Raw genomic sequence first — 144,179 nt, 5'->3', positions numbered from 1 at the left:
AGATTTACTCCCTCAACTTTGTTGTTTTCAAGCTTTGCAATTACAACTATATCTGCCATAAACATCTCTGTCTAGGCTTTTATGCGCACACACTTTTCTGACCTTGGGTAAACAGCAGTCATGTCATGGGACAGACATTTCCCCTTGTGATTCTGAAGTCTTCAGTCCAAGTACCCTTTCCCCTGAAAACATCCTAATGATGTCCATCCTGCCTGGACCAATCTATTTCTTTACCCCGTCTTTGCCATTCAGATGCCAGGGCTCTCCAACTATCCTTGACAGTCCAAGGTCTTACTAGTGGGTATAATTTCCCTAAGACTCTACACTGAGTACTTTTCATCCTTTATTATCCAGTCACTTTCTACCCTGGGTCCATCCTAATTTCTGTGGGTCCAGGCCATTGCTAGGAAACAGGAATAAATCCATCCTCCTGAGCCAATGGCTGGCATTGTTATTCCTCCAAGGTATGAGATTTACATTTTAATGGGAGCAGTGCTTCACACTAGGGTGGGCAGTTTGCAGTGGAGCTTTTAAGCCACCTGGCTGATTAGTTATTTGGGGTCTGGCGGCTTTATGAACTGCCGAAATCCTACTCTGTGATTGACTGTTTCCTCTCCCTTGAATAAGAGCCACACCTGTGAGTTTTCATTCACCTAGAAGGAGGAAACCTTGAGAAAGCCAAAGGAAAGCCATAAATTTACCTCAGTTACTCTTTGCTGCTTAAGGATCCAATGTAGATTGAAGCCTCTGTTTTCTGACTTGTTCAAGGCACCGACAAGACAGATCTGTGAACTGAAGTATGAGACTTAAAATATATACTATCACTGAATTAATAGGAAAATCAGATTTTAAAAGAAATCCCTTTGGGGAAGTTTAAACTTTCGTTTATACCATGTAAGCAATTTTTATTTTACTTCTTAACATTATTTCGTAACATGTACCTCAACACAAACAAAAAGCTTTCTTCTTTAAGAAGCACTTCTGCTCAGGAGTGAAATCATCTTGGTAACATTACGTTTTGTGTGGCATGTGAAAAGAAAATCCTGGAAACACATGTTTATTTTTTTCCAGTTCCTGACCACTGTGTTTGGAAAAACTGCCAAGTGTGACTTAAAACTTGCAAATGCAGTAACTTGCTTTGAAATTTGGGCCCATAACATCTTTGGCTGTTATTTGTAGAAAAGGAATTGTGTTAACTTTGACTTCTGACCACTCTGCTGTTCAGAAATCAGTTGCATGCAGATTAACAGTGAGTCCAATGAATGGGTACACTAAATGGAACTGACAGTCCTTAATACACAAATACTGAACAGGGGACATTATCAATTTTCCAAGAAGTACTCTTTATGCATTTTTACAGGCACACCAGAGCAGACTTAAAGGAAGGACATTGAAGCCTTGGCAGGCTTTCTCTGTATCTGCAAAGTTCACATCAAGGAGGGTGGTGAATGGGTTAGGGTATGGGAAAAAGGAAAGCGTCAGCAATGTTTTCTTTTAAAGATGAAAAGAGAGTTCTGAGGAAGAGCCCCATAATCTTTGAAATATGTGCATGCTGTTTAATCAGTTTAAACAACAGTTGCAGATTTATTATTCCATATAACTAGACAAAACAACTCGCTATCCCCTATCTCCAGTTTCTAAAAAAGGTAACTGCTTGTTCCATTAAAGGCAAATTTTCTTTCTCATTTAGCTAAGTTGCTAGTTATAGGTAGAGTGGGATAGATGTTAGTTTGGAATTTTCAAAGTTAGGAAAGGATGTATTGCTCGAAGGAACACACACACACACACACACACACACACACACACACACACACACACACACTTGACCCCCCCCACCTCCAGTCTAAAAACATCTGTGTTTATTTTTTCAAAATACAGTAGACATTAAATTTTTCCTTCTCAGCTCTTCACTTTCTCTCAAAGACACTGTCTGTTAAGTATTAACATATTAAAATACTTTTGTGTGTTTTGTGGACAGGCATCCTGCTGCACCTTTTTGACCAGCATGATAATATAGAGGTATTTGTAAAATTCTCTGTGATTAAGCAGTGGCAGGCTGGGCTTTGGTGGTGCATGCCATTAATCCTAGCACCCAGGAGGCAGAAACAGGCAGATCTCTCTGAGTTTGAGGATAGCCTGGTCTACAGAGCTAGTTCCAGGATAGCCAGAGCTGTTATATGGAGAAAAAAAAACAAGAAAAAAAAAGAATTGACTTTAAAAACAACAATAACACAATAATGTAGGAATTTAACAAAAGCCTGTATAACCGATGCTTTTACTTTCTTTCTACAGCAGGTGAAAGGACACAAATTTGGCGTGTAGGTAAATTTCCAAGCTCTTTCCAAGCTCTTGCTACTTTTAGCAATTAAAAAAATAAGCAAACAAACTTGTGTTTTTAAGTATTTACTTTCGTCCTCTTTTGGGAGCTAGGAATTGTTAGGCTGCACCATGTCTTCATTTTATTGGTACCTAGTGATGAAAAGAATGTAGAGGAATTTGACTGTTAATAGAGGAATTTGACTGTTAAGATGGCCCATTTGATACCCATTGGTGTACATACCATGGTAGTGTTGATGACAACATTTATTTTACATGTGTTCAAATAGCAACTTCTTCCTCTGTCTCCTTCTCTTCTCTTCGTCTTCCTTTTTTATTTTTCCTCCTCTACTTCTTCCTCTTCCTCTTCTTCCTTTTCCACTATGTAGAACTTATGTACACTCAAACTCACAGAAATCTGCTTACCTATAGTTTCCCACTTCTAGTTCTAGGATTAAAAGCTAGTGCCACTGTTCCTGGAAGCTTCTTCTTCTTCTTCTTCTTCTTCTTCTTCTTCTTCTTCTTCTTCTTCTTCTTCTTCTTCTTCCATTTTCCTTAGTGATTTATTTATTTTTATTTTATATGTGCTGGTGTTTTGCCTGTATATATGCCTGTATGAGAATGTTAGATTCCCTGGAATTGGAATTACAGACAGTTGTGAGTTGCCATGTGGGTGTTGGGATTTGAACCCAGGTCCCCTGGAAGAACAGCCAGTACTCTTAACTGATGAGACATCTCTCCAGCACGGCTTGTTTAAGGTGGAAACTTTAAAATATCCATGGGCCAATTAAGGACCTTATGAAAATGCTGATTCTGGGTCTGTAGTACAGCAAAAAATTCAGGTCTCTAAGAAGTTTCCAGGGGCTTTGCTTTTGGGACAGGAATGACACATTGCAGGTTGAGGCACTGGAGTGCCTTGCCTCCTTTTCCTAAGTTCTTCCTCTGGAAATGTGTTTTGTTGTGCATGTTTTCTTTTCTCTTGGTAAAGTCTATCCTTTTCTAGACTTTTCTGCCTGAGGTAAGGAGATGACCTGACTTAAGATACCAAGAATAGGAGAGAAGCCATGTTCTTTTGGTGTGAACAGAAGCCACAGTCTCCAAGCACCTTACCATGAAGAAAAGAACACCATCAGGTGGCTTTTTCTGGCCACACTTTCCCTTTCCCCATTGGCTCAGCTGGGAAGAGAAGGGAGTTTAACTGTCATATTCAGACTAGCAATTCCGTTTTCTTGCCTTTGAGCAGTTTGTGTTCTGGAGGAGGGAGACAAATGATGAACATATAAATAAAATGTATGGCATATCAGGTTGGTTGCTCAGTGTTTTGTTGAGGTCACTAAATGGAGCAGCCAAATATTATCTAAGATGTCACCAACTGACTTGATTAGCCTAGTAAAGGGTGGATGCTGAAAAGATGTTAATTCTTTTTTTTAAGATGGGCTTGCTCTGTGTAGTTTTGGAGCCTGTCCTAGAACTAGCTCTGTAGATCAGTCTGGTCTCAAACTCACAGAGATCCACCTGCCTCTGCTTCCTGTATGCTGGGATTAAAGATGTGTGTGTGTGCCACCACTACCTGGCAAGATGTTAATTCTTTAATTCTCTGTCTCATGCCTTCAAGGTGTGGCTTCTATTACTTATTCTTTCCCTCCTGCTCTGATGCCCATGACTTTTGTGTCTCCCTGGTTCTAGTTTATAAATACTCCACTGGCATCTTACCAGGTGTGCTCTTGACTTTGTTGTGACATAGGAACTTTCCATCATCAATGACAGATAACAGAACTCCATGAAGAAATTCTCTGGTTCTGGAAAATAATGTGACAGAAAATTAAATAGAAGTTATACTGATAAAGTCAAGGAAGACTTTTGGTTCCTTAACCACTCACTTGTGTTCTTCAAGGTGACAGAATGAGTTCTGGAAATTCTGGGGCAATTGGTTTGTTGGAGAGGATTGCACAGTACTTGGCAAGTACTCAAGAACTGCTATTTTATTTTTTAATGAAATAAGAAAGCCAATGAGTAAATGTTAATCTCACATTGTGTCCTGGACAAAAATCATTTAAGCATTCTTTCTCATTCTGGACCACTGTTCATGATGCTGCAGGGAAATAGGATTCTGGTTTATATGAGTGACATGCTGTTATGATCTTCACTATCAGTGCAGGTCTATTAGTATGTATACCTTGGTCTTAAGGGGAGACTCTTGCAGTGTTCTGTAATTGTGCAGTAAATTAGACTTGTCGCACTTAGATGGGGTTTTCACAGAGTCATCAGCGAGTCACCAAAGAACTTGTTCTGAAATCCACTGTAATAGCTATTTGTTTTAGGATTGACTCTTTGCTATTTGAATATGTCTTTCCTTTTGTTTTCATTATAAATGTATTGCACACATCTCTGGGTCAAGATTAAAATAATGTCCAACTAACTGAGCTAATTCGGAACTGTGACACACACTATTCTAAAGGGTTATACTCTGAGTCTCTTGCTCAGGGATCGAAAGTGGCCAGCTGAAATTTGTTTCACTATTTGATTTCTTCATCTGTAAACTGGGCAGACTGTTTCACTCCTACAGAGGAGGCTGTGACCATCAATTAGGTATTTGTTTAAATGGCTTTGATAGCTTGAAAGAATGACCTTTTATAAAAAACAGGATACATTGTATTTATCCTTGCAGTATTTTCTTGATTCTAATTATAACTTACTTTTTTCTAATTCACAGAAGAAGAACGGAAGAGGGAAAAATCCGAGTATAGAAATTTGAGTACAGAAAGTGGCCCTTATTTTCATCACAAAAAGACTTTACAAAGCTGTGGGAGAATGTCATACTACTGCCTAGACTGATCCTGGGTGGGTCTGGTATTAACTTACCATGTAAACACTAGATAGGGGGTTCCTTTGCAACCTCTTCAACACTAGGAGAAAACTAACAGTTGGTATATGAGTCTATCTATGTAAACTTAAAACTCACCAGCCGTCATGATGAGAGGGCCTTTTTGCAGACCTTTTATTTTGATTTCATCTTTTCCTAAGCAAGGAAATGGAGATTTTAAGTTATGTGACATTCCCTAAACTGCAGCTATTGTTCTAATCTCATTATATTGATTATTACTTTGCATATGGAATGGTTGTTGAATACTAAAATAATCATTTCCGAAACAGTTAATAAAATTAAAATGAATCTTAGTGAGCCATGCTGAGCTTTTGACATCCTTTTAGTAAAGCAAGGGGATATGATTTATTTGACATGTTTCCTCCCATCTGAGTTTTTGAGGTCCTTGTGCCTTTTAGTGTTCTGGGGTTTGGAAGTGGGCACTGGCTAACTTAAATATAAGTGAACAAAAACACATTCGTAAGCAAACATGCCATTGGAAAGATATAAGGTAGTCATAAGGAAGAAGATAAATAGCTAACATCCAGAAAGTTACAGAACAGCAGAACCACGGGGATCCATGTAACAGAGCTAAGGGAGAGTCTACCCATGGTCCCAAGGTAGACAGAGCACCCAGCTCCTGCATCTTCTCACAGCAAAGAAAGCTTCATATCATATTTCAGAGCTAGAGTAAACTGTCCAGGATGATAGTCCTAAACCTGAGTGAGGTAAAGATGGAGGTATAGGGAATGAATGGAGTATTTTGATAAACAGGGTTTCAAGATCATCCAAAATGCATATGGAAGAGAAACAATTGCTTGTCCAAAATTAAAACAAGCCAGCAAATAGCCTTCCTTTCCCACCCCCCCCCCAAAAAAAAACAAGAAGAAAGTAACACACAGGAAAGAGAGCCTAGTTACCAAAAGAGGGGCCAGGACAAATGCAAATGTATGTGTGTCCTGAGACAGCTTCATGTGGGAAGAGACTGAGAAACAGGTTGGCTTTAAGTCTTGTGCTTAGATACTTTTTGCTAGTTTATCTATCCAGTTATATTTAGACTTTCTTTTTTTAAAAAAAAATTTAAAACAATATTATTTTACATACCAATCCCAGTTCCCTCTCCCCTCCCCCCACTCTCTCTATTTCCCTATCCCACCCCCCATCCACTCCTCAGAGAGGGTGAGGCCTCCCATGGGAGATCATGAAGGTCTGTCACATCATTTGGGGCAGGACTGAGGCCCTCCCCGCTGTGTCCAGGGTGAGCAAGCTATCCGTCCATAGGGAATGGGCTCCCAGTTCATGCACTAGGGATAATACTGGTTTCACTGCCAGCAGCCCCATAAACTGCCCAAGAACCCCAACTGACATCCATGTTCAGGGGGCCTAGTTCAGTCTTAATGTCGGTTCCCCAGCTACCAGTCTGGAGTCAGTGAGCTCCTACTTGCTCAGGTCAGCTGTTTCTGTGGGTTTCCCCTGCTTGGTCTTCACCTCTTTGCTCATCACTTCTCCTTCTCTACAACTGGATTCCAGGAGTTCAGCCCAGTGCTTAGCTGTGAATCTTTGTTTCTGCTTCCATCAGTTACTGGATGGAGGTTCTAAGATGGCATTTAAGGTAGTCATCAATCTCATTATAGGGGAAGGGCTTTTAAGGTACATTTTCATATCTTATTCAAATCAGCAAGAAATACCACAACAACAATAATGGCTTTATTCAGTTGGGTTGCATATAGGTTCATTAACTCATCAATTCACTTTATCATATGTCCATGAGCTTTCTAAAGGAAAACCAGAAATTTATTTATATTAAATACATTACATGACTGTGGAATTGTGAATCCCTTGGCTGAAAATCAATTCCTCTCTATCTCAACCTTTTCTTACCAGCCTCTCACCTTACTATTTCCATCTGCATCATCTAGAAGGGTCCCAGCTTTAATGGTTTAACAAGAAAAACAGGGTGGTAAACAACTGGGCTGAAGAAAATGTGTTATCATATTAACAAGTAGCTTACTTGTTTGATTTACTGAAGCATCACCCTAGTCACAACTTCAAATAGTAGGGAGCATATCTATTTAGGCATTGCAATCTCCTCTTGATTTTAAAAACCAAATGTTCTGAACAAATTTGTACTAAACAAATAAGAACATTCATGTGGGAAATAATTAATATGGAAATGCATGTAGCTCGCTTCTTAGCTTATATTCATTGAAATATTTTTCTAAATGTATGACATAATAAAAATTGAAAAATTGATTTCAGTAGGCTATACCAAATAACTGTGTATTGCCATGTTGTCTTGGGCTAAGAGGTTTGGGGGAGAGTTCATTTATGATCAATAGAAGCCAAGTGGTCCTTCCAGGGATAGTGTATTCTGTCCGAGTTTAAACATGGGTGAGTGAGATCCGTAAGAATGATCCCAACTAAGAATCTAAGCAATAGTGGAGAGGCTACCTTAAATACTCTTCCCCTATAATAAGAATGATGACTACCTTAAATGCCACCATAGAGCATTCATCCAGTAGCTGATGGAAGCAGAAGCAGAGAACCACAGCTAAGCACTGAGCCGAACTCCTGGAATCCAGTTGTAGAGATGGAGGAAGGATGAGCAAAGGGGCAAGACCATGCTGTGGAAACACACAGAAACAGCTGACCTGAGCAAGTGGAAGCTCAGGGACTTCAGACTGACAACTAGGGAACCAGCCTAAGACCGAACCAGGCCCCAGCACGTGGGTGTCAGCCAGGAGGCCTGGTCACTCTATAGGGCCTCTGGCAGTGGATTTATCCCTAGTGCAGGAACGGACTTCCAGAGTCCATTCTGTATGGAGGGATACTCTCTCAGCCTAGATACCAGGGGAAGGTCTAGATCCTGTTCCAAATGACTTGACAGACTTTGATGATCCCTCATGGAAGGCTTCACCCTCCCTGGGAAGTGGATGGGGGATGGGAAGGGGGAGGTTGTTGGGAGGCATGAGAGGATGGGAGAGAGAGGGAACTGGGATTGATATGTAAAATAAGATTGTTTTAATTTACATTATATATATATATCTACATATATATATTCATGGGTGAGTATGAACTTAAGGGTGAAAAATCAGGAAGACCTTATGTTATCTAAACGCTTAACATTCTTTTGGGGCAACTTTTGGGAATTCAAAAAATATTTAAAATAATATTCACATAACATAGTTTTACTTTTCTTGAATTTGGAATTGCTGAGTCTGAAAGGAAAATAACATAATTCTATTCTTGTTAAACAGGTTCAATGTTCTTATCTGGACTGTTGAACTCACAATCAAAGTATGAAACTAAGGAGTATCAAAAATTGCACAGACTTTATACACTTGGCTGTAGATATATCGAGCATGGCATTGTCTGCTGATTTTGATCTTATGGTTTTCTATTACATTCATGTTCGAAAGGCTTACATGTGAAAGCCAGCTTCCAGGGCACTCCCACCCAGTGAACCAACTCAGTTCAGAAGAGTTCCAGAGGTTCTTTGTGTCACTGATGTGATCATGCTTTGAGCTACCTCAATAGTCACCTGGGTTTCAATGGCAAATGAAGTAATACCAGAAACCTGCTTGCCTTGGTAGCTGATACAAGGCAGAAGAAGGAACATGACTCTTAACTAAAGAATGTTATCCAAAATTGTAGATTGAAGAGCAGGGTGAGTGTGTGTGTGTGTGTGTGTGCGTGCCTGCGTGCGTGCGTGCGTGCGTGCGTGCGTGCGTGTGTGTGTGTGTGTGTGTGTGTGTATTAAAGAATGTTCAACACACAAATTATAAACAGACTGGTTACTTAAAACAGACTAATGAAATGCTTTGATGACTCCTATTCTGGTTCTTTTGTAACAGTTGGACTGGAGGTATTAGACTATTGACTATCTAAAAGTGATAACATTATTCTTGTGAGTAAGCCGATAATTCACCTTACATTTTTTATTTTTTAATTTTTTTTATTAGTTCAAATTAGGAACAAGCTTGCTTCACATGTCAATCCCTTCTCCCTCCCCTCCCCCAACCCTCCCCATAACCCCCTACCTGCCCCTCACCCCATCCAACCCCCACTCCCCAGGCAGGGTAGGGCCCTCAATGGGCCTCCACAAAGTTCACTGCCTCATCCTGGGCTGGGCCTAGGCCCCACGTGTCCAGGCCAAGAGTGCATCCCTTCACGTGGGATGGGTTCTCAAAGTCCCTTCTTACACCAGGGAAAAATACTAATCCACTACCAGGGGCCCCTAGAGTGAGGAGGCCTCCTCATTGACATCCATGTTCAGTGGTCTGATTCAGTCCTGTGGTGGCCTCCCAGACAGCAGTCTGGGGTCCATATGCTCCCTCTTGTTCAGGCCAGCTGATTCTGAATTCACCTTACTTTGATGTGAATTGGCTTTTCTAGAAATGATTCTGTTTTAGAAACTGAGCCAACATTGTATATTTTGTTTTACACTATGTCAAATACAGTTTTTGGAAGCTCTGTTTTTATTTGGCATAGTCTAGAGTTTTCCCAGGGAAATCCTTCAGAGCTAGAAGTTTCTTCCAGGTAATATGAAGGCCAGAATCTGAGCTGATATGCTCATGCATGTTCGGTTTAGCTTGCTTAGCTTCTTCGGCTTGGCAGTTCCACAGTCTTCACACTTGGCTGCAGCTGAGGTGAGTTTGTACAAAATCAGATTGTTCCAGTTAACCAGTGGACTCAGTGTTCTACCTGAACTCCAGGAAGAGCTGCCAAGCCTGTCCCCAAGTTTTCACTCAGAGGCAGGGTGGGCAGAGGTGCCATGTTTTCCTCAGAGGCCTATCTCCTGTAAAGCTATGTCTCTTTCTTCGTACTTTAGCAAGCCAATTCTATTTTTGTGGTTATATTTTCATTACATTTTGTTTAAAAAATCTTGTAAAGGATTTTTAAAAGATAGATTTTATGTTTTATACATATAACAGTGACTAAGCATATTGATTACGAAGGCAATTGCCCGCATTTTTGGTCAGTATTTACAACATAGAAATATAAATATTTTATCACCTATAAAAAACTGAAATACCTTGGAGAGAGGCAATGAAACCACCATTAATAATTAAAGGATAGTAGCCAGGGCTGGGAGGTAGCCTAGGATGTGCAAGACCCTGTATTTGATTCCTAGCTTCACATATGTACACAAAATACAGTAACCATCTGAACATAAATGACCATTAAAAGTGCTACCCACAGCTTCCTAAACTGAGGGTCACCACTCTGTATCAGGTCAGTAACTGAATGTGGGGTTTGTTGAAATTTTGGAAACAGTTAAGGAGTTCTGAATGTATCAACTTATTAATATTAATTCAAAATGGTGCATAATAAGCCCATGGTATTCCCAGAAGCATTGTCCCATTCTGTGCATTGTGTGACAGCATTTCAGGCCTGGTTCTTGGTTCTTGTGTATTCAGCATGGACACTTCCCACTGGGTGTACCATCACACGCCAGTTTGCCAAGGACTGAAGCACCTAGGTTCAATTCAAGGCCACTGTGTGTTGTCATTTGCAGTACCTTTGCTATATACACAAAGCTTTCTCCTTTCATAGAAGCATAATCATTTAATTATATTTAATATTTTCCTACCATCATTCCTTTGCATATAAGTTTCAAACTAGTGCAACTTCAGATTTTACTGTATTAGAATAGCTGATTTAAAAAATTACTGTTCGAATGGCTGACAAGTCAAAAAATTGCTAAAATGAATTTTAGTTTGGACTTAGGACAGAAATTCTACAGTTTCTGAAATGGCCCTAAAATGACCTCAGTCATTTTTATATATTTCTGAGAAGTGATATTCTCACCATTGTTGATTATGTAAAATCAAATTATCATTCTCTGAAAATATTGAAGATGCTGTATGTTCTGCATTATCAAATATTCAGCCAAGATTTAGCTCTTTATGTAAAAGGGAAATAAGCAATCTATCTCATTAATATACAAAATTTATTTCATATTTAATATTACATCACCTTTTAAAGTACATTTCCTTATTATTTATTGTGTGCAAATGTTTGGTTTGTATACCTATTATGTATACTAATATACTTCAGAATTTCTTGGGCAAAGGCTGTCACAGTGGACAAAATTTAAGAATCACTTGACTTTCCTACCTGAAACAGTCCTTTGACCAAAAGGAAATCATGGTTCTGATTTATTTATTTATTAAATCATTTATTCTGGATCCTGCTCAACTGTCTATTGTGTTTAAATAGAGAGAAACACTAACACAGAAATGCTGGGCTAAATCTTCCACTATTCCTTACTGCTCATATGATATTGACAGTTTACTTATCTGTAAAATATTACAGTGATGTCTACTTCATAGAAAGATTAAAGTGTTTAGTATATTGCCTGTCTAAAATGAGATTTCATTAAATGGTATTTTTCTTGTGAGTACATTGAATTTGTTATATTTGCTACTAAATGTATTTCCCTACTTAAAAATTACTTCCTACAAAAGTTCTTAGTCTGTATTTGGATATCAGTTAACAACATGGTGGACACTGGCAACTCTTTTAAAATATTAGGAGTCATTCATAAAAGAACATATAAATTCCAGTCATAAACAATTATCAGTAACACATTTGCAAATTTCATTTAGATTTTTTTACAAATATGCTTTGCATTTATTCTATGCTTATAATGTGTATCTAGCATTCTGTCTTCCAAACCACAAATTTTAGATGATTATCTAATTTTATTTTATTCAAATAAGAAGAATGTAACTGATTTACATACTCTCTGATTGTTGAATATTTAGCTTGTTTGTAATTTTTTTCATTACAAAAACATTGCCATAAACATCCTTCTACATGTGTACTTAAAAATATAATTAATATTGTATTAAATGTATGAATATTTTAAGAGTAATTTCATATAAGTGCTTTTCTGAAAACTTGTACCAATTTATCTGCACTTCAGTATTTCCTAATTACTACTTTTAGTAGTTTTGACCTATCTTATAGACTGTGACTCAGATTTAAAATGTGAGAGAAAGATGGAACTAAGGACATAGCTCAGTGGTAGAATATTTGCATAACTTGAGCAAGGCTGTGACTTCTGTTCCTAGAACAAACAAAATGGAATAACCTCACAAAGACGCTTGAGATGTGAGAGCACATAGCATGTCACATGAGTTCCTAAAGGAGCGGGAGTGAATACTGCATGGTGGCGTATATTTAAATCTGGTTCTTCAGAAGTCTAGAACATTTAATTAGAGTAAGGTGTGTCCACAGTGGCGAAGACTCACACTCTTCCCATAAAAACCAGGGCAAAAGTACAGTGCCACTTAGGGAAGAGAGAAAAGTCATATGTCTACTCAACCTCAATCCAGGAAGCTTGACTCGTAGCATTCTCTACTTGCTGCCAACTTCAGACTACTAAGCATGCCATCTGGGCTGGTGTCCTTTTTATTGCACTAGTGACCTGTGCTCACTCGTTTCCAGTGTTCTGTTTGCACTAGTGGCCTGTGCACACTTGCTTCCAGTGTTCTGAATCTATAATCATTGTAGCTGAATAGTTATAAAGAGTGTTTCCTCGTTTATTATTATTTTTCCCCCTCCACTCAGTCTCATGCTCTGCAAGAGTGAGGGCATTTTGGTCTTGGATGGGAAGTTCTTGCTTTCTGGGTAGCCAGTGTGCTGGGGGCAGAGTCTGATGGGTAGAAAGGATTTCTGGAAAAGTGGCTGGATACAATGGCCAAACAATGTGACTCCATTAAGTCCTGTTTTCATATTGGATAGACAATGAAACGGTATTAACTGTGTCTGCAAGGCAAAGAGAAACTAATATGTATTGTTTCTTTATTTTTATTTTTAAGACTTATTTGTTTTATGTATATGTGTGCTCTATCTGCATGTATGTCTGCACATAGAAGAGGACATCAGTCTAAGTCAGAGGTTCTCAAGATTATAGTGCATCAGAATTACCCATAGAGCCTTGAAGCCCAGCTTCCTTGGTTTTCTCCAGAGCTTCTGCTCAGGACTGGGCAGGCCCGAGAGTTTGCATTTGCAACAAATTATGTACTCTAGAGGATGCAGACTATAAACATTCATTAGGAGAACTATATTTTGTGACCATTTGGAAACAGCTTGTCTCCACACACCCATTTTTTTTAAATGGTCTAATCAAACTGCAAACTCCAATAATCATGACGAAACTGTCCCCTCTCCTTTTCTTCTCCATACCAACAATTCATGAATTTGTTGTATAGTAACAGCTTTGAGAGTTATCAATGAAGACTCATGTATAAAAGGTTCTAGCTATTGCTTTCAATAAGCACAGAGCCGGGTGAGAGATATACATAAATAATTATGATGATCTGATAACTCAAATTAGATCAGAGGGAATTAAGAATTGGGAAGAAAGTTAAGGTTGTTCTGACATTAGAGTAGGTTCATTTCATGCTTTTTAAATTAAACTCTACTCACTCCTATAAGACTGTATCAATTTATTTTTCTGATGGGAAATGGAAGAGGTTCAGGGCTTGTTTTAACATCAGAACTAGTCAAGCTAGAATCTGAATCAAGATTTGTCAATCACAATGCTATACTTACTGCAAAAAGATGTTTTTCATGGAGAAAGAAGGAGAAATAAAAATGACAGTCACAAAACTTGGAGTGACATTTTACCAGCTATAATACAAGGGTTTCTTCTATATTAATACAGTAGAGCTACTTCTTGTTCTGAGTTTAGTTTCTAACATCAGGGCTCCAGGGTGAAAATTATCTTAGACATTACTGGTGTGGCGATAGATATACTGTTTATGATCTAATAAAAGCCACTGAAGGTCAGAATGCAAAGATAGCCATAGCTGTAGAATCTGGGCAGTGGTGGCACACACCATTAATCCCAGGACTCAGGAGACAGAGTCAGAAGGATCTCTGTGAGTTTATGGCCACCCAGGGCTACATGAGAGTGAATCCGTCTAAAAGAGAAACAGAGCTCATGCCTTTAATCCCAGCTTTAGAGCATATATAACCAGCTCAGTGCAGTGTCAGAGAACAGTCTAGGATTCTGAGGCTTGGTAGAGAGCAGTGCAGTCTGGAGATGGAATCTGAGGTTTGGTGGATTGCCCCACCTCTTTGGTCTGAGCAATGGTAGAGGTGAGAACTCTCTAGTGGCTGCCTGCTTTGTTTCTCTAATCTTCAGCCTGAAACCCAATATCTGTCTCTGTTTTTTAAATTTTGTGCTACATGCTGTATCACTCGTATATGTCCCTAGGAAATTCTCATGCCAAGAGCCATTTAGGAACAAAGGCTTACTGAAGATTTGTATTTCCACTCTCATTCAGAGAAACACAATTGTTGAGGGGAACATCCATACACTGTTATTAGTTATTATTACTGTTTGCTGTATATAGATGGTTTAGTGTAAACAGTTAAATATCAGTTAAGTGTTACTCTGTATAGTTGTTATGATAGGGACATTGCATGTATGATCTTATTTAATTTTAGTCTTCAGACTAGCTCTCAGAGAGAGGTATTTCCTTTACCTCCCTTGTTGTTCTCAGAAAGACTTGTGTTGTGAAATGAGGATCATAGAACACCAAACTGGAAAGTTGCTTTCCTTGGTCCCTTTGGACATGCTTGTTGTGATGTAAGTGGCTTGCAATCTCTGCAGTGGCCAAATAGATCTTTCCTGTTGGTGTGCTCACCAGGTTCCTTAACCATGTGGCCTGTCTTTCCACCTCAGCCTCAATTCCTGTCTCTTGTCCATTTCACATTCCGCCTCTTTTCTTCAATGATCCCCAAGGGTCCACTTTTCCTTCTTAGTCTCTGCTGGAGCTCTTCAGCATCTAGGGATCATCTTGAGAATTTGCATAATTAAGTCGGTAAGTAAGAAACAAACTCCTACTTCAGAAAGCATTTAGGACCATGTGACTGTTTTAGTGTAAACACAATAAACACGTCTTTGTTAAAGTAAAAATTAGTTCTTTGCCTTTTAAAGTTGTCAGAGCAACTGTTAAAGTTTGAAGGCTTGCAGCTGAGAGTATGACTCAGGGCTTGATCCCAGCAATGGAAGGGGAAAAAGAAACAGTACTTGTAAATATCAATTTAAATAAAGGCTCAAAATGACTACTTCATTCACATCATCTATCATCGATATTTTTATGTGTATAATCCTCCTTGGAAATTTTTTTTTTTTAGTGAGTTTATGCTCACTAGTTCTTAGTGACTCTGGGTTGTGCTCATCCTTAACTGGGCAATGGCATCTGCTTGCTTGAATGATTCAAAACTAAATTTTGACTCTGGATTGGCTTTAAATGTAAATTCTTGTCTGGAAAGCATCCTGAGGTATGAGGAATACAATTACCTTCTAACTATTTCTGTAGAAAGGAGCAGCCCGTGATGTTACCCAGTTCACTCTCAGAGAATAATGGGAAGACTCAAGGGAGTTGGTGATGAGCAGTGACATCAGACTGCCATAACTTCATTTGCTCGCTCTCCTGTATTTGACGCTAAAAGAAGGCAGTGGTGACAATGGATGTATGAATGCCATCTAATGAATTTTGTTGCAAGTAAATTAAGACCTTGTATTAGACTATATAGTCAAAGGAATATTTTAGCAATAAATAACATCTCAAATCTCAATGACCAACCCACAGTTCGTTTTGAGTTACGCAAACTTGCTGGTCTGGGGCCCTCTGTGTGGGAACCCAACATTCTCTGTCTTTTTTCTCTTACCATACTTCCCTTCAGTATCAGGGATTTGGAGTTTGTCCACCAAGAGGAAGGGAGAGAAGATATGGATTGGCTTTTAAATACTTCTTTCTCAGAAGGACTGTTTGCCCCATTCCTTTGGACAGAAGTTCTCCGTCCCTCACAACTTCTGAGGGTTTTGCACATCTATGAAGGGCCAGAAAACTATAGTAGCATTAGGAATATTCATTACAGGCACCATAGAAAAATACCCCCTCCAAATGTTTACCTGGGACATGAGTGTGGCTAAAGATAGGTGCATGAGTGGGATAATATATTTTTCCCACCTTAAAGATGGTTACTATTATCTTTATCCACATACTTGCATGAAAAACTTCTAAAAATTTTCTCATGTACCATGTTGGCACAGAGACCATGCAGGGAAAACGGACTAATCCCTTATAATCCAGAATAAATAAATGCACTTTTATGAGATATTTTATAAGGCTGTCAAGAACTTTTCGTTAAGGGCTCAGATTTGGATCTTTAATGCAAGTATAAGTGTAAAATAGTCAAGAGCAAATTGATATATTTCTAATTTTGGTTTTGTTCAAGGCTTAGTGTAGGAATTAAAAATTAAAACAAGGTTCAAGCAACAATGATAAAATCAGAAAGGTTATGTGGGAAGCTGGCCATGTATGCAAAGGGTAAACTATAAATTGTCAAGGTACAGGAGCAGATCTTTTATTTAACACATTTGTGTGTGTATTATCTGGCAGCAACTTTGATATCACTTTCTCATTATGGGATGGTGATCAGTCTGCAGGCCTTAAAAACCTCACATATGTCTGTGTACAGTCTTGTCTCTAAGTTTTCAAGGTAACAGAAAGTGTAATTGTGTGGATAATTAAAAGCAACCAAAGCACAAGTCTACAACTTGTACTTTTATGACTGCAATGCAGGCTATCAAAGTGACAGGGTGTCTGGAGGGGACCCTTGCATGCACACAGATTAAATGAGTCCATTAGTTGATTGTTTCTGGTATGAAGATAAGTAGAGAAAAGTATAATAATGCTGGCGTTTAAGTGGACCTAATTAGGCTTCAAGTTTAACACTCCATTAAGATGAATGGGGAAGGGTCACCCCTGCTCAGGCTGTGGCATTGTCTTAGTGTGTCTGGATATTGCCTCTGAAGACAACAGTCTGTCAGCACACATTCTCACAGTCACCCCTGGAAAGCAGACTGGAAATTTAATTCTTTTAAAATGAAATCTCAGGTTCTGGAAGCCACAGTCAAATCCACAGGGAGACCTTAAGTCCTCAAGTTCTGCAGCTGTATTCGTCATAAACAACAACAATAGTAATGATAATTCTTTCCCACGTCTACAGAAACCTTCAGGCACATACTTCAGTGTTTCCTGAATATGATCTGGTGAAACTGACAACCTCCAGTTTACCCCGAAGGACCTTGGCTGTAGAGGGGGTGAGTGACTTGGCTGGAACTACCGTACGTGTCACAGCACAGCCAGAAATAACATTGAGGGACTTAGCAGTTTTGTTGTCTTAGTAGTTTGTCATCCTTCACAAAGGGCGGTAGGTAAGGCATAATGAATTCACACATACCTTTGAAAAGCATGAGAATCAAAGTGCAGCACAGCATGATGGACAGGTTTCGGGGAAATGATGATACGCATTAGGCTTCCAGCAATGTGGAAATTCGGCCCAGTAGCGTGTGAATAGAAGTGCTTTGATCATATGGCTAAGGTAAGACACATGGATACAGCCTTAAATGTGGAACTCCGGGACTGTATTTTCAATTGTCTCCAAAGAACACTGTTTGTCTTATGTCTTTCAGTGACTGGTTTCAGACGCTGTAATCTGGAGACTGCAAGAGTAAACCAAATGTGTCTTGAGAAGAATTTGATAGTATCACCACAGTGTTAATTGTGATACCATGTCATGACTGGCACTTGGCGGCTCTGGCTGTGTTGTAGACTTGGTACATACTTCTGAGTAAATACTTTCCTCTTGATGAGTCCTGCTGGCTCAATTTCAGAATCAATATGCCAAATACGCTCTGCTCATCAAAGTTCGGCGTTTTATGGCTTTGCAAATCTGTAAGATTGGAGAAGAGAGGTCTTGGAGTAGGATCGGTGCCACATAGATCCATCGGAAGTCAGAATCATCCCAGGTTGGAGCTATTGTGGAACTACACATTTCAGACTAGTTTATATTGATCCAGGTTTAATTTAAAAGGTGTCAGTATTTTTTAAAATTAAAACCGTGTGTGGGATCATTCATCTTAGGAATTTTAGTTGGATTTAAGAAAAAGCAGTTCTGGAGCCGAGCATTGGTGGCACACCCCTTTAAACCCAGCACTTCGGAGGCAGAGGCAGGCAGATCTCTGAGTTTGAGGCCAGCCTGGTCTACAGAGCGAGTTTCAGGACAGCCAGGGGTACACAGAGAAACCCTATCTCAACAAACAAACAAACAAACAAACAAACAAACAAACAGCAGTCTCAGGATTGCTTTCTGCCATGTGCTGGGACTCTTATTTCTGATCCCTCATTGGTGATGTGCTGTAGCTCTGATATTTCTGCTAAGAGGCAATTGAAAACTGGGCATCTGTCCCAGCAGCAGTTTTCCTGTGTCGTTGCTTCTTTTCTTCCTGTCTTGAAGTGTTCTATTCCAGTTGCTATTAAATCTGGACGTTGAACAAATAGCATCTATTTTACTTTGCTGTTTGACAGCATCCAGATACCTTGAACAAGTGTTCATGTTAATCCCTTGGTTTTCTCATTGTCATACACTTTAGGACATAAGGAAGTTTTCAGAAATGTCATAGCTTCAAAGCTTTCCCTTAAGCCTTAGAGTCACATGAATTTAATGTAACTTTATACACGTTCAATGTTACTACCTCATTATTCTATGATAATTTCTATTACTTGAAAATAAATAAGTTTGTATTATAAATGCATTCTTTCTCACAGCACAGTATATCTTTTAAATTATTTTTGTTTTATGGGAAAAATCAATTTAATTTGAGTTTATTCTAATTTTGGAATTCTTTTATAGTTTGCTTTGCTTTTGAATTGGTCTTTTAATGCTATTTTTAATAATACATTGACAAAATAATAATATGGGATTATCAAAGGGAAATAAAATGAAAAATAAGAATTATGCTGGGTAAAGTTCACTATCTAAAATACATTATAAATATATATATATATATATATATATATATATATATATATATATATATTTGTGATGAGCCTCGGATTTCATTTAAACTTGCAAGCAGCCAACTAAAAGAAGATCAGTTACCGATACTAGCATGGAAAGCATTTTTAGAATATCTTAAATTAACTGGGAGAAACTCAGTGATTCCTGGTCTGGGTTTGGAGAGCAATTTGTTCCATTAATTTACATAAGAAGGACTTTTCTTTATGATGTAGGAATTGCTATCTTCAGCAACAGGGTCCTGCCATGAAGTTCAGGCTGTCCTGGAACCCTCAATCTTCCTACCTCAGCTTCTCAAGAAGTAGGATTACAGGCATCTATCACTGTGTCCATCTTAAGCAACGTTCTTACTAGCGAATTCCTCAATGGTTTGCAAAGTTTTTGTTTCTTCTTTTTTCTTTCTTTATTATAAAATTATAAAGTGCCTAACTATAAATGTCTGGTACTGAGTTCCTAACTAAGTGCTTGTTGTAATTGTCGATCTGCACATCCTATCTCCACCCCCACTGCTCCCACCTTCCAAAGATAAAGTCCTGACCCATGCTACTATAGCCTTATCCAGAACTTGAGAGAATAAATGTCTGCATTTGCCACACCTCACCTTGTGGTGCTGAATTACAACAACCTATAAAATTAACACACTGCTCAACAATTTCTAAATGTATAGATGGATTTTATGTATGGATTAATTGGAGGAAAGGTCTCTTAAGAAATTTAGCAATGATCCTATGATCATCTATGAAAAAATGGTGAAGTCAGCAGTTCCAGGCTAACCTTAGCTAAATTGTGAGAGTCTTAGAAAGAAGAAGAAGAAGAAGAAGAAGAAGAAGAAGAAGAAGAAGAAGAAGATACAAGAAATTCCATCAAGCATATTTTTTTATCCATTTCTGTTTCTACTGACTCAGTATTTCCATATCAAAATTTATTTACTGTGTGGTTATATGATTAATAAGTTACAATCAAAAGGTCTGTTGTGTAATCCAGCACTACTATGTATTCATTTTATTTGCAATAATGTGTAACTTTCTATGTTATTTGTGTATCTGTCTGTAAACAAGTATTTAAAAACATTTATAAAAAGAATATGTATGGAAGAAACCACTATTACACCAAGTATTTACAACTTTATCTAGAATGTTTTTGTCCCATCCAGGTGTAGTGGTGTACACCCATAATCCCAGCCCTTTTGGAGGCAGATGTAGACAGATCTCTGTGGGTTCAAGGCCAGTCTGGTCAACATAGTCAGTCCCAGGATAGCCAGACCTGTAGAGTGAGACCCTGTATCAAAATAAAGGAAGGAAGAAAGTTTTTGTCCCTAAATGCCACCATTTTACACTTAATTATTTGTGTTATAGGACTCTTACCATATCTCCTTGAGAGTTCTACCATATGTGGGTGCTCTTGATTGCTTTTAATTAGTTTGTTTGAACTCATACCTATGATATCAAACCTTATCTTCTCAACCATCTTGAGGAAATCAAATAAACCAAGAGCTCCCTGAACCTGGAGAAGAGGAGAATGAAAAATGAGCCAAGAAGAAAAATTGTGTTCTGAATTCAGTAGAGGCACTGGCTACTAAAATGGCTGCGAAACCAGTTTCAGTATCCTGAATCCTTTCTAGCTTCCCTTCCTACTTCATCCTCAAGGCCACCTACTGCTATGATAAAGGAGGCACTAGTGGGTCTCACGCCCATCACAAATTGTGGAACTCAGGAAGGTTTCTAAACAGATGGGAATCATGTGCCAGGAGCTTCTTTGGGAAAACAAAAACACATTCTTTTCTATTATTCAATAATGCATTTGAAAAAAAATTACTTTATAAGAATGATAGCTTCCATTTAAAAAGCAGAGATAAAATCTCGCAGGTTTTCAAAGTAAGAGCCATCTTTCTGGACTAGAAATGAAGAACAAGAAGAAAACCCATTTGAAATTAAACAAAAGCAAAACCATGGTAAGTAGTCCACTGGGTCATGGAAATATGGAGCACTTCAATGCTTACATGTTTACACCGAGTGTTCACCAGTCAAGGCTCATCTCCACAGTAGGAAATGTAAGGGCTCACGTTCCTTCCTAAGACTGGTGCTTGTAACATTCGCAGGCTCTCCCCCCACCCCCAAATTTGAGCAGGAACACTCTTCCTTTCTAAAGAACAGCATCTGGCCTCTTCGGGTGCTCATTTGCATGCCAATACTGGGTTGCTCTCCCAGCGCACAGCTATTTAATAGTGGTGCTGGTGTCCGAGCTCTGGGAACAAACCAAATGGTTTGGGTGTGCTTTGTGTGCACTGCAGGTCGTTGCTACAGTGTGTTTATTAAGAATAGTACACATTCATTATAACAAGATTGCTCTTTTGCTCAGGGGCCATCATGGCACATTCTGTAAATGAATTAACAGTAGCATGCATTTGTGTATTATGGGCCCAGAAGATGCATTTGTTTATTAAATAAATCTGTAACACAGAAAGTATAGTTGAAAGAAATTGAAAAAATAATGAGAGTGCGAGAGTGTGCACGTTCAGTAGCTCTCTCTCTCTCTCTCTCTCTCTCTCTCTCTCTCTCTCTCTGTGTGTGTGTGTGTGTGTGTCTTTGAAAACCTTAACATCTTGGCGAGTTTTCCTCCTTTGTTTCTTTTAAAAATTACAAGAGATCAGGGGGCCAAACTGTGGACTCAGAGGCTGCAAAAGCTGGTGTAAAAAATAGAAAAGGAATTTAAATTACAGAAGTGTATAACATTTCCAGAAGTGGTATTGCAAATTATTACCTACCTCTAGAATAATTTAATATTAGATTCTTTTGTTATTCTTAAAAATCCCTTTTCTCTAAAATTATTATTTTTATTGTCTCTATTTTTAGTTTTGGCTAAAATTTAGCTTGTAATTTTTCCCATTGAACTTTATGTTCTTTTGATATACAAACTGTGCTTTTGAAATACAAATTCAGTAAATATGGATCCTCTTTTTTTTCCAACATTTTCCCAAGTGTAGCTAACATAAATATATTTACTAATAGGAGTCAGTCTGTTGGATTTTGTTGCAACTAAATAGTGATTTTGTGGCAGTATGATGGCAGTTCACAGTGGCACTTGAAACTTAGGGTATGCTTTAAGATGTGGCTACTCTTCACTTACACTTTGCATCTTGCTGTTTTTAATGTGGAATGTGATATGTTGAACACTTGAAGAGTAACAGAAAAAAGCAAAATATTTCAAAATATAAAATGCTGAAAGACTCCAAAGACTTAGGGAGTGCTACACGGAGGACCATTAAAAACGAGCCAAGGAAATCAGGAAAAAAAAAAGTCAGATTCCCCAAATTTGGAAATTCCTATTAAAAGACAACTACTACTACTGCTACTTCTACTAATAATAAAGACACATTGATTCAGTGCTTAACTTTTTAAAATCCTTCTAATAAATCCAGGGTACTGACTGGATCTTGCCAAAATGTGTTAAAAGGGAAAGTCTGGTTCAACGAGTAGATTAGGATTTCATAGATTTTTAGCTTAGCAAAAGATCTATAACACTATTTAAAGATACCCACCTAATTAGTACACATGCAACACAGCAAAGAGTGTTTTGTAGGAAACATGGCAGAATTTAAAGATATTCCCCACGCAGAGAACACACCGATCTGCTAGAAGAAGGACAGCTCTGCTCCCACATGGCCTCCTAGACACTCACTGTTTTGTCCTTAAAGAAGGTATATTCAGCTCGGCTGATTATTGAAAAGAAAAAAAAAAAAACTACTATTTTAACAATTGATTTAATAATTATGAAAGGGAGAAGAAATTGTTTGAAACCCAGTTTCTTTCCTTTCATCTTTTTTTTTTTTTTTTAAAAGCTCTATTTTTCCGGGGCATTTTATTTATTCTGCTGCTTGTAGAGAGGCCAGCCAATCAGAACGCCTGCGCAGGCCCAGGCCCAGGCTCAGTGCTGAGCTCCAAATGCGATTCGAGTCCTGACAGGGGGATTATAGGAAACAGATGACTTACGCTTCTAATTTGTGGCCTTAAATTGCAAACAGAATTTCAGGAGTCGAGCAGAGTAATAAATGGCAATAGAAAAAGCCACACACAGCCAAATCAGTATGTGGTGGTTGTAGGTTAAACTAAATGGGAAGAGACAGGTTATGATGGCTCAGTGTATTACAGAGAAGAAAGTCTTAAATTACTGGTGCTGAGAGGTATTGCTCCATGGCAGACAGTATTGCATTGTGTAGTCTACAGATATCACGAGCAGAACAATAAAAAAAGCAGCTTTCCCATAGAACCTGTTGCTGGAGGAATCCTGGCTTTTCCGCTTAGAAATGGAAGCCGTGTTTTATGCTTGTTTTGACCTCTGTTGTATACTTGGCCCCTTAACATCTGTTTTCTACCGTTGCTGTTTTTCACACCAAATTAAATGTCGAGGAGTCAGATAAAATAAGTTCAAAATATGTCCAAATTATTTTTTGTTGACTTCTAACAAATGTCTCAGTAACTCTTTCCACACGGAATGATACCATTTAAATGCCAGCATTGAAAATAATTTTCCTTTCAACATTTTACGAGGCAGAGAAAGGAATTCTGAGGTGTACTTAAACTCAGAAAATACTACATTGGCCTTTTTGGTAACTTGTACGCCTGTTTCAGACTTGCTTTAAGGCAATTTCTCATGTAAAATTATGTGCATTTGTTGGATTAAAAGTTCCAGGAAAATTGCTTAACAATAGCATATAAAGAGCCATTATTCAGAGCTGTTTCATGCTATAATACCAGGCTGTATAAGAAAAGTTCACTGTGGAACATGTACCAAATAATTGGTACTTGTTTATTTTAACAATCTGTGAACTTACATGTTTATGTAAACACAATAGGAGTTAAGATGATAAGAGGTACCAGAAGCCTGACCATCAAGAATCAATGGTATGAAAATACAAGAATGGCACTGTTTTCAATTTCTTATCATATATATGTGTGTATATATGCATGTACATATATATTTAAAATAAATCATCTTTCTTTAAGGATACTGCATACTTTTATGTTTAACACATTTATCAGGGATTGACAATTACTTCATGGGAAGCATTTGTAAAATAATTTCTCCACTCTCTATCATCTATTGTCATTATAGGAAGAGCATCCTTCAATGAATGTTCAGAACAGGGCTGACTGCAGACAACAATGAAGTGCTAGGTGTGGGGCTATGGAGAATCAACAGCTTTTCAAAAATATTTTCCTTATGAGTAAGACTTTCATTGCATTAAATTTCAACTGGAACAGTTTGCTTTGTGTGTTAAAGAAAGTGTATTAAGTGATGTATACTGGGGAAATGTAAGATTTTCATTGTGATACTAATCAAGTTTGTTGATAATCATTGAAGATGACTGGTAAGTAGATTTGATTAATCATCTGCAAAATTCATGATTATAAGGCCAGGTATAGTCTGTGCCATGGTGGTATGCTATGCTGTGCCATGGTATGGTATGGTATTCTGTGCCATGGTAGGCTATGGCTATTTCTTTGTATATGCTGTAAGTTTTGTTTTTAAATCACCTGGCAAAAAGAGAAAATGAAGCATAGCTGGAAGGTTTGATTCCAACACAGAAACCTCTTTTCATGCCTACCTTTTTTTTCTTTTTCTAGAAATGCCCAATTATTATTTGTGTCATAGTGAGAAGACTGAGCCTCTATGGGACCTGAACCTTTTCAAGGAGCAATGGCTTTTGTTTTTGTACCTCATCAACACTGATCACCTAATTAAATCTGATATCTCTGGCTGAAGCAAATGGTTTGTAATAGTTTTTTTGGAGTATACTTAATTAGTTTCGATGCCTTCTGCGAGGTAACTGTGGTGGTATTTTAAAAAATGGGGTGGAAACTAGAGGCGTTACATTTAGTGGTGGGAGAGGTGACTGGGAGGGTGACCTGGTGTGATCAAGCCATAAAGCAAGGTGTAGTTCCAAGGAAAGGGCTCACAGATGAGTCATTCATTAGCTGGTATCATCAAGCAGGCCTAAACTGGAGAAAGGCTTTGTGTCAAATATAGGTCTGAATGTCTGTCAGGCCCCAGATTCCACACCTTGATCAGCCCAAGACACGAACACCATTTTCATTAACAAACAGCAACAGTCTTTTGTCTTCTTCACTTTAACATTTCTCAAGGGTTGGATTCCCTCTCTTCTGCTGCTCTTCGGAGAGTAAAGGGAGCTTGTTAAGTCGCTTAGATATTTTGACTGCGGATGCTCTTTGGCCACTTGCCTGTGGCAACAGTGTCAAAGCATAACTTGGTATAATTGCTATATTGCAGGAAAAGAGTATCCTGTCTTTACATTCAAGCTGCTGAACAAAAAGGAAGTGTCACTCTGGAAAAATCCTGTGTATTATCCTCAAAGTTCAGGCAAAATTTAATGCATATCTTACCTGTTATGACTCTAATTCTTTGCTTACAAAACAAGGGAAATGTAGCTAAGTAAACTACATGATGTTCAATTGTGTGTATGTGCGTGTGTGTGTGTGTGTGTGTGTGTGTGTGTGTGTGTGTGTGTGTGTGGTGAGTTGAGTAACAATAAAACAAAATAAACTTAAAAGTGAAAGCAGCAGAACTAGGCTCCTAGTAATTTAAAAAGTAGCCAGAAAGCTTTAAAAATTTTAATTAACCACTGAGTCACGGTTTATATATAATATGGAGTACAAATGACAATTTTGATAGATGTCTGTGCAACAGAGACATACATAATTTACATGCATTAGCAATACCCATTCTGCATGTGGAAATTAAGATTATAATATCTTATAAAACTTTAAAAGTATACAACAATCCAAACCATGATTATTGTAAAATGCACTTTTGATACCATGATGCTGTGTATATTCTGTGTTTGGCATATATTCTGCAGGAAAGCCTGCCCCCTCTTTTTAAATAATATGAACTTTGGGGCACATGGTAATGAATGATAGAAAAACCACAGATTTACTTTTAGCCATATCCATGTAAGATGCATGTATGTAAATCTTCAATGACGTGTCTTAACACAGTGTGTGCCGGCTACACATTACATCATTCTGCTTTGCACAGGGCTGCCAAATGCTGGCATTCTTTAGTCTGAGAAAAATGATCTTTCCAGTTAAGTACACTCTCCCTATGATTCACAAACTGTACAAAACTGCATGCTGCTGGCAGGTAATGACTTGTAATTAGCATGGCAGGCAGGTAATGACTGGAAATCACCTGCCAATTGTTTCTGAGTGTTTGCTCTCTTTCAAAACTCAGGATGAGTGGAAAGTCATAGGGGACTATAAGGATGCAAATAGAGGACAGGGAGGGACACGACCCAGGGGTCTCTTTCTGCATAGACCATCTCCCTATTTGTTTCTTGTTTTACCCCTAGGCTCTCTTTGAGTGGCTCCAAAGAGGCACAGAGAATTGGCAGGTTCCTTTACCTGCCTGCTGCTCCGACTGGGAGAGATGGTGCCTGTTGAGAAATTTTAAGCTGTTTTGGAAGCAAACCAGCCTTCTCAGATTTAGCCTGTATGCTAGGAAATTGGGATCGAGAGAGTATGGCAGTTCAGCTTGTTTGAAAAGAACCACGAATTACTCAAAGCCAGATTTCACTTCCCTGTTACAACCTACTTTTTTTTTTTCATGAGTTTTTCCCAACTTCATGGAGAGCTGTTGATGTTGAAGCAAGAAAAATTGGGTAAGGATCTTGTACAAAATAGAGACTGGACCGGTTGTCTAAGAATCCTGAAACTATCTTAAGCCAGTATGAACACACCACACACACACACACACACACACACACACACACACACACACACACACACACACACACAAACAGGTATATAAGGCCAAGTTAGTAACATAGTTGAATACTTTAAGAGTAGGGCAGGGAGTAAAGGCAAGCTGGATGTATGTGACCTCTAAAACTGAGGGACATGTATTCTTCTCCAGCCAGTTGCCACGTATAGATACAGAGTGGCCAGATTGCCAGCACTTTTAATAGGAGTTTCAGAATCTGGAACTTTATATGAATACACTCATATCCTTAAAAAAGTTTGAAAAGTTAGCACTTTGTATGAGTGAAAGAAACCTGTGGCCTGATTGCAGTGTAAAAAGCTAATAGAATCATATTCTGTTTCCAACTAGATTTTTCCCTTTCTTCTGTTACCTTTCTTTTTTTCGAATACTAGCAGAATATGAAAGGGGAAAACAGAAGCTAACTTATACATAGAGCAAATGTTGCTTGTTTTTTAAAAAAAGTTTCTCAGGACTATTACATCCCAATGCTTAGAAATGTCTCTTTCAGGGAATTTCCCCCAATCAGGTCTGCTTGGTTAGGAGTTTTCTCTAAGCGCTGAGGATTTCTGTGGGGTGGGGCAGGACTGAAGGGTCCTTTCAAAGACCCTGCTCTACAGTCTCTGAGCCTGAGCTGTGAAAAAGACATTGTGAAACACACCTGCTAACTCAGGCTTCTTTCAGGCCAGCAAAGCACAGGCTCCCAGAAGGCCTGGCTACGAGCTGTCTAGGACTGCTGCAGCCTTGGTAGAGACATTCCATCCAAAGGCAGCTCCTTCTGCTAAGAGTAGGATCCTATGTTCCTTTGCCAAATCTTCAAACATTCATATGACACAAAAAAAGCACACTTGAGTCTCTGGAATCAACATTCAGACACATTTTCCATTTAATATTGACATTAGTTTAAACCCTTTAATGCCTTTCCTGAATATTTAAAGAGAAACTGGAAGTTGTCTTTTCATTTTCAATTTGAATGCCATCAAACACATTCATGTTTTGACATCTAGCATGCTAGCACAATTAAATGATGAGTTTTTGTTTTTTCTAAAGCAGGGTCAAAAGTCAATTGCAAAAATGTAAATCTAGCTTTTCCATGTGAAAACTGGAGGTAGAATTTGCTATCTTTTATGGCTTTAGCCTTGAAGAAAATCATGAAAGTTATTTCTCTTAAGGCATGGTATTTTTCTTCTATACACAAATAAGAAATTGTTCAGCAATGAAGATTAGTAGTGATTAGTCATATTTACATAGAGTGTGTTGGTTTGCAAGGGAGTGGCAGCAGCAAGAAGAGGTAGCTCTGAATGTGCCATGGACTGCAGAAAAGCATGCGCTGCGGAGAGAGGAACAGATTCCAGACAGGTCTTGGCAATCCTAAAATCACTGTGTTAACAATTTTGTGCTTTTTCTATGCACATACTCCAATCTTAGACAGCAGATTTCTAAGTATATTACACCAACCATATATGCTTATATATTAGTTTGATTTTTTTCCCCTTCAGGGCAAGCAAATAACTAGTTTTAGAACTTCGTTGTTAGCCCAAGAAAACTGGACCTATATAAAGGTAAAGTTGCAGCTAGGTTTAGTGTCTTTTAATCTCAGCACTCAGGAGGCAAAGATGGGTGGATCTGAGTTCTAGGCCAGCTTGGTCTATGGAGTAAATTACAGGGCTACAGAGAAACTGTCTCAAAAAGAAAGAAACAAAGTAAATAATAATAACAACAAAAAACAACCATCTAAGAGCTGCAGTCTTTACACAGTTCATCAGGCAGTGCCACAGGGCAGTGAATAGCAACCAGGTCTGTGTGATGATAAGATAAAGCCCTGGCGGGGTCAGATTGATCTGTTAAGTAACCAGAATGTTCTATTACATTTATAGGAAGTAACTGAAATTATGTCACGCTTTAAAAAAATACTTAAAACATCATTTAGACCCAGGTTTATGAGTCCTTGTAAGGGTTTGTGCATTTTCTCTAATTAAAATTATTATTTTTGTTGAAGGCTAGCTTAGTGGGGCTAGGGTGGAAGGAGAGCAGAGCTGGAGGGCATACATAAATTGTCTTAATTTCTGAGAAGTGTAGGCCTGGCAATCACTTAAGACAATATCGTTGATATAGCTGTCAGGGCGGACTCTTTCCAAGGAGGGTGTTTTTTGTAGAATATCATTGTGCCACTTTGTTCAGATGGATGTCTTTAGTAGTATTTGATTAATGTAATGCAATAAAAGAGATGTTCACCAAAGTGTCTGTACATGTCTTGCTAAGTACGTGTGATTCATTGTATGTGCTTCCCCATCTTTCCTCTTTCCTTAGTTCATTTTTTATCATTTCAATAATATATCTATAAATATGAAAAAGTTGGCACTTTCAAAGTATTTGACATATACAGCTATTAATTCATAACTCTAAAAAATTGTATCTTTCAACCTGTCATTTTAGAGCTTGCAGAGTTTATTACTGTAAGTAACCTGTGTTAGAAATTAGATTTTGAACTTTGCAGAGAAGATAAATAAGCTCACGAACTCACAAGTTATATAAAAATACCTAGACATAATTCTAAGATAGAATTGGATGAAAAGATCTCTCATTAAGGATTGCAACCTCTGTAAACATTACACTGTGGCTGATGCTGGTTATTAGTTTCTGACCTATTTTGTTTTCTCTCTAGATACCAAATATAGAGCAAGCCTAACATAAACTGAGCTACCCTAATCCAGTTCAGATACATTGTTACACTGAGTTGTGGAACAAACCTCACAGTTTGCACACCAATGATTCAGATAATTTTACCCAAAGTTATTCTGAAGGCAAAATAAAACTTGGGTTGACTTCTGTACACATTTTACTTACTGCTATTTTAGTTGCCGTAAGCAGTTTATGAAATAAACTGATTTATGATGAGGAAGCCAGGACAGGGGTAGCATGGGCCAGATCACCATTTGCTAAGGAACAGAACTGGCCTTCAGGCTCAGCATTCTGGCTCTGGAACCTTTGACCTCCTCTAGGGATGCCAACCTTGAAATGTTTCTTTTCTTTTCTTTTCTTTTCTTTTCTTTTCTTTTCTTTTCTTTTCTTCCTTTCTTTTTTTCTTTCTAAAGATTTGATTTATTTTTTAAAAGATTTATTTATTTATCTAGTGTACACTGTGGTTTTGCCTGTATGTATGTGTGAAGAAGGTGTCAGGTCTTCTGAAACTGGAGTTACAAGCTGGAGCCATGTGGGTACTGGGTATTGAACCCAGATCCTTTGGAAGAATAGCCAGTGGTCTTAACCACTAAGCCATCTTTTGAGCTCCTCTTTGGAGTGTTTTTGTCTTCCCTTTTTTTGTCTTACTTTATATCCTTTACTACATAGGTCTGACATGTGGCTTCTTCACTTCCATGCTCCTCTCTTTGGTTCAGTTAAGAAAATTAGGGCCTCTGGATTTCATGAGTTTCTATGAGCTTGGTTTAGCTGTCTCTGTAGATTTCTCCATCATCATCTTGACCTTGCTCACATGTTCTCTCCTCCCTCTCTTTGCCTGGATTCCTGGAGCTTATATGTGGGAGACAGTTGTGAAGCTTGGACTGTCTGAGGGGCCCCTGGCAGTAGGACCATGATACAGACCTGGTACATGAGCTAGCTTGTTGGAACCCATTCCTTAGGGTAAGATGCCATGCTCAGTGGCAGTAGGACCATGATACAGACTTGGTTCATGAGCTAGCTTGTTGGAGCCCATTCCCTATGGTGGGATGTCATGCTCAGTCTTAATGCATTGGAGAGGGGCCAGGCTCTACCTCAACCTATTATGCCAGACTATGTTGACTCCTCATGAGAGCCCTTACTGGTGAGGAGGAGTGGACTGGGGGTGTTTGGGGGAAAGTGAGGTGGGGTTGGAGGAGGTGTGGGAGGTGGGAGGGAGAACTGTGGTTGGAATGCAAAATGAAAATAAAATAATAAAAAGAAATGAAAAAAATAAAGGAAAGAAAATCAGGGCCAATCATGTGGGGAGCAAGTCTGAATGCTGATGGAAGGAACTCTGGCTCATGAATAATTTGGGAGATTCATCTGTCAAGCCAGAATCAAGTGTGAATAAACCTGTGGCAGAGGCTGAAGGTGAGGCCCGATGAGGACATGGTTTGGGCTGGAGCCTCACTGTGTTCTGCATGACTCATGCAGACTCAGCCACACAGCCATGAGCCATCTGCACACACCCAGGACCAGGCTCCTGCTGTGACTCTTCTTCCACAGGCCTCTCAAATGCACAGAAGTGATTTTGACCTTTTCACTGAGGGATCATGAAGGAATATTAAGGAACAGATGGCCCCGATACTCAGCATCTCTCTTCCTGGGAAGACTGCTGCAACTTCTGGGTTCTGATGGACACCCAATGTTCTTCCCTTTCTCCTGTCTTGCAGGGAAGGGGTGGGTTTTCGGGTTAGCTAGGCTCCTAGCTCTCAATAATGCATTTACTAACTCTAAGACTGTGGGCAACTCACTTGTTATTCTTGGACTCATTAATTCTTGGAAAGCTATAAAACTTATAGAATGAGATGGTAGCATTTTTTTGCATTTATGGGAAGTTAACACAGAAGTTTTAACACTGTCTTCAACGGTCACTTAGCCAATTGCTCCAGCTTAAGAATGGCTGATGCAAGAGGACTAATTACGAGTGATATTCTTATTACTTTTTCTGTCTATTTAGTGTCAAGTAGGAGGAAAAGAAGGCTTACAATGTTGACAAGTAACTTTTTTCAAACAAGACATTTAAAAATCATGCATAAAATCTAGAAAACTATGCAGGACTTGTAAAAGAGAGCAAAAAGAAGAAAAGTATCAGACACTGTAGGATGAAAGAGCACCCATCATTTTCTGGGGAGGAGAAATCATGCAAACATGGTCCTTCCTGCTTTGTACACAGAGCTGTCCACTCCTGTGTTTTCCAAGACCTTTCAAGCCCCTGAGTTCTGCTCGTTCCAAGACCAGCTGTTGATCATTGTAGATGCTGTCCTTCTAGCCAGGGCCAGAAGAGGTAGACTTCAGGACACACTATATTGCTTAGGAATGCATATGTTGAGGATACACTGAAGAGAATGAATGATAAAATCATAATTCTGAGGGTTCTTCTGTTCCTGGAGAGGGAAAGGAAAGTTAGGTTGTAATCTTAGAGGAACACGTCTATCATTTCCACTCAGTCTGCTGGCAAGCTCTCCTCACCTTTGGGATCCTAACCTACCTGAGAAATGAGGGGCCTGAACCCAATCAGCTCTACATTTCGGTTGGCATGCTGTGGGCTTGGCTTTTCTGAGTAAACAGTAAGTAAACCTAGGGTTGCGAAGCAGAACCAGGTCCTTGCTCATCATTGTAAATGTCCAAGATGTCAAAACTCAGGACGGTGAAAAGTGAAGTTGAAAAATGAGGAAGGGGTGTGACAGGGTGTAATCTAAACTGTTTTGAAGGGTGTGCACTTTTTAGGTTGCTGAAGTTCAGAGTTGGAAAATATGTCTTCTGCTAGCTTATTTTACAGTTAGCCCTGCTACATTTGGTTTGATACATAAAGCAAGCACAGCTTGCTAGGCTCAAGTTATCATGGTTTCCTAATAGAGAACAAACTTGGATGATTGTTTCCTGAAGGTTCAAGAGAGAATGTTTCACTTACCAGTTGGCCAAGTGTCAACCAAGGAGGGGCAAGAGAAGGACTAGTGACTTTAAAGGCGCCATTCCATTCATAATAGATCACATTAAGCTTATTATTGAAACATATATCTGCTTCTAAAATACACAAAACATAGTAAAAGAAATACATAATGAATCTCCAGGGTCTCATGATCAAAAGTTAGCTATGGGCAACTTCTGCCTCAACCTTACATTCAGTCAATCTGACAATAATTTCTGTGGGGGTAAGCAACCTCCCCCAAGTCTATCTGTGAATACTTCCAAGTGTGTCTCTGAAGGTAAGCACGATTTAAAGGACAAGGGAAATAATAACATGCCCAAACATTCACAAAAATCCCTTCATGCTGCATAACAGAAGGTCAAGGCACATGTGTCTTACTCGATTTGTTTTAATCTTGATCCTAATGAGGTCCACAGATAACTCGGTGACTCTGCCTCTTAAGTCTCTTTCAGTCTGTAAGTTTCCTTCTGTATTTCTTTCCTTAACAGCTATTTGGTGAAGAAAATGGTGAATGTTCTGATTTTAAGGATTAAATTTCTGCCTTGTCTTTCAACATGTTCCTTAGTTGCTCCCATCTCCTAAATTGATACCTAAAGGCATGGTTTGGTTCAGGTTAAAAGAGTTTTATGTGATATATAATAATGATTACATATAACAATAAATATTTTTATGATTTATGAATACAAAATGTATCTCTATCAGGAGGCAAACAATGCCCAGTTCTCTCTTTTTGTGATATTAGTAGCTGTTTTTAATCATTGTCCAGATCCCTTAATTCATTAGAGTTTGTAATATATTAATTCTATTAATATAATCCCTTTTTAACCTAGTAGCTGGAATATTTCTATTATGAGAAACTTCTACTGTTTGATTACCCTGAGGGAATTTATGTTCATTACTATTTATATAAGAAACTCCAGAGAAATACTGGGTTTAACCATTTGTTTACTAGCTTGCCACATATTTTCTAATATTTCTCAAAGGAAACTAATGAAAATTGTGTGTGCATTTTAAAATGATACCATTTTGAATACCTGGGCTTAGGAATAAGTAGAATGTCATATGAGACTTGTGGTAGCTTGCACAGGGCCTGCAATGGGTCTGTACCAGATGGAGTCCTTGAGCTGAAAGGAGAAGTGGAAACAAGTCCTCATTCCTAACCCAGAAGCTGTCTCCAGCAGATAGCCACTTGCAAATGAAATCAGGTTTTTTTTCCAGGGAGTCTCACTGGGGATGCTGCTGTTAAGAGTAGGCCCCCTGCCCAGCAGTAGATAGCTGGTGCAAAACAAACTCAGCTACATCTTTGGAGGTTCTTTTCCTCATAACATGAAGTCTGAGATTTTTGTTTGTTTGCTTTTTACCTTACAGGTCCTTTGTGTATATATTATGGCTTCTGGTTTTGTGTTTTTATGAGATTCTTGTGTATACTAATGTGTGTGTGTTTCTGCCTCTATATGCATTTCTTGTGTGTGTGTGTGTGTGTGTGTGTGTGTGTGTGTGTGTGTGTGTGTGTTTCTTGTTTGTTTGCCCTTTTCCATTTTTTTTTAAATCTTATTTTATTATTATTCCTTAGAGGCCTGCTCATTATCTAATGAGAGACAGAAAGGGTGTGGACCCAGGTGTGAGGGCACACTGTAATCAGAATACATTGAATGAGAGAAATTCATTTTCAATAATAGATATATGTGGGATGTGAACTCTGCAGCCAGAATGATGTAGGTTTGAGTCTAGAATCTGCAGGGTTCCAAAGAGCCTGTCTTCTGTCTGTCCTAAGGCTAAGTCCCTGCCACTTTTGGCTCCTGGGGAGTCTTCTGCAGGGATGTATTTGACACTTTCTCACTAGGGCAGATTAATCTCCACAGATTGAGTTTCCTCATCTATAAAACAGAATCAGTGACACCGAGGCTTAGGGATCACATGAGGATTAAATGAAACAATAGTAGTCGCAGAACACTTGTTCTTTGTAGACACTTGGCTCTCTAGCGATCTCCACTTTGAGTCTGAGGAGACACACAGATGCAGAAAGTTAGCAAAACTCAAGACTGTGTGTTAGTTACTTTGCTGATGCTTCGATTCTGAAAATATTTTCTGAAAAAACCATCATGAATATGTAGTCTTCTGCTTCTGTTTGTGACAATGCTAAAGTAACAGTGTTCACAGAGGTCTAAAACGTAGAAGAGGAAGTCTCCAGTCACAATGTGTTGTAGTGGAAACAAGGAAATAATCAAAAATGACAAACATAGGTTCCAAGGATCCCGTGACCATGTCAGTGCTGTGAGAGGACTACCTGAAGGCAGAGATGGGGCTTCGGGTGAGCAGACTCTCAAGAAGATGAAGGCTACCCACTGGAGGGGTTTGAGAGCTCTCGGGAATCCTGGAGTTAGGGCTGCCCTCTCCTCAGAAAAGGAAGCTGGTTATGACTAAAAGTCCTCACAATGCACACAGATCTAAAAATATCTGTCCCCTTGTCACTAGACCCTAACACCACATCCCCGGAGCCTAGCTTCATCTGCTGTACACCACACAGGGTCCCACTGCTATGTCTCTGCTCAGCCTCTGGACTGCCCTTCTTGCCCCTTTGCTGCTCACTCCTACTCATTTATGTTGTGGCAGGAGTCATGCATGGCTCTAGAGTGTCTTTCTCAGCCTTTTCCCCAAATCTTCCCACAGAAATTAGGGCTTCAGCTCTGCTTCCCCTTACTGTCTGTACAACTTGAACAGGGTTGACGGTACTGCCTCCTCATACAGGCTCCCTTCATGGAGTTCTTATCACTGCCGTGGTACGTAGGGACTCCCTTACTCATCTTTGGAACCTCAGCATAGTTTCTAGAACATACTGATTAGGAGACAATAAATGGGGGATTGAAATCTTACCCAGTCATTTGTAAATTTAAATTTGGACACAGTGTTTAGTAAGCTGGATGTGGCCAGTGGTGTGGATGTGACAATACCTAAGTTAGTCTGTGGGACCCCTTCTAGAAGTAGGAGCAGAGCAGCGGTGAAGTAGCCTGGTGCAGCAAGCCAGCTGGGGTGGGTAAGCAGAGGCCTGTCAGGCAGGCCTGGCTAGCTGTAGGAGGGAAGCCTGTTCCATTCGTTCTTAGATGGCTCTTGTGTGAAAAGGTAAGAGTATTTTAGATTTCTGTTGACAACATTGAGGGAACTGAGCAGATCTGAGTCACATAGGGGCTAATTGGAGAGTTTTAAAAACATGGACTTGTGATGGGACGGCCTGTAGAAATGTTCACTATAGACATACATAGTGGTGCGCACAGAAAAAAAGCCATCTTACAGTAGCAGCATTTTGGACAGTGGCACAGAGAACTCGCTCATGCCCAACAGTTATATGCGTAAGCTCTTTTTCTGACATAAACAACTGTCTACCTGGTGTTCGAATTTCTCAACAGATAAGACACACTTGTGCTCAGGAAGGAACTTCTGCAGGCAGATAGCACAACCAGCTTTGCTTGTTAATATGGGAAGAAAGGCATGCCGCAGAAAAACAGGAAAACCCACTACGGTGTCTGCACCTGAGGTGGGGGAAGGTGCAGTTTCTTCCAGGCATACCGACAGCAAGAACACAGTGGTGTGTTCTTGGAGAGAGGAATGTTCTAGATTTGAGACCTTGCTGAAACCTTTAACAACACCTGGAGTTTAAATAAAGTCCAGTATTATTTCAGATGGTAGAAATGAAAAAATAACATCTTTACCCTAGAATCAGATTGGTCTGTTACATTTTGTCGGGCTTAGTAGGTGTCTACGAATAGCCATTCAGTCAAATGTCCCCTTCCATAGCATATTTTACTCTAGTTTTTTCTTCTGTCATGTTTTAATGGGTACATTTTTACAGATCAATATTTTCTAATACCTCTGTATCTACTGATCAAATTTGTTCAATTACAGGGATTCATAAGTGACATTTATACTGCTGATTCATATAGAATCTTAAGAAATTATACCAAACTTTTAAACTATACTATGAGAACATCTGATAATTTTTCTCAGAAGAAAAAAATGTCTTCATTATTTTCTATGTTTTGTGTTTGACAACAACCCAGTCTCCCAGCACAGAGATTTTGTAAAATAAAAATATGAAAGTCTTTGTTTAAAATGTTCTTATCCTATACATGGATGCAGATGGAATTCCTGGGAAACTCCACCCCTTGCTTCTTGCCATTTACTTTTTGATGTCTCATTCTTTTCTTTTTTCCTATTTTCTTTCATTTTCACAATCTGTTGAACAATTTAATCAGGTGCGTATTAATAGTGCTAGTGAAGTCTTTTTGCGGCTTTGCAGTCATTCTTTCTTAAGGACCAGCAAGAAGCATCCTAGGTAATCTGTGGCTTCCAGGAGTGGTCATGGGAGCATGCAGTTTCAATGGGGCCTGCTGGGGCTGTGCTGGAGTATGCTGCTTGTAGGTAATGCCTTTGACCGCTTTGTATTGTTAGGAGTGTTGTTTGCTGCCTTTTTTCCCCTGATGGGCAGCTTTCCCCTGAGAACTTCAGATGGGGCTTGTAAGGGAGGAATGTTTTCAGCAGAGTCTGGTGGTGTCATTGGAAACAGGTTTATGTGAATACGTCTGAGGTCATAACATGACCTTGAGTCTCATGACTGGAGGAAGCAGGTGGGAGGTGGTGGCAGAAAGGGAAAGACTCTGAGGTGTTTTTAACACAGGCACAAGAGAACTACTGAAGTTCTCTTCCAGGATGCCATCACCGCACTTGTAATTTGAAGCTTTATATAGCCCCAGGAAAAGAGCAGTTTCTATGATTTTTATGGCCATGCACTTTTGAAAGGTTGACAGACTGATTGACAAGGCATAAATGCACACAGACTACACAAAGTCCATCTGTGGCTCTGATTTAGCTAGATGTGATACAGTTATCGAGATGCAGATGCCTGTACAAGGGTCTCTGTTTAAAAACAATGCCAAAACAACCGAACAGATAACTAAGTATTCTAGGCTGAAATAGGAAGGAAATTTTCCCTTATGGTTCAAGGATGGATAATAGCTTTACAAACTTTGTGCTATATTCCCTAACTTGGAAACAAAGGCTGATCCTCTAGACTTTATATTGTTAAATCTTAGTGTTAGCATCCCCCTTCATGGGTCTTATCCAAAATTTATTCTTAATATTATATTATGGAATATGAGGAAATATTTACTCCTCCTTTCTCTCAGTGGTTGAAGTGTGTGTGTATGTGTGTGAAGTGTGTGTGTATGCAATTGGAAAGTTATGAGTTGTAATAGTTCATTTGGCCAACTGTATAACAGTGAAATAGTTGGTGAAATTATAATCAGAATTATGTGTACACAGCTTTTCATGTCCAAGAAGTGGTACTTGACAGAAAAAACAAAAAACAAAAAAAAACGAAAACCCAGAGTCACAGATATCTGTTCCTTTATTTTTCTATAAATATAAATTGTTAGAACTTGCTTATGAATTTTTAATAAAAATGTAGTATGCCTAATTGTGAAAAATGAAAGTTTGTGATGCTTCTGAAGCTGCTTGGTATTATGGATAGGTTTTGTTAACTATTATACTAGTGCAGCTTAAGTAATGCTATAAAGTGAGAGGAACATAGGATAATAAGATGTCTTATCCAAAGAGGATGTAGTTCCAGCAACACTTTGAAAGAACAAATGGTCCAATATAGGCAGAACCCAAAAGAGAGATATATTGCCGTTCAGATCTCAGCAATGGTATATGCATCTTACTTTTTAGAGTTTGACTAAGGAACTTTCCCATCCTTATCCTGTACTAAGATCTCCTTCTGCGAGCGTTTTATAATTCTTACTCATTTTCTTAGCCCTGGAAGAGCCTTATCTCCACCAAGACAATGCAGAAAAGGAAAAACTAAGGTTCTTTCAGTCACTACCAGTAACCCAGCAGCCCGAGTATTGGGAAGACGTCAGAAGACTCCATCCTTGGCAGTAGGAATCTGATTACTTCAAAATGCCATTCATTCACAATTTGTTTTCAATTTCTCATGAAAACAAAGTAAAAACTAGACTACGGAGTAGGAAAGGATGGTCAGAAGGGTATGAAGATGGTGAAGCCCTGGCAACTTCTTGCTGAAGCAGCTCCTCAGCCTTACTCTTACGTCTACCTCAGGGTGGAAAATCTAGTTTTTTGAATAGTTCACGAAGCAGGAGAAGTTATTGCAAAGCATGTGGTAAGAGCCAAAGCTGGCCTGGGTAAGTCAGTCAGCAGGATAAAGATGATGGGGGTCAGCCGCCTGCTGGGAGGTGGGTTAGGAATATGACAAGGTGACGAAGATGGATGCTGAGACCGTAAGAACTAACTCAATGCTTGAATGTGGACATTTCTAGATTTCCTTCTTTTTCACTCCTGCGAATAGAGAAGAGGGTAAGAAAGAGAAGCGACTCAGAACGGGGTGGGGGAGGTCAGAGAGTAAACTGAAGATTTCCATGGAAATAAGCCGTTTCTCTTATGACTTAAAAAAAAAAAAAAAGACACTTTTAAGCTGTTGCTTTCAGTTTACTTCAATGCAGTCACTGAAGTGGCTTAGAAAGAAATCTTTGATATGCTAGATCAACCAAAAGTTTTAAAATATCCTTTTGTGTATCCATTTATAATGCAAATAGTAAGTTGGCATTTTGGGTTCATTTCGCCAGTCTCTGAAGTGGGTTAGCATATACAGGATGAGGATGGGAAGGCAGTCCCAAAGAGAATACATCTTTGATAGTTCAATAATAACAAAAAAAATGTATTTAGGTCTTTTCTAAATACTTTTCACCTCCAAAGAATATAAAAAAATGGAGGGGAAGATGTTTAAGAAGAATAAATTGTGCTTGCCCTCTATGTTCACTGATTGACAGAAGATATTGTTCTACGAATTACCCACTACTTAACTATTCCTTAACTCTAGCCTTTATGAGCCCATAAAAAAAAAGACTCTGCTTATGTGTCTAGGAAAGCCCATATCTTTCCATGCTGTCAGAACTGAATTTAACATACTGTTTCAATATACGTTTAAAAACCGACAGCAATTTTGTTATAGAAAGCAAGCTGGGCAGTGACCTTAAACCCGCGTTTACGTTTCACTTTTGTCATTCATAAACATGTGCTAGTTGAAATAATTTTAAAAAGTGGGTAACGTATGCTTGAGAGTGATGGAAAGGGACTGAATTCTACTTAAAATAGTATTGCCACTGTAAAGTTTTACATGAGAATCTCCAGTTTTTTTTTTTTTCCAGATATACTAAAAAAGCCAAAATTAATTAATGTCAGAAACACAAACGAGGGCTGGGAATGAACACACGACCGTGCTGGGAGACGGGCGGCTGAGCTGTGTGGCACATGCAAACCCAGACCTGACATTCTCATCTCAGATCCTCTGGGAAGTTTCCCACGTGTTTGGAAGCTTCAGAATTTCTAGGAGGTTAATGAAGTGAAAATACACTTCCGAGGAAGACCACCTCACCCTCAATCTTCCCTTCCAGGAAGCAGAAGCTGAAGTGTTAGTAATAACCGAGGGGTAAACAGACTTTTTGCCATCTTCTGTTTCAAGACGAAGCTTTTCAAATGTAAATAATTTATAAGGAAGAGTGGGCCCCGTCAGGTTTGAGAAATAGAGAGAAACTTGATGGGAAAACTGCGAGGCTTTGTCAGGGGACGGAGTTCGAGGACCCCGCCCGCATAAACTGTTTACACATAATCCTGTCTTCATTGTTCCTCTCAGGCGATGAGTATCTCTTCCTTCCTTCCTCCCGTGCTCTTGGCCACTGATTTGGCTTCTTTGGCCTTTGCTTCTCTCAAGAATCTTCCCATTTCCCGAACTCCTCGGCTGACACGCCCCTGTGTCTTCTCTGGGGGCATTTTGAGGAACCAGGTCTTCAGGGTGGCTTCTATGCCTCAGCCTTGCTCAGGGACCAATTTCATACATATCTTAATGATTATATTTTAGGAGCAACTCCCCCAGTGTTCCCTTTTTTTTTTTTTTTTCTTTGATCTGATTTAAATTCAGTGTTTCTACCCCGACTGGAGAGAGTTTACTTTTTCCACACTGCCTCTCTTTCTGCTGTCTCATTTAACACAGCTGGTATATAAAACCACCGAGTACTAAGACTGTTTAGCGTATCAAGATCCATTTGCAAAAAATGATTACAATATACCAAAGAGGGGGGATGAACCCAGCACACAGTATATGCCCTTTAGTAGATGTTGCCTAGGCTCTCTGTAGTGATTGGTACTTAGATTTAACTCCAGGTGGATGGTTTCAGTATGGTGAGTTCTGTCCTCAAGCCAATGCCTGACCCGGAAATAGGTAGGAAGAAGTTTAACGAAGGCCAGTGATTTTGCCTCGACGTCCACCTAATATGAGGTATGATTTTTTTTTGTGGTTCAGGGCTTTTGTAGGGTCCATATTGTTGTTCAGTTTTCTTCCCTTCTTGTTTCCCTCTTCTCTCGAGAACTCTCTCTGACTAGATCATTCCAGCAAGTATCTCAGGCTCTGTTTCTGGGAAGCCTCCCAAGATATATTATATACCTTTAAAATAACGAACAAGATAATCTTAGAAGTACTTGTCCACATCTTCATTATATACTAAATGGTCTGTTTTGAGGTGGGCATCAAGAGAAGAAAGCATTAGAGTTAGAAAAAACAACATAAGATAACTGAGACAAAAATTAAGAAGTACAATATATATTGTAAAGTCTTGTAAAAGAAGAGGAAGTAGTATGTAAGGAGTTGCAAAATGCTACTATCCTGGAGAAATTCCAGTGCCTGAGACTCTGCTGGTGTGTCCATAGTACTTGTATTTCAATTTTTGTTTTTACAGTATTCAGAGTAGTTTCTGTCACGTGATGAAAGCTAATCTCAGGATAGTTCAGACAAGGATATTTACAAGCTCCATTTTCCATGTGAAAAGACTGTTTCAGATGGATTAAACATGAGTAGAGACTGGGCCCAATGTTGTTCAAATCCAGGTCTCTATGCAAAATACAAGGTAAGCTTCACTACTAATATAAGTGTCACTTGTACCCTTTCCATAGGTAGGTCTTCAAATTCAATCTCCTTAGGATTACCTTAATAATTCATCACTAATCTGGAGTTAATCTGGCTCAAAGTTATTTTTCTATTAAATGCACACACTACTCATCCCCTGTTGTTTGAGGAAATGATTCTGAAATTCAGCAGTTGGAATTACAAATCTTCATTGTCCCATAGTTTGTGTGGCTAAAGACAAGTGCCTGAGGTGCTTCTATCTCAGAGACTTGCACAGAGTCATAGTCAGCGTTACCCACAGGGGCAGTCTCATTTGTAAGCTCAGCAGAAGGAGGGTTCTCTTCTAGCTTACTAAGGTAGTTCAGGGTTCAGCTCCTTGGGTGTTCTTCTCTGGTAGGCTGTCAGGCTCCATTTCCTCCATGGCTGTTGGCCAGTGATCTCCCTCAGTTCCTTGTCATGTAGTTCCTTTCAAAGTGTAGTTCACAGTACAGCAGCTGGCATTCCTTAGAGTGAGCAAGTGAGAGAAAGCAAGAAAGGGTGAGCAACATGGAAGCCAGAGCATTTTTTGTAACTGAATCTTGGAAATGACACCCCATCAATTTTTCCCGTGTTTTCTCAGTTAGAAATGAGTCACTAGGCCTGGCCCATGCCCACATTCAGCGGGAGTGGATTATCCATGGACAGTATGGCAGGAGCCTTTTTAGAGGCTGCCTACCACCATGTGTCACTTGGCTTCCTCATCTATGAGGACCAGCAACTTGATCCAACCACTGTTTTCTCTTTAAGGAAGCACTGGATATTTTCAATATGTTAATTTCATGGGTTCAGGCATATGTGCTGTAGTTTAATGCTCTTCTTTCTCATGTGTTCTTCTTCCCACCTACTCTCCAATTTCTCTTCTCCTTTTGCCAGTCTTTTCTTGCTTCTTCTACCTTCCTGCTTCAAGTTCTACTCACTTCTCATTCAGGCTCCCTGTTATGCCCTCTCCCTCTTTTTAATGCTCCCATGGTCACTGTCTTTAGAAAAATCTCAATTCTATATATCTGCTCCTACTACCCTGGCCCTTGCTGTTTCCCATCTGCTCATAGGGACTATGGCCAACCAGCAATTTTAGATTCTGCCTTTTAAGTTTCTAAAGAAAGTGGTTCAATGCAACTATTGGGTGTAGTGTTTTTTTTTTTTTATCAAATTCTTTTGGGAAGATGATGCCATAATGATGTGAGAGAATTTTTTTTAAGTTGAACATTGAGAAATCTCAACTTAGAGGGTCCATGGAAGATGGAAGATTTTTCCTGCCGTTTTTCCAAGCATAATGTCACATAGAAATTTTAACTACTGTCTTTTCTTGTGTATTTCACCAATTATTTAAAAGTATATAAAACAAAGACACATCCTAGTGTGATTATGATAATAATATAATTGATGGTAACATTGGTATGTCCTGAGATGGCAGTTATAATACTATTGATGATGATGTAGGTGACAAAACACTGTTACCTCACTTGCTTGATACTACTCAGTCCTTGACACAAACTTGACCTTCGTCTCCAGTGTGTAGTCTCGCTTGAATAGATATATGCAGACCAAAGCAGATGTAAGCAGTTTGGTTTGGTTATTTATTTCAGCCACTAAAGATATGAAAGAAAAAATGTTATACTTAAAGCTGTTATCCATTTAAGAGAAAAATTTTAGTAGTATTGTTTTTTTTTTCTATTTTTCAGCCATAGAAGAAGCTCTCAAATGAAAGGAATTCATTTTATCCAGAAGATAAAGAGTTTATTTCACATGTAGGGTTGATGAGTAGTAATTCCTGACAACTGATAGTTATTCCGTAGCCTGAACTTATCCCCCTCTCACTTTTCATGTTTGTATTTTGGGGGCAAGTGTGTGATTAGAATATTCAACTTGACCTGTCTACAAAAGTAGTCTGCACCTATCTACTGATTTCATTGCAGGATTTACTGGTAGCAGACATCAAACAAGTCACAGTTGGGCCACTTGAAGAATAGTTGTTTAGTGATTTAGAATGAATGAAGTCTTTAATGAGTGCTGGCATCAAATTCTGGCCTTATTTGTTCCTTGCCATGCCCTATTCTGCATCTGGGATGCCCCAGGCAGTCTTTTTGAGGACACTTGACCTACCAGTCATATTTCAGAAACTACGGATTGGGTTTTTTGCTGATTGAGTTTAGACTCTGAGGAGTTCAAGTTGCTAGATTACATATAGGCTAATGACCCATCCAATGCTAAAGGCAAAAGCTTAAAGTGCACTAGTAAATTAAGCCTTGGCATTTTCAGAAAGGAAGAATTTATTATGTCATTGAACTTGATTCAATAAGCTTTGCTTCTTTAGATATACTGCACTACAGGAAAAGTAAGAAATGAATTTTTAACAAGTGTTGCCATTTTTCTTTCACTTTCTCAGGTGAAGACTACTCACACAAAATTAAGAGATAGAGCATTTCATTGGGATTAAAAGAAAGCCATTAAAATGATAAATAGTGAAAACGGGGTATGACTACCCAGCCAGGCATTCACTTTGAAGTTCTGAGAGTATGTGCTTCAGATAGTAAACACAGGAAAACTAGGCTTGCCTAATTTGATAGTACCCTGGGTGAAGTTTTCAGAGGTTGGCAAAAAATTTCAGAGGCTCATTGATACAAAGATATCAGTGGTAATCATTGTTGATGCTTATAGTTTAATGTGAAACTTGGAGTGTGAACAGAATTGAAATCTCAGTGGAAGCTTTCTGCTTCACCCAAGAATCACTGTGATCTGAAGAAAACGCTTCTACCTTAGAGATGACTGTAAAACATGAAAAGGTTGATGTATGAGCTACATATAACTCATGGTTACTTGATAGAACAGATAAAATGTTTTAGAATCAGTTGGGCATAGATGATTTACTATACATCTGTAATTAAAGCACTCTAAAGGTGGGAGCAGGAAGATAGAGAGTTGGAGCCCAGTCTCAAAAAGAAAACAACCAGCAAACAAGTGCTTTTGAACAGTATTTTATGTAGAACTGAAGAAATGATTGAGTGTACCATTTGTAATTTTATTGAAGTCATTTAACAGTCTTCTGAGGTATCCTAAAATGCACTATCAAAGCAAATAGTAAAAAAAAAAAAAACCTAGCTGTTTATCATAACTACAAAAAGCAATTCCAACAATAGTGAAACTTTTAGTATTTGTATTTGTAGTAATGAAGCATAATTTTCTGTTAGTAATTATTATGCAGTGGTATTTAAACAAGTGTTAAAATCCTCAAAGAATGGATTCTGATAATTATTTTAAATGACTTAGCATATGACTTAGGTGAAATAAGACACTTTGGGACAGGTCTGTGTTCAAGGGACAAAGTCTTATAATTTAGTTAGAAATCTTTCCCATCACAGGACATACAACATTCCATTCTCAACATGAACACAGTCACAATAAGCAAAGGCTGCTTATCTCATGGATTCCTGAAAGGGGATAGCTTATTAAAATTTCAGAAGTCTGGTTTTAAAATAGATATGATTTGAAAAATGCTCTCTTTACCCTGATTAGATTCAAAATTCATTTTTATTTTATTTTGAAATTATTAAATCTTAGACCATTTCCAAGAATAACAGACAAAATACTCCTGTCTGTTTTTTTAATGACATGTTTAGAAATACAAAGAGCATATAGCTTTTCTTTGTAATGTTCCCAAATTTGAGGTAAGACAACATGGTGAGGACAGAGAAGATAAAGTGGGAAATTTATCTGGCCTCTGTAGAGCAGAACATTTCACAAAAGAGCTCCTCCCACTCATTCCAGAAGGAACATCTTGTCTGATTTTTCTTTCAGTTGCTTCTTTATCGAAAATAGAAGGTTATAAAGATAGTAAGCCACAGGACAAGGTCATCATGGCTTCTAAAGCACATGTCTACTGGGGAGTGTCAGAAAGGATAGATATTTCTAGTCATAAACATCACTGTAAGCATCCTTATGTATTAGACAATGTAGGCTTGTCTTAACATGTTCCTCTGTGAACTTATTGTGGGGGGAAATTGAGTGAAAGTATATAACCTCCTTAAAACAACTCAAGAAGTATAGAACATCTCACCTTCTTCCCTCCTCCCCCTCCCATCTTTCCTTTCTCCCCCCCTCTTTTCTTAGTTTAGTGTTTTCAAAACTTTAGTGGTCATAAGACTAATCTGGAGCTCTTGTTAAACTGTAGATACTAAGTGGCCCTGGGTGGGTCTTGCTAATTTACAGACTGTTATGACTAGCAAGGATTTACGTCATGAGTTACTTAATTATTTAGTTAAGAACAAGTTCTCAATGTTTTAGTCTTGACTGGGTCTCTACATCCATCATTGGTGCTCTACAGTCTTACATGAGAACATTTGCTTGATATTTTATATATTTCTTATTCATAAATTTACATTCTGAAGGTTAGCATAGAAAAAACTGTGAAGTATAATGGGACATCTAAAATCCATGCCTTAACACCAGAGAACTTCTAGGTAATTTTTTTCTTTATATTGGGAACTGACATGTCAAGTTGACAGGTTCTGGTATTACTTAGGGAGGCAAGCCTCCTGGTACAGCTGTGAAGGATTTTCTAGGTTAGGTTAGCCTCTGGGGATGCCTGTAAAGGGTTTTCCAGGTTAGGTTAGCATCTAGTATCCCCGTGGAGAATTGTCTTGATTAGGCTAATTGACATGGGAAGTCCTCATTGTGAATGGCACAATTCCCTGGGCTATATACAGAGGGGGAAGCAGTTGAGCATAGATGTTTGTCACTCTCTGCTGCTTGACTGTGGGTGCTGTAGTGATGTCCCACATCATGAAGGTGTGTGACTCTGAAGGGTGAGCCAAAATAAAGCCCTCTTCTCTTTAGTTGCTTTTATCAGGAAATTTTTTTTTAGCATCAGAGAAAGTAAGGCAGGGACTGTGAGAAATAAATTGCCTGGGGCAGTAACATTTACTTTGCAAATTAAAAATCATGTCTGTTTGCAATAAAGTATTTTATTTTATTTTTCTTATGATGAAACTTGCATGGCACATCTCTGTGCTAGATCCTAAGGATCTCACTCAGGCACTGGGTTCATGAAGTTCCCATGCTTAACCACGAAGCATCTGCCATACTGAGTGTGATTTTAAATGTATCTTAAATATATTATTCCGTGACTGGGTCCTTTACTTTGTATTTTTCACTATAGATGTATACTAGATATATTTATATGTAATAAACTCCTGCACATCAGCCACTGGCCAAAGCTATAGACCCTAGCTATTTATAGCATAGTGCAGTAAGCCCAATGCTCAGGAGGCTGTGACAGGAAGATTGATGTGAGGTTGAGTCCAGCCAGGGCTACATAGTGATTTCCAGCATAGCCTGGGATGTTGTTTGATGTTGTCTCAAACTATACTTCCTGCAAAGCAAAGCAAGCAAAGCAAAGCAAAGCAAAGCAAAGCAAAGCAAAGCCAACACCTACAGACCCTCTCACGTGTTTCCTTGACTAACACTATATAAGAATCTACAAATTATAAGGAAATAAAAACTATAGATAATGGCTACTTACAGGACAGGAGAATATTTGAAATAGAAAAGTTTATAATATCAGACATAAACACAGAAAATAAATTGTGATCGTAAAACCAAAACCAAGTATGGTATTATGTACCCTGAATGTCAATGCAGGCATCTAAAGCAAGGGATTACTTTTGCCAAGCCAGTCTGGGCTAAAGAGAGACACTGTCTCAATACAAAAAAACCAAAACAAAGCATAAATAAATAATAAATAAAAAACCACTGCTCTAATCTCTGTGCTCTTGGTGTTAAATAGCTTCAAGAGTGGGGCAGTGGTGGCACATGCCTTTAATCCCAGCACTTGGGAGGCAGAGGCAGGTGGATCTCTATGAGTTCTAGGCCATTCTGATCTACAGAGCAAGTTGTAGAATGGCCAGAGCTACACAAAGAGACCCTGCCCCAACAAATAAAAATAAATAAGTAAATGTTCAAGATATCAGAGCTATATATATTTAGCACACTTCAGTGGTAAATGGGCACCCATTTCCAGAGTCCTTAGAAGATTATGCTGGCCTCCAGTTTTCTTACCTTTGCAATATCATCTAGAATATTGGCAATGCAGTTTAAAAATATTTCTGTGGACATTACTTTTAAGTTCTGTTGTTGTTTCTGAAATATACCCTTTCCTTAATTTTGCTGAATGAATTGACTATGAATGTAATTCTAATTTGAAATTTTTCAATCTCAAACAAGGATTGGCATGCCCAGACTTCATAGTGAGTTCCAGCCATATCAGAGGCATGTTGTGAGACCTTGTCTCCAAAAGAAAGAAAGAAAGAAAACAACAAAATAAGCAAATAAACAAAACAAAAGGAACAAAATAACAAAACTCCAATAAAACAAAACAAAACAAAAATTCCAAAGAATGGATTCTAAAGAAGGGATTTTGAAATTTTAGTTTCTTGGGTATCTACCTGAAATACAAATCTGAATTCTGTCTTCAGAAACAGAGAAAAATGGACTTAGGAAAGAATTCTACACTGTAGTTTCCCATCTTCATAGGTTTGTAAAACTGACAGGATCTGGGAGTTAATATTTATTCTGCCCCTTGACACACACAGGTGGAAAATACCACACAGAAAGCAAGCACTGGAAACTGGGCAAAATTCTAATCCTTACAATTTGCTAACAGGGGCTGCCCTGGGGCTTGCTGGGAAGGTGGCTCCTTGCCAGGGACCACAGAGCAGTGCTTCATACTATGACAAGTCATCGCTGAAATCAGCTCTTACCTGTGGCCTTTGGGACCAGGCTTTAATATTTTAACAGCCAAGTTGAAAACATATTAGCTGTGTATTTGTTGAATTCCTCTGTTTGAGCATGCACCACCTGTTGTTGGCTACCTAAAGTTTACGCTGGTGCCTGATGCTAGTGGATACCTATCTAGGAGGTGGGTTTCTAAGGTGGGCCATGCATCTTGCCCTAATTGCTAAGCACAAGCAAAAAAGGGTGTCTCAGAGGAGCCTTTACCAGCCAGTGCTATGCAGAATGATGTATATTCTTTCTACTTTGCTGCAAGACAATCTACAACGTAGGATGCTATTCAGAAGGCAAAATCAAATCGAGGAAATTTGCTTCTGTTCCATTTGCATTATATGCATATTTTAGCTTGGATCATATATGTTTTTTGATGATCACACATTATAAGAAAATATCTCATCAAATATGAAGCCAGCAAATTTTACAGGTCTCTTAGAAAAGTAAGATGCAATTACTGATGATTTAAATAAAAAATAAACTAAGGACATATTCTGTCTCTGTCTTTGTTTCATCCACACACACTCTTACACATTTTTGAACACACTGGTTCTTGCCTCAAACTTCAGTTAGAAAGCATTTTAAAGCTTTCATGGGATATGAAGACTTTTAAAGAAGACTTAGATTAGGAAAAGAAACTTAATAATCCTGGAATAGCATGCTTTAAAGACTCATTGGATAAATAAGTCCTTGTTCCAACTGCATCTTTGTTTTGGGCTTTGTCAGACTCATCCAACTCAACCTCAAAAATTCAAGTATTGTTTTCTCCAGTTTTTTTTTTATATACACATGGGCAAATCATAAAAAATTATTAGCCGAAGCCTTCAAGAAATCAGCAGGAATAACTTTTGTAGTGTGACAGTGGATTTTATAAATGTAGCAACTTCTCCTCCATCCTCCCCACCCCATCTCTCTTTTTTTTTGTCCCTGGTGTGCTGGGGACATAAATGCACTATTTTAAAGTTGCTGTTTCTTTTAATTTAGCCCCAGCTGAAGTTTTTAGTGTTTTGTTCCTTCCTGAACAATTTTCCTTACTTGCCCCCTTCTTCTCTCCCTCATTCCTTCCCCCCTCCTTCCTTCCATCTTCCTTCTTTTCTTCCTTCTCTGGTGATATATGACTGTGAAGCTGTTGGTCTTTCAGGCTCATTATTTTGGTCTCTGAATGTTTCTAAATTTGTGATGCTGGCTGTTGAAGAAGTCTGGAGTAGTGCAGGTGGCTGTTATTAACTGACGTGTCATGGTTCACGGTGAACAAGCAAGGTCAACAAACTTGTTTTTCAACATGGCTGGTTTTAATTTGAAAGGAAACTTGTTACCTATTTGATAATGCTTCACTGAAGTTCACCTATTTCAGGTAGATTAATAGCTTGTTCAAAGATGAGGAGCCCAGGCGCTTTCAATGTGCTGTGAGATCAAGGTTCAAACTTCAGAAAGTAAAAACCTCTTGTTTTTCTTCTACCTATTTGCCAGGGCATGCTGTGGTGAACTTTAGACCTGGAAACACTTGAACAATCACAGGTTTGGGACTTATAGTCATTTTAGGAGCTGTGTTATGTAACTTAAGAAAGAAATGTGCTGTCTTGGAATTTTAAAGATTGGAAGGATTTTCAGTTTTGTGACCATAAGGTCAGTTGGGATGTAAAAAGAAAAAAAAATATACATCTATATGTGTGTATTTCTGATTGCTCACTAAAAACAATAAAATCTCTTTGAAATGTCATTTCAGACAAATCCAAACACTCAAGTCTGTGTGGGTTGAATTGAATAATGGGAATCTGTTCATACGTGGCCCACCTCATGATGCTGACAGATCAGCAATACCTTAAAAGAATGTAAACATATTCATAATGAAGTTCAAAATACTTAACAAATTGCTGGCTGTCAAATTTTCTTCTTAGAAAGTGGGCTTCTCCACTTTCGCTTCACAGATCTATGTTATCGAGCTTCTTCCCACATGGAGAAGGAAAAAGAGCTCCCTTTCCTCATAGTCCTTAGGAATCTCAATGCTGCTATAGTTTCTATTCACATTTTGCTCCTGAAACATTTAAACTCAACTCTACTATTTGAAGATTAAACCATAACGGAAATATTAATGATGGCTTTGTACTGAAAGTTGCCTGCCAATCTCTTAAATTGATAGATTTCTAAGAAAACTCTACGTTTCAAATAAGAATCTGACATTTGGATCCACTAACCCGTCTGAGATGTAGTTTACCTGCCTAGATCGGCTATCTAGGAGCTTGTAAACAAATTCGTGATTTTGTCATGCTGATTATAGTGTTGGCAAACACAATGGCTGATCATGTTATAAATGTTTATCAACACCCGCACTCACCCACCTGCTAAGAGGTGGATGCCTTAATGAAATTGTTTGAATATCAACGCTGGTTGCTAAGAAACAATGTTCTTGTTACTAGGACTGTGATGCTTGCAGATTTCTGTTATCAAGTAATGATTAGGGATGTGCTAACCTCAAGGTGCTCAGTGCAGTGAAAGGTTTACTGAGCTACAAATTAGTAAACTGCTTGAGCAGGCACTGGCAGAGGAAATGTGTGCCTTATCCATACACTCCTGGCATTTGAAAAGAAGACAAGAAGGGCAAAGAGTGTGGCTATAAATGATGAGGCCTTGAAAATGTGCCATGGAAGGGTTTTCCCAATCCATGTTTAGCCAGCTCAGGAACTGGTTGACATCCACTGCAAATAATTTCTTCCTTTCTTACCAAAAATTCTTTCCTTAAATACCCACTGATGGGATGGTATGGGACTATTAACATTACATGTCCCATAATTCTTTGTGAACAATAAAAATAAATTGCAATCCTCCAGAATGGAAATGTCACTTAATATAAGCACACTTTTAAGATGATGCCAGGTTTAAGAGGTCTATTTACCAAAGAAATGTCCTATTTAGCATGATGAATTCTGTAAATAATGATGGATATTTTTCCAACAATGGGTACAATTCTCCATGATAGTTAATGTTATATTACATATCAGTATGTAACTGTCAAAATTATTTTCTTGCTTTCATGTGACCAATTGAGGTGTCCAAAGCCAAGTTGTGCATGTTGGCTGGATTGCTCATCTTACTGAAGTGGCATCTTCGTTAAAGAGCAGTCCCTCACCTACAGGACATTGATTAGAACACTTCCACCCTAAGAGTGTTGACATGCTTTTAGGGCCATTCTTGCCATCATCTAGCAGTCTCCTCATTGGCAGCAATTTCTCAAGCCTGGGGAACTGTGCTTCTCGTGTCATGTACAGTCTCGACTCATTACTTTTAAAGAACTTTCCACTATTAACCTTACAGATCTGGTGGATGTTAAATTGGTTCCCAAAAGTTCCTCTAATAAAAATGAAAACTGTTGGTAAATGTTGCAATAATGAAAGTATTGGAATAAGAGGTTTGCTGATGCCTGGCGCTGGACCGGAGTCCCAGGTGAGCAGAATCTGGCTTCTTTGCTCACAATTGCACACACATCCTCTGGCATATCCTGCATAAAGAGGCCCTCATGAGTAAATGAGTGATGCTTCCATCTAGGAAGAGTAGCAGATCCTTGGGAAAAGGGGTTGTCAGTCCATATTCTTCCCTTCTATAGGAAAGGAAACTGTAACATTTTGGTTTCCATGAAACAGATTTTATAATAAAAATTTGGAGCTACACATGAGGGAACAAAATTAAAATGGAATAAGTGATAAACTTCTTAGTATTATCCAAACAGGAGACGCCAAGCTGCTCATGGAATCCAGGTCTTTTGTAAGCCTAGTCTTGCTCCCAAGAACCTCAACTGTGGCAGAAGGAAGACAGGTTAACTGATGGAGATGTGTGTGAGAATACTTTGAATCCAGCGAACATGTACCTACTTTGTGTTAGATGTACAGCTAGTCACATGATTAAGATGCTATGTTACAAGGAACAAACATGAGTTCCAGGGAAACATAGTCAGGAAACACACTACATATGGTTGAGTTTGTAAGGCCATCTGAATGGACAAATGTTTGAAAGCTGTGGCTCTTTCCAAGAAGATTCTATTGTGGATTTGGGATCTAGATTATACACATACTGACTACACAAGTTTGGCTAAATACCTTAAACTGTACAAGCTTCTCTTGTTTTTGTTATCATTTTCTTATGGATTACATTAGGTCAGGCAGCCAGTGTGCATAGCATACACAAAATGTTTCCATTAATCTCTAAGACACACTTACGGACTTTACTTTGAGAAATTGAGGTCTATTTTATTTATTATTATAATTACTATTACTATTATTATACCCCTGAAATGATTCTGAAGCTTAAATTTTGCATCTTTGATAATAGACTTGCTTTTAGTGTCCCAAATTGTGTTAAAATAGGTCTCTATTGATGAATTAAAGACAGACATTGTTCTCATTGGCAGATAGTTGTGACCAGAGAGCTTCACACACCATCACCTGGGTGACTCTTCTGTGTGTGGGCTTACTGTGTTGTAGTGGGAGTGACCGGAGCTAGGGACAACTGTAGAAGAAGAGATTTCCTCCTTCTCCCATGTTCTCAAATCTGAAGGTCAAAAGTGGTATCAAAATCAAGGTAGTTGAAGCCAGGTGGTGGCGGCGCAAGCCTTTAATCCCAGCACTTGGGAGGAAGGAGGATCTCTGTGAGTTTGAGACCAGCCTTGTCTACAAAAAGCTAGTTCCAGGGCTACAGAGAGAAACCCTGTCTCAGACAAACAAACAAACAAACAAACAAACAAACAAACAAACATAGAGGTAGTTAAAGTTACATTAACTAGCATCCTATTCCAAGGAGAAAAGAGCAACGAAGCAAATGAGAAGCCCAGAAAACGCATGCTATTCTCAGGACTAGAGTGCTGGTTCCGAAGGCTTTGGGCCCTGACTTTTCTTAGATATGAACTGCTGATGGTGTTAGCAACACATATCTCTATTTTCTCCTTTTTCTTGCTTCTCCATGGCTCAGCTTCGCTTTGCTTTCCTGAGCCCTTTAGTGCCACTTGCAAGGTATTTTATCTTTAAATTAAAATTCGAAATATTCAGCCTACTGGCTCTGAAGCCAACTTTATCCAAGTCCAAAATTGTCTGTGTTGTCTAGTTTTAAGGACATATTTTAAGATGCTTTTTTATTTACTAGGGAAAAATTACAAGACCAGCTATTTATGAACAGAAAACAAAAAACAAATCACAAGGTTTGTGCCACTTAGAGAATGTATTCTATGCACTATCGTTCATATTTAGAGATGCCCCTAAATATAGATGTACTCCTCTACCTACATATAATTCAGATCATGTCAAACACAAACCCCTCTCAGTGTGGGGTAGTGTGGGCATTTGTTATCTACAGCAGCTGTTGCCTTTTTGAGGGGAAAAATCCCACTCCTGTTTAAATTTATGTTGCATTGAGCAAGTTGTGTTGCTGATGATTAAATGTGGCTCAGCTGTGTCACGTGGCATGCCCTGCAATAACCTGACTTAATGCAGTCCACATGTTGTCTGAATGACACACATTAAAACATTCCACTTCTCCACGGAACTCTGTGAGCAGGTGATTTCTCTAAATGGCCAGCCCTCACATACTTGTATTTTAAACCTCTACTTGCTTAGCTAAAAATATCTTCAAAAGCCCACCAAAAACACTTCCTTTAGTTATTTTTGCAAATTGTTGGGTGACTGACAAAGAGCAGGGAGGGATGTACAAGAGAACATTTTGAATTATTTACATAATTTGATATGATGGTGCTTCCTTTAAAAAATAACCTACTTGGTGTGAAGTCACAAAAAGAACTTCACTTAATATAAGCAGAATTCCAGGGAGATGGCCCAACCACATGATTATCAGCACTTTAAGCTTGAAAGATAATATGAAGTCACCATGTCTAGTGAACAGCTCTCATTGTAATGCACACTGCTTGCTGCCACCAACCACATCCCTCTTCTGTGGCCAGTGGTCCTGAAATCACATTGACATGTTCAACTATCAAGGATCAAATTTATACTGGTTCCTTGAGTGACCAAAGAAACAATTACCAACACAATATGAAGCCAATTCCTCCTTTGCTAATAAGTGAACGGGCCTTCTTATACATCTTGCTCACAGTAAGTGGAGTGGAGAGCCAGGCTGGGAAAAGAGAGCCATGGAGCCCTGGTGGGTATCACAGTTGTGGAAGTCGGACATACTGAGGACATATCTGGTTTCTCCCGTACTAACTCAGAGACCCACTATCTCATTGAACTTCCCAGATTTCTATCCTTTTTCTGTAAAATGATATAATGACATCCACAGAAAACAACTTTGCAAAACACCCTGTTGTACGATTGATGTGTAGGAGTCTTTGAAACAAGTCAGTTGCCATTAACTTTGTTAAAAAAATGGAAAATGAATAGCTCTCCCTCACCCTAAGAGATAACTAATACATTTACACAATACTCCATACTCAATATGCTGGACTTTATCAATGAATAGGAAACCAGAGAGGGAGAAAAATATGAGTAGACCTGGTCTTAAAGAATATAATTTCTCTTTCTAGAACCACAGTTTAAAGCAAATAAGGGCAACCATTATGTTTACATAACATCTAGTTGGCACCTGCCCCTTTATAGCTGCAGAAGGTGGGGTGCACTCTAATTATAGCCCTCTTTCCACTTGACACAACTAATTTATGGCATAGAATGCCAACCAAGTCTCTTGATTGCCAGTTCAACCCAATTTTTAGCACATGCTATAGCTTCCTAATTTATTATGAAGTGGTCAAATGATAACATTTGCAGCAGCAATGAGGCATTTCTGCTACTTAACGCTTCGAACAGAAAAGGGAAGGACTGAAGAATTCAAGGAGAGCTATAACACAAGAATTTATAATGCTATCAGACTTGAAATCTAATTATACAACAGCACAAGGAAGATCATCCCCCTCATAACATGCACACAGAAACCAAATTGTGCAATGCACACTGAGAGAAGGAAGTGAGACTTCACGTAGAAAATGGCCCTTGGAGGGAGAATAATGTTTGCATAGTTAGGGAGGAAGAAGTACATCCAATTAAGGGGAAAAAACCTGATGTGAAAGTGTGTATCCTGTAAATCGGGACTGTTGCAATGAGTCTCACTGCAGGACGAACAGTAACCAGGGGTTTTTGAAAGGAAAAATAAGTGTTGGAATGCAGAAACAAGTGAGATTTAGCTAAGCAGTACACTGGGAGGAGCTTTGGGCCAGATCTACCTGAGTTCAAGTATCACCTATTATGTAACAATGGGCAACTCTGCATAAGTTACCAGACAATTTGAGCGTTATTGTTTTTATCTGTATGAGAGACATACTACCCACAGTGCTGTTTCCAGTGAGATAAGACAAAGACAAAGATAATATAACAGGTGTGCAGTAAGTGAACCTTTAGATATTCTTTTTTTCTATTTCTTTCTCTGTAATACATAACCCATTTGTTCAAGAAATATATGTAAAATAACCATATGAAGTATATATCAAGTAATATATGAGAAATAGTCTAAAAATTCTGTATCATGTGTATGTGCTGAGCTGATTATTATATCTTCTGGGACCATGTTAGAAACAATGCAGAGTTGTTAAACCATAGGGTTTTGTTTTGTAGCAGCTAAATGAGTGCAGTACTGGGGCCATGTAGCTAGAGAGGACACACCTTCATTAAGTCAATATGCTGTGCAAATGAAGTAAACTAAGTGATGACACTAATTTGTGGAGACAGTATTTGATTGAACTTTATTTTAGCTAGAGATTGTGTGCAGAGCATGACACAGTGTCTAGCCAAGATCTATCTACAGACCAAGGCATAAGTACTACAAACAATATCCAGAAAGTAAAACTTTAGGATTCCAAGTATGTTGTGGATTGTTTTTAGTTGAGTAACCAGTTTTGTGAGCACTTCAAGTCTGTGAGCCTTTTGGCTTTCTTTTGTTGATGCATAATCTTTGTTTTTGGCTAATTGTAAAAGTAATATGCATTGTGAAAATGGTCTTTTTTGTTGTTTTTAATTTTTTTTTTGGACAGGGTCTTACTGTGTACCCTGGCTGACCTTAAACGTGCTATTCTAGACCAGATTGGTCTTGAACTCAGAGTTCCACCTTCTCTGTCCCTGTGGCGTGGACCCCTGTGAGGGCTTCTGAATTTTATCTAAGAAATTTGAATAGAAAACCTTAACTCCATTGAAATAATCTGTGACATTTAGAACAGATCCATAATTCTACAAATTAATCTTAACTCTTTCTCTTGTCAGGTTGCCATCAGTCTGTATTTCCTTGCTGATGCCAACTCTTTGGGGATAGTAAATGTAAGCACAAAGTGTTCACATTCTCAATGGGTACTAGCCTAATGATTTTGTATGACATCTGTGGCTTGTAGATACATACCATAGTTTCCTCATGGGTCTTGAGAACCCATGAGGTCCTAGACACTTTCAGGCATACTTTATGGGTATGCTTCTATCTTTTTTATGACACAGACACTATTATATAGTCATTTTATTTTCTAGGTGGAATCATGGAAATATTTAAAATTAGGATTATGGAATAGGTTATTAACATTATCCTGCCAGACTGAGTTTGTATATTAAAAGCTAAAATTTAGCAAAGGTGGCAATGCCAATCTTAAAAATGAGAATTAGGAATTGTAAGAAAAGATACCAAGGATACTAAGATACCAAATTCTCTTTGTTCCTTTAGTTGGAGTTCCTTAAGTCTGTTTATGACATACAGAGAAGGTGAGGCATACCTGTGGTGATCTTTCTGGTTCTCTTCTGTGTAAATACACTCAGTCATTTCCAGAAACTAAAGAGACACTGTGTTTGGTAACCTGTGTAATGAACATTGCTGTGGTAAGGAGTTTTCCCTTGATGGAAAGCAATGAGACCACATTTGTTCCTTTTTCACTTTCCATTTGGAAGTTACAAATGCAGGTGGCACTGCTCGTGTTCCTGAGGCCTTTTCTCATTCTGATTCTGTAATGAAGAAGTGCTCTCAGATTTGCATGTCAACTTTTCAAGGATTTTTTGAAGATTTGGGAATTTAGGCATATGGCATATAAGTCATTTGTCTCCCTGGAGCCTAGCTTCTGATTAGGAAAGGGCTCACTTGATAAGAAAACTATAAAGAAACATACACATTAATAGAGTGAATATTGAGCTACATTATTAAGTAATTATTAAATGGGATCTTAACTGAGTTCCCAGGCTTTTATCTAACTCCCAGGTATAAATGATGCACTTGACCCAAGTCCTGGAGTGGTTGGGCTATGAGTACACACCACTCTAACCAGATATTGTTTTTAGATTGTACACAGTCCTGGGCTCAGAGCACAAATAGTCATCTTGATTTTTATGTTAGACTTCATATGCCCTTCCTTGCTTACTATTACTTCATAATACATGTTTCCCACAACTTTTCTTTAAAATTCTGTATTTTTCTTTGCTTTCTAATGTATCCTGTATCAAATATATAAAGTTGTTACCTCCTAAACTGTGCCTTTCACATTTGTATTTGTTTTGTCTTCACAGCCCCATAACTGGGCTTTAGAAAAATTAGAAAATTTCTAAGTCCCAACAAAGGAAAGGTCAGTTTTTTCTTCTTATTAATTAATCTTCTTTTCATTTATTTTACATCCTGACCTCTGATATTCCTCCCTCCTCTCCTCCAATTCTTCCCATCCCCTCTGTACCCCCATCCATTCTGTTTCTGTTCTGAAAAAGGCAGGCCTTTCATGAGTGTCAGCGAAGCATGGCATATCAAGTTGAGGTAAGACTAAGCTCCTACCTTTGTATTAAGTCTGGGCAAGGCAACCAGTATGATGAATAGGTTCCCAAAAGCCAAAAGAGTTCCCCCAAACAAGTCAGAGACAGCCGTTGCTCCCACTGCTAGTAGTCTCACAAATAGACCAAGATACACAATTGTCACACATATATTTAGAGGACCTATGTTGGTCCCATGTGGGTTTCCTAGCAGTCAGTCCAGAGTCTGTGAGCTCCTATGAATCCAGGTTAGTCATTTCTGTGAGTTCACCTGTGATGACCTTGACCCTCCTGGCTTGTACGATCCCTCCTCCCTTTCTTCAGGAGGACTTCCAGAGCTCAGCCCAGTGCTTGTTTGTGGATCTCTGCATTTGTTTCCATCAGTTACTGTCTCTCTGATTCCAATTAGAGTAGTAACCAATCTGATTACAGGAGAAGGGCAGTTCAGGCACCCTCTCCACTATTGTTAGGAGTCTTAGCTAGGGTAATCCTTGTGGATTCCTGAGAGTCTCCTTGGCACCAGGTTTCTCCCTGACTCCAAAATGTCCCCCGTAAAGATACCTCTTTTCTTATTCCCTTCCTCCATCCTACCCACAACCTGCCCAACCTGATTCCTCATATTCCTATCATCCCTCATCCTCTCCCCCAGTTTACCCAGGAGAGCTCTTCTATTTCCCCTTCCCAGGGAAATCTGTGGGTCCCTCCTTAGGACCTCCTTGTTACTTAGCCTCCCTGGGGCTGTGGATTGTAGCATGGTTATCAAAAGGTCAATTGTGAAGGGAAGACTTTCTACTCATCTCTGGTAAAGTGCAGGCTCCTTTCCCTTCTCTGTGTCCTACCTGTCAGGCCCAGCAGATGGTTGCTCCTTGTCAGTGTCCAGCACACCACATGGCAGAGTACACAGCCTAAGCATGTCCAGGGATCATAAAAGAGGGACAAGGGACATGCTTATTAGTGGTTACATCATATTGGACAGAACTAGGTACATGTTCTCATATAATGAGTGGGGAGACAATCTTTGCAATCCTCTGTCGCTGTCATGGGCTGGAACTGTAGAAAGAAGCACAACCACGATGTCTTGGTGATAGACAAAGGTCATGATGACATGAATGAGGGAAGCCATTCTTTGCTTGGCAACAGTTTAGAGGCCTGGAGACTGACACTGTCCCCATGTAGCTAGTTACAACCCAGCTACCTATGCCAGTCTAACTCCTCTTTTAAATACTTGGAACATTTTGTGTCAGTCCTAGAAAAATAAACCAGGTTTTGGATGTAAAAAGTCCTGGGTTTAAAATACCCCCATGCTCGTGAAATTGTTTTATTATTTAAACAGTTTCTCATCCTTAAAATGAGAATACCACTACTACTCCATCCCGTCATTGCTTATTCTTGGCTCCTTTCTCCACTCTAGGTACAATGTGACCTCTACAGGGACAGAGCTCTGTCTACTTTGAAGGTCTCAAAACATAATACAGAACTTATTTGATCTTTGTACAAACAAACGTAAGCAGAAGACTTGTGAGCTATACATGAAGCTATAGATTTGCAATCCATGACACAAAAGAGTGGTCTGTATTTAGGGTTTAATGAGTGTCCTCTATTTTTATAATGCTGGAGGGAGAATAAGAGGCAAGCTGAGGGGCTGGAGAGAAGGCCTCGTTGGTAAAATGGCTGACTGCTTATGCCTATAACCTGGTGCAGGAGAAGATAGATGATTTCCTAGGGCTTGCTGGGCATTAATTGTTGAGAAGCAGTAAGCTCAAGGTTCAGTGAGAGACTGTTTCATAAAGTCTGGAGAATGGAGAGGAACAGAGGAAGATACCAGACGTTGACCTTTGGCCTCATACACACACACGCACACACACACACACACACACACACACACACACACACACACACACACACACCGGCATACATAAACACACATACCATACATAAGAGCACACACAGAGAAATACTCTTATAGTTCCAGATAATGTGGGAAATCCTTTCCAGGTATATTTTATTCTGAGATGTAGTGCAAACAAAATGAGTTAAGGGGAAGATAACCTTTGGTGTATTTGAAGGTCCAATTTAAGTTAAAATTCAGTAAATTCCTTCTTTTCCCAAGGGACTTCCAAAAAGTTGTAAGAACTTTGTGACTTAAATTCATTTGTAACTATTTGAGGAAGTTTCATGACTTAAACAGATCTGAGGAGAGATGCATCTTTTGGCATGTCTCCAATAGCTTCAAATAATCTCTTGTTTAACAGTTGTTCTCCCAGTCATTATCCATCCATCCATCCATAGATCCATCCATTTTATATCCATTGATCCACTCTCTTGTCAAATTTAATAATATTGATTGTATATATACTTTGTTCCAAGTGAAATATACCTTCAAATTTTCTTTGTTTTCTGACAGTCTGCTCTACTTCGGGCAATGATTTCTAAAGGCCCACAGTTCAGATCAGACAGGACCAAAGTGTTACAATAGATGCTGGTTGGTACTTTCTTCCTCACAGAATGACGTTGCACTTTGTTTATTTTTGGGTAAGATAAACAATGAGCAAAGGTCCTCCCATTGACCTCATCTCTTAGGCAAAGATTCTGCCCTGATTAGCCCAACCACTACATTTTTTTTCTTTAAAAACAAAGTACATTTTAAAACCTGAATAGAGTGATACCACTTTCCCCATTCCTTTCCTCAAGTTGAAAACCTCATATTCTTTGTTATTGTTACATATATGTGTATGTATGTGTATGCACAGACATATAAGTATAACTTTCTGAGTGTATTTGTTTGAGTGTATGCGGCTTCAGGGCTCACCACTCTACATTTTTGAATTCTCCCCCCGTCAGTCAATATTTGCCTATAGTTCTTTGTCTAGGGGTGGGGCTCTATGAAATTTTTTTCCTTCCAAGTTAATGAGTCTATTGTTAATGCCATTGTTCTGCTTTTGTTTATACAGTCATTATTGCTACATTTTTGATACTCAGTATAGTTGTTAGATGAAGAGTTAAAAACAAAGAACTTTTTAGGATGCGTTTCCCCCTTTATTCTGAAGATTTTCAGATGGTTTAGGGCAAATACAAAAATATGCTGTATTTATTTATGATACATCTCTGTTGGGAAACAATAATCCTTTTGCTTCTTAATCTAAATTGAGCTGCAGTGTACCAATAAAACAAGTCACAACATAGAAAGTAAATTTTCTCTGTATAAATAATTAACTCTTTAAGATTTATTGGCCTTTCTCTATTTCCCCCTTTCTCTGAGTGGTGTAATCCAAATAAAATGTTGCATTTATTCTTGTCTGATAAAATATTCATAAAAGAAACCACTACCTTTGGATTTGGATTAGGGAGCTGGAAAAAACATGATTATGAATGTTGACCCTTGTCCAAGAGCTACCTAAAGCCCATTAGCTGAAACCTAATGTCTACAGGGAATCTCCTTTCATTTCGCCTTTGCTTTCTTTTGCTTCTTGTTCTTGTTAAAACTTGCATTACTTTTAAACTGCTACATGACAAGTTTGAAACAGACAAATTCCATGACTAATCCATGTTACATCCCCTGTACTTGATGATAAGTTAGCCTGGACTTGGTCAGACAATCAGCATGGGTGATCCGGGTGGCTTTGAAAATATTAAGAGTGATTGGGGAAGAAGATTCAGTTCCTGGTAAGCAGATTTTACTGCCTTGGAAGTGAGATTTAGAGTTGAGATTTATGTTTTTCATATTTGGGATCTTTTACTGTGTGAAGATCTATGTGTAGCAACAATCCGGAAAAAGAAATCCACTAAATCCCTTGGTTTTGCATGTATTTATATTTGTCAGTTATATAAGTTTATTGTGTATTTGATAATATCTAATGGATTCCAAACCAAGACAGAAGGGCATTCTGGTGCCCAGAAGCAACCTCAGCTTACTCAGAAAATTACCTATCGAGCTTTCTCAAGACCTCAATGTCTTTACTGGTAGATAGTAAGTACTAAAAAAGTTAGGTTTACAACACCCTCCCTCACTTTTGTTTTCCAGTGCTGGATTGTGAAGGTTTTTGCACATGCTAAGCAAACATTCTATCACTGGGTTACAGACTGTTTTCCTTGTGTATGAAATACTGAGAAAATTCTTTTAAATTTGATTTATGTGTATACGTATTTTGTGATATATGACTGGCTTTTGGGGAGGCCAGAAGAGGGTGTTAGTTCAACTGGAACTCAAGTCACAGATGCTTGTGAGTCATCATGTGGATGCTGAGAATTGAACTAGGCTCCTCTGGGAGAACAGCCAATGCTCCTAAGTGCTAACCCATCCTTCTATCTCTGAAGAACTAGAAGTTTAAAAGTAAATTACCTTATAGAGAATTGCTTGGTTCTTCTTTGGAATATGTTACCTTTACGAAAACAAAAGAAGTCTTTAATTTAACTTATTTCTAATAAAACTTTTAGTTGAAGGTCAAACCATCTTTATTTGCAAGGAATGGCTTTTCAGAGGAGACCCTGGGATGACTCTTGTTTGGGGATGTTTCCAGTGAATGGTGAGGCTCAGAACACTTTTCTTTAGAAGCTGCTTGTTTGAGATCATGTCTCTTAAAAAAAGAAGTAAAATTTAGATGGGGACAGAAGGAGAGCTCTTATTTATTTTTTAAAATGGACCAGTTCATGAAATTTCAAAATCTGAGAACCAGTGAATTGACCAATATTAGTTCTACAGGTAGACTCACCATGGGGGGGTGACTACTGGTGAGTCTCCACACCACCAATCTAGTCAAAACATTATTGAAAGAGCTAAGGTTTGTGTATAGCTTAAAAAAAAAAAAAAAAAAAAACTGACTTGAATTAGACTAGAACAACAAGCCCAAGGAGGATCTGAGCCAACAGGAACTGACAGGGCCTTTGTAATTGAAGTGTCAGCACTTGGCTGGTTGCAGTAGGGTAGACACATTTCAGTGTCAGCATCAGGAGTTTGAGTAATTCTCATTTTTCTGACCTGGCAGAGTCTGAGTATTTCAGATAACTGTCCTTCCTACATTGAACAGTGGTCGAGTCTTACAGGATAAGTTGCTTCATTCTGCTTAGGAATTGATGACACCAGTCAGATGTTGTAAGTTCCAGAGAAAGATACAAAACTCTCCATTTGTGTATACATGATGTGCTTCTAAATAACATGTCCAGTGAGGGGATTCTAGGAAAATTGGAAATAAGTAAAAATAAAATAGTAGGAGCTAACCTTTTATTGCTGATATATTCATTCATTTATAAGCTTGGGAGTATATGGATAATACAATTTTAAAATCTGGTCTATTTTTTAACAACATGCATTGAATATTTTTTTATTTTATGGGAATATTTAAAAATAAAACATCATCATAGTAAAGGCAAAAAGACCCTAAAGGTGATAAAGATAGTTCCTGTTCAAAGAGAAAGGGGAAATTAGGACAAAGTCAGTCCAGGTAGAAAGTCATTCCCTTCAGTGAGAGAACTGCCTGAGGTCTGCTGTCTTCTTGCTGATGTGTTTAAAGATCTTGGACTTCTCCACTTTCTTTGTTTCCTGGTAGCTGAACCCCACTGCCACCTCCTCTCTTTTTAAGCTTGCCATCATGGCTTCTCACATTCAGATCAACAAAAGGAAGGACCTTAAAACCAAAACACAGAGCAGCCTGAGGCAAATTTAAATTGTTTCCACTGAAGATCTGCTTGAGAGTGTGGAAGTCATACACTTGTATGTAGGACTTGTATGTTTCCTGTAGGGACTTAGAGAAAGTACTTCTTTTCCATTAGCTTTACTAACTGGTACTGAATATCAGAAACTTTAGAGAAGGATAGGTCAAATTGATTCAGTGGAACCTTAGATTCCTTCAAATAATGAAGGAAACCCAACTCTTCAGGGCATAGGATGAGTAGGCATGCTCTCTTCCATTTAGGTTCCAAGCGCTTCTACCCAAGTGATGAATGCATACCTTGGGATCATTGCGATGACGTGGATTGGCTACCACTTGAATCTTTGAATTCACGCATCCTTGAATCTGCATTGCAGAATTGGAAGACCGTAGTTGTTTACTTACTATGTTTTGGCTTTGCATGTAGTGAATAATTTTATGTGCCAGCTTGCAGGAACATGCCTTTTAATGGCTGTCACTCTTTGGTGACATCTTGCTGGATATTGAGGTTGTCTTCAGCATTTCTCTTTTAGAGATCACGTCTTGCTGAACATCACCACATTGGCTGAGTTTTCTTTCTTACAGTGCTTTCCCAGAAGCAGAATTAACATTCCATTTCTGTGATAAAAATATAAATAATTTTAAAACCTGAAGCATGAATTGAAGAGTTTTGTCAGAGGGGAAATTAAAGTAGGAGATTGGTTTTGAGACCAAAAAAAAAAAAAAACCAATAAACAAAAATCAAAACTCACAATCTAAGTGGTGTGGGACCCAAAAGAAACAATGCAGAAGAAGAACAGCTCATCTCTGACATGAGAGCCACTGATAGCAATGGAGACGGAAAGTTTTGATCTGGTGGTACTGTCAATGAGGCTATAACTGTTACAGCCACAGTTTTAAGTTCTCCCACAATAGCAAGAGCCATCCAGAAATGTGGGTAACAATTTATTGTATAGCAACGATCACATTACATTAAACTTGCATACATGGGAATTTTGGTTTCCACCTGCTGAGGTTTTGTGTGCTTTGCAAAAATTTCAAACTGAAGTTTTATGCCACTGTTGGGGATGGTTAGCTCTGAATTCAGGTGATAAGGGAGACTCTATTACAGGAATCATTGAGGAAATGCATGTGAAATACAAGGTTTCATGTAATTTATGTCTTATTTTGTTGTGCAGTTTTAACCTGCAGTTTTTGTACCTATCCTGTAAGTGGGGAATTGGGATAAGAGGCAAACATGCTGTGCAAGCATCCCTTTACATTTTTCTGCTCAGACACAGCCTGATCACACTTCCATCTCTGTGGGCTGTAGCCATGACATTCAATTAAATTACTATACGGACATCAATCTGATTTTGAACAGAATTTCACGTATTTAAAATACCCAAGCACCATTCACCAATCCCCGATGAGACGTAACAAAAGAGCTCCAACAGCAATGCAAATGCTGATATCCAACCATAGTCAGACCTAAATTAAACAGAATTACAGCTCCGTGAGAAGACATGGGCAAACATAGCTCAAAATATCATTCGATCAAAAAGAGAAAAAAATTACATGTTAGTTCAAACATCTTTGGGCACTTGTGAAATTTCAAAATGAAATTTGTATCTTACAGAATCCAAACACTCCCTTGAAGTTGTTAAAATCACGCCAGGCCTTGTGTGTGTGTGTGTGTGTGTGTGTGTGTGTGTGTGTGTATGTGTCTTTGTGTTTAAATGCACAAGTACATTTGTGTATGTGCAGATGAAGCCCAGGTTTCAGCATCAGCTGTCTTTCTTGATTGCTTTTCAACTGATTTTTGAGACTGAGTCTCTCACTGAACCTGACACTTGCCAATTCAGGTGGATGGCTGGACAGGAAGGTTCAGGGACCCAGGAATCCTTTTGTTACCACCTCTTTTGCTTTGGGCTTACAGATGTGAGCCACCACACCCCATCTTCTCCATGAGTGGTGGGGAATCTGCACTCAGGTCCTCATCCTTGTGTGGCAAACATTTCAGCAACAGAGTCATCTCTCTAGTCTCACAAAATCTCTTTTGTGTTGCCCTGTATCACAAAGAATAGAAAATTGCTCACACCAGCCACCCACCATATTCCATAGTGTTGATTATGAATGTTCATTCCTAGGCTCCAATTAGGTTGTGGATGTGGCAGTCTTATGCTCTTAGTGCTCATTTCCTCAGTCTCCCAAGCTTTTGGTACAAATAGATGATGAAGTTTTCTTATTGGGTGAATCTGTATAAGAAACATGATTGAGGTCTCAGAGCAAGGAAATGGAGGAACCAGTTAGGAAGGATGTATTTCGGTTCCAGGGTATGAGATGTCAAATTTTGATATACACTTTAAAAATTCTTCTTAACATTTTAGTATCACATTCCATGAGGAGTGTCTATTTCCCTAGACCGTCTTAATTTTGAGTTAGCTTAAACTTAGCCATCTTGAGGTGTGAAAATTCTCATGTGTTGGTTTGTGAATTGGTACCTGAATAGAAGCAAAATGATGCTAGAAGTTTTTGAAATTATGTTTATTTTGCAAGAACCTCTTACATCACACTGTCTGAAAGTAAGGATCCAACAAGATAATTAATTTACCTTTCCTCCTACTTAATTGTACATTTCCCTCTCATTTATATCAAGAGTTACCTTTTAGTAATCTTCAACCAGTGAGTTACTTCTTGCTTTGAGATTTAGGACAGGAGTTGAGAAGGAGCATTACTTTGAATTCTGAAAGGCATTAAGTGTAAGAATAGGTTTACAGGTTGTGCATTTTGTTGTTACATGGTTAAGCTACTGAGAGAGCCACATTGCAATGTATTCACACATTCTTTTCTTCTATTTGTGTGTGTGTGTGTGTGTGTGTGTGTGTGTGTGTGTGTGTGTTTGTGTTTATGAACTTTGTATAGAGTGAGACTCTAGGTGATGGAGCAATGGCAGGGTCCAACCTGTACCCAGCTTAAAGGCAGTACTGAACTTAAAAATGTTCTATTGAACACCTACTGCTAAACTCTAGAGCACATAGGTTGTCAGGAGAGAACAAAGATCATTGGGTTATCATACCACCACAGTGTGACTCAGTCATCAGCAAGTTACAGATGGATGACTCCCTGACAGTAAGAGAACTTGTCATCCTTTATGCATGTTCCTTCCACAGCACTACTGCTTTTGTTAAGATCTGGATGATGAAGAGTCATTTTGAAGCCTTTCATAAAGGATATCTATCCTTTAAGAGAAGTTGAGGCAGACAATGCAGAGAGATGTTGGCTCAGGCTCAAGTATTGGCAGTGGAGGTAGAGAGGAAACAGACTTCAGAAATGTTCAGGCAAGGAAGTCAATAGTGTTTGTTGGTGGCTTTGATTTGTATGGCAAGATAAAGAACAGTGTCAAAAGGAAAAACCCTGCTGTACATAGATTCTGGTGCCATTCTCAGCTGTGGGCCAATGGGCTAGGACTGCATTGCAGGAAAAAGACCTGGGAACCAGATCAGGTCCCCTTCGAGAGCAGTCAACACTCTTAACCATAGTTTATTAGGAATAGTGCCTAGCATGTGCCCCTGGAGCAGACAGATGAAGGATTCATTAGAGAGTTCAGAGAGGCAATGGGTATGGCAGTTTGGCGGGTATAGACAATTTATGACCTATAAGATCATAGAAAGTATACCACCTTTCCCTCTTTTTGCTTTCCAAAACTCACACTGAAGGAATGGTATGGACGATGACTGAAATGAGTCACCCTGCCTCCCTTACAATGAATGTACTAAGTGGGGCAAGGACCTGTTATGACTTATTTCTAAAGCCTGCATGGACACAGTGTTGGCTTGCACCAAGTTGGCTGAGGAGATAACAAAAGGTGGTTGAATTTAGAGATATTGTAAAAATAGATTCAAAATGATCTCTTAATTGGTTTTAGATATGAAATAGGGAGAAAGAGAAGTTAATAGTGTCTATGGATTTTGGCATGAGTAACAAAAGATAGAAGTTATCTTACTGAGATGTAAACAATCGGAGAAGGTGTTTCTTATTTTTAGAGGGATAGCTAATGGGAGCTCCATGGTACTATCAGAGCAGAATTTTACAGCTAGGATGATGAAGCTTCTAAGGCTTACTTTTCTTTTCTCATGCTATTCCTTTCTCATTTCTAACCTTTAAGATTCAACCAAGATAACCCCTGATGAACCAGGGTCTGCAGATGTCAAAATGGGCATGGGAAAGAAACCTGGACCCAAGATTCCGTGTAAGACATTCAACTTTTCTTGCTATACTATGATTTTCCTACATGTTACTTGTTGCTGAATTGAAAAATATGTCACAGACAAGCCCTTTTAAAAACATTACTATATACCTGTCATTTAATGGACTGATTTAACAAATATCTAGTATCTCATCTGAGTCCGTTTCTATACCAGAAGTTGACGTGTCAGGGAAGTGTAAGATTCTATCCTTGTCCTAATGCAACTCACAGCATAAAGGGCCAACAGACATAACAAAGGATGACAGGAATTTCTAAGAGAGTGGTACCAAGTTATGAGATGGAAGAAGCAGCATGATGAATTGTCAGGTGAGTTGGGTTGTGTCTGTTTTACTGGTTCTCTCGCCGCCTTTATGAATCAGGGGTTTAAGCACTAACAGATTGCAGGCGATTGTATCATACGACTGACTCTTCATTGCCTGAGTTGAATTTCCTTCAGGACTTGCAAAATCTTGGGTCATGGGATTCCAACCTAAGATTTAAAAAAAGTCCGCAGTTTCTGTTCCTTGTTTGTAATTCTCCTTCTTCTCTAAGCGCCATGACAGAGCACACTGTTTTCAGAGGGCACCTATGTAAACTGAAGATGGCCTTTAATTTCCCCATAACCAGTTATTCCAGAGGCAAGATGATCATCATTAAACAGTGAGCAGCTTCAGGAAGAGCTGAGGATACCTGTGCGGGTTTTGTTCGTTATTGTCTCTCCATTTTTAAAGGGCTCTAAGAACATCAGCGGTCCATCTTGGAATGTATGCATGTTCTCTTAGGTATTAGCTGTTCTTATGTCTTGATGTTGACTGGGGATCCATCAAGGTCCAGTACCCTTGACTGTTGACTGCTGTGGGGCAGTTAACAATTTGTAGTAAGATATTACTTGAAAGAAACAATTCAATTTTCTACCTCTGAATTGATGCACAGGCAGCAATAGCTTTGGATTCAAAAAAGGACACCTTGTTTAGTTGTCTATTAAGCCTAAGATTGCCTCATTTTTGAATTGTTTAAAGAGTCTTATGATTTCTGAAACCTAGTCAAAGGTAGAGAAACATGATAGTATGGGTAAATAAAACGATGACATGACATGTATCAATGTGTTTGATTGATAGTTGCATTTTTGATGCCCAGCACAGACAACCTTAACTCCCATGGTTGAGCTGTGAGGTGTTGAGTGTTCAGGTTTGTATCTGGGGCAGGTTAAGAGAAGAGACTTTACCCCACTGCTTCTGCATTTGGGGAAGTGTGATTTTGCTTCAGTGTTCCACCACCCTTATGGAGCCCACACCCCTACAGCTACCAAGAATTATAGAAGTGGTGGCTGAGTGTTCTTCCTATCTAGGGCTCTCCTCCCACCACCTCCCCATCTGGCCCCAACTTATGACTTCTGCTATCTTATCCACCGAGTCCACCTAAGGCCACTGACTCACCTAAGGTTCGTGAATATGTCTAAGGAAATAATTTCTCATTGGTAGCAAACACTTCTCTCTCTCTCTCTCTCTCTCTCTCTCTCTATATATATATATATATATATATATATATATATATATATGAAGAAATCACTTTGGAATATATTGTGACTCCTACAATTCTTCCTCCTCTTTTCTGCAGCCAGAGGGATTGAGGATACCAGGAGAACATGGCCCACAGAATCAACTAAGCAGGGCTCAGGGGATGGAAGAGACTGAATTGGCAATCATGGAGCTTGCAGGGGTCTATGCCAGGCCCTCTGCATACCTGCTGTGGTTGTGTAGCTTGGTGTTCTTGTGGGGGTCCTAACTGTAAGAGTGGGGACAAAGTGACCCAGTATGAGGAAAAGTGTCCCATGATCAGGCAAAGAAGTCAGAAACACCCCCACTCCTACTGTCACCTTGTCCAATCTTGATTTGAGAGTTTGTGCCTGGTCCTATTGTAACTTGTTAGGCTGTGTTTGGTTGATATCCTGGGAGGACTGCTCTTTTCTGAAGGGAAATGGAGGAGTCGTGCATCTGGGGAAGAGAGGAGGTGTGGAGAGGAACTGGGAAGAGTGGAAGGAGTGAGGGGGGGAATGTCGTAGGGATGAGTTGTGTGAGAGACAATATATAATGATATTGTTGTTTTGGTTAATAGCAAGCTCTGGGTGTGTTATGAATTAAGTCAAACCACACATGTCCCTGAACTAATTTCACAATAATTTCAGTGAAAATCTTTAGCATTCTATGCCCAGTTTAAAAGTTTTCATACGTTCAGAAGAATGTATTTAGCCCCAGTTCAATAAGTACCTATTAAAGCTCACCATGGACTACATATTATACCAGGTGCTGGTAACAGGAGAGGGACACCCCTTCAAGCTTTACTCAGCAGCCATTATGCACCAGGTATTCTGACTGAGGCATTTGAAAAACGCTATTTCACCCACACACTGGATGAGGCTTCAATTATTTCCACACTTCCAGATGAGAAAGCTGGCATTCTTTGAGTTCCTGTCACCTGCTCAAGGTGAGAGTATGTGGTTAAAATAACACCTTGTATTTGGATTATCAGACTCCACAGTTTGTACTGTTATTGTGAATGCCACTTTCCAGTATAAAAATATTTAGAGAAATGTGAAATGGTTGTGCCTATTTAGGCATCATTAAGAAAACAGTTCCCAAAATGTATCATTATTGAACTTTAAAATGTTGTTCAACAAGGAAAAGAAAACATTAATTGGAGTTCCTCATTTTCTTGAAAAATCAAGATGGGAAGGTAAAATTGTATCATCTAAGTTTTGTAAGCAAATTTCTGAAAGAATATTGGCTTCTTCTGGCTGACCCTGTTGCCCAGTGTCGTTTGCCTGTGCTGAAAAGGTTTTAAGTTTGCTGTGCATTGATGTGTTCTCACCTACCTGAGTTTTGTCATTTAATAATCAACTTCATTTCTATTTCTAAGAAGACTGAAGCCACTTGTCAGCAGATGTGGCTCTATCAAAATAAACCTTTGGTGTTTATGAAAATCTCACTTGTTAAGGCGATTTCTGCATTTGATATTTGAAACAATATGAAGGAGGCTCATGTGGCAATGCCACAAAGTTCCCTGAGCACAGTGGGCAGCTTTGCAAAGTCACTGCTTGGAAGTGGACTCCATAGGCTTATGAGTTTGAGTACTGATAGGTACTTTCAATGAATGATTTCCTTGTTTTGAAGATAGATTTACTGCAGCAGATTGACAACTTAAAGACTTCTGAGTACGTGTGTGTGTGTGTGTGTGTGTGTGTGTGTGAGAGAGAGAGAGAGAGAGAGAGAGAGAGAGAGGGAGAACAAGCTCACACTTTACCTCTCCTATTTGAAGTCGATGGAGAAGAAAACACCACCTTCTAAAAGGTCAGAATTAATTTTAAAGAAGGACAGAGGGAGGGAGGGAGAGAGAGAGCAAGAGAGATGATCAAATGAGGAAGTGATTTCTCTAATTATCAGAAACAGGAGCAGAGAAATAATGGCTGAAGTTCACCTCCCCATGGGGGAATGAATCATCAAAATAACTGGTGGAAAACAAGGTTGTGCAACCTTGAGCAGTGTGTGTCACCGGCTGGTGGAATTTTTAGAAAGGCAGCAGTTTGGGCTCATCACTGTGGTTCGTGATTGCACACACCTGTTTGGGGCATGGATTTTGCAACCCCCAAAAAGGGGAAACTGAACTCACTGCTCCTCCTGAGCTGTGCAAAATAGCAGAAAACCACAGCTGCTCGAGCAGTTAACAGATATCAGTAAAATACCCATGTTACATAATTAAGGATAACGTTCTTGAAGCATATGGGCTGAAGGTATTATACTCTCATTAAAACTTTAGGTAGGAAACAACTTAGCATATTCTTATACACTTTTAGAATTGAATTCTATAATAAATGTTTGTAATTAGGCATGCTGTTAAGCAGGTTATTAAATAATACATGAAGACAATGGCTGATGAAATATAGACAGTTCTGAGGTTTGTGTACAAGTGACAGAGGCAAGGAGATGGGACTTGGGAGAGTTCTTCTCACTGACTTGGTAAGCAGGTACTTGGATAGCTTAAGTAAGATGGGAAGGGGGTTTGTGTGTTAGTTCAGCTTGTCTGTAATCTTAGAAAAATGGCAACTGACAACTTTAGATTCTTTTCTTTTCTGTTTAGATATATAGCTGCCAGACCTGGAGAGGAAGAAAGATGGGTGCAGTATAAGCCTCAACTGCACTGAATTGAGTCAGTGATAGATCAGATTGCTGGGGAATAGGAGTGATGGATAATGCCAGGTATGGCCTAAATCAACAAGAAAAAAATGTACACTTGTGCCAAGGGGTGCTGTAATTTATGATGAAGAATAAGGAAGAGAAGCATCTCTTGTGAATTGCTAGGCAGGTGTTTGTTCCCCGGGGAAGTGATAGGAAACACATCCTTGACCTGATATTACTTGGAGGAAAGAACTTCTTTTGGTTTTGTTTCTCTGCATGGAGTGCAAGCCAGTGTGCTGTCTAGGGAAAAAGAGTGTGGATGGTCCTTGGATGTCCCTAAAGGAAGAATAACCACTTTATTAAGCCAGTAAGGTCATCTAGAGATCTTATTTCCCAGTGCACATGAGTATGAAAGCTGGTAACAGAATAAACATGATATTTGGAATGTTTCTAGAATATACTTAGGACACCTGGCAAGGCTGACATAGATTTTGCTGATTTGTCTGCTTATGAGTGGACAGGATGCCAGTCTGGCAGTTTGCATTGGCAATAAATCACCACTAGACATTTTATTTAAAATTTGGCACTGGCTTGGAAGAGGTGAGGGATTGTCAATTTGTTTTTATTTTGAAGCCAGGCACAATCATAACACAAACAGGCCACCTGGAAACGTTAGCACATAGGAAAAAGCATGGCCCTGGTCTGTGGCTATTGCACACTTGGCAAGAGTAGGGAAGGCTAAGTGAGAGTGCAAGCATCCCTGACCAGGAAGACCCTGGCAGACCTGTGCAGCCTGAGGCAGCCCTGCTGGAAACCACACTGGTTCTGAACATGTGATATAGGAAGGGAGTCATGAGCATAAAGAAGAGTTAAAATTTGGTTTCCCCTTTTATTGGAAGGTTCTAACAGAGAGTATTAGGAATGCACAGTCAGTGAAGTCCATCCAAGAAATCAACCAACATTGAAGTTTATGTATCGAGCTGGCCTGTTCACTCCTTCTTCCATCTCATGTCTTTTTCTTTTTCTCTTACTCTTCTCTCTTTATTTTGTCTTGGATTTTCCTTTTAAATGGTCAACTGTGAGATAAGCCTCACTGTTTTGAGTGAAAAAATAATTGAGGTAGGGACTAGAGAAAACACTCAGTGTAGAGTTATTGCTTAGCATGCATCAAATTCTAGGTTCAATAATAGTGCATATGCACATACATACACATATGCATTTGAAAGCATACTCGGGCACACATATGCACACAGAAGGAAAAGCTTACTTTGGACTCTTACAGCTCCCCCAATGGCAATAGTTAAGACCCATTCTAAACTCTCATAAGTTACAAGATTTTCTGAATATTCTTTAAGGCTATACAAAATCGCTGAAGAATTTATTTTTCTTTTCCCATTTTAAACATGAGTTTTATTTTTTTCCTCAGGAAAGTCATATTTCAAATATACCAGTTTACCAAGACTCCAGTCTTCTTGTCTTCTTTTGCATGTAATATTTATAAACCTTAATTGTATTCCACCTTGTTGCCATGCAAACCATTAGGATCACTTAAGTATAGCTTCGAGAATGGCTACGTTTGTTCACATATTAGACATATGCAATTCACTCATGAAGCTACAAGTATTTAAATGGCCCCAATTTGTGTTTCAAAGAGTCTTTCACCTCTATTCCCTGATTTCATACGCATAGTTTTGGTGACACTATCTACGAAAACGTAGGAAAAATATATACCCTGGTTTCTTCTTGGTGAAATTGTTGGAAATGATGTGATGTTCAAATGTCAATGAGGAACCCATCCCAGTGGTATACTGAGACGCTCAGCACTTGGCAGTTCTCCTGGTATTCAGGACTTTGTACTTAAGTGATATATGGCATTAATTACTCAGAAAAACTGGCTGCATTAGATATTTGGCTGTAAGTATTTTTTCTTTGCTTTAGATATGTAATATTAGATTGTTTAGGAAATGTTTGCAAAGTTCTCTTATGAATGTAATCTGGAATTTGATGTTACAGCATCCCATGAACTGTCTGCTGTTAGTTGAGGATATTCATAAAAGCATACAAAGAAAAGTAGAAAAATGAGAACCAGCCCTAGAGCAGCCATTTACAAAACCCCCACAATTGTGTTAGTTTGAGCATATCAAATGGTTGCATTGAGTGTCAACTCTTCACTCAGGAAAATCAAGATGTGGTGTGCAGGAGACTAAAGAAGGAGGCAGAAGAAGGCCAGTGTTTAGGATCCCTGGAGCCCCAAGAGATGCAGGCCCTTATTGGACGATTATATTTCTATGTGTTTCCCTGAAGGTGCTGTTTTGGAAACAGTGACATAAAGATTTTCATCTCGGCACCTGTCTCCATCATTTGTTTGGATTCCAATTTGGATGTTTCCTACCCGGTTTAACACTGATATGTAGGTGTGTACAGTGTTCTTGGGTCTTCTAAGTAACCTATTAGTTTTAGGATATTGAGCTTTATGTATTTTCCTTTCCTATGTTATGGTTGTCATAGTGCACAAATTGGGTTTGAATGTATTAAAGTGTAACTTCAAATTAAGCCTTACTCAGTAGATTCAGAATTTTATAAGTCCCTGTCTTTTTTCTTCCTAAAGTTTTAAAGTAGATAGCATAGTTTGTTTAAATAGAACAAATGAGACATAAGATGTATCTTATATACATATATAGCTCTAGGCATATAAAGATAAATTAGTGGAGAATCATAAATGTTAAAAGTATCTTATTTTCCAAGTAGAATGTCACTAACATTCACTATGTTCTATAAGCACAGAAGGGCACATCCATGCATGTCCATTCTGGCACTTGCCTTCTGGCTAACTCAAACAAAAATAGTCTCTGAGGGAGAGACCTGCAAGGCGGGTGCCAACTTCCCCAACATACCCAAGAATTTCTTTATTTAGAACCTCCCATGTGCTATTTTTTAATCTCTGGAATCTCAGGGATTTTCCCATCCCTCTACATGCTAGAGACATTCCAGGGCATGGCAACCCCCTGTTGGAGTTCTCAACCTCTTCCGTTTTATTTTTAAAATATGGGCAGTGACTGTTTCTGTGACAAAGGTTGAGATTCCCAACATGCATCACCAGACACCCGAGGACGATTGTGGGCTAGAGAAGCCAATTCAATGAGCCACCAAGGCACTGCTTAAGGCACCCTTGAGAGTAAAGATTAAAAAACAGAGAGCACTGTGAGGAGGTGGGGAGAAGTACGTGGCAGCATTGCTAACTGCATTGTGTCATTCCCCATCATTCGGAGACCATGGGCCTTCTTTGCCCAAGAGACCATATATATTTAATGTTTTTTTTTATATCAAGTGTTAGAAGATGCAGTAGGCTTGAACTTTGGTAATACATTTGCTTTCCACATAAGTAATGGCAATTTGGCTTTCCTTGAGCCAGAACGTGGTAATCTCTAAGGCATTTATCCTGACAGCATCGCCTCTTTGCACTGTATATATGAAACTATTAATATATACTTGAACATTCTATCCTATTTCCATATTGTGTTTGTGATGTAAACATATCCCAGTCTTTACAATAATGCACAACACACAGCTCAGAGAACTCCTTTTCAGTCCTGAATATCTGAGTCTGTGATTCACACAAACCATACTTTTGTTTGACTCCAAAATGTGGGTGCCAAATGAATCTACTGCACTGGGCTTATGAACACTGCTGCAACTGTGCAGCCACTATTTCTCTACTGGGAGAATTGTTTCAGCAGATAAACCATCTAGCTTGAAACACAGCCTTCTTTGAAAATATTCCCCATTATGTTAGCTCTGAAACAATGTGTACAACTATGCTCCAGGGGAGGACATGGTTAACAGAAATTCAATGTCAAACAATGTCTTCTCTGTTATTCCTGGTAAATGTTAAAAAGAGGTAATCAAAATGCAAGACTTTAATTCTTTAAAGGATCATTGTGAGTGTGTCATAAGATGAAGAAAATTTGGGAAAATATTTAATAAAAATATAAAAAGATGGTGTTTAATATAGTGACCTTTTCTTTAAGGATTGCCTGTGTAGAATGTGGCTATTTTGTTGTGAGTATCATCAAAGTTTCTCAGTAATGGTCTGCGTACATTAATTTCTTTTTTTGCTAAGAATTTTCAAATATGAATTGGTTGTATGTAGCTGGAATATTCAGCAAAACTGGAACCTATAAAGAAACATCCTGATGTGAAATTGGGTGCTTTAGAAACCAAGGACACTCTGGAAATATAAAAATGACAGAAGGTTCTACAGTGATAATAGGGAATATTGACAACTAATGTAAATTTGATAGAATAATCCAAACCAATACAATGTTACTATTATGGAATAAACTATATGGGATAAAAGGTTAAAATTATATATTTTTACCTTGATAATATTTAGAATGCTATACCATGGAAAACATGAATAAAGTTATAAGAAATTTAGTAAAAGCAAGCAAACATTTCTGAGTCCCTTAGATAAAACATATCTGTGTGGAGAGGAGTGGGGTATTTGGACCATTGATTGGGTGTCTGTGGGGTGTCAGCACATCACTGAAATGAAGTGAATTAGGGCTAAGTCCTGGGAATCAACACAAAGTGTACAGCAGGAAGAATCTGTAGAGAGCAGAGCTACTCTGTCCCGGACGAGAAAGATTGAAGCACAATCTTCTTCTTCTGAGGAGCAACGGAAATGGTGCATAGATAGCAAACATTTTTTCCTTCTTCACAGAACTTTCTGGAATGTCAAAGCCTCTCTGTACTTTGCTAAATGTTTACTAAACGCTATTTAGTCTTTTTACTTGTTCTTTCTTGACTCTCCATTCACCTCTCTTGATTAGCTATGCAACTTTACATCACTCAACAAGTGTCTCAACTTTATATTTTCAAGAAGTTGTACTGTTTGCATTTTTCTAGATTTTTTTCCCTAAATGAGAGAATTCCCACATAGAATTAAATTCCCCCATTTTATAATTGTATTATTTTGGATAGTAAGTAGAGGCATTAATCAACAGTTTTACTTCACATGCAGTCATTTCCAACTTATGGTGATTCCTAAGTGATGGCTTCCAATGAGGGGGCTTGCTCATCTACACTCACATACTGATGGACCCAGGAGGATCTTGTGCAGGACTGATCTACATGGTGCTGTAAACACAGACAAGGGACCAGAGCTGGGTTTAGGGCTAGGATTGTGAATGGGAAAGTAAGCATTTAGTTCTCTTGGTATAATGAAGTGCCATGTGTTAGTGGGTAGGATATATAAATATGGATTATTTTCTTACAGTTATCCTAGGCAAAAGCCTTACAACTGCTCCTTAGAATGTGTTCTGCTTATAGAAGAGAGAATGGACAGGAACGTGGTCAGCTCTGCTCATACCATCGTTTCTTTATACACAGATTCTTGATGCAGTCTGGGAAGCATGTTATCTGCTCCTAGATGCTCTGGGGTCTTAGTGCATTCCAAGGCCATTAGCTTGAGCAGACACTCTATTAAGTTATACTGTGTCTATGTTTATGATGAGGAAGTGAACTCTGGAGTATGTCTTCAGCAGGAAAAGAACAATCAGCAAATTAATGTACTGGACATCTATGAAGTCTTTGGTAAAGGTTAATGATCACTCCAGTACTGTACTGTCTTCTGCCGTGAGGAGAGCACTTAACTCATGAGCTTGGGCTTGCCTTCCCCAATTTTAGTTTTCAGTGAGTAAAATACACTCATGCTATGCTGAAAGGACAGAGTTTGGTATTGCTCAATATTAACAGGCTATTTGATTTATGAACTTCCCAATCCTCCTGGAATTTCATAGATTTTTTTTCTGTATCTATTGTTGTCTCCCTGTGTATATTAAGGGCTTAAAAGTGTGACTTTAATCTTTAAGTGCTGAAAATTTCCCGGAAATATTCTGGTACAAATATATGCCAACTTTATTTATAAGACAAAATTCAACTAATATTCCTTGTAAAATTAAACAACGTGTCTTTTAGCCAGGGCGATCTGAATTTGACCAAGGCAATATTTGGTGCAATACACATAAAGTTGAACATTCCTACATTTAGAGAGAATTTAAAACTTATGCATTGTTATGATGATAATGATGTGTGTATGTGTATGTATATGTATATGTGAGCATGTGTGTATCTATATACGTGTTTGTTTGTATGTGTAGGTGTGTAAAACTGTGTGTGTGTGCATGTGCATGTGCGTGGTGTGTGTGTGTGTGTGTGTGTGTGTGTGTGTGTGTGTGTGTGTGTGTGTGTGTGTGCTGTATGTGTTTGTGCCTTGGGTGCCAGAGTGAGCACTGAGGTCAGAGGATGTCTTCTGGAAGTCTGTTCTCTTCTTTCACTATGATTTGGGTGGGGGAGCAGAGGGATTGATTTTAGGTCCTACAGCTGTCATAACGAGCATTGTTAACCACTGAGCAATCTCCCTGACTGCTGGAAACAATTGAAGTGAACAGCTTTCGGAATTGAAAAGACACATGCCCAGTGCCCAGAGTTCCATGGACGAGACTCTAAGGGAATCTGAGGAATTCTTGTCCTCATAGGGGCAGATAAGAGGACAGTAGTGAATAATTTACATCTTTGCTGCCTTCTGCACTTCTTCAGGTAAACTGTCTCCTGACCCTTCTAAACTGGATAAAGAAAATCAGTGCAGCTTAGCTAGGTACCTGCCCCCACCCCTGCCTTAGATGACAGAACACAAAACCTAGTGACTCAAAGCACACTTTATGATCTGATGGCCATCACTGTTTACCCAGATAAACTAAGCAATGGTTGAAGTTTAAAAAAATATCCAACAAAATCCAATGACTGAAAGAGCTCCACTAACTGCACTGAGGTGTCAGTGTGGAGGGCAGGTAAGGTAGATTAATAACAGACCACTCCTAACAAGGTTTGGGCTCTTACTGTCAGAGGGTAATAATTAATGATCAAGTGTTAATGGAGATACGGGGCTGTTGATGGCATTAATTCAGCTCAGTGGGGCCAGTTCTGCCCAGGACCTGCCACAGCTGTCACTGCACTGGCTTAATTATTCTAGTGCCTTCAGGCTTTTTGCTTTCATTTTTTTCCCTTTCCCCTTTTCCCCTTACTAACTATAGGACATTATGTTTTCACTGACACAAAATTATGAAGAGTGTCCAGCTCCCTGGGCAGTGCCACGCCTAGAGTACATGGACACCCAAAGGCGACCAGAACTTTTTCCTTGGATGAGAAGATGAGAAATGTTGAAGAAAGGTCATGTTTAAAAAGCCTGATTGTGCAGATATACTTTTGGGGCTCTTTAAGGGTTTGTATGTTGAGCGTGAACTCTGAGCTGTGTAAAATGTCAAAGTGCTCACCCTCTCCCACAGTCTAACAAAGGGCACATAGAAAGAGTGGCTTCAGAGTGTTGGTGAAACACAAGGCTGTACAATCACTCCTCCATGAAGGGACCAGGAAGCCAGCTTCTCTAGGCCAGTAAAAGCAAGGAGAAACAGTAAGGGTAATGCCCCCGCTGTCAACAGCCCTCTGTGGGAGTGCATCAATCCTCCTGCTCTACTTCTAGAGTCTTCTTGCATTTCTTTAAGCTAGTGTTGTTTCTATCTTGCCCTGCTTTGAAAACCACTTTTTTTTTCTGTTTCCAAATGGTATTTTGATCTTTCTCTTCTGGCCTGGCCTAGTGGCAGCCACAGTTTTCAAGGAAAATGGGTTGGAACAGTGTATTTATTTTATTTTTTAAGATGTCCACTTTTCAAATTGTGTAATTAAAAAATCTGTTTTTAAGATATGTATTTCTACTTATGAGTTCAGCTAAGCCGGTGTGTCCTGACAGGATGTTGCCTGACTTGCTTCCAGGCTGAAGTACTTAAAAAATGCCAGGCACTACAACAATGCAAAATCTCTCTCTACACTGCACATGGTGATTTAAAATAATTGAAGCTCTTCAAATTTTTATATGCATTCAAATTTGGAAGGGATTGGTTCTGAGCATGTGCAGGACACAATGATTTAATGTTATTAGAGTCCCTTCAATTTACACTGAGTGTTTCAGCCTGAGTGTGACAGAGAGACCCCGACTGGAGCATTTCAAAGTTATTTAACATTGTCAGGTGACCAGAATTATGGACATTTATTTGCTTTTTCTAACACCACTGTGAAAATGAAATTTTTTTAAAGTTCAAAAGATATTATTAGCCCACCAGAAGAAAAGACTTAAATTAACCACTTAAAATTCACCATAACCCAATTTTACTTTCACTGTCATAGTCCCCACTGATGACCTGATTATAACCATGATTTTAAAGCCAAATCTGAGCATTTGGCTTGGAAAAGAACTGTTATTTTCTAGGCCAAGCATGGAGAAATAAGTGTTCAGAAAAACACCTGATGCTCTCTGGTGACATCCCAGTCTGTAGTAGTCTATCCGTGCTTGAAAATGATGTAGGTTTTATTGTAAATAAGAGGGATTTTTGAACTGTTTTATGAACGGTCTCTTTTCACCACAGTATATTGTTTAAATGTCTTAAATAATGTACCTTTATTAAATATGATTTAACATAAAAAGTCATATTATAGTGTCTGTAGATAAAGTATATCTCCATTTCTCATGTCCCCTTTGCTCTGGTGGAATCTGAAACAAGCACAAAGGTAGATAGTTTTGAGGTGCACTAGCTGGAGTTCTTGGGTGATTTACTTGGTTACTTGATGGTTATTTAACATTCCTTGGGGGTTTTATACCAAAATATATACTCTGAACAGGAACATTGAAGTTCTGCTGAGTGTCTTGATGCAAAGCTCTAACATGTAAGGTGGATTTACAGTTTAAAAGCTTAGCATTATAAAACAAAAAATTTTAATCATTAAGAAGGCAGCTAAATTTTTGAACATGTTTTATTTGTGCCTCTAAAGCCACATGGATATTGTTGTGTTTGATTTAGATGAAAGTGACAAAGGTGAAATTCCAGTGTATCTCCCAGTCAATTCCTTTCCTCAGCAAATGTTTTTATTTTGATAAAACTTAGGATATGCTGATTATAGATTTGATATTTTTAAAATCCCTATCTTGGACTTAGAGTTTTAAACAGTCTGACTCATGAAAACCATCTGATCTTAGGAACTAGTTTTTATGAATCTCCATATTTTTATTAGGGCAGGAACTTAGCAGTATTAGAAATAGAAAATGTTAATTATAGAAACCATGTTATATTTGTGATTTCTATAGCCCTAAGGATTTAGGGCCCTAAGCTATGAAAACTCCCACATTTGGTATAGAAGTCAACCATTGCAGTAAAATTTATTATTAGTTTGAAACTTTGGAAAAAAGTTTATGTTCATATATTTTTATTCTCCTCTATTGCTTTACTCTTTTGTGTTGAATTTTGACAGAAGGAATAAAGCCAAATGAGTTTGTTCAATTGTTTGTGCCTTTGCTAGGTTAAGGATCTATCAGTGTACTAGTGTTATGCTACTTAATAATTGAATCAACCTTATTTAGGTCACAGATAGAATTAGCATAGTCTATGCTAAACCCATGAGAATGCTTAGCAATCACCTTGTCCAGAACTCAACTAGGTCTGTTTGGGAGCCCTTGAAAACTAAAAAAGTTATTTGGCAAGACTAAAATACTGTTTGTATTGAAATTCTTGATTTTTCAGTAGTTCTAGCTAATTAAACCAATTAAAACATGTTTAAATTTTCTCTGTATTTTATTAGTAACACTTGGGACAATTGCATCTGAAGTGACAAGACCATTAGTTACCATACCATAAGCAATGGCTATGGATATTAGCTCCCACACCATATCCATCATATCATGCAATATGCATCTCTTAGTCTTGGGAGATAAGCAGGGAGGATTTTCAGGCTAATGCTCACCATCATTTTCAACTGATTTCAGACTTAGAGAAAGATTAATTTAGCAAATACCATTTAATCATATGGAGAATAAGTCCTAGGGAGAGAAAGGATAAATAAGAAAGAACCAATACACAACACTGGAAGGAAGATGCAAATGACTTCACTCTGTAGATATGAATATAAAAATTTAAATGGCTTTCTCTGTAGATTTAAATGACTTTCTTAAAATGCTTAAAGGGAATGATGAATAGATTTAACTCCATAAAAACGAAAAATGATTATTTTTCTATATATAAAAATGCCAAAATTGGGATTAAGTCCTTGCTAGTCAAGCCTGAGAACGGGAGTTCCAATCTCAGAACTCACAAAGATTTTTGAGTTAGCACAGTAGCCCTCCTGTAATTCTAGCATTGGAGGGAGGAGATTGAGGATACCAAAGCAGGCTGGCTCCTGAAACTGAGACTGTTGTCTTGGGAGTTTTGGCTTTGACTGAGAAACTCTGCTACAGTGATGCAAGGTAGAAGAGTGAGGAAAAATGATTCCTAATATCAGCCCTAGGCCACCATATGCACAGATAACCATGGGTTTTCACACCCAGCACATATGCATCCATATATATATATATATATATATATATATATATATATATATATATGTATATATGTACAATCTCACGTATACATACTTGATCATGAAGTAAATCTGAACAGGTATAAGAAAATTGAAATAACCCTTGCATCCTACCAAGGATTAAAGCCAGATTTCCACAACAGAAATAATAGAAAGCCTACAAACTCATGGAGACTGAACAATTGAATGAAAACTTGGTCAAGACAGAAATAAATAAATAAAATCAAAGACTGTGTATAATTCAGTGAAAACGACTCTACAACATGCCCAAACTTAAGGGACATGATGAAAGTGGTGCTGAAACGAAAGTTATAGAACTAAGTGCTTACATAAAAAATTAGAGAAATTGCACATTAGGAACTTAACAGCACACCTGAAAGCTCTACAACAACAACAAAAAAACCTGAGCACCCCTCAAGACATGTAGAGTCCAGAAAATAATCAAACTGAGGGCTGAAATCAATAAATAGAAGTAAAAAGAACAATACAAAGAATTAATGAAACAAAGAGTTGATCCTATAAGAAAATCAACAAGATAGATCAACCTGTATCCAAACTAACTAAAAGTCTGAGACAGAATATTCAAATTAACAAAACCAAAACAATGGAAATGCAAAGAATCATTTGGACAATTAAAAAATATATACTCCACAAAATTGGAAAATCTAAAATTAATGGGTAATTTTCTTAATAGATAACCCTCACCAAAGTTGAATCAAGATCATAAAAACAATTTAAATAGACTTACAATCCCTAAGGAAATGGAAGCAATATTAAAAGTCTTCCCCCTCCAAAAAAGCCCAAGATTTTATGTTTTAAGTTTTGGAGAGAATTAAATCAAAATAGAATTATTTGAATTTGATATGATAGTATAAGTAAGTGACCTCAAAAATTCTAGCAGGGAACTCCTACAGCTAATAAATATGTTCTGTGAAGTGGCTGGATACAGGATTAACTCTAAAAAATCATTAGGCCTCCTATATACAAATGTCAGAGAGAAATTAATCAGGGATACAACATTCTTCATGATAGTAACAAATATAAAGTATCTTGGGGTCACTCAAACCAGGCAAGTTAAAGAATTCTATGATAAAAACTTCAAATATTTGCAGAAAGAAATTGAAGAAGATATCAGAAGATGGAAAAACATCTCCCATGTTCATTGATTGGACCAACATAGCAAAAATGGCCATCCTACCAAAAACAATCTACAGATTCAATTCAATCCCTGTCAAAATTCAAACACAATTCTTTACAGACCTTGAAAGAACAATACTCAACTTCATATGGAAAAACAAACAAACAAAACACAGGATAACTAAAACAATCCTGAACAATAAAAATACTTCCAGAGTTATCATCATCCCTGATTCCAAGCTGTACTACAGAGCTATATTAATAAGAACTGGATTATATTGGCATAAAAACAGACACATTAAGCCGGGCGTTGGTGGCGCATGACTTTAATCCCAGCACTTGGGAGGCAGAGGCAGGCAGTTCGAGGCCAGCCTGGTCTCCAGAGTGAGTGTCAGGATAGGCTCCAAAGCTACACAGAGAAATCCTGTCTCGAACCCCCCCAACCCCCCCAGACACATTATCTTGGTCCTCTTATGGGACTTCCAGAAGTGGAGACAGGTGCTGTCTCTGACTCTTTTATATGCTTTTAGGATCTTACTCCTCATACTAGGTCACCTTGCCCAGCCTTAATACATGGGGAAGCTCTTAGTCTTACTGCAACATGATATGCCATGTTTTATTGAGACTGATAGGAGACCTGCCCTTTCCTGATAGAAGAGGAAGGTGGGAAAGGGAAATGGGGAAAAGGGACTGAGAGGGGAAGATGGGGGGGCACTTTGGCCAGGATGTATAATAAATATATGAATTAAAAAATAAAAAATAAACAAAACCAAAACAGACACCTTGATCAATGGAATTGAATCAAAAATCCTGACATAAATCCACACACCTATGGATACCTGACTTTTGATAAAGAAGTCCAAAATATACAATAGGAAAAAGAAAGCATCTTCAAGAAAAGGTGCTGGTCTAACTGGATGTCTTCATGTAGAAGAATGTAAATAGATCCATATTTATCACCTTGCACAAAACAAGTCCAAGTGCATCAAAGACCTCAACATAAAACCAGATACACTTAACTTGATAAAAAAGAAAATGGGGAACAACCTGGAATGCATTGATACAGAAGACAGTTTTCTGAAGGGAACACAGATAGTGAAGGCTCTAAGGTCAATGATAAATAAATGGGACCTCATGAAACTGAAAAGATTCTCTAGTTCAAATCACACCACCAATTGGACAAAGTGAAAAACGTACAAAATGGGAAGATAGTTTACGAACTCCACATCTGATAGAGGAATAATATCCAAAATATAAAAAGAACTCAAGAAAGTAGATTTAAAAACCCCAGAAAATAATATAATTAAAAAATGGGCTACAGATCTAAATAAAGAATTCTCAATAGAGGAATCTCAAGTGGTCAAAAATCAAAAGTGCATTGAGATTCTGTCTTACATCTGTCAGAATGGCTAAGATCAAAAATACAAGTAACAACAGATCATGCTGTCAAAGATGTGGAGCAAGGGGAACACTTTGCCATTGTTGGTAGGAGTTCAAACTTGTACAACCACTGTGGAAATCAATATGGTGGTTCCTCAGGAAATTGGGAATCAATCTACCGCAAGATCTGGCTATACTAATCTTGGGCATATATCCAAAAGGCTCCAGCCTGTCACAAAGACACTTGCTCAATTGTGTTCATTTCTGCTTTATTCATAAAAGCCAGAAACTGGAAACAATCTAGATGACTCTCAAATAAAGAATGGATAAATAAAATGTCATAAATTTAAACAATGGAGCATTAGTTAGCCATTTATTTTTTAATGGCATCATGAAATTTGCAGGCAAATTGATGGTACTAGAAAAAAATCATCCTGAGTGAGGTAACCGAGACCCAGAAAGACAAATATGTGGATATTAGCAGGTAAGTAAATGATAAACATGCTACACTCTCACAGACCCAGAGAGGCTAAGTAACAAGGAGGGTTCTAGAGGGGATACATAGCTTTTCCTAGGGAAGGAGAAATAAAATAGATTAGATTTTGTGTGTGGACTGTGGGTGGGTGGATCTGGGAACAGGTGTTTGTGTTGGGGGGATGAAGGGAAAGAGTAGGACAAGAGATGACTAGAATTGGAGAACATTTGGGGCAATGTGGAAACCTAGTACAGTGAAAACTGCCAGGAATCTAAGAGGACTCCCAGTCATGACGATCAGGACCTGAGCCATTCATCTTTTGTAACCTTGCAAGGCTTCTAATGGTGGGACTGGGACAGCAACCCAGTCTTAAAACCTTCAACCTAAGCATTCATTCTTCAGCCACACTGAGGAGACATTACACACTGAGGCTTGGTGAGAGCTCCTGGAGACAGGAGCAGCCCATTCAACCTGAAGTAGAGCCTGGTCTACAGAGTGAGTTCCAGGATTGCCAGAGCAGCACAGAGAAACCCTGATCCCTGACTCAAAAACAAAAGAACAAAAGAAAATTAAAAGGAAAGCGAGGGAGAGAGAGAGAGAGAGAGAGAGAGAGAGAGAGAGAGAGTGAGGGGGGAGGCCTGAGGACTGTGTACAGGGGAACCTGTCCAGATGGACAAGCTCATGCAGAGTCTGGTGAAGTAGCAGTACTAGCCCCAAATCCACCCACAGGAGGGGGTAAGCCTGGACCTGCTTTTACCCAATGGAAGAGAACCTTGTTCCTGTACCCACCAGGAGAGGGAGAAATCCCACCACTACCCACTGGAAGAAAGGATGGAAAGACGACAGTATCAGAACACAGTCAACAACAGAAAGACCAATAAGATGCCACCAAAGTCTAGGGACTCCACACCAGCCAGACCTGAACATGCCAACACAGACGAAGCAGAAGAGAATGATACTAAAAACAACTTTATGAAGATGATAGAGACCCCACCCCCCCGCAAAAAAAGGTAATGAGAAGATCCTTAAAGGAAATGGAAGAAAAAGCAAAGAAAAAGTTTCAAGAAATGGAGGAAAGGACAAACCAAATTGCAAGAAACAATTCAAATAGTGCAAGGTTTGAAACCGGAAATAGAGACAATAAAAAACACAGTCTGAGGGAATAATGGAAATAAAAAAGCTGGTTAAACTATCAGGAACTACAGATGCAAGCATAACCAACAGAATACAAGAGATGCAAGAGACAATCTCAGGTGTTGAAGACTCACTAGAGGAAATATAGTCATTGACCAAAGAAAATCTCAAGTCCAACAAATCCCTAACACAAAATATCCAGGAAATATGGGACACCCATGAAAAGACCAACCTATGAATAGGTATAGAAGAAGGTAAAGAAAACCACCTCAATAGTGCAGAAAAATATTCAACAAAATCATAGAAGAAAACTTTCCCAACCTAAAAAAAAACCATAACAATGAAAGCAGAAGAAGCTTACAGAACACCAAATAGAGTGGACCACAAAAATGTCCCCTTGCCACATAATAATCAAAACACTAAACATACAGAATAAAGAAAGAATATTAAGAGCAGCAAAGGAAAAAGCCCAAGTAACATATAAAGTCAAACCTATCAGAATTACACCTGAGTTCTCCATGGAAACTCTGAAAGCCAGAAGGTCATGGATAGATATTCTACATACACTAAGAGACCAGAGATGCCAGCACAGACTGCTATATCCAGCAAAGCTTTGAATTACTACAGATGGAGAAAACAAGATATTCCATGGTGAAACCAGATTTAAACAATACATATCTACTAATCCAGCCCTATAGAAAGTTCTGGAAGGAATACTCCAACCCAAGGAAGTTTGCTACACACAGAAAAACATAGGCTATCGATAACCCCACATATCCAAAACAAACAAGAATTAACAATCAATGGTCATTAATATCCCTCAATATTAATGGTCTTAACTCACCTATAAAAAGACACAGGCTTACAGAAGGGATACAAAGACAGAATCCATCCTTCTCTGCATACAAGAAATACTTCTCAACTTCAAAGACAGAAAGTACCTCAGAATTAAGGGTTGGGAAAAGATTTTCCAATCAAATGGACCCAAGAAACAAGCAGGTGTAGCAATCTTAATATCTAACAAATTAGACTTTATTTTTTTATTCTTTTTCAACTTTTTTTTTATTTGAATTAGAAACAGGATTGTTTTACATGACAATCCCAGTTCCCTTCTCCACCTGTCCTCCCCTACCTTCCCCCTCAACTAATACCCTATCTGTCACATATCCTTTCTGCTCCCCCGGATGGTGAGGCCTTCCAAAGGGTGTCATCAGTGTCTATTGTATCCTTTGGGATAGGGCCTAGGCCCACCCCTGTGTGTCTTGGCTCAGGGTGGATTCCTCTAGATGCAATGGGCCCCCAAAGTCCACACCTATGCTAGGGATAAGTACTGAACTTCTACAGGAGGTCCTGTAGATTTCTGAGGTTTCCTCACAGAAACCCATGTTCCTGGGGTCTGGATCAGTCCCATGCTGGTATTCCATTATCAGTCTGGGGAGCAAGAGTTCTCGGATGTTCAGGTCAGCTGTTTCTGTGGGTTTCACTAGCCTGGTCTGGACCCCTGTGCTTTTCACTCATCCTTCTCTGCATCTGGGTTCCAGTTCACTTCGGTGATTAGTTGTGGGTGTCAGCTTCTACTTCCACCAGCTGCTGGAGGAAGGCTATAGGATGACATATAAGTCAGTCATCAAACTCATAATCAAGGGAGGGCATTTAAGGTAGCCTCTCCTCCGTTGCTTAGATTGTTAGCTGGTGTCATCTTTGTAGATCTCCACACATTTCCCTAGTGCCTGATTTCTCTGTAAACCAAAAATGTCTCCCTCTATTATGATATTTCCATTCTTGTTATCATCTATTCTTCCCCTGACTCAAACTTTCTGCTCCCTCATGTCCTCTGCATCCCTCTTCTTCTCCCCTTCTCATTCTCCTAGCTCCCTCCCCCCTTCCAGTGCTCCCAATTTGCTCAGCAGATCTTTACCCTCTTCCCTTCTCCAGGGAACCATGTATGTTTCTCTTAGGGACCTCCTTGTTTATTAGCTTCTTTGGCAATGTGGATTGTAGGCTGGTAATCCTTACTCTATGTCTAAAATCTGCATATGAGTGAATACATACCATGTTTGTCTTTTTGTGATTGAGTTACTTCTTTCAGAATGGTTTCTTCTAGATCCATCCATTTTCCTGCAAATATCAAGATTCCATTGTTTTTTTTTTTTTCTGCTGAGTAGTACTCCATTGTTTAAATGTACATTTTCTCTATCCATTCTTTGGTTGAGGGGCATCTAGGCTGCTTCCAGTTTCTGGCTATTACAAATAGTGCTGCTATGAACATCGTTGAACATATGTCCTTGTTGTATGAATGTGCTTCTTTTGGGTATAGGCCTAGGAGTGGAATTGCTGGATCTTGTGGTAGACTGATTGCTATTTTTTTGAGGAGTCGCCATACTGATTTCTAAAGTGGCTGTACAAGTTGGCACTCCCACCAGCAGTGGAGTAGTGTTCCCCTTTCTCCACATCCTCTCCAACATGAACTGTCATTGGTGTTTTTGATTTTGGCCATTCTGATAGGAATAAGATGGTATCTCAGAGTTGTTTTGATTTGCATTTCCCTGATGGCTAAGGATGTTGAAGACTTTCTTATGTGTCTTTCAGCCATTTTAGATTCCTCTGTTGAGAATTGTCTATTTAGTTCTTTTTCTTTTTTTTTTCTTTTGCTTTTTCAAGACAGGGTTTCTCTGTGGCTTTGGAGGCTGTCCTGGAACTAGCTCTTGTAGACCAGGCTAGCCTTGAACTCACAGAGATCCACCTGCCTCTGCCTCCCGAGTGCTGGGATTAAAGGCATGTGCCACCACTGTCCGGCTTGTCTGTTTAGTTCTGTACTCCACTTTTTAATTGGATTGTTTGATGTTTTGGAGACTTGCTTCTTGAGTTCTTTGTATATTTTGGTGGGGTTGGTGAATATCTTTTCCCAGTCTGTGGGCTGCCATTTTGTCTTGCTCTCTCCTTTGCCTTACAGAAGCTTCTCAGTTTCAGAAGGTCCCAATTACCAATTGTTGACCTCATTGTCTGTGCTACTGGTGTAATGTTTAGGAAGCAGTCTCCTGTACCAATTAATTCAAGGTTATTTCCCACTTTGTCTTCTAATAGGTTCAGTGTAGCTGGATTTATGTTGAGCTCTTTGATCCATTTTGACTTAAGTCTTGTACAAGTCGATAGGCTTGGGTCTAACTGCAGTCTTCTACCTGTCTGCAACCAGTTATGCCAGCACCATTTGTTGAAGATGTTGTCTTTGTTCCATCATATAAATTTGGATTGTTTATAAAAAATCAGGTGTTCATAGGTGTGTGGGTTAATATCAGGATTTTCAACTCTATTCCATTAGTCTATCTGTCTATTTTTGTGCCAATACCAAGCTGTTTTCAGGACTATAGCTCTGTAATAGAGGTTGAAGTCAGGGATGGTGATGCCTCCAGAAGTTCCTTTATTGTACAGGGATCTTTTGGCTATCCTGAGGTTTTTGTTTCTCCATATAAAGTTGAGAATTGTTCTTTCAAGTTCTGTGAAGAATTGTGTTGGGATTTTGATGGGGATTGCATTACAAATTAGACTTTAAACTAAAACCAATCAAAAGAGATTAAGAAGGTCCTTTCATATTGGTCCCAGGAGAAATCCTTCAAGATGAAGTCTCAATTCTGAATATCTATGCCACAAATACAAAGGCATCCACATTCATAAAAGAAATGTTACTAAAACTCAAATCACACATAAAACCTCACACACTTATAGTGGTCGATTTCAACACCCCACTGTCACCACTAAATATGACTACCAGACAGAAACTTAGCAAAGAAACAAAGGAACTAACAGAAGTTATGACACAATTGGGTTTAACAGACATCTATAGAATATTCCATCCAAACACAAAAGAATATACCTTCTTCTTAGAGCCACATGGAACCTTCTCTAAAATCAATACTATACTCGGTAATATAGCAAACCTCAATAGATACAAAATATTTGGAATAACTCCTTGTATCTTTTCAGATCACCATGGTTTAAAGTTAGAATTCAAAAACAACAGAAATTGCAGAAATCCTACAAACTCATGGAAATTGAACAATGTGCAATTACACCATTCCTGGGTCAGGGAAGAAATAAAAAAGAAATTAAACACTTCCAAGAATTCTAAGAGAGTGAAGACACAACATACCCAAACTTATGGGACACTTTGAAAGCAGTGCTAAGAGGAAAGTTTATAGCATTAAGTGCCCACACAAAGAAACTGGAGAATAGCAGCACTAGAGAATTAACAGCACCACTGAAAGCTCTAGAGCAAAAAGAAGGAAACTCAGGCAGGAGGAGTAGATGCCAGGAAATAATCAAATTGAGGGATGAAATCAATAAAGTAGAAACAAAGAAAACAATATAAAGAATCAACATAACAAAGAGTTGGTTATTCAAGAAAATCAACAAGATAGACAAACCTTTATGCAAACTAACAAAAAGACAGAGAGAATATGCAAATTAACAAAATCAGAAATGAAAAGGGGGACATAACAACGGACACTGAAGAAATCCAGAGAATCTGAAGGTCATACTTTGTAAACCTGTACTCCATAAAATTAAAAAAATTAAAAGAAATGGACAATTTTCTGGATAGATATCACTTACCAAAGTTAAATCTAGAACAGATAAGCAATTTAAATGAGACCTATAATCCCTAATGAAATAGAAGTAGTCATCAAAAGTTTCCTAGCCAAAAAAAGCCCAGGGCCAGATGGATTCACGTAGAATTCTACCAGAAATTAAAAGAATAGCTAGTACCAATACGCCTCAAAGTGTTTCATATAATAGAAGTAGAAGGGTCTTTCAAACTCTTTTTACAAGGCTACAATTACCTTGGTACCCAAGCCACACAAAGACACAGCTAAGAAAGAGAACTACAGACCAATATCCCTCATGAACACTGATGCAAAAATACTCAATAAAATCCTGGCAAATCGAATCCAAGTACACATCAGAGAAATCATCCACCATGATCAAGTAGGCTTCATCTCAGGGATGCAGGGATGGTTAAATATATGAAAATCCATCAATGTAATCCACCATATAAACAAACTGCAAAAGAAAAACCACATTATCATCTCACTAGATGCTGAAAAAGCCTTTGACAAAATCCAACACCCCTTCATGATAAATGTCATAGAGAGATCAGTGATAACAGGAACATACCTAAACATTATAAAAGCAATATACAGTAAACCAACAGCCAACATCAAACTAAATGGAGAGAAACTCAACGAGATACCTCTCAAGTCAGAAACAAGAGAAAGCTGTTCTCTATCTCAATATCTCTTCAATATTATACTTGAAGTTCTAGCTAAAGCAGTAACACAACAGAAGGAGATCAAGGGGATACAAATTGGAAAGGAAGAAGTTAAACTTTCACTGTTTGTTGATGATATGATAGTTTACATAAGTGACCTGAAAAAAATCTACCAGGGAACTCCTACAGCTGATAAACTCCTTCAGATAAGTGGCAGGATACAAGATTAACTCAAAAAATTCAGTAGTCCTACTATATATAGATACTCATTGATCTAAGATAGAAATCAGAGAAACACCACCCTTTTCAATATCCACAAGCAACATAAAATATCTTGGGGTAACACCAAAAAAGTGAAAGACCTGTATTGCAAGAACTTTGTGTCTTTAAAGAAAGGAATTAAAGAAGATACCAGAAAATGGAAAAATCTCCCATGCTCTTGGATAGGTAAGATCAACATAGTAAAAACGGCAATCTTGACAAAAGCAATCTACAGATTCAATGCAATCCCCATCAAAATACTTGTACAATTCTTCACAGTCCTTGAAAGAACAATAATCAACTTTATATGGAAAAACAAAAGACCCAGGACAGCCAATACAACCCTGTACAATAAAGAAACTTCCGGAGGCATCGCCATCCCTGACTTCAAGCTGTATTATAGATCTTTAGTCCTGAAAACGTCTTGGTATTGGCACACAAAAAAAGACAGGCAAACCAATAGAATTGAATTGAAGATCTAGATATTAACCCACATACCTATTGACACCTGATTTTTGACAAAGAAGCTAAAATTATACAATGGAAAAAAGAAAGCATCTTCAACAAATGGTGCTGACATTAATGGACACGGACATGTAAAAGATTGCAGGTAGTTTCATTTCTATCACCATGCACAAAACTTAAGTCCAAAATGGATCAAAGACCTCAACATAAATCCAGCCACAATGAACCTCTTAGAAGAGATAGTAGAGATAGTGGGAAATACCTTTGAGTGAATTGGTACAAGATACTACTCTCTGAACATCACACTGGTGGCACAGACACTGAGATGAACAATTAATAAATGGGACCTCCTGAAATTGAGAAGCTTCTGTAAGGCAAAGGACATAGTCAACAAGACAAAATGGCAGCCCACATAATGGGAAAAGATATTCAACAACCCCACCACTTACAGAGGGGTGATTTCCAAAATATACAAAGAACTCAAGAAGCTAGTCACCAAAACACACACACACACATAAAAATAAAATGAAACTAAACAACAAAAAAGAATAACAAAACCAAAACCAAACCAAAACACCCCCCCAAAACAAAAACAAAAACAAAAACAAAACTTCTATTGCTGCAAGATGTGCCGGGGCAATGGTGGAGCTGAACTTGTGCCAGTGGCTATGCAATGACTGGTTTAATTTGAGGCCCATGTCATCAGAGGGAGCCCATACTGTCTGGATGATTAGGAATTGGGGGCTGGATATCTCAGTCTTAAGGTAGAAAATAAGGTCAACAAAATGATTCCTAATGATACCCTGCTGAACTCATAGATTGATGCTTCACGATTAAGTTTATAACAATGTTGACAAACCTGAGATTTTATGAATAAAATAAAATTACATTATTTAAATGTTGAAAAAACAATACAGTTTAAAAAACTTCAGTGGGCCCTGAAATAAATGAAGAGACAGACCATGTTCATAGACAGAAGGTGAGTTTCTAACATGCCTTTTCTCCCCAGGTTTGTCTACCAACAAGAAGAATACACAAACTTTATTAGGATTTCCTGTAGATTTCAACAAGGTGATTCTAAAACAATCATGGAAAATCCAAAGCTGTAGAGAAGTTATCTAGAATAAACAGTTTCAACCCTGCAAACGGAGTAACCCACATTTCCCATTTTAAACGGAGTCACAGCATTTTAGAAATCAACAGGGATGGTCTTGCTAATAGGTCAGACACAGACAGTAATTTTAGAGATGGATCCATATGTGGTCAGTCACACATTTTGGAGGAACATTTTCTATATATTGTACCAGAAAACACCATAAAGTACTGGAAACTAAAGTTGGCCCATTATTACCTCATTGAAATAGTGAAGTAGAAATGTATTTCAGAGTTAAAGCAGAACTCCAATCTAAAAATATTCTAGAATAAAGCATGGCAAAAAGTGCTCTATGAGTTGGCAAGGAAAATATTTCTTAGATAAGACAAAAAGCAGACACCACAAAAGAATAAGTCATAATTTGGAATTTATTAAAATTTAAAATCTATGCTATTTTAAAATCATGTAAAGAAAATGGAAACTGAAATATATATATTCAAAACACATTTAGTAAATGGGTTGTATGGAGAACTCTGTGTGTAAGAGCTCTTATAACTCAATAAAAAATTAAAATCAACCAAATAAAAGCCAGGCAAACTATTAGAGTAGCTCATCAAAGCCAAGATACATATGCCAAACAAACATATGATTGAACATATAACATCAGCAGTCCACAGGCAAATGTAAAATAAGCACAATAAGGTAAGACTGCTTATAGAAAGGCAAAACATTTCCATTATGACAATTTATTATAATCACCATTTTGTTGTTGATACCCTTATTTTATATCTTTTATTTTGTGAAATTGTGTTATAATTACGTCATTTTGCCCTTCCTTTCTTCTCTCCAATCCCTCCCATATACTTCTCCTTGTTCTTTTTAAAAAATATTAATCAATTCTCTTTTCATTACTTGTTGTTACATGCATATGTTTATTATGTGTGTGTATTTGTACATATACAAGTACAACCTGCCCAATCTGTATAATGTGTTACTTGTGTGTATGTTTTCAGGGTTGACCATTTAGTATTGGATAACCAATTAATGTTCTCTTCCCTCGGGAAGAGTATTCTTCCCACTCTCAGTATTCTTTAGTTGCTTGTAGTAGTTCTTTGTGTCGGATTGGGGTTTTCTTTCTTCATGCTTGTGTGTCTGTTGTTACTGTTGTTCAGCTCAAATTTAGATAGCTGTGTTGGTAAGAATCTATGAGTGTAGTTTTAACATCTCCAGGAGAGACATTCTCACAGGAAACTCACTTCTTCATGAGGGGTGAAGACTACAAGTATCCGTGGGTAGAGGGTATAGTTAAGGATTATGCTGATTTAATACAGAGGAAGTTGCAGGTTCTTGTTTATGATCCATCACTTTGCTAGCTTTGGGTAGCTGGCTAGGTTTTCAGTACCTGCCATAATTTCCCTCTTGTTGAGTGAGTCTTAAGTACAATTAGAGACCTGTTGGATATCATTAAGGCATGCGTGCAAACTACTACATCAATAGGATTATTGTATGCTGGTTGTTTTTTGTGGTTTGTAAGTATCATAGCTGGGTAGGACTGTTGGTTGCTTTTCTCCTGTGGAGTGTGCATGGTGCCTGCCTTCTGGTGCCATGAAAGCTACACCTGAAGGAGGAGGCTTTCAGGTCAGTTCCAGTTCAGGGCCCTCTAGGCCCTTTGTCTCAGTGTATGTTTTTAGAAATACGAATTCACCTTCCATCTGCAGGGCAACCAAGGGTGATAACAGCAGGCTCTAATTTAAAAATAATTTTTCTTTAAACAATCCTGAGCAACAACTCAAAAGAGGGTTTTTCATGCCACATATTGAGGGTTTTGTTCAAAGGTCTTTGGCTCTTGGAACAAGGATCATCAGCCCAGATGGGATATTTTATTTCAGCTATAAACACATATTTATACACTCTTATGTTTATCCTAGGTGTTTTCTTTTTTAGGTAGGTAGTTGGTGCTAGACTATGATTTTCTAGACATCCCTACTGTTGCTTTACCCTCTTTTCTCTTTTTGTATTTAACTTCCTTCCCCTCCCCAATTAGAATGCCCTTACCCCATTTCCCTATCAGAGCACTTGTATCTGCTATACCCAATCATCCCAGTAATGGTCACCTTTGACTTTCCTGGTTTTTGCAGTTACTCCAGGGTATATACTCACATCTGAATATTTAGAGCTAGGAGGCTCAGATGAGGAAGAACACACGACACTGTCTTTTTGGATTAACTCACTCAATATTATCTTTTCTAGTTCTATTGATATCCCTGAAAAGTTGGTGATTTCAGTTTTCTTTACAGCTGAATAGTATTCCATGGTGTATATAGAGCACATTTTCATTATCCATCCATCAATTGAAGGGCATTTATGCTTTCCATTTCCTAGCTGTTGTGAAAATAGCAGTAATGAACACGGCTAAGCAATTCTCTGTGGAGTAGGATGTTGAGCGCTTTGGGCATATGCCAATGAGAATGATAGAGCTGCTTCATACTGTAGATTTACTTCAGCTTTTTGATAGTTCTCCATTCTGATTTCCCTAGTGGTAATCCTACCAATAGTGAATGTGGGTCCCCTTTTTCCTCACACATCACCCAGCATTTGTTATTGATTGTTTTGTTATCTTTGCCATTTCAGCTAAGGTAAGATGAAATCTCAAAGTAGTTTTCACTTTCATTTCCATAATTTCAAGGGTGATGGACAATTATTGAAAATTTTTAGCTATGTTTTTCTTTTGAGAATTCTCTGTTCTGGGCTCAGGCCCATTTTTTTTAATGGATCATTTGTTGTCTTTGTCTCTTTGTAGTTTTTTGAGTTCTTTATATATTAAAGATATTAATCACTTGTCATATATATAGTGATAGCATTATTTTTATGACAGTAGATGCTGAAACAGGTAACAATTCAAGCTCTTGCACATTCCCAGTGTTCTCACTGTGGTTACCTTTTAAGGCTGAACATATACTTGTTAAAGCCCTTATCTCCAAGGCTTTTAATTAAATTAAATGAAAATATGCCTATATGAAACTGAGTGAATTTTTTCATACTTTATTCAAACATTCATCTGTTGCCCTAAGTATAAATGATAGCATATCTACACAACAATCTATGTTACAGTAGTAAAGGGGACAGTACAAATGCTTCTCAAAGCACCTGTGTCAAGAATTAAAAGTCATTCTGCATTATTTCCTTAACATGGTATTTGGAAAAGGGAGATGTGTTGTGTTGGCACTGGTATTTATCAAACTAGGTGATTAGGTAAAATTGCTTTTAGGTAAAAGCAAGTATCTGTACTTTGACATGTTGAAGGACTGGTCTACCCTTAAGATGGAGATGCGTGCTTTGCAACAGTAAAGATACGCTTGAATTAGCTCTTTGATTTGGCTACTTTCAATATGTGCTGACTCGTGATTACACAAATCTAAAAAAAAGTAGAAAAACTAATATAAACGCATCAATTATCTTTATAAGAAGTGCATAAGTACCAGGCAAGGAAACTTGGGGAACTAACCAATATTAGAAATAGTTTCCATCATTTTCAGCAACCACATGTCCATTAAATTGCATCTCTTTGGTCTGTCCTGCCTAGTTTTGATTTTCATCACCATGAATTATTTGAAAAGGAATAACATGAAGATGCAGGACAGAAAATAACTTGAGTTTTTGCAAGTTTTTATTGATGGTGTTCTTCAAATGTGACCCACAGTTTCTTTCCGTGGAGTCTACCTGGTAAGGTCAGCAAACAGAAACAGCAAGGGCACTTTTGGCCTACTTGGAAAATTACAAAACCCCATATTTAATAAGTCAATTGGCCTCTAATAATAAAAACATTGCATACATATTTATTTTTAGGTTTTTTTGTGTCTTTTCATAACAACTTTGTGTGGCAGGGTCTTTTCCAGGTTAGGAAATGAAGGTTGTGAAAGGATTATGCATTATAAATATGGTCCCAAAGTTAATAAACAAACAGATTTGCTTGAGTCCTCAGTCTATGCCTTTCCACAATACCATGCTCTGATTTTTACTTGGTATTTGACTTGATACTTTGATGATATCTTTTCCTTTGTAGGTTTGGTGACTGCAACCTCTTTGGGCTTGATGAATTCCTGTTGGAAGTTCTGAGCCTAGCAACTCAGATAATTTTCCTTCTTTGAGTGTATCTACTCAAATCCATCCTGACACCTGTATCTCTCTAATTCTAATGTCATTAGCCTACCATGGCCTTTTTCAACTCCAAATCTATAACCTGTTTCTTGTAGTCCATTTGCTGTCTCTTAGCTCAGTGTCGAAGATTTCACACAGTTGGCTTATGTGTTGTTATGGCAGCTCTCTTTTCTCTGACCATGTTAATCTCCATTTTACCAGAACACTAAACTTTGCTTTGACTTTTATTTTTCTTCATACTTTGGGCTACATTTTATTTTCTCTGTTGTTACATTTCCCTCTTCTAGGCCATCTCTGGAAGAATATTTCAGTTCTTTTCTCTGCTCCCCTTCAATTACAAAAGTATGAGCTCAGTGCATGGAACCGTGTTTTCAGATGGTAAGTTAGTTGTTTTAAAATATTTTAATGTTATTACATTAGGTAAAATGACAAACTATTTCCAAGGATTCTCCCAGTTACAGTTGCTTATGTATTTTCCGAACTCCTAGATGGTCTTGTGTGATGAAAATTTGGTATCTAAATATAATTTAAAAGAAAGATTGCATTTCTAATTCTTGCTACTAAGAAGTCTTTTTAAACAAAAGCACTGTTTTGGTAATTCATTGGTAGTGTACTCGAGACACAGCACCCACTTTAAGTCACACGCTACAGATTATAGCTGGCAGAGAAGCCTTTTGTGTCTCCATCACTGTTGTTTAAATTCTCCAAGCTATTTTGCAATAGTTAGGAATCATATTGCACAACATGCACAACTGAAATCACTGCAGAACACCACAAAAAGAATTTTCCTGTAATTGTAAATCCAGATTTCTAGAAATCTGTCTCATATCTATTTCTAAACAAGTTATCTCATGAGAAGAATTGTTTATCCTCTTGTTCCTCAGGATTCCTGCAGGGAGGATGCTATAAACATGGTCCATACTTCATCCCAGAGATCTTTCTTGAAGTGTGTGTGGGGGTGGTGGTGCAGAAACTAGGTCTGAAGAACGTATGCCTGCTAAACTGTCACACAAGAAAGATGTGCACCAAGCCTGCACTGAAAGTTCATTAAGCATCTCGTTAGTTACCAAGGGCTGTTTGCCCACAAAAATCCCAAATTCATTCTATCTCAAGTGCTTCCTTCCCTTAATCATTTTAAAACATGGCAGAAAATTTCATACATATGAATTTGCCCCCAATGTATACATTGAGTCAATTATTGTATGTAAAGGTTGAGTATTGATATCTATCAGAAAGAGGGCCAAACCTACACTTTACAATTTTATTTCCCACTGTTAAATAGGAATAAACTTTTGTTCATGGTAATTTTCCCTGTAACTAATGTTTATGATAGAGTCAAACTAGCACTTCTGAATTAGATCTGAATTTCTTCACTCCTCCCTGTAATTTCTATCTGTAGATAGACAAAGTTGGGAAATTTTACAGATAAGGAATGGCCTTAAGTGACCTTCTCCTGACTATTTTATTCTCCTTAACAGCTACAAGGTTTCTAGGATGAAACTAAACATACCCTTACACCAATCACCTATGCACCTATGTTGAAGCATTATGAAAACTCTGATGCCCAGATTGGCATATACATAATAGAAAACACATGAAAAACATGAGTGGATGATAAATAAATCATTTAATGTTGATAGTCCAGAATACAGTTCTAAAATACTTATGTTTCAATTGCCGTACTGTATCTGCTATATAGCTACTCTACAAAATGGAGATTGAGACTTTGTTTTTCATTTGACATACTTATTTTCAAAATTCAAATGCTGTTCACTTAAACATATTAAAACAATGGTTCTTCAGTTAAACTACCAGAGATGAATAAAATGATCTTCTTTTTCATCTTCTACATGCATTCTTGTCCTCCTCCCCTACTTTGAGGGACTATGCAATCTTCTCCTGGGGTCCTCCTTGTTTCCTAGCTCCTCTGGCAGTGTGGATTGTAAACTGGTAATCCTTTGCTCCATGTCTAAAACTCATATATGAGTGAGTACATACCATGTTTATCTTTTCTGAAACATTTTCTCTTCTCATTTGTGTCAGTGGAATGTAATGGTAGTCCTTTGGCATTTCTCTGTTGTGGAACTTGTCAAACTTGGTTAAAATGTGTTCCTCTTCTTGAAACTATCCTACAGGACAACTGAATGTGACTAAAGCCACACTCCTGGGGAGCTGACTGCACATAGCCTTTCCAGGGAAGAAAAATCACCAAAACATTTTTTTTTGAAAAATTAATGTTTACTGAATTTGTTCTTTAACAATTTCATTTATATATAATGTGCACTCTGGTTATTATATCACTTAATCTTCCTCTCACCCTTGTTACCTCCTTTCTTAGTATAAGCCTTCTGCCTGTATACATGACTTTTGTTTTGGGGACCCACTGAGTTTATCAAGAATCATCTGTGTGACCATAGGTTTGGAATTGTCTTCTGGAAACTGGTGGGCTTCTCAGGGGGTATACAACTGAAGTCAGTGAAAGTGCCTTCACCAGAAGCACCAGTAGCCAATAGTTCAGCAGGTAGGGATAAGGCTCTGTAAGTTCATCCCCAATCCATAGTCTGTGACAGATACTGATAGGCCCATTTTCTTATGGGTCCATTGCAGAGTTGGTAGATGCTGTGAGATACTGATTGCACTGGTTGTGCCATGCCTAGAGGAAACAATTTCACAGACCTTCTCCCTATCTTGTTGGTCTTCCATTCCTTCTGCCCTTTCTCCAAAATGTCCTTGAGTCTTAGAGACTGTATGAGTGTCCTGTTTATAAATTGGTACCTAACACTTTCTCATTCTCAGCAACCTGAACAGCTATAGGCCTCTGTATTGACTGTCATTCATTGCAAAGAGGTTTCTCTGATTAAAGCTGTATTCCTTAACAACAGTATTAAGATTGTCCCTGGGGCCTAAGTCCTTCTCAGTCATGGATTTTAAGAGTTCATTGTGTGTGTTCATTGTATATGATATTGAGAGTGACATTTTCATATAAGTATATATTATGTTATCCATGCTGTCTCCTATAGCTATCACTAACCATTCTCCTTCTTGTATTCCCAGTTGTCACTATTGATTACCTAGACAGTTTTGCTTCTACTTTTATGGCAAATAGATAAATGCATATATGGTAGTTTTATCTACATAAAATGTAATCATATATGAGTTAAAATGTTTGATATTTGTTTTTCTGAGATAGGCTTTACTCCTTCAATATCATTATCTTGAGTTAAATTAATTTTTCTGCAAACAACATATCATGGCTAAAAATCTTCATTGTGTTTGAACACTACCTTTTCTTTACCCATTCTTCTACTGGTGGACACATAGACTTGCTCCATCTCCACTGTGAGCCATACAGAAATAAACAATGCTGTGCAAGTATCTCTGTAAACTCTCTTTGGGTCACGTGACAGTTGATGTAGTTTTGATTTCTGAAGACTCTCCAACATGATTTCATGCAGTAGCTGAGCTACTTTACATTCCTCCCGTTACTGGATCCCCTTTTGCTCACATCTTCATTAGCATTTGCTGTTTCTTTTCTTTTTCTTTTTAAAATAATCTTTTTTTTTTTAATTTTACATACCAATCCCAGTTCCCCCTCATTCTCCTCCTCTAGCTCCTCCCACTCTGTTCCCCCCTTCCTGCAATCCCCCATCCACTCCTCAGAGAGTGTGAGGCCTCCCATGGGGAGTCAACAATGTCTGTCACTTGAGTCAGGACCAAGGCTTTCAGCACTATTTCTAGGCTGAGCAAGGCATTCCTCCATATGGAATAGGTTCCAAAATTCCATTTTATGCACCAGGGATAAATCCTGTTTCCATTTCCAGTGGCCCCATAAACTGCTACATAAATGTCACCCACATTCAGAGGGCCTAGCTGTCCTCTGAATGTACAAATGCAAGTTGCCCAGCTGTCAGTCCAGAGTCAATGAGCTTCCACTAGCTCAGATCAGCTGTTTTCTGTGGGTTTTCCCATCATGGTCTTGAACCCTTTGCCCTTCCTTCTCTTTGACTGGACTCCAGGAGCTCTGCCTGGTGCTTAGGTGTGAGTCTCTGCATCTGCTTCCATCAGTCCCTGGATGAAGGTTCTATGATGACAATTAAGGTAGTCATCAATCTGATTAGAGGAGAAAGGTAGTTCAGGCACCCTCTCCACTATTGATTAGAGTCTTAACTGGTGTCATCCTTGTGGGATTCCTGGGAATTTCCCTAGTGCCTGGTTTCTTGCTAACCTCATAATGGTTCCCTCTATCAAGGTATCTTTTACCTTGCTCTCCCTCTTTGTCCTTCCCCCAACTCCAAGATCCCTTTCCTCATGTTCTCCTTTTCTTCCCCTTCTGTCCTTCCCCTCACCCTCCCCTCCCCTGTTGTTTATTTTCTTTAATGACTGTGATTCTGGCTAGAGTGAGATGGAATTCCAGTGCAGTTTTAAAATAAAGCAATACATTTTATTAATTCCTTGAGAATTTCATACAATGTATTTTGATCAGATTTACTCCTTAACTCCTCCTATTTCTCCTCTCTTCTGCCCATCTCCTAAACCATCCAACTTTGAGGTTTCTTTTTTTCCCCTCCTATCAAGTCCGGTTTGTGTTTCCTAACTATGCCCAGGAGTGTGTACTTCCCAGGAGTGTGGTCAATATACCAGAAGAAATGTCACTATAGAGACTTAACTCCCCTTCTCCTACTGGCTATCAAATGCCAATAGCTCCTCTGATGTTTTATGGCAGGGGAGACATGAAGATCAATGTTTGTACTGAATTTCTCTTGAGGCTAGTGATGTTGAATATCTTTCATGTATTTATTTTCCATTTATATTTTAGTTTTTGATAACTATCTGTTCATTTCTTTGGCCTATTCATTGTGTTGTTTGATTTCATGTTCAGCTTTTTGAGTTTTTGCACATTCTAGATATTAATACACTGGTTTGCCACAGAGATGCCTGGCAATCTGAAGCTGTGGGAAGCTAGAGACTTTGTTGTGTCTTGAAATGTGCATTTTCAAAATAATTTCTAGATATTCATATACAGACTAGAAAATAGCCCTGGTAGAAAAATTGATATCTGCTAGGTAAATATCAGTACCAAATTTTCATTTTAAAGGAAGTTTCTAATTGCCTAAAATAATACAATTATAGTCAGGTTTATAAAGTGTGTTAAAGTCCTTGATGAGTTTTTGAATAATCTGCATTAAAAAGCCCATAAATAAGTGTTTGCACGTCTTTAGAACCTTCACCATCTATCATGCCATCTCCTTTACACTTCCATGAGGAATTTCTTCCATTAAAAAAACTGTTATAAAAGGAAATTAACAACTTTTAAATAATACTCTTGGAGAAAACCTCCAAAGTCAGGAAACTCAAAGTGAAGGCTAACACTTAATTCCTCACTTTTTCTGCTTATTCCTATGTGTGGGAGGGATCTCAGATCAGTATGGTACGAGCCATATGTGCTGTAATAGCGAGATACAATGGAACAACTTACACATGGAGTGTCAGTTCCCCCTCCCCCTCCCCAAATCCAACATTCCTGGTTTCCTGCACACCCAGAAAGGAGCCCTGGTGAAGTGCTTGCCTATTGTACTCTTCAGTGTGGCACAATCCCAGCTGATCTGGTCATAGTAGCAGATGACAATATCACTGTCTAGAAAATAAACTTTGTTCATCTGGGGAGTTGATTGCATTACCTGGTTAAACATGTTCAGCTGAATTATTAATTTTCTGTCTTGTTAAGTACTGGATTCATGGCTGGAAGTGAAAATGCATGCAATGTAAAAATATGCTGGAAAACAGTTGTAAAACCATCATTAGGTCTCGGTGTGGCATGACTTCTCGTGAGACAGAGTGACACGTTTCCTAGAGCAGGATCAGCTGTCATTTTCACAGGTTTATCCAAATAGTTTATATTATTCATTATATATTCTAAGGATTTAGGTGACAGAAGGCTCATATAAGATGAATGTACAAATGCTGTGTGGATCAGGGGTAATTCAGCCTAATATTATAATGGACTGTTGGTCAGAATTGGAGACATCTTTTCTGACACTTAAGTTTGACAACCATTATTTTATATCAGGGAGATGTGGCTTCAACTTGTGAGTATTTATTTTGCCTTACTAAATTGAAGGTATGCCATAGAAAAAGATAAGTTGTCTGATAAAGGTGAATGCTCAAGAAAGGAATAATTATTATTTATGGTACATTCTGAATATCAAGATGTTTTAATGTTTTTGTAGCTGATTTCTGAATAACTAATATTTGAAAATGTATTAGGTATATGTGCAATAGTCATAGCACATTTATTTTCTTTTCCATAGGAGATTAAAGCTTGGGTGGTGTTACTTTCTATAACAGAAAAAGAATATATGTCTTGATGTAAAAAAATTAAAAAAATATTTTTTAACTTTAGTGAGAACTTATGATTTTACAGAGAGCACTATACTAAGAAATTCAAGTAACTTTCTTCTTTTTCTTCTTCCATTTTTTCTTCCCCTTCCTCCTTTTCCTCTCCTCTCTTCCCCTCTTCCTCCCTTCTGACACATGGTAGCTAGTCTTGGCTGGCCTCAACCTCACTTTGTAGCCTAGGATGGTCCCAGATTGATGCTTTTCTTGCCTCACATTCCTGGGTACCGGGGTGATAGGTGGTAGGCCACCAAGGCTGTCTTGGGCACAGTACATTTCAAATCCATCCTTTTATAGTAAGAATGAAATTTCACTTACTGATGATAAACAACAATGCATTTAAATTATTGGAAATGTTTCTTAGTGAGCTCATTATGAAAGGTCAGCAATGTCCCTCAAGGGCACTAAACATACAAAGTTTGGCATTATTGGATTAACAAAAGAATAAGAATTATTCTTCTACCTCATAGACAAAAATAATAAAAACATGCTTGGGAGGGTCTTCAAATTTTAATGACAGTAATCACACAAATCACCTTCACGGCTGTAGGTTTCATTGTCCTCATAAAAAGGGGACAGGAATATTACTGTTAGGGTTATGATGAAGACTTTACAGTCACATTGTCTAGGAGCTTCCCCAAAGCTTGCCATCAATAGTCCATTATCATCACTATTGTCAATGTCCCTGTCTTCATTTAAATCATTATCAATATTAGTCTCACTGTGCAATGCTAGGTCCTCTGGTCACTTAGGTTCTTAACCTTGATCAGTGTTTTTTTTTAGAAGTATCTTTCTTCATTTAGTAAAAGTTCTAGAGTATGCCATTTATTCACTCATTCATTATCCTAATATCAATGTAGAACCTACAATATGTTGAAGCAGAAATTAACATGGTAAATGAACTCTCATTGACATCAGGAAATACATCACTTATATGCATTAATCCGACAATGGCACTGACAATTTTTCATATTGTAAAATGTGTCGAAAATCAGGATACATGTTTATTTTATTGTCATGAGATCATCTTATGGGGACTATGGCCCACTCAGAATTTACCAAAATCTACTCAGTGGAAGAGATCATGGACATAACATCTGTGGAAAGATGTGACTTATATAAGATGAAGAACATTTAACAGAGGGACCATGTGTGAGGCAGGTGGAAACATAGCACAGAGGAGTGGAAGGAGTAAGCAGGAAATATGTTTACTAAATGTGCAAAGGAGAAACTGTTAAAGGAACTCTACCCATAGCTGTTAAGTTTCCAGATTGCATAGCTGGATCAATGTTTTCCTATGTTATCAGGAAATACTGGAAGAAAACTATGATAGAATAGAAAACTATGATCAGATCAATTCTAATATACTAAATACAAAATTCCATAAAGCAGCCAACTGAACAGGTCACTACATGTGGCCTGATATTCTTAGTCTGGACTAACAATACCTATCTTAATAAAAAGTCTATCTTAATAAAACAGATTTGTGATCTATCTTAATAAAAAATTGCAAATGTTGTCCTCATTTTCTGATCCTACAGCAAAATACCCAATACTGATTAATTTATAAAGTTAGAAGTATTTAACTCATAGTTCTGCATACAGGGAAGTGGGAGAGTATGTATGGCATCTATTCAGCATCTAGTATGCCTTCTTGCTACATTATACTGTGGTGGATGGTATCACTGAGTTTTCTAGAGAGATTGCTTTTATACCAAGAAGCTGATGGCACCCACAGCTGAATTACTTTCCCTCTACCCAACTCAAATACTATTAACTTAGAACTCTGTGGATTGAATTTCCTGCACAGGAATTTGAGGACAAATTTCATACTCAGATCAGAGGGATCTTTAAGGAAATTTCCAGACAAGCCCCCATGCCCAGCAGGAAATATGTTAAGTAAATGTACAAAGGAGAAACTGTTAAAGAAACTCCTCCCCATAGCTGATAGGTTTCTAGATTGCATAGCTGCATCAATGTCAATCCTATGTTATCAGGAAATACTGGAAAAACACCAAGTTTAGAATAAAATCTATGATCAGATCAGTCCTGAATATACCAAATACTCAATTCCATATAACAGTCAACTGAACATGTCACACAAAAACTTTTAGCACAAAAGGATAACACAAAATCGAATCCAATGGAGGTTTCCTGGAATTCCAAAGAAAGTAGACTTAAGCTTAAGATGTAGAGCACTGTTAAACTTGAACACAAATCGGAGACTTCTGTTACGATAAATCTTTCCGCCAAAAGCTGCCTGAGCCCCACTGCCACGTGTGAGTTTTCCGCCAGCTGCCTGCCCGAGTTATGGCCCAAATACACAGTAACTTGTATTAGGTTCAATGCTGCTTGGCCAATGATTAGGATTCTCATCTGTTAGCTCAGTTTTAACTATCATAAACCTATATATTTTATAAGACTTATCTTATCGGACACCTTATTGGCATCCCTCCTTGCTGGTGGATCACATTGGAGCAGGAGCAGAGGGGAAAAGAGGGCCCTTCCTGTTTCTCCTTCGCTTAAATATGAGTCTCCTTGCTATGTCACTTCCTGCCTAGATCAGCACTTCTCTACTACATTTCCCAGAATCCTCTTTGACTCCTAGTCCCGTCTAGTATACTTGCTGTCTCATTGGCCAAACAGTATTTTATTTAACAATCAATAAGATAAACATATACAGAAGTACTTCCCCCATCAGACTTCTAAGAGCTTGTGATAACAGGGAACACTGGGACACACTCCAGGGCCTCCGTATAAGCCTAGGATGCAGATGTGAGCTCTCCGGTGTTCATGCCACCATGCCTTTTCTCTGTGACCATGGACTCAAACCCTGTGAAATGATTAGTGTTTCACTCAGCCATCACCAGAGAAGCTTCCTCAATCAGCAGATGGAAGCTAATACAGAGACCCACAAATGAGTAATGTGCAGGAGGAAGAAACCTTGGATGTCTCCATCAAATTTTTCCTGTCAGGGCTTAGGTAGCCCTATGGCAGAGACAGAAAGACTGTAAGAGCCAGAGGTGGTGGAGGACATCAGAAGATCAGCCTCTTCCCAATATAACTGGACTGGCTGATGCATGTATGAATTTACAGAGAATGTGGTTGCATGCACAGGGTCTGCACAGGTCGAAACCAGATGAGGTCCTAGAACTGAGAATAAGGAAGTGGACATGGGCTCCTATTCCTAAGCAAGAAGCTATCTTCAATCCACAACCACTTGCAAAGGAAAAATCAGTTTTCTCCATGAAGTCTCACTGGGTGTACAAGCATCACTTAAAGGGGACCCCATGCCCTTCAGTATATTGCCAACATGACCCAATAAAACTTTCAGAGACTTTTTTGTCTCATATTTCTTTGTTTGGGCATTTTTTTATACTACTAGTCTTCTTCTTGTATATTATGTTTTTTGTTTTTCTGTTTTTATGGTTTTTTGTGTGTATGTATTTCTCATGATTTTCCTTTTTTTTGGCTTGTTTTCTAAAAAGGGAGAGAAAAGAAGGTTGGAGTTTCATGGTAAGGAGGTCTGCAAGATCAGGAAGAAGATGAGGGAGGGTAAACTGTGATCAGAATATATTATATAAAAATTATTTTTAGTAAAAAGACACTAAAAAGAAAAAAAAGAAGGAAGAAGAAAAAGAAAAAAAGAGAAAAGCAAACATAAAAAAGAATCCCTATATCATAACTGATGACCATAGGGAGAAGAGAGCAAGCCTTTCAGAGGAGTGACCAGAGTAGATAGGGAACCAGCAAAACTATGTCTTATGATGCCAAAGGAGTTAAATGTTTCAAGGAGACAACAAGTTGTCTATACTGTTTAGAGGGCAAGTAAAAATAAGGCAGGTAATCTGTCTTAGTGTCATTCTTGTCTTGGCGAGTTTGTAGATGCTGCTTTTAGCTAGTGTGTTTGTGTGGGTTTATAGAGAATAGTTACAAAAGACAAAGTAGCCTGGGTTGATGAGGGAGAGGGAGGAGAAAGAAGAGAACATTTTGTACAACTCTAGAGAACACGGGGATTTAGGTAAACAGGATTTTGCTTCTTCATTTTGTTTCTTTAAAACACTAAGGCTTTTTTCAGTCTCGGTTGGTGTTGTTTTGTATGTGTGTTTTAAGAAAGATTCTCTTCACAAAGACCGGTGTCATAGTCTGACAGGCTGTTGTTTTCAGTTTTGATAGCTGATAGTAGAAATGTCTCTAGGATTGCCCTTGATCTCATTGTGTGCACTCAGAATTATCCCTATACTAATATAGAACTCAGCTCATGATTTGACCAGCTATATTGTGATGCAATTACCCACTGCATTTGCAAGTCCATCTGGTTATTTAATACTAATGCATCCTATAAGTCCTGGGACTCACAGTTTTTATCACATCAGTCATGGCATAAACAACTTGGAGTTCATCAAATCACTTCAGTTGACTGTATCCTTTTTAAATGCACCCTACAAAGGTTTTTATATTTTGGCATATCTTAAATAGAATATCCTGCAAAAATTGCAAATAAAATAAGAAACATAGTAATTATAAAAACACTTTAAGTGGGTTGTTATTTCTTAAAAACTTCCTAGTATTCTTCTTAAAATTTGGATTTTTTTTTTTACAAAACCAAGGTTTTTCTGTTTTGATGATCAGAAATCATTTTACCCCTTTTACCCCTGAATTGAGATATAATTTTTCAAGAGTAAGTTGCATGATAAATAAGTTAATAAAATTAAAAGCTATTTATATAGGTTTCATGCTATTTTCTGGTTTTGCCAGGCCTATCAAATGAAAAAGGTATAAGAACAACAGCTTATTGTTGCTCGATCTTTGTGCTGCTCACAATATACAGAATGGCAGAGATTAAACTTCTCGTAAAAGGAGAACCCACTTTTGGATGGATTTGCCAGCTTCCTTTGCTTCCTGCCAGCATCGAGATATGATGTTGCAATCTCTAACGCTGTTAAATCAGCAGGGATATCTGTAGCTAATGGTTATGCCTTTCCATTCTGCAGTTTGACTAAACAAATGGGATGCAACTGTCAGTGCTAATGGCTTTGGAAAAACAAGGCAAGCTCCTGGTCCCATCCTGAAGTATTATGTTATGTTAGTTCTCACCATATGAAACAAATATCTTGGTTTCTGCTTCAAACCATGTTAGTGCATGCTTGCAAAATTCCAGGGAGAGACCAAACTATCCCACATATTGTGGCAAATATCCCATAATGTCCTGCAAATTGCAACAGAGTTGGTGGGGAAAGTAGGAGGAAATGATCTTCCTGCCCAGGGATTGCTCATGTGGGAAGGCTAATCCACAGGTTCCCACAAGAATGGAGAAATACATCTGTTACATCTTGAAGCACATTATGGGATGACTGTTTTGTATCTCAATTTTACACATTGGAGAAGTATTTTGGATGAATGAATTTCTAATACATGACTCTAAACTATGAGTTTATATACTACACCTTTTTGTTATTAAGAAAGTTGCTTCCCAAAGCCTGCATAAAATATACATATGGTCATCCCCCAAACTGTAGGTTCTTAAAGCAATTTGCATCAGCATCACAACCCAAAGCATCAGCTTTTTATAAAGGGTGTTCCCCAACAACTTAATTAAAACATGTGGAGAAACCATTTGCTGATACTTTTCTTCCCTGACACTAGGAAAGCAAACACATCAGTGAAGAAATGAATTTTCTGCAGTCTGCTTTTACTATTTTTCCATTGACTTCTGCCATATAAAGTGGAAAGCAGCTCTCTGGCATTCATTTTCCTACTGGGCTTCTATAAGAAGTCTGCCATTCTCAAAGTAGGATGAATTCAGGGAGTATCCTTCATCCTCCTTGTTCTCTTTCCTTGTGAACAAGGGCAACTGCTCTCTACTGAACACTTCTACCCTCCCAAGCTGAATTTGACATAATTACCCCAGTGGAGCTGAAATACAGAATCTGATTGCCAATGTCAACTGAAATGAAGCCTTTCATGGAAAACAAAACCTGCTAAGTATACTCAAGGCTCGGCATCAATCCCACTCATGAGCAATTAAAATATCAATTTATGATGCATTTGGCTTTTACTGGTATATCTGGAAATCCTACAGAATATTTTCTTCAGATATAGATGTTTGAAGGAGAATAAACTCCAAGGACAAGTATATATATCAAAACTTTAGATTAGAATTTAATGCCACATATAATGTTTTGAGCATCTACCCCATGTATAATTGTCTGAATTAAACAAATTAGCTTTGCAATATTAATACCTCCTTACATATTTATATATGCAATGATGTTTCTGTCAATATTTTTGTTTGTATGTACAGATATTGCTCAGGTCTAATGCTTAAAGGGGGGGATGCTACAATGTTTTGTGTTTCTTTTGTCCAAGGAACTTCTTCCTAGAGTTTTACTTAAATTGCCCATGGGTTTTTTTTTTTTCTCAAATTATCCCTAAGAAAGAGATTTTATTACCTTCCTTTTTTGGTGCATGTTTCTGAAGGTTCACATTTGTTTGCTTATGTGTGGAAGCTAGAGATCAACCCTTAGGATGACATTATTTAATGAGGGTCTCTCATTTGCCTGCAGCTCAAGAAGCAGGATAGGCTGGCTGGCCCGTAAGTCCCTCAAGGATTTGCCTGTCTCCATGTCCCTAATACTGGGGTTGTAAGTACACACCACCACCTTGCTCCACTCTTTGTATGTGGATTCTGGAGACTGACCTTGGGTCCTCACACTTCTATGGGAAGCGCTTTACCAATAGAGCAATCTCCTCACTCCCTAACTCATATATGTGAAGTCATCTGCCTAAGGTTCAGAGTCAATGTAGCAAAAAGCAGTAGACAGCAGAAACTGGACAGAGAAATACAACTTCTAATTAGTAAGGAAATGGACCACACCCAAAAGGCTTTCAGAGCCTTGTCAAGTTGTAAAATAGCAGGAGGACACTGTTTTGTATATGAGCAGTGTCTAAAGGTATTAAGCAAAGGGGAAAAACAATTTAGTTTGGACCAGAGTCATCTATGTGGTTGACTTTATTTGAGTTTGTGAATTTAATGTGTTGTCAGCCACCTGGTCACAATGTATTGGTGCTCTGAGAAGTAGATTTAATGGTCATCCAGAGTCAGCAAGGAAGAAATGTCATAGATATCTTGAAATACTGCAGTGGGGAAAATGTACAGACATTTAGACAATATACTCTGTCTGTTGAACACTCTCAAGAAGAGTCCTTCTTCAGTTGAGCACCCAGGGAAATGACCAGGAAAAACTGCACCATCCCCACATACTATTTCTGGAGGTAGCCAATGACCATAGGAGACAGTGCGCTGATACTGACCCATTAGATTTTGCTGGAATAATGAATCATGCAGTACCAGAGACCACACTGTGTCTCTTCTCAATCAGAGATATCAAATAATGATATCAAAGATGAAGTGGTGAAAAGTGTTTGACTGACAGGGCCATATGGCAGTGGTCACCTACAGAAGACTATTTAGAACTAGAAGTAGATGTTTACTGCCTGAGGTGTTTCTTACAAGTGGAGAATATCTATGTCTTGTAGGCAGGAATTTGGCTTAGGTTATCCAGGTGAGCACAGTTTATTGAACTAATCCAACTCATAGACAGTCCCTTAACTGAGGCAAGAATATGTCCCAGAGGAAGTAAACTGCTGTGCTGACACAGACATGTTATTATGTACCTGTTGTGTGTACTTCTTTCTGCGCTGGGATGAGTGCTAGCTTGAAAAGTGATATATACTCAAGTGTAACTCATGTAGGACTCTGTTTATCCCAAAGCTGAAATGCTTGTCTGCAGGAATGAGGGAGTGGGACTGAGTATGAAAACGCCCCCTCTCTCCAGTGTTCTTCTGATTCCGTTTAATGTATTTTTATTCATGATGCATGAATTTGGGCTTTATAGCTTAAGATGTTTTAATCATAATGAAAGATATGCTTCCCTCCAGGGACCACAGTTATATGCCTTAAGTCCCCCCTACCCCAAATAATTGTGGCTACCATATTGTTAGGGATGATTGATCCTTGTTACCCAGGCAAGATTGGATTATCATTTTGTAAAGGGAAAGGGACCTCACGTCTTCAAGTCAGACCACTCATTGGGATGCTGCATAATTCCCATATCCAATTATTTTAGGCCGTGAGGAAATTATGAGTGTCCTGTAAAGTCAGTAATCCTAAGAACATACATCTTTTGGGAATAAAGGCTGTGGTTCTTCACCTGGAAAATTCTCTAGCAGCTCAGGAGCTGGAGGAAGAGGAGCAATCCTGGGAAACAATAGAACCTCAGGTACCAACTTTTTTTACAGGTCCGTAACTCTATTTTGTTAATCATTTCTTTGTCCCATTTTACCTTATGACTTTGATATATTGTATAGGTTTCAGGTTTTTGTTGAGCATATGGCTGAACTGTCATGATTCTATGCTAAGGTAGCAACAGATGGGGTTCTGTGTCCCCTATGTTAGTGACATGTGTTTTTCATCTGGACAAAGGACAAGCACAGATGATGAAGAGCAAACAAAAGGACTTTACAGGCTCTTCTGTTTCTCCTGCATTCGTCTGTTACCCTTCTTCACCCTTTTTGGTGCCCTGGGAGGCGAAGCTCAATGGGTTGCATTAATCAGGCACTCTTGCCCTTTGCCTTCTGTTTGAATTCAGTCAATATAAGGCCAAGGGGAGAGGGGTCAAGGACATCTTTATTTCTCTGGTTTCCCTCTTGTCTGGCTGGTGATTGGCAATGGATGTACTCGATTCTTTTAAGTCACATAGAGAGAAAACCTCTCAAATTGATGGCTGTTTTGGATTACTGAAACTACATTATTTTCACCATTCAGTTTCAAGTCTTTGGACTGTCACTATTACAGGAATATTTTCATGTCCATATGAGTGTTTTTATGATCCTATATATTTATAAACAATTCCAAATAAGGTCTTTTCAGTAACTCCTCATAATATAACTGAACTCACAAATCGAATTAGTGCCACTTAATCTTTTGAGAAGTTATATGATAAAGGGCACAAGATATGAAACTCTTTAAAGTGCCTGTGGTACCCTGGATAATGGCCATCTAATATAGTTCATTTACTGTAAACTGTGGATATGTCACATTTTATGACAAAGCAAAGATGATTAAGGTTCTTGAGAAGGAGAGAGTGTCTTGGCACATCTAGATAGATCAATGTATTGCAATTCTTTTTAAACATGGAGTTTGAACATTTAGTTACAATTAAGGATGAGAATATGACTATTATTATTATTATTATTATTATTATTTTAACTTTTTTTTTCCTTTTTTTTTCGAGACAGGGTTTCTCTGTGTAGCTTTGGAACCTATCCTGGCACTCACTCTGGAGACCGGGCTGGACTCTAACTCACAGAGATCCACCTGCCTCTACCTCCCAAGTGCTGGGATTAAAGGTGTGTGCCACCAATGCCCGGCTTATTTTAACTTTCTATTGATTTTTTGTGGATTCCATATAATGCATCACAATCCCACTCATATCTCTGTCCCTCTGCCCTTGCAACCTCTTCCTCACCCCCTCAAAAGACAAAAAACAAAACAAAACAAAACATGGAAGCTATGGTGAGTATGTCACATGAATCACACAGTATACCCTTTAATTCATACATTTTTATTTGTAAATGTTCATTGCAATGAGTCATTTATCTGTTTTAAGGCCTCTGGCTTCTGTTGTAGTATTGGACCCTTACTGGGACTCCTCTTTGATATCCTGTTGTTGCCCTGTGTCATGGAGATTCTGCAGTTTTGGATCTTCAGGATTGGCCCCTTCACCTGCTCTAGCAGTTCATAGATGGGGTGGATATTGGGGTGGACCAACTCATAGACCTGGATGATTGCTGAGTTGTCTAGCCTGCTAGCTCTCCCTATCCTTGCCACTAGGGCCAGTTCTTCTGCATAGGCCTAACTAGCTCACCCAAGGCTGGGGCCAGTTCGCCTATTCTCATGAGGGCTAGCTCACCCACACCCACACCATGAGGACCAGCTCTACTGTGCTGCCCAGGTGACTTGTAGGGACCACTCTCCCAAGTGCTGCAGCTGGTGATGGTCAGGTCCAGCTCTCCCACTTTCATGCCCTCGAGGCCGGCTCTCTCTCTCTTGCCATCAAAGGTGGCAAAGGGCAAGGGGGATCATCTTTCTCTATCTTATGCCGCCCCCCACATCAGGCAAGTTGGGGCAGGGCCACTTCTTCCATGCTGATGCCCTCAGGGCCTGCTCACTTGAGCCATGCCCCTCTTCAGCAGGACCAGCTCTATTATGCTACGCAGGTGAGGTGCAAGACCCAGCTGCAGCTGCTGAGGTACAGGGCCAACTCTGAGCAGTCTTTTCATATCAGTGTGGCCCCAAGTGACATTCCAGACCAGAGATATCCACATGGCCTTTGGTGATCAGAACAGGTGGTGACATCATGGTCTTAGGTGGCTTCCCAGGCTACTCACATCGGGCTGTTCTTCTCTACCATGAGTCACCAGAAGCTGTCCCACTTCTCTGTCCCTCCCATCTCTCCATCCCATACTTGCATATTCTAGTGGTTCATGTTGCAAGAAGTCCATGCCCTGGGTGGGGTCTCTGGGTGTTTTCTTCTGGCCCACTCCTTGTGACAGTGGGCTGGGCCTCTTGTTGTCAAGTGTTTGTCCAATCCAAAGCTTCCAAAGGAAATAAATCTCTGGCCAAAATTAGATGCAGCACAGTAAAACTGTAATTCATCACAGAGTCATCCAGTATCATGACTGAACCACCACCACAACCAACCAGAGAGAGGAGCAGGCAGGCCAATGTAAGAAGCAAACACAGCAGCACATGTCTGCTCAGTTGTGAGTCTCCATTCTGAAGGTACTGATCTTCTCCCTGGGCTAGGATATAGTCTTGGGATTCACAGTGATGCATACAGTGGTCAGTTCTTCTCAAAGGAAGGAGGTATAGCACTTGTGTTTGCTACTGTCTCAATTGATGGGCAATATAATTCACCTTTTCTCAAGGAGCAAGAACAGCAACAGCTTTCCTGTATCCTGTTCCATCTCACTTCATAGATCACAAACTGCTCACTTTCCATTTCTCCACCACCCATTTGCTTGCTTCCTTCTCTCCCATCACACCACCATCTACTTACTCATTTGCTACCAGGGAGTGGGGCTGCAATGTTGTCTCAGCACTCCTGGTGTCCAGGATCTGTCTCTTGGTGATCCTTGTCATGGAGCCTGACTGGCATGAGCACAGCTTTCTTCCTGGTCCTCTCAGCCTCCTGCTTTTGCAGCAGTCCTCTCTCCTTCCACTCCAGCCCTCTATTTCCCCTCCCAGGGAGATCCATCCTTCTCTCCTAGCCCCTTAGTTTACTTTCTTAATTAGACTTATCTCAAGACATTTAAGTTTCTTTGAGGCTATTTTGAGATGTATTGTTTTACTGGTTATTCATTATTATTATTTTTTTGTATTTCCAATTCAGGCTGTTTGCCGTTTGTATATAGGAAGTCTACTGATTTTTGCATGTTAATTTTGGAGCCTGCTACTTTGCTGAAAGTGTTTATTAGGTTAGATGTTGCCCAGTAGAGTTTTTAGAGTCACTTATGGATACAATCATATCATCAACAAATAAAGATTCTTTGACTTTTTCCTTTCTTATTTGTCTTATTCCTCTATCCAATCTTCAAGTACTATATTTAATAGGTATGGGGAGAGTGGACAGTCTTGTCTTGTTCCTGATTTTGGAAGAATTGCTTTAAGTTAAGGGGAGAAAAAAAGGGGTGAGGAAGACATGATGGGGCAGGGAGGTTGAGTTGAGGGAAGAACAGAAGAGAGCAAGATAAGAGATAATATAATAGAGGGAGACATTTTAGGTTTACAGAGAAATCAGGCACTAGGGAAATGTCTAGAGAGCTACAAAGATGACACCAACTAACAATCTAAGCAACAGAGGAGAGGCTACCTTAAATGCCCTCTTCTGATAATGAGATTGATGACTAATTCATGTGACATCGTATAGCCTTCATCCAACAGCTGGTGCAAGTAGAAGCAGACACCCACAGCTAAACCTTGAACTGAACTGGAATCCAGTTGCAGAGAAGGAGGACTGATGAGCAAAGTGGTCCACACCAGGCTGGTGAAATCCACAGAAACAGCTGACCTGAACAAGGGGGAACTCTTGGTTCCCAGACTGATACCTGGGAAACCAGCATGAGACTGATTCAGACCCCCGTATGTGGGTGTCAGTGAGGAGACCTTGGAAATCTATGGGACCTCTTGTAGTGGATCAGTACTCATCCTTAGCATAGGAATGGAATTTGGGAGCCCATCCCACATGGAGGGATATTCCCTGAGGCTAGACACAAGGGGGTTGGCCTAGGCCCTATTCCAAAGAATGACAGACTTTGAAGACTTCCCTATGGAAGGCCTCACCCTCCCTTGGGAGCAGAAAGGGTATGGGATAGGTAGGGTGTTATCTGGGGGGGGGCATGGGAGGAGGGGAAGGAAACAGACCTGGGATTGACTTGTAAAATAATTTTCTTTCTAATTAAAATTAAAGAAGAATTGTTTTAGATTTCTCTTCATTTAAGTTAATGTTGGCTAAAGGATTGCTGCAATCTGCCTTTATTATAGGTAGGTATGTACATTGTGTCTCTAATCTCTCCAGGACTTTTATTATAATGGGTTGTTGGATTTTTGTCAAAGGACTTTTCTGTACCTAATGAGGTGATTATGTGTTTTTTCCTCTCTCATTTTTTAGTATAGTGGATTACATGTATTGATTTTCATATATTGAACCATCTCTGCAAATTTGCAATGAAGCCTACTTGATCATTGCAGCTGATCTTTTTGATGTGTTCTTGGATTGTTTTTATATCTATGTTCATAAGGGAAATTGGTCTGTAATTTTCTTTCTTTAATGTGTCTTTGTGTGGCTTAGATATCAGGGTAACTACAACCTCACAGAATGAACTTGGCAGTGTTCCTTCTCTTTCTGTTTTGTGGAATAATTTGAGGAGTATTGGCATTAACTCTTCTCTGAAAGTCTAGTAGAATTCTGTGCTAAACCTGGTCTTTTTTGGTTGGTTGACTTTAATTACTTATTACTACTTCTATCTCACTAGTTTTATAGATCTGTTTAAATTGCTTATCTGATCTTGATTTAACTTTGGTAGGTGGTGCCTATCAAGAAAATTATTTAAAATTTTTTTTAGATGTTCCAATTTGTGGAGTATAGGTTTTTAAAATATGTCCTCAGGAGTCTATGAATTTTCTCATTGTCTCTTGTTATGTGCCTCTTTTTATTTCTAATTTTGTTCATTTAGATTTTCTTTCTCTGCCTTTTAGTTAATTTGACTAAGGGTTTGTCAATCTTATTGATTTTCTCTAAGAGCAAATTCTGTTTCAATTGATTTTTTGCAAGTTTTTTCCTTATGTTATATTGACCTTAGCTCTGAGTTTGATTATTTCTTGCCTCTTACCCCTTTTGTTGTTATTTTTGTTTTTGTTCTAGAGCTTTTAGATGTATTGTTAAATGTACTCATATGAGATTTCTCCAATTTCATAATGTAGGCACTTAGTGCTATGAATTGCCTCTTAGAACCATTTTCATTGTGTTCCACAGGAATAGGTCTGTTGTATATTCATTTTCATTCAGTTACAGAAAGTTTTTAATTTCTTTCCTTTTTTTTTGTCTTGAACAATTTTTCATTAGTAATGTGTTGTTCTGTTTACACACATTCATAAGCTTTCTGTTGCCTCTGTTGTTGATATCCAGCATTAATCTGTGGTGGTCTGATAGGATGCAGAGTGTTATTCCCATTGTTTTTTATCTATTGAGATTTACTTTATGTCCAAAAATGTGGTCAGTTTTGGAGAAAGTTTCATGAGGTACTGAAAAGAAGATATGTTCTTTTGTGTCAAAGTTAATAGTAAGGGTATTTTTGCCATTTACATGTATTTACATGAGACCATTTGGAGCTGAAGAGCAAGGAAAGACATTCATATCTCTGTACATCTGTGTTAATACCTGTTCTTGTAATCTCACCTTTTCACAATTGAAAATGATACACTAAGTGAAAATTTTACTTTATCTCCATTCCTTGTCTGATGGTGGGTACTGCTAACATTAGTCTAGCTTATCCATTCTACTCTAAGGACAGCAAAACAGAACAGGGAGAAAGAATTTGAAAATTACATCATTTTCTCAACATATTCCCATTAAAATGAATAATGATTATTTTATTGTGGTTTTATTTGTTTGTTTATTTTGACAAGATCTCTTGACACTAAGCCTGGTCTTGAACTCCTTGATGTAACTGAAGATAATCTTTATCTCCTGATCATCTTGCCTCTGCTGCCACACCCTTGTGTGTGTCTGTGTGTTCTGGGGATTGAGCTCAGGGCATCACACATGCTTAGTGTTCTAGTTTCATTATATTTCTATGATAAAACACTCTGACCAAAAGCACCTTGGGGAGGAAAGTTTGTCTTATACTTCTATGTCACAAATTCATCATAGATGAAGTCAGGGTAGGAACTCAAGCAGAAATCAAAAGAGAAGCAGATTACTGGGTTATTATCTGGCTCAGGCCTAGCTACCTTTCTTTTATAGCTCAGGGTCAGGCCCTAGAGATGGTGCTGCTCAAAGTGACTGGGTCCACCCACATCAATCAGCAATCAAGAAAATGCCCTACAGACTTGTCCACAGGTTAATCAGATCCAAACAGTTCCTCAGTTGAGATTCCCTCAGATGATTGTAGGCTGTGTCAATTTGACAGCTTAAAGGAACTATGATACCAGGCAAGTAGTCTCCTGACTGATCTTTGTCCCCAGTCTGACTAGTTTACTAATGTGGGATGTCCTTCTGTATTCTGTGAATATGTGTTGCTTTTATTGGTTGATGAATAAAACTGTTTTGAATATAGCTAGGCAGAATATAATTAGGTGGGAAATCAAAACAGTTATGGAAAGAAAGAAGAGAGACTCGGGAAATTCTGGGTAAACAAGATGTGAGGCAAAAAGCCATGAGCCATAACCTCTTTCACCAAACAAAGTAGAGTTGCCATAGTTTAATCAACTCACTCCCCACACCAAGTGATTGAAATTACTCTTTCATTTCCTTTTATCCTCCTTTCTTTTTCTCCCCCGAGTTTCCCCTCTAGTCTGTTCCTTCCTGTTTATCTCTTTCTTCACTCTTTTCTTTTCTTCTTCCTTCATTTACTCTCTCATTTCTTCCCCCTTACTTTATCTTTTCTTTTAAGGATTTCTCCAGATATGCTTTTTTTTATAAAGTTAATTTAAAGTAGGTATATGCTGTATAAGCTTAACTTACACAAAACAAAACAACAAACCATCCTTCAGTTCTCCAGGTTTATAGTTCCCAATAATTTGGAGGAAGTGCTCCAGCCTGCTATTCTTACCTAGAAAAGGTTTAGAACCTGGACAGAATGATGGTATGGCTACTTGAAGACACTGAATAGAAATTTTAGCAATACTGAACTTATAGTGAATTTATCCATTGTGGAATAATCTTTTTGTATGCTGTAAAAGTGTAATACTCTCAGTGGCTAATAAAGAGCTTACTGACTGATGGCTTGGCAGGATTTTCAGGACAAAAAGAATGCTGGAAAGAAGAGGGGTGGAGTCTGAGTAGACTCCAAGAGACCCAGAGAGACCAGGATGAGTAGTAGTTACATGAGGTGATTGTGCCTTGAGTCAGCACATAGATTGATAGAAATGGGTCAATTTAATTTATAATAGCTAGCTAAACCTACCAGGTAAGCATTTATAATTAATAAGAAGTCTCTGAGTGGTTATTTGGGAGCTGGCAGTCTCTATGAAAAACTCCACCTACATTTATTGTTGTTCTTTCTTGTGTGTGTACTATTCTGAATTCATACAGTTAAATATCTCAGGGAAAATACTCCTAATTGTAGCTACAGGATAAGGGAAGAGATCTTCTGTTAGTGGCAATGGAGCAGACAGGGATCCACAAATGATACAAACACTGGAGAGTGAAAATGTCTGCCTTTGTTCTTTTCTCTGTTTGGCCCTGGGTACTATCTAGTTAGAAAGTATATGTCAAAGGAAAGTGTAAAGCCATGTAAAATAGAAGTGTAGGGAATGAGAAAGTAGCATGAAACTTTTGGAGATAGGGTAACTTGGTATAGAAATCCCTTCAAAGTATTTATAAAAACTCAGTGTCACCCTTGATTTGAGTGTATACTGATCTAATCTTAAAAGGTATATGATATTTGGGAATGGAACTAAGATAGAGAGTATCTAAGATCATGTTCTAGATTGATCCCTGGCTGACAAACACAAAAGCTGGTGTGATTTGCTGAGAAAGAAACTTGACAGCAAGGATATACATTAAAGTCATGAACCAAGGCTTGAGGTTTGAACTTAACTGGAATGATGATTTGGTAAAATAAAAAAACAACACCCCTCAAAACATTGTTCATGCTATTTAAACATGAACTGGACCCTAAGAAGGAAATATTTTAATGTGGTGACCAGGATAAGAGGCATAGTTAATTGGTAAACAAGAATTCAGCACAATCTCAGGTTTTTTGGGCTAAGTACAGGCAACAACACTTAATCGTTAGTACTGTTGGAACTGCCTGATGAAGACTAAAACATCTGTTATAAAAACATTCCAAGTACAGCTGAATACTCACAAACAAGTATAAAGAAAGTCTTCATAATATCTGGAAGACACAAAAAATACATAGTAGAAACTTTATAATAATAATATAAACTATACATTAAGAAATAATGAAGACACTAAGATTTTTACCAAACAAGCAAATGAAGAATCTCAAATAGGTAGACAAAGAGTTGGAGAAACTAAAGAACATATTGAAGGTGAGTGAAGAGTCAGTGAGTTAGAAGATACATCAATCAAATGGATGGAGTAAAAAGAGTAAAGGTCTCAGCAACTGTGAGATTAAATGAAGAGCTATGATATTCATGTCACAGCACTCTCAAAAGATGAGGCAGTATAGTACAAAAGTATTTGAAATGATGATAAACTGAGAAAGATATAAAATCCCAGACTGAAGAGTCTCCGTAGACTCCTAAGAGGAGAAAATAAGAAGCATTGTAAGTAATCTACAACCTCTACCAGGGGAGAAGAGAAAATTCCAAAAAAGCTGTAACTGAAGACTGCACCACTGAAATCAGGAAGACCAGGCATGAAGGACCACATCAGGCACTGTACTCTTCTCCAAGTGCTAAATATTGGTTCTAAGTAAGCAGTGGAAAGTTAGACATTGTAATTCTTAGAATAAGCACAAAATAATAAAATATATAGAGGAATATGATTCAATTCAGTGGTATACTAAAAGTGATTTGAATAGTGAATAAAGTCAGGGACAGGAAAATGGAATTTTCAAATATGATAAAACAGGATACGAATGCTATAATAGTAGAGTATAAATGTAAACACATCACTTTATAGTTATGTTAATAAAATACAAATTTTAGACTAGATTAAAACACAACTCTATATTGATTATAAAAGGTTTATGTCAAGTACAATAATACAGAAAAAGCAATAGTATAGGAAGTGATATACCATAAAACACTAACAGAAAAAAAACCAGCAGCAGTGACCATATTAGTATCCCTAAATATTATCCTTGTTTCAGAGCAAAGCAGAAACAAAGTTCAGCTTAATAAAGAAGGTTGATAAAAGTAAATTACCTAAGGAAATGTGGCCACCCCAAAAACCCATTCTCAAATAAACGTGCTTCAAAATATAAAATGAAAATTCACTGATTGAAAGGACAGAAAGCAAACCTGCATTTATTATGGGGATGTTTATACTTCTTTCTTAGATCAGAAGAATGAATAGAAAACCAGCAAGGCCTTTCACTTTGCACCAACTCTATCCAGGTAACATAAGCAGAACGATAGTTCATGATATATATATATATATAATATATATATATATATATATATATATATATATATCAGTTGCAGCCAGGCATATCATTGATCATAAACAAATCTCAAGGGACATGTTTAAGATAATTTAATTGAAATAATGCAATGTTCTATGAATCAAATTAGATACTATTAATACAAATACAAATAAAATTTCTGTATCATTCTTGTACTAAACAGAAAGTCTCAAGAGAAATTTGTACTTATTTTCTGTTTGAGAAACATGAAATATAATATATCAAATAGTCTTTGATGTAATCATTGTAGTTAGTGTTCAGATGAATAATACTTCTAGTAGAAAACAAAAACGTGTCATGCAAAACATGTGTCATGGACTTCATTTTAACAAGCTAGAAATAGTTCAAAATAGTAGAAGTGAAGTAGAATTTTAGAATTTAAAATTAAAAAAGCAGAGTCATTAAAAAATCATTGAACCTGATGTACTTACAGGAGAAGGAAGAAATGCAAAGGCAGACATGAAAACTGATGTCAGAAATGAAAGGTGGGGCTCATCATCTTCTCCATAGACACACACAGGAATATTACAGATATTTCTATGTACATAATCCTACAAGTTAATTGAAACCAATAATTTCTCTAAAACCACACATCCTAAAATCACCGCTGGCATGAAATAGGTAACCATAACGGTTCTGTGGCCGTCAAAGGACATACACCACTACTAACAACATGAAAAAGAAACCTTTAAGACTAGACAATTTTGTTCCCAAATTCTGCCAATGTATGAATTAAGAATATAGTCAAATGTAGATGCTTAACCTGTTTTGTGACATGAAACTTTTCCATGCTAGTAAAAAACAAAATAGAAAGTCAATGATGAAAACTGAAGATCAATATTCTTCATGAAAATAGAAGCAAAATCATCAAAATCTTAGCAAATTTTATACAGTGAAGTAAAAATACAGACAAAATCAAATGCTGATTAGGAAGTAGAGGGACTGGAACTTTTACAACCCTAATGGAGTATATTATGTTTCTGTTACTTTATAGAACAGCTTAGAAGCTGATTATAAAGCTTTATATTATAAATATTGTATGTTATGATATATGTATTGTAAAGATATAAACCAGTTATATATCCTTGCAATTCCACTTATCTCAAAATGCAGGTTTATGATTTCACAAAATAAATGTATAAATGTTTCCAACTACTCTACTCAACTTGCCTCCAAATTAAAACAAATGTTCAGCGCATGAACAGATAATGGAATAACCCAGAAACACGAATGAACAGATTATTAATTTTACAGCTTTTCAGATGAGTTTCAAAGTTTTCAGTCCTACTGTGTGGCTCCATTATATGACATTTTTATAAATCAAGAACAGAATTGTAGCTGTCAAGGGTTAGGAGTTGAAGGAGCAATGCTCACCATCCTTAGTCATCAGGGAAATGCAAATCAAAACCACTCTGGGATTTCATCTTACACCGATCAGAATGGCTAAAATCAAAAACACCAATGACAGCTTATGTTGGAGAGGATGTGGAGAAAGGGGAACACTCCTCCATTGTTGGTGGGAGTGCAAACTTGTTCAGACTCTTCGGAATCAGTATGGTGATTTCTCAGAAAATTAGGAATTAACCTACCTCAAAACCCTGCAACACCACTGTTGGTCATATACCCAAAGGATTCATATTTACACCACAAGGACATTTGTTCAACTATGATCATAGCAACATTAGAAAGATCTTGGAATCAACCTAGATTCCCCTCAACTGAAGAATGGAAAAAGAAAATGTGGTATATTTACACAATGGAGTACTACTCAGCAGTACGAAACAATGGCATCCTAAAATTCGCAGGCAAATGGACAGAACTATAAAATACCATCCTAAGTATGGTAACTCAAAACTAGAAAGGCAAATATAGTATTACTCATTCATGAGTCGATACCAGACATAAAGCAAAAGATACCCAGCCTACAATCCATAATCCCAGAGAAGCTGGAGCCCTCTTCCAGAAACAGCAGAAACCCACAACTACCTAATGGGCCAAGCTCCTGAAGTGAGGCAGGAGCAAAAATATGAACAAAGAAGTCAACACCATGATGGGGAAAACCACAGAATCCACTGACCTGAGCTAGTGAGAGATCACTGACTCAGGTCTGACAAATGGGGAACCTGCATAAAACCAAACTAGACCCCATCAATATAGGTAGCAATGGTGTGACTGGGACAATACATAAGGCCACTGCCAGTGGGTCCAAGATCTAACAATAATGCACAAGCAATTCAGCAACATGAATGAACATATTATTAATATCATAGCTGTTCAGATGAATTTCAAAGTATTCAGTCCTACTGTGGGTCTCCATTATATGACATTTTTATAAATCAAGAACAGAATTGTAGCTGTTGAGGGTTAGCAGTTGAAGGGTTTGGTAAGCAGGATTTTGGAAAGATGGAAGAATTTTGTATGAATGATGTAATGTTCTTTATATCATTGTGTTTATTGCTAATACTCAGAGAGAAGTAAATCTATAAAACTCAGACTTATTTCATATTAAATAAAAACAAAGAAAGCAAATTATAAGTATGCAAAATAGTCTTAAAAGTAAAAATGACATTTTCCCTAACAAGTTGCTGAAATTATGAAGTGGATGGTAGCTGACTATATAAAGAAAATGAAAAAGATCATATTTTATCTGGAACTATAAAGATAAAAAAGTATCTGGCTAGGATAATTTGAAATAAAAAACTCAAAACTTCAAATCCCAGTACATGAGGCCCAGATAGCAATATATGAAGCATGGTTGGTGAAATTAAAACAGGTATATAGCCAAACAAGTGAGTTTTAAAAATAATTTTGTTCAGTTTTTGAGATTATAATATAATTACAGCATTTCCCACTTTTGTTTCTCCCCTAAAAACCTGCCTCCTTGTTCTTTTTCAAACTCACGGCCTCTTTTTTCACTAATTGTTTTTTTTTTTTTTAAGTGCTCTCAGGATTCCTTAGTAGTCTATAATCCTTTGTATACAGGTTGCCATCTCTTGTTGGGCTTTCCCAGTCCTTGTTAGCATGTGTGTAGTTGCCACCCGTGTTTCGCTCATGTTTAAGGGGTCACGTTGGTGAGACTTTATAGGTGTAGCTTCTGACATTTCTAGGAGACACAATCTCACAGCAAACTCTCTGATTCTCTGTCTCTTAAAGTCATTCTTTCCCTTCTGAAATGATCCCTGAGCCTTTGGAGTAAGAATTGTACTATAGCTATATCCCTTTGGGTTGGGCTCTACAACTCTACATTTTGACTGACTGTGGATTTCTATAATGGTCTCCATCTGTGGCAAATAGAAGTTTCCTTGATAGGGACAAATAATTGAATAAGAATATTAAACATTTATGACACATTTCAATTATTAGGAATGCCAAGACACAGAAAAGCTTAAGATCTTTCAATGTTAAACAATGTTAACTGTAAAAGAAACACTGTAAAAGAAACAGTGCATAAATGGGTGTATCATCACTTTAAATGTTTATAAATAGAGTAACATTGAATCTCAGAGATTAAATTGTATCATTAGGTTTATAGCAAATAGAGTGATTTTTAAACCTATTGACAAAGGACAGGGTGGGCAGCTCAGTGGTAGAGTGCTTGCCTACCATACAAAAGGCCCAGACTTCAATCTTAGCAATCAGCAGAGGAGTTATTCCACCATCTTAGGGAAGCTGTTCAGGTAACTTTCCTCTGATAAACTTTCCAAGGCAAAACAGAAGTTTTAGACTATTTACATCTTGTTTTGGTCTGTTCTTTCCTGACAGAATTCTATTTGCAATTCTGCTTCTGTCCTTTTGTACTTCCAGACCTCACAGTTAACAATGATATTGTGTATGATTAATAGACTCTATTGACTTTAACTTAAGACATTAGCCTTGCACCATTTTCCCTTACACTTCCTCAACTTCTACATTCCATTCTTTCTCCACTGTCCCATATTTAAAATTATTAATAATGAATGTGGATGTATGAACTCTTAATTTGTTTTGTACCCTGTGCCACATGGAATATTGCTATTTGATGCTGCAACTTGGTGAATGGATGCCATTTGAGCTGTGTCTCTTTGATAGAATCTCTTCATTCTTTGAGGACTTCCTATTTCTGCCACAGCAGAAATGATTCAAGCTCATCTAGGACTATTTCTGATTGCTATGGTTTGCACAAACCCTTGTAAATACACATGGGTAACTCAATCAACAATGCTGCAGTGTTGAGAGATGAGACCCCAGGAAAGGAGTGACCCTTCCAGCACCTCTTTCTCTTCTCTCTCTGTATCAGTGTACCTTTTAAAAACATCCATGTAGAAAATGGGAAAATAGAAACAGTTTATCTATATCTTATTTGAAGTATAGTTGATTGAATACCAGTGTAACTTATGAGAGAGAGAATGCACACACACACACACACACACACACACACACACACACACACACACACACAGTCCATCAACCTGCCTAAGACTGTCTTGAGTATTTGAATTAAGAGTGTATGCCATTGTGTTCAGCTTGCAAAGTGTGTGTGTGTGTGTGTGTGTGTGTGTGTGTGTGTGTGTGTGTGTGTGCGCACGCGCGTGTTTGTGTGAGTTCACACACATGCATGTGTGTACAAGCAGTTGAAGTTGACGTCAGGCATGTGCCTCAATCTTTCTCAATCTCTCTCCACTTTATTTATTGAGGTAGGGTCTTTGTATAAACCCAGAATGATTCCAGCTGGTTTACTTAGCCAACCCATGCCTGGGGAGAGGATCCCTGTTTTTATCCCCAGGACTGCTGAGATTTCAATGACAGCCACTTCTGCCTGGCTTTTCCATGGTTTCTGGGGATGCAGTTTGATCTTATAGTTGTTGGCAAGTGCTTCATCTACTGATCCATTTCTCTAGCTGTTTCCAATATTTTGAATATAAAATTATTTTTCTCTGCAACATATATATTCACATAAAATACATTTGGAATGTATTAATAATCACGTAATTGAATTTCTTGTTTTAAGAGACATCTTTGAATAATGGTGGCCTAATGGAATAAAATTAAATTCGGTTTCTTGGCATAAAATAGCACTAAGACTTTTTGTTGTCACTCACTATTTTTTTCCCGTTTCCTCAACTGTTAATTAGGTGTATTCTTCAAGCCTTGTTTGAAGTCTGGCTCCCTTCCCAAGTCTTCCTGTTCCCACATATGATCATCAGGGTTGTGTCCAGAATTCTTTGTGTTCTTTGTTACTTTTTGCACCTCTCTTATTATGTCACTGTATTTTCCACTGAATTTATCAAATACATCCATTTTATCTGCTTACACAATATAATATTTGTGGAGATTTGTAAATTTACCAGTTACTTGAAGTAAAATAGGTGGAAGTGTTCCTTTACTGCATTTGCTGTTTTCTATTTAATAAGACAATATTACGACATGCAGAGGGAGATGCAGCTCTATAGCCCTTGCCCTCTAGTGTATAGCAGAAGCGTCTGCCCACCACTCTCCACTTTCTGCAGAGGCAGTAGGCCTTTGCCTGAACATCAGAGTACCATGCGACCTCTTTTGGCTTAGATCTAGCACCTGTGTTCCCTTCCCTGTACCCAGAGTCAATGAAACACTCTCTCAGATTTTGATACTGTTTAGGAAATTCTTCTGGATTCCTGTAGTAAACCTTCCTGAGGACAAGGCAAATAAAGTCAATTTCCTCATGGACTGCAGAATGCAAGAAACATTAGCATCACTTTTAAGTTTTCTAGAAATTTATCAGCTACTTATGTAGACATATTATACTGTCTTGATTTAAATTATTAGTTGTTCTCACTTACTCCTGGTTTCATCTAAGTGATTTAAACCAGATTCCTTTATAACAGAAAGAAGCCATGCTCTCTGAAAAAGGACTAATTCTAAAACGGTTTTAGTTTGTCTTTGTAAGTGAATGATCAAAATAATTAGTGATCACAAGTGATTTGATCATTTATCATGTAATATTAACAAGCAGTGGGTCAGAGTGTGAGAGAAGAACTTATGTGCCACAGAGTAGCAATATTTTTGTACTATGGTTTACATTGTTAAGCAAACTAAAATAAGCAAATCTTCATGCCAGGGTCTTAGTTAATGTCATTTTGCTTGGCTGAGAAAATCTGCAACATCTCTGAGCAGACATATTTTAAGAGAGCATTAGGGCATGCATATTTTTAGGATGCTAATAGACTCTCACCCCCTTTGATTTTAGCTGCCAGAAATTATGATTCATAGTTCTTGATAACACAGAACAGAAAACATTGCAAAGGGAAAGAAATTCTAACAGATTGCTCAGGAATGATTTCTGAGTGTCAGTTAATCAAACAATTCTCTTCCATTCCTTTAGCAAAATGTACACTTATATTTTGAAGAATTAGTCTAGAAAAAGCTTTGTTTTTTCCCTTTTAATATCATAGTCATTAACAGTTTTAACAATAAAGATTGTATGGTAAAAGAATGTATAGCACTGCATTTATTTATAATTACAAAAAGGGCAGCTGAAAAGGGATTTATATAGAAGCTATCAAAAGAACAAAGGGTATGATTTGTTGTAGAGCCTATTCCCTTTTATAATATGATACTAAATAATAATATTATATTGTGTTACTCTATTTTTTCTAGATATAGAAAAATCTAGACAAATGCCTGTAGTAGATTAAAATTATATTAGAAGAGAACATTTCAAAATATATGACCATCTTCTGAATTAGTTGTTATTCTAGAAGGGGTTAGGGTTGACAAAGAATTAATTACTATAATAACTGAAGCTCAAAGTAGTCTGTCTTCAAAATCAAAATTTTCTTTTTAACACTTATTTTATTTTTAATTATGTGTATATGTGAGTGTGTATGTGGGTATGTGTACATGGTGAGAGGTGCCTGCAGAAGGCCAGAGGTATCAGATTCCATGCAGTTGGAACTATAAACAGTTTGAGATGCCCTACACTCTTACCTGCTGATCCATCTCCAAAGCCCTAAATTTCAATACTTGCAGAAACCCTAAGGCATAAATGGTTTTGACTTGGATAGTACATATCTACATAACACTGGCTTTTAAGTAATACTGTTTCTCCTCCTTTGTGGTTCCCCCACCACACACACACACACACACAGTCTAGTTGTCTAGGCTAAAGCACTTAGTCACCTGTATAGATCTCCACTCTTTTCTTAGAACATGCAATTGGTGTACATAGGAATATGGAAAGGACACTATTACTAATAATAAATTTACATTGTTTAGTTTTTAACTTAAATAGCTGCTTTGTTGGAATTTTCCAGTATGAGAAAACTTATAAATAAATTTCCTCCTAGCCAATGATCAGTCGGAATTTAGAAGAATGTACGTGTAGTGTATTGCAGATTGAAGTGTGCAAAGCATTCGTGTTTTAATTAAAAATTTAGAGGAAAACTCATTCACGTGAATTAATAGCAAGATTTTTAACAGGTTGCATAAATGGTGACAAAATTTACATCTTTGTATTCAAGAAGAGTATAAAGCTACGTAGTGAAGATGTCTACATATGTCGACTCCTTTCAACATGTGCCATAAATAGCAAAGCTCTGTGGATATTAAATTATGTGAGAGCAAATGACTCATGAGTAACTGCAAATACCTGATCTGCTTCCACTCCATCACTTACTCTCTAAAAGGTAGCATGCAAAGGAAATGCAAACATAGTATCTAAAGGTATGGCTTCTTGCCAAATGATGCTCTGTCCTACAAAAATATACCATAGCCAAATTCATTGAAGATCAAATCAACATTTGAAGAATATGAGACCCCTTTAAGCCAAGAACCTTGGAGCTCTGCAGGTTCCTTTCCAGCTCTGTTTACATGTCTCTGGAAAGCATTCTGCATCTTCCTAATTATTTCTGTGGGACAGTAAAATACTTTATATTAAAATGAACTTCAACAATCAGAGGAGTCAAAACAGCAAAACCAATGACAGAAAGAAAAACACACACAAAGAAAAACGCACACATTTGTGTGAAAAGTATTCAGAGCTAATGAATGGAATGAAATAAAACTTAGCTCTGTTAGTTTTCATTGTCAATCAAATGCATACTTGATAATTCCCATCTTTTTGCCCTTTGGGGAATATTCTGTTCACTTCTTGCTGTTTTCATCACTAACTGTAGATGATATGTGGGCCTGCCTTGTACAAGAGAAGAACAATGTCTAGTTTCTCAGACATGTGGCCACTTGGTTCCTAACAAATGGGTGGTAGGCAGAAGTCCCTACAATGTTGGACTTCATTGGAGTCCTAAGATTCTTAGAACTTCTGTACAACCTACCAAGACAGTTCTATTCTAGGGGCTTTACACATTTCTTATCTAGCTCAGATGATGGCTGCAGAAAGGATTTCACTTCTTAGAAAAAGGATACAGGTATATGCCCTGCCATCTTGTATGTGAAGAATAGGGAAGTTGGAATGGCTTCTCAAAGGGCTAAGAGACCTCCCCTTTCCAAGGCACAAACTAAAACAAAATAATTTTTTTTTGCTAATAAAGCCTACACCTTTACTAACTTGAAAATCATTTCTGCTTCATTTTTTGTGATCAGTTTCTAGGAGTGCTTAAGTCGCCTTCCACTAACACACAGCTTGAGTGGTGGGATCAGAAAGAGACTTTAGTTGCTTTGAATCTGCATTATCCCCTAAGTAAACTATGCCAAATTCTCAGTTCTACAGAGTAGGAACAAGTAATTTGCAGTGACAAGGGTCTGTGGTCCACTGGTACTTTCTTCCCAAAGGATTGGGCACAATCAAAAGACAACAGGAACAGTGGGCCCTTTCCCTCTGCTTCCTTCTTTACCCTGGGCTTGTGAAGCAGTACCACAGAGTGGACAAATGTGCTCAAGGTTAGAGTAGAGAATTGCAGATGGAAAGGGAAGTGACAGCCTCTCTCCTGAGCCTAGGCATCCTTGTCTTTATCTTTTGGGACCTATGCTGTACTTCTCTATTGATTCCAAATTTAGGCAGAAAGAAAGAAGTTACTTGTTTAGTTCTCAAAACCCAAGTTGATGTTACTTAGACATTATGACATGAAGGCAATGTTCAAAGAGCCAGACCTTACCAAAGGCATTCCAAAATGCTCTTTAAACTCATACCCATTTCAGAGTTGTGACTCTGATGCAATACTCCCTCATGAAGCACCTTTCAGAACCAGGAACCCATGTGACTGCTTGCTTACTACATACCAGGGCAGCGAGGCATATGTAATTGAAAGCCTGAAGGATTTCCCTCCAATCCCTGCATAGCTTAGGCCTGACATCTGTGGATCATCCCTGCCCCTGCTTTCTTCAACATCCGCCTAGGTGAATGAATAACCATTCAGGTCAATCTCATATTCAAAAGATCTTTGGAGTCCAACTGCTTCTATCCATCCTCCATTATTATTATCTTATACTAACCCATCATTATCCTTTTTCCTATGGAGCTAATCTCTACCGTGATAAATTCCTAATTTATCTTTTTATTTATTGTTTTCTTATAAATCTATTCCTTACTGAACAGTCACAGTAAATCCTTCTTTTCCTACTTCAATTCTTTCAGTGTTTTCACATAACATAGAGAAGAAAATCTAACCCATGTCATGACCTATAAGACCTTTTGTGCTATGATACCTGAAAAATCCTTTTTGCCTCTCTCCCTACCAGAAACTGTGCTCCATTGTCTTTTGCTTCCCTTCTCTTCTGGCTTTATTCAGTGAAGGGCCTGAGGTTCCCCTTGACTTAATTTTTTTTCATCTGTTCTATCTAAAAATCATTTTGTCTGGATGTTTCTCAGAGGCCCTACATCTCTGTTTTGCTATAGTATCAGGTCTTTCTTGACCGCTCAGAAAGATGTTCCCCATTTCCTCTATCATTTCTTCTTCTATTATATAGCACTAGTCATTTCTTATGTTTATGCATGAGTTCACTTAACTACATTTATCTTAAAGTAGTTTCATATTAAACTGTAGCGTGAATTGCATTCAATTACTGAATGGATCAGGTAAGAATATATTTATCTTTCAGGTATGCTGAGCTCATTTATGCAGCTACAGTGAATGAGTATTTTAATCCTTAGGGGCATAAAACAGGACAGAGTTCTGGATCTAGCCCTATTCTCTTCCTCCAGGATGACTATTTCAAAACAAGATTATGGCTTATGCCTATTCAGCTAGACTGTATATTCTTGTTTCTAACTGTGACTATTTATGTACTACTGAATCTGTGGAAGTGAACTCCTGCTAATGCCTCCTGTAAAATTACTGGTTCATGCATTCAATGTGCTTCAAGGAGAGACGTTTTATAATCTTCTCTGACTTTGGGTGCAAAGAAGGGCATGTTTACCGGAATTTCTCTTTGATAATTCAAATGTTCTTCTATATAAGTGGCTCTTACCTCCTGATAAGAAACATCACAGTAGATACAGACTTTCTTCCCTGAGCCCACATATTCAGAATAGTGGTTTCAATTTAGCTAGATCTGATCTACAGTATTCCCTCCCCTCCCCTCTCTTCTCCCTCCCCTCCCCTCTCTTCTCCCTCCCCTCTTCTTTCCCTCCCCCTTTCTCCTTTCCCCTTTTCCCCCCCATTTCCTCATCCTCCTTTATCTACTTCCTTCCCTCTTGTGCTCCCTTGTCCATTTCCCTTCCCTCTCCTCCCTTTCCCCTTCTTCCTCTCCCCTTTGTGCCCTACCTCTCCCTTTTCTCCTTCAATTTCCCCTTCTTTTTGTTTCCCAATTCTCCACATTAAAAATAATAATTTTCCAAGTTTATTATGGTCCCAAAGGCTAAGTCTCTTTCACATATATGCCAAGACTGATAATGAAATAATTTACAAGATATCAATCGTCTTTGAGGGATAGTATTTATAAGTACCAGTTCTTTGGTACACACTGTGGTCTGTATATGTATAAAGGGTAATGGTGATTAAACACACCTGTTTCTAACAGGGCACTAACAGTGTCTTCCTAAGTACCTTGCATATGCCTTTAATATCAGTGGACAAAAGCACAACCTACACTATTTCCTTCCACCATCTTGTAGTCTTTGTAAGTGATTTCACAGAAGTTAGATTGAATCACCATGGATACAGGAACCAAGAAATTCAGAGAAATTCCCTGGCATTCACTGAAATGCAACTGTGGGTTTCAAATAATTATGGAATGTAAAACATCAACTGAGAACATGCAAGCTGGAAAGAAGGTTAAATTGGTTGAGTGCTTGCCTGGTAAGCATGGGGATCTGAATCTGATCTCAAGAACTCACATTAAAAAACACAAAACAAAACAACAAAAACTTGTTAGGGGAAAGTGCTGCAACACAGTGTTAATCCAGCATTCAGGAGGCAGAAGCAAGTTGGTCTCTGTGAAGTTAAGGCCAGTTTGATCTACATTCAGAGTTCCAAGCTAGCCATGGCCACACAGTGAAACTCTGTCCCCCAAAAATGTGTGGGATATGATATAATAAGTTTGTAATTCCGGTCCTGAGGAGCGCAGAACCAGGTAGAACCTTGGATCTCTTTGCCTAGCCAGCCTAGCCCTCTTGGCAACCTTCAGGCCAGTTATTAGAGCATATATACAGTATAGAAGAAAATATAAATATTATCAGGATGAATACAGCATTTTTTGCTGTTTATTGAAGATTAATGTATTATAAAGAAAAATCCCCAAAATGGGAAAGTTAGAATACTTAGAGCTGCCTGAAAAGCCTATTGGAATCCAGAGTGTGTGTGTTCCTGAGTACAGTGTTCCCTTGAGATGAGCCAGACACCTGCTTCCCAACCTTGGAAGTAAAGTGTTTGTTTAGAATCAATAATCTTAACTTCATTGTGAATGTCAAAAACAAAACCAGGTAGTTTCAGAGACATAGCACCCAGATTTGGAATGTGCACCTACTCTACAGCTATGGTACAGAACTCCAGCATGGCAGATAAGGATATGCAGTTATGTGAGTTTAGCACAACAATGAGAATTTTGAAAATCTCTCATCCTCAATATCATGTGGCACACGATCCTGAAAGATGAGGGCATCTTGTGATGTGTTAGTTAACTGCATGATAAAAGTCACAGGCTGTGAATTCTTTTTCTGAGTTACAAGAATTAGGTTCTGGGTTTTAATTCACTAACTAACTTATAAGCAAACACACTGGAAGTGTGGCTTTGCCTAGCATGTTGTCTTCAAGAAAAGCCATTCTTTTGTTGCAGTGTTACAAGGCGCTCCAATAGGTGGGGAGTTATGAACTGGATACATGCACATTTCACTTTGTCATGAAGATAGTGGGTGCCCATCAAATTGATTAGAAAGAAAGTTCTATCCAGGTGTCTCTGGGACTGCAAGAAGTGGCTTCTGTGGACTATTCAGTGGTTTCCAAACAGTAGGTGATGGGATTATGTCAGTCTATGGAGATGTTTCTCAAAGGCCTACAATGTAACGAAATATCCAAGACACAGCAAAAACCTTGTATTATGTGTCTTTTAAAAGATTTTTTGGTGTTTGTGTGGTACAAAGACATACTGACACCAGTCATCACATTTTCCTTTTTGAATGTCCTTCTGTGGCAAGAGTAAAAGATGCTATGTAAGCTTTTCACCATTTTTGAGGGTGTCATAACTGCTTGAAATATCCCCAAATCTAGGGAGATGAGGAAATGGAGAATGCTAGCCTGCTATATGGTAGACTCTTAACTGATCATTACACTTGTTCAGATTTTAGAGTGATGTGATTATTAAAATGAACAACTCTGTCTAATCACATCTGAGATGAGACACCCGACACAGGGGGAATTTAAAACTATTTAACATTATCCAAAGCTTCAGATTTCTTTGTGTGTAAAATTTGGCCAATATGGTTATGGCCTAAATATTGCTAACAGAGGGCCACTGTCAGATTCTGCAAGTGTCTTGTAAACAAATACTACATTTTGTACTGGCACAGTTTGTTTGTTTTTACATTATTTATGCTTAATTCTGACAAGTGACAGAAACAAAGTGGATTCTGCACCTTTAGAAAACATGTTGCCCAACCATTGAGAGCAGTTCAACGTTTGTATGCGGAGCTGGTGCAGCTCTCTGTGACTTCACCAGACCTCTGGAGATGGAGTGCCTCCTGTTCCCAGTGGTGCATTTGAATGTGGCACAAGTCAAGTTTGTGTGTTTAGGACAAAATATACATAGCCAAGAAACTAAGGAACATTAGCATGAATGGCTCTTTCGACTTCTTCTAAATCAGCATCCACCCAAAATCTTATTTCTAATTGCTGAATTATACAACCCTGTGCAATCAACCCAGATACAGGATAGAAGAGAGAATTGCCAATGTGAGCAGCACAGGAGTAGCTTGATGAGATGGTGTGTGTTTCAGAGTTGTAAGGGTAGACACTCCAGGGGTCATTTGAACAAGAACTTTGCACCATTATTCTGGCTGAGTTTTTCTATCCACCAGGATTACCCAGAAAGTTCATTTTTATTGGTAGGCATTCAAAAAAATCCTTATTATATTAGAAACTTATTTTTAAATGACTTTAAAGTTGTTGGAACAATGCACTATTATATATAGGACATTCTTGGTAATACTTTTATGGAAACCAAGGAGTTGCTCAGAATACTTTACATTTGCTGAGGGGTAATGATAGGCACATGGCTATTACTCTCATGTCCAGATACAGGTTCCTCACATCAGTTTTGGCTAGGGTGTTTTAAACCTTACTGACATCTGAGCCATCTTCCAGAGGTCCAGCTTGGTAGGTATGATCTGGACTTGAATGTTCTTAACATTTCAGATGATTTTAATAGCTCTGGTAAATTACACACTGGCTCCTAAAGCAATGCATTGTTTTTAAATGGCAACAGCAGAAAGAAAAGTACTATTTGTTCTTATAAAATATAAAGTGGCTGGGAACGACAGTTCATGTCTATAATTTCAGCACTCCACAGGCAGATGCAGCCTGAGGTTCAAGACCAGCCTGGTCTACATAGCCAGTTCCAGGACATACAAGGCTACACAGTAAGTATCTAATCAAACAACAACAGCAACAACATCATTCACACACACTGTTTCAAGTATTAAAAAAAAATTATGGCCTGTTTTCTTCTGGAATGAAGCTGGTGGACAGAAGAAAACTTTAAAGGGAATATTGGTTCTTGCTTCCTTCCATGTCTTCATAATTTCCTGTCCATGTATCATTCTTTTGTTTACTTCCTTGTCTCTCTTCTTAAGCGGATTACCAACTCCTACCACTGTTAACCCTCATCCTGGAAGGAGCTTCTGTCTGCATCATACTGAGTGGGCTTTAGCTTCCTCACATATGTTCAACTCTTAAAAACCTGTCGAAATCAAAGACCAGAAGATGCAGGAAAGATGCCAGGCCAGTGTGGTAAATGGAAGAGGAGCTGTCTCTAAGGGATTGAAGGAGGCCTCTCAACAGACACACACACACACACACACACACACACACGTACATGCATATTTTCCTATTTGTGTGACTGTGGTTTATGCATATGATAACATGCTGTTCTGTGTTTAGAAGGGTGGGGAAGTGTGAAACATGTGTCTTTATCACTCATTATACTTCCTTGCTCAAGAGGGATCTGGCTTCATTATCTTTTATCTTCATTATCACACAATGTCTAGTATTGGTGCTCAAAAGTAGATGAAATGCATATTGAAATGAGGGGAAGAAGTAACAAGAGAAGGGAGGAAGATATGCATCAGGTGACATTTGACATGAAAGTACATTTTCAGTGGTTCTGGTAACTGTCTTCTGTAGTCCAGCCTGTGGGCTGTACAGGAAAGACAATTCCTAATGACTCATTACTCACGTCCTCCCATCTACACAGGAGCATCACCTTTCTCTGGAGAAGTGAGAAAGGCTGGGAAATGGATGAAAAGCAGAATTCTAGATCTGAAATAGCTTCTCCAGTCATGGAAAGAGGTTTTCCATGTCTCCATCCTATCTGACTGGTGTTGGTACCAGAGCCTGTAGACACTGTGCTACCACTTCTCTATAGATGCTTTCTTACCACTATGTCTGTAGAAGCTTTTGTACCACTGTCTTTGTAGACACTGTCCTACCCTGTCTCTAAACTCACACTTTCAGAATGGCTGTGTATATAACTTGGCCTGGAGAACAATCTGACACTGGTGATGCCCGGATTCCTGCTCTAAGGATAGTGTCTTGTGGAAGAAAAGGAAATAAAGTCACAAAATATCTCAATTTCTTTTTTTCTTTAGGTTGGCTATCTTTCCCATTTACTTTTTTTGCCTCATCTTATTCTCTTACCATTCCTGTTCGAGGTCACATTCTAAGCAGAAAAAAAAAAACTTAGGCTGCTGTAGACTTGTACACTTAAGTATAATTTCATATATCATCGCTATAATTTATTTTAATATTTGAAATACATAGTTTATCTTGGCCTGAAGCCTGCTATGTGACCCAGGATGGCCTGGAACTAATATCTCTCAAGCTTCTGCCTCCCAAGTGCTGGGATTACAGATATGTGTCACTGTGTCTAGTCACTTAGGTATTTTTTTATCCAATAACAAATGTTTTCATTTAATTTGATGACCAAATGTTTCAAGTCATCCCTGAGAACATACATGCAAGTAACATTACACAGATGTATAAAATGCTGTGAATTATTCTCTATATTTAATGTACTATGGCAATTGTACAACTCTATGAACAGAAACTATACCATACTACTTAGAAAATATTTCATACATGGTTATGCTAAAACTATTTTAAAAATCACTGAAGTTATTCAAAGCTGTAAATACTTGTGAAAAAGGATACTATTGTTTGAGAAACATGCAGTCACTTAGGTATTTTTATCTTTGGGTATTGTCAGAAGTTCTTTGAGAAGTCTATCTTATATGATATGACATTTTGTAAAGTTAAATTTCCTCTACATGATTAAGTAGCAATAGTCACCTGTACTGGGTACCTTTCGTTGTCCTTCCTATCCCCTTGTTGGGGGATCTGGTTTCCTAGCCTCTTCTTTGTCCTGAGTTGGTGTCTGTTAGGGGTTGACAACAGTAGCAGAGCAGAGGATGAGAACGGAGTGAAGTCTGGAGCCTTCAGCTTCTCTGGAAAGTGGCTATGGATTGGAATAGTCTTCTAAGTATGATGGTGTCCATGGCCTATTCTATGGTAGAGGGCTGTGTTGATGTCTGTGGTCTGTACTGAAACTAGAGATAATGCTGAGGTCTGAGACCATGTGGATATCTGTGGGCTTTGCTGTCACCAGAAACCATATAGAAATCTATGATCCATGTTCCTGCTGACTGTGAAGGGCAAAGAAACCCCCAGTGGTATCAATGACTGCAGACTCATAATTAAGAGAGACATAGAAGACTTTGGTGATAACCTTTACCCACCCCTTCTCCCAAAAGGTAGAAACCTAGACAGGAAGCCATTGAAAACAACGCTTAAAAATTGCAATAAGGATGCTGAAGTTCAGCTCTCTACAATTGATGGCTTCTGGCAAGGGTGGGGATGGGAAAAGACTCAGTTTTCTTTAAGGGGCTGGCCACTGGGAGTTTGACCATGCTCCATTTGAGTGTATGGGTAATAGAAATTGGGTCTCCTCCTTCTCCTCTTCCTCCTCCTCCTCTTCTTCCTCCTCCTTCTTTTGGTGTGTGTGGGCGGGTGGAGATCACAAGAGTGGGAGGACATACCTAGGAGGACTGGAACTACCAGGGTACATTATCTGAAATTCCCAAATAATCAATAAAAATATTATGCTGGAATAAAAAAGGAAATAATCCTGTGGAAAAGACACAGGTCATCAGGGTTCTGACTGGTGCTTTTCATATGCTTCTCACTGGACTTAAGTGGCATGATCTCAGATAAATATCTGCTTCCCCCTCTCTGCTACTAGGCCCCAGACAGAACTCTATCTTTCTTCTTGTGCTTCTCTGGGGTGCTCCAACATAGGGTAGTTTCCTGCTGATATCTTGGTCATCTTTGTGAAGAATCCACTCCATAATTGAGTGTGCTTTGTCCATGGCTCTGACTGACACACCTCTTCATGCTTCCCTCAGGTCCATAATAAACGGACATATATAGAGGACTCAATAACCACTTTGCTCTCTGGGCTGTGTAGGGAGAAATCTAGTCTTTTGTTTTTTTATCTCTCACTCTTCCTTTATGTGCAGGGAATAATTTACATTGTTATCTGTTCTTCAGCTTTCCACAGCCAATAGTGACTGAAATATTAGCTAACTCCCAGAGGTTGTCATGGGCTTCACAGTATTTTAGGAAGTACAGATTGAGATCTAAAGATATTGATTTTTATCTGGAAAGCCTATGTAGGTAAATACTTTTGTTTTTGTTGTGCATTCTCTGAGATTATAAAATGACCTAGAATAGGGAAGTAAAACATCAATTTGGTCATATCACAAAATTAGCTTTTGCTATTCATTAGCCATCAATTCAAAATAATCTATGTTTTCTTCCTAGCTTTGTTGATGTCCTATCATTTAGTATTTAACATTGCTTTTAGTAAGTTCATGTGCTTGCATGTCACATTGGCAGAAATAAATTTTCAAATTTTCTTTCTAAGCAAAATTTAGATTGCTTTTATCTATCTGTTTTTATACAGACAACTTAACATAATAATTAGCTCATCATTGTGATACATCTCTTCAATGAAAATAAAATATTTAATCTTTGTTTTTTATCTTCATTTTTCACTGAAAACCTGAAGTTATCTATAGAGAAAGTTTTGGCAAAGATGCTGCACTTTAGTCTATTATAAGAGGTATGTAAAATGTCAACAGATGAGGAAAAAGGAGGGACTATTTTTATAAATTTCCACTCATCAAATATGTGACAGGTTTGAGTCAATCAACTTAAGAAGTCACCAGTCCACTGATGAAACCATTTGAAGAAAATGTGCTGTTTGATGTTACAGAAGCCAAAAGTCGAATAAATTTGTCATCTGTTTTTCATTTTAATTCACTATTTCAGAAGTATTTACTGTGCATTAAAAAAATCCCTTACCCTTTCAAATCTTTTGGACAACCTGGAAAAATTCAAAACAGTTTAACATGTAGCTATAAAAGCACACTCCCAGCTGAGTTATCTTACCACAGTCCTACCATTTATGAGCTTTAAATCTGAATAGAAATTATCATCTTACTGGTTAAATAACTGCTGACTTTAAGAATAAACTGCAAAAGAAAATATGAAAAGTAAAAACTATTACAAAGAAAAATTAGTTGAAGATTAAAAAATTATGTAGTATTATTTGAAAAGTATTTCAAGTTTTTGACAAGAGGCCTGAAACAGTACTGTTTTGTTACAGTAGAGACATATGAAAGGGTATTCTTGTTTTGAGAAACTAGAGGATGTCATATTGTTGTCCATAAGAAAATGTTGCTGGACTAAGACTAAGAGATCTTTCCAGTTGAACTCCTACCAATCCCAATCCCTTACAATAAACATCAAATTGGTGTTCCCCTTTCACTTTTGTAAAACGCCTTTCTGGCCCAGCGTTGCCTTTTAAAAAAGATCCAGCTCTTGCCAGCCCTTCTTCAGGTTCTCTGGCCTCACTCCAGCTTCTCCTAGCACCTGTACAGACCCTGCTTTTGACAATGCTAATTTCCTCTCAGTTTGACTACAGAATCTTGCATTATGCTATAGACAGGCTGCTAGTGGTACCTTGGGATATCCATAAGGAATGATCAAAAATATTCTGAATGCCACAATTCCTTGTCACTGATCTCTAGATAGACACAGGCACGGAGGGAACTATCCGTGTGTTCCTTTAAAGCCATTGCCCTCCACTGTTTTTCATTAAAAATTCAGAGAATGAAATGTAAGATGTAATAATCTTCAGGTTTTCTTGGTTTGTTTCTGGGAGTGTTTTTATGCAGCTTCATCCAGGCAGCCGGCTTGGGAAGTGCCGAGGGAGTGCGACAAGGGTGTTGAGAGTTCCTCGACGGGATCCCGTAATTTCTAGAAAAGAAATAGTTCTGCAAACAGGAGACATGATTACATAGACTTAATTAGCAGTTCAAAGTATTGGGAAGGACTTATCGTGGTAGGACGCATGTTTCTTGTTCTTTAATGAGTAAATGAGCCATCTGAGTGCACGAGCGCATATCAGAAGCACATGGCGATGAAGAAGCTTGGTGGTGGCAGATCTGATCAAAGTTTTCAAAACTGACTCCAAGCATTTGATGAAGAAGATTAACATGGAGACAATTTACCAAATAAATACAGCATAAAGAGCCAAGAGACCTTCGAGGGGACTTCAAGGCTCCAGCTTGCCCACATAAAGAATATCATTAAACAGCAAGGAAACAAAGACCAGAATAAGTATCTCGTGTGCTGTGTCTGTAGAGAAACTGAACGGCCGATTGACGATATTTTTGTTCTATTTTTTAATATATACACCAGAAGATGTTTGCAGTTTTTAAATTCAAAACAAATCAATGCATTTGACCTGAGTTCTAACTGTGCAACTCTCCTAAGCCTTCTAAAAGATTTCTGGACCAGAATTGGTTAATTAGCGCTTTGTGTTGTACTGTGTTACATATGACCTAACCAGAGATAAAAAGGTTTAAAGGTCTCTTGTAACCCTGCAATGCCATTTGTAACACAAAAATAACCCCCTTTCATTACTGGCATGCCACTGTAGCACGCAGGTTATTTTTTCCCTTCACTGCAATAAGGGCAGCTTTCGCATCAGAAGAATTCTTGGCAAATTAATGCACTACCTCTTGGGCTAATTAAATTAGAAAGGATCAAAAATACAGAGCGGCTTTTGTGGTGGACACAATGTCGTGCTTCATGCATCTTGCTCAGAGAGGAATTTCTGCCATTTAGCCCCCTTTGCCTCTAGCAGTGTTCTGGACTCTCTAACACAGTCAAGTTCCTAATTTGCCTCAATGAGAGAGAATTATTAACTGATAACAAGAAAAGGAGCATTCACAGCTCCAGGCTGGGCTGTGTGCAAAGGGGTGAGCTACCCAGCACCTGAAGCACATGCAATTTTTATTAATTCCTGCCTAAAACAATGCATTCAGGAGTAAAATTGCTGTGCAGATGACAAAAACAATTATGCCTTTGATTCGTTCGTTCTAAAAATGTGAACTACTTTAGTTCACATATAACCAGATTAAACAACCAAGGCAGTGGCTCACCTTTTCTTAAATCCAGTTTGGTTTGCAGCAAGTGTGTTTTATGTTGAGGAGTTGCCACTGTCACTTAAACTGATTGTTCTATTGAAATCGCTGAGTGCACAAGTAATTTTGACAATAATTAATATTGTTCTCGCTATACTGTGGCCCTTTGTTTGGAGGATGACACTGATGATGGTGTTGCTATCTCCATGGGCACTAGGCCCAGAATGAGAGACAGGAGCTTCTACAATCAATCCTGGCTTGATTATTTGTCCTCCAGACTTCTGTGACTCTCTGTTCTTATCAAGTCTTTTGTTTGTGTGCCTGTTTCTTTGATTTGGGGGTATTGTGGTAGCTTTGACCCACACAGAATAGCATCATTTCTACTTCCTGCAACATCAAGAGGGGGAGCTATGCTTTCCAGGCATTTAGCATTACTACAACAGTTTCCTAAATGGTTTCTGCTGAGTTTCTTCTGTGGGTCTTTGGGGGACAAGTACAGTAGACAATCAGTCTGCTACATTTATTTGTTGGCCCCTTTCTCTGTTATTATTGGGTGCTAGAAGAAACTGCTCTAAAGTAGAAGTGTCTATTTTGATCTCATTGGTCATTTAATGATGTAGTGGTAACTTTAGCCTTGGACTTTCTTCACTCTTTCTAATCCACACTTCCTCATTAAATATTCATCTCATCTATTGAGAATCTTCTAGGATGAGTCCACATGATAATTTTCTGTTCAATTTTTCTAGACTTTAATTCATGAACTGCAAGATTCACAATTATTTCATACTGGAAAATATTGTTCTACTCCCTATAATTTTATTCACATGTGATCTTTTAATTACTCAAGGATTGATATCATGTACTATGCTTTCTTTTATTGCCCATAGCATCTAACTTGGCATACTGTAGATACTCATTAAAAATCTTCTTGTTTTGCCAATTGGTTTCTTTAATGGGTACCAGGGATCAGTTCTTTTGGCAACATTAAATGTTTGTTTAAAAAGATGTATAGATGCTCATATGTAGCTGGAAAGTAGTTAAAGTCAGGACACAAAGAGAAAATTATATTAGAGAAAATGCTTTTTTAGGAAGGTGACACATAGACTATAGATTCTATTTCTTAGTATGGCCCAAATGACAAGATTTCTTTCTAATATTGGCATAGATGGATTGCTTTTCTTTTTGTTTCATTGAAAATAAGGTGGTTGGCTTGTATTTAGGACTATGTAATAGAGAAGATTTGAGGGTTTTTTTGTGAATATACTGGTCTCCCTTGGTGCTGGAAGCAGTTAATAGGAGAGCTGTATGAACTGGGACTGGATGAAGGAAGAGGGGTTCAATATCTCTTTCATGTTCATTTAGTAGAACACTGGCACAACTGCTTTGCTACATAAATAGGACTTTTCCTTTGTATTTATTTGCTTGGTCAATTTATGCATAGCTGTGATCACAGAACTTAAGTGTACAGCAGGATGTGGCTCATTTGTGCAGCTGTTCTCGTGTTCCAAGAAAATCTAGCATTTGAAGATGTGTTCAATACAAAGAGTTAGGAGTTCAGCCTAGTTTTATGACTTTATGATTTTTTTTTTTGGTTTTTCGAGACAGGGTTTCTCTTTGTAGCTTTGGAGCCTATCCTGGCACTCACTCTGGAGACCAAGCTGGCCTCAAACTCACAGAGATCCGCCTGCCTCTGCCTCCCGAGTGTGCCACCAACACCTGGCGATTTATTGTTTTTTATGTGGGGACTCTTTTCATCTTTTTGTCTTCTTTCTGACTAGTTTCATATTGTGGTCAAGACATATTTGATGAACAGTCCTGCCT

This window comes from Cricetulus griseus, chromosome 6 (assembly GCF_003668045.3).
Source record: "Cricetulus griseus strain 17A/GY chromosome 6, alternate assembly CriGri-PICRH-1.0, whole genome shotgun sequence".
In the NCBI taxonomy this organism is placed as follows: Eukaryota; Metazoa; Chordata; class Mammalia; order Rodentia; family Cricetidae; genus Cricetulus; species Cricetulus griseus.
The sequence above is the reverse complement of the archived record's forward strand: the minus strand, read 5'-3'. Positions refer to the sequence as shown.